The following is a 144,179-nucleotide window of genomic DNA, read 5'->3' as shown; positions in this document are numbered from 1 at the left end:
ATTTATTATTTTTTGCTTTTAAACATGTACTTTCTTCGCCTTTTCAAGGCTTTATCTAATAAAGAATTGTTAAGTTCCTTTATTCCTTGTCTTGTTTACATGAAACAAAACATTACTTTATCCTTGATGATTGTTTAATTGATGTAGGCATAACTTGTAACCTCTTTGATTAAAATACAAATTTTCCCTTAACATTGACAGATGTCCATACAACTTGTAATTTAACCATTACATTCATGCAATTGGCAATGCAATAAATTAACCCTCTAGGCAACTAACACTTAACACTGTGCAAGTTAACTTAAAAATACGCCTTGCGTACCTAAGATATATAGCTCAAAAGATTATGTGTGGTTCAAAACTCCATCAATGATTTCCAGTAGATGTGAAGCATTGATTTATCCAAGGCATTCGGTTCGAGTAGCACGACCCCACGAAATCAGGTTTATTATTCAAGAACATTTCATGAATATACTTGCAAATGCTTTAAGTGATGCTTATGGGCATTTCTTCAATTAAGTTATTACAATAAAAGTCCTGGTTATCCATCCCAGATAGATCAGGTACTAATTTACCTAAGGTATGTGGTCCGAGGAGCCAGGCATGACCGAGATTTTATTTAGTACTTAACTTAGTAGGCAGACATTAATTTACCCAAGGCATGTGGTCCGAGAAACCAAGCATAACCGAAGTTCTATTTAACACTCAGATAACTAGAGAAGTATTGATTTACCCGAGGTATGTGGTCTGAGAAACTAGGCATGACCAAGGTTTTGTTTAATACTTAAAGGAATAAAAAGTATTAATTTACCCAAGGTATGTGGTCCGAGGAACCAGGCATGACCAATGTTCTGTTAACACTTAGATGAATAAAAAAAAACACAATATATAACAATAAAAACAAAAATATGGTAAGAAGTATTAATTTATCCGAGGTATGTGGTTTGAGGATCTAGGCATGACCAAGGTTTTGTTTAATACTTAAAGGAATAAAAAGTATTAAATTACCCAAGGTATGTGGTCCGAGGAACCAGGCATGATCGAGGTTCTGTTTAACACTTAGATGAATAAGAAGTATTAATTTACTCAAGGTATGTGGTTTGAGGAACCAGACATGACCAAGGTTTTTTTTAACACTTAGATGAATAAGAAGTATTAATTTATCCAAGGTATGTGATCCGAGGAACCAGGCATGACCAATGTTCTGTTTAACACTTAGATGAATAAGAAAAAACACAATATATAACAATAGAAACAAAAATATGGTAAGAATGCCTTTCATTAATAATAGTACCTTCGTAGGTTATTTACATTCCACGGGCATGGAATAACATTTTCATCTAAATCTTCCAAAAAGTAAGAACTTATACTAGCCACTGCGGTGATGCAGTATGACCCTTCCCAATTGGGTTCCAGCTTTCCCCAAGAAGGATTCTTCGTACTGCCCACGACCTTTCTCAATACCAAGTCTCTTGGGGCTAAGGATCTTTCCCTTACCTTCGTATCATATCCTTGTCTAAGCTTCTGCTAATAATATGCCAATTGAACCATGGCTGCTTCCCTTCGTTCATTAACCAAATCCAGGCTTCTCCCCAATAACTTATCATTGCTATCAGGGGTGAACATGCTCGTCCTTAATGTTGGGAACCCAGTCTTTAAAGGGAATACTGCCTTGGTCCCATAAGTCATTGAGAATGGTGTCTCCCCTGTTGACAGACGAGGAGTAGTTTGTTATGTCCAAAGAACATGTGGCAGCTCTTCTACCCATCTACCCTTTGCCTCGTCCAACCTCTTCTTAAGTCCATTCACTATAACTTTGTTGATTGCTTTAGTCTGCCCATTTCCTTGTGGATAAGCCGGAGTTGAATACCTGTTTCTAATGCCTAACTCACAGTAGTATCTCCTAAAGGCCTTACTATCAAACTGAAGCCCATTATCTGAGATGAGGCTGTGAGGAATTCCAAATTGAGTTACAATGTTTTTTCGCACAAACCTCTTTGCATCCAGGTCCCTAATATTGGACAATGACTCAACTTCCACCCACTTCGTGAAATAATCAGTTTTGACCAGAAGTCATCTTCAGTTTCCCACAGCCTTAGGAAATGGCCCTACAATGCCCAAGCCCCACTGAGCAAAGGGCCATGCACTAGACAGAGGATTGAGGCCACCCCCTGGCTAATGAATGTTAGGAGAAAATTTTTGGCACTAATCACACTTTTTGACATATTCTTGTGCTTCTTTTTGCATACTTGGCCACCAATACCCCTGAGTAAAGGCTCTATGTGATAGCGACCTGCCCCTGTTTGACTTCCACAAATTTCCTCATGTAACTCTTCCAACAATGGCTCCATTGCCTCAAGATGGACACAGAGCAAGTATGGTCCAGAAAAGGAACACCTGTACAACTTTTAATCCTCGGACAACTAGAAATGAGGAGCTTTCCTCCGTACTTTATCTGCCTCTCCCTTCTCATAAGGCAAAGTACCTTCTTTGAGAAACAGGACCAAAGGATCCATCCAGCTAAGTCCGACCCTGATCTGGTGAACTTGGATGTTCTCTTTCTTCTCCTCGGTGGACTTATGAAGATCTTCAATAAGTATAACCCGAGGCAGGTCTTGTCCAGAAGAGGTTGCCAAAGTGGCCAGAGAATCAGCATGTGTATTTTTGCTTCTTGGGATTTGTTGTATGGTGAAAATTTAAAACTCGATTGCAAACGCCGAGCTTGATTTAAATATCCTTACATTCTTAAATCCCTAGCTTCCAATTCTCCCCTCACCTACCCTACAACCAACCTTAAGGCCGAGAACACTTCTACAACCTTTCCTTCCATCTTTTGGACCATGACAATTCCTATCAATAGAGCCTCATACTCGGCCTCATTGTTCGTGGCTGAGAAGCTTAACCTTATAGATTTCTCAATGGTGATTTTGTCCAGGGATACTACAACTAGCCCCACTCTAGATCCCCTTTGGTTGGTTGCCCCATCAACATACAACTTCCAAGATATAGGCCCTTGCAGAGAAATGGCATTAACTAGCTTCCTTTCTGAGGTATGCTCATCATTTTTTATCCCCACTAGGGATTCAGTAAACTTTGCCATCAAATCTGCAAGAAATTTCCCTTTGATGGAGGTTCGAGGCATATACTTGATGTCAAATGCCCCCAAAATCATCCCTCACTTGGTAATTCTCCCTATATAATAAGCTTTTCGGAGCAACGATTGCAAAGGGAGTTGAGTTAAAACTACCACTGTGTGAGCCTGAAAATAGTAAGGAATTTTCTTTGTAGCATGCACCACGGCCAGAATACCCAAGATAGCCATTTTCAAGCAACCACCAAAGAATGAATTTGCATCAGGTTCTAATCATCTCATCACCTTTAGTATAGGCCGTAGATGTTTTAAATGTCAAGTCTTTGGAAATATTGCTTTTACTTGTCCAAATTGCAAGATAGTTTCTCTTGTGAAGGAAGATGTGGAAGTAGAGGATGGAGATGAGTCAGCACTTGTTGCTCATGAACCTGCTGATTACAATGAGGAGGTAATCTATGCTAACCTAGGAGAGTCACTTGTTGTTGAAAGAAGTCTCAAGGTAGCCTATACAGAAGATGAATGGCTTCAGAACAATATATTCCATACCAGATGCACTTCTCATGGAAAAGTTTGTGACGTTATCATTGACAGAGGAAGTTGTAAGAATGTTGTTGTAGCAACCATGGTGGAAAAGTTGAAATTAGAAACTAAAAATCATCCTCAACCATACAAACTCCAGTGGCTTCGCAAAGGCAGAGAGGTGAAGGTAAATAAGAGGTGCTTAATTCAGTTTTCTATTGGCCAGAATTTTAATGATTCAATAATTTGTGATGTTATGCCCATGGATGCATGTCATTTATTAGTTGGTAGGCCATTGAAAAATGATAGGAAGACTAGTTATTATGGTTTCAAAAATACTTATTCTTTTGAAAAAAATGGGGTTAAAATAACTTTGGCTCCTTTAAGAATGATCCGTGTTCCCAAACCTTAACTTGGGGAGGGAAGCAATTTACTTACCAAATTTGAGGTAGAGAAAGTAGTAGACATCCTTCCTTTGTTGATACCCTTTCTTGAGGGATTTAATGATGCCATTCTTGATGAAATTCCTGTCGACCTTCCACATATAAGAGATATGCAACACTGCATTGATCCTGTGTCTGGTCCTGTTTTGCCTAATAAACCAACTTATAGAATGAATCAAAAAGGGCATGAAGAGTTGTAGTGGCAGGTTGAAGAGTTGATAGAAAGATGGCTTGTAAGAGAGAGTATGAGTCCTTATGTTGTTACAGCCTTCCTTATTCCTAAAAAAGATGGATAATGGCGTATATGTATTGACAGTAGAGCGGTAAACAAGATCACCATTCAATACTGCTTTCCTATTCCTCGGTTAGATGATCTTGAGCTATGGTTTTCTCAAAGATTGATCTATGCAGTGGTTATCATCAAATTCAAATGAGACCAGTGATGACTGGAAAACAACTTTCAAAACTAGAGAATGGATTTATGAATGGATGGCGATGCCCTTTGGAATCTGTAATGCTCCTAGTACTTTTATACGATTAATGAATCGTGTCTTTAAGTCATTCATTGGTCACTTTGTTGTTGTATATTTTGATGACATCTTAGTATACAACAAGTCTCAGCAGGAGCATATGGACCATCTTCATAAGGTGTTTTGAACTCTCCATGAGTAGAAGCTTTATGCAAATTTGAAGAAGTGTCATTTCCTAACTGATATCCTTGTGTTCTTAAGCTATGTTATTTCGGGTGATGGAATCAAGATGGATCCAAGAAAAATTGAGGCTATACTTAGTTGGCTTATGCCGAATTCTCCCCATGATGTTAGAAGTTTTCGTGGGCTTGCTTCCTTTTATCGACATTTTATCAAAAACTTCAGCAATCTTATTGCCCCTATAAATGAATGTTTGAAGGGAGGAAAGTTTCAGTGGAATGAAAAAGCCCACAAGAGCTTTGGGATGCTAAAAAAGGTGACATAAGCTCCAATTTTGGTAATCCCAAATTTCAACAAGTTGTTCAAAGTTGATTGTGATGCTTCAGGTGTGGGAATTGGTGTTGTGCTCAACCAAGAGGGTAAGCCTATTGCTTTCTTTAGTGAGAAACTGAATGAATGTAAGGAAAAATATTCTACTTATAATAAAGAATTCTATGCTGTTATTTGTGCTTTGGATCATTAGAGTCATTATCTCCTTCCAAATGAGTTTCTACTTCATTCTAATTATGAAGCTTTAAAGCATTTGAATAGTCAACATAAATTCTATAGTCGACATGCTAGATGGGTTGAATTTCTTCAATCCTATTCTTTTTCTATCAAAAATAAGTCTAGGAAGTTGAATCAAGTGGTAGATGCCTTGAGTAGAAGACATTCTTTGCTAAACACTATGGAGGTGCAGGTGTTAATTTTTGAAGTTCTCAAGGAGTTGTATGATGATAATCCAGACTTTGGTGTGGAAAGATTTTTCCAAGGGTTCTATTAATCATTTCTTGAAGTAAGGTTTTCTATTCAAAGACAATAGATTACGCATTCCTCAATATTCTTTACGAAGAGCAATTATTCAAGACGTTTATAGAGGAGGTCTTGCTGGAGACTTTGGAAGAGACAAAACTCTGGCTCTTGTGCAAGAAAATTTCTATTGGCCTAACTTGACTCATGGTGTTATGTCTCTAGTGAGAAGTTGTAAATCCTGCAAAAATTGCTAAGAGCCACAATTAGAACACTGAGTTGTACACTTACCAGTGCCCAAGGCTCTAAAGATGTAGATTAGACTTTGTTTTGGGTTTGCCTCGAACTAAAAGCAATAAGGATTCTATTATAGTGGTGGTTGATCGATTTTCAAAGATGGCTCATTTTGTTCATTGTAACAAGACTGCAGATGCATCTTTTATTGTTGATTTGTATTTCAGAGAAATAGTCAAGCTTTATAGTGTTCCAAAAACTATCAATTCTGATCGTGATTCAAAGTTTGTAAGTCATTTTTGGCGTACTCTTTGGAGAATGTTTAGAATTGCACTTCAATTCAACTATTCTTACCATCCACAAACAGATGGATAAATTGAAGTTGTGAGTCGAAATTTGGGAAATCTCTTAAAAAGCTTTGTGGGGAAAGAACACTAGACAATGGGATCTTCTTTTGGCCCAAGCTGAGTTTGCTTATAATCAATCTACTAGTCAAACTACTAGTCATAGTCCTTTTGAAGTTGTTTATGGCCTTGACCCTACTAGACCACTTAAATTGACAACACTTCTGTTACCAAGAATTTCAGTGGTGATGCTAAAGAAAGGGTGAAGCAAATAAATAAATTGCATGAACATGTTCAAAATAAGATTGGAAAGCAAAATGAGAAGTATTGCAAGCAAGCAAATAAGCATAAAAAACCAACAGCTTTCAAGAAAGGTCACTTGGTGTGGATTCATCTTAGGAAGGAAATATTTCCCTCCAAAAGATCTTCTAAGTTAAAACCTCAAACTGATGGACCTTTTAAGGTGTTGCAAAGGATTGGTGAGAAAGCTTACAAGGTGTTGCAACAGATTCATGTTTGACTTTAATCGTGTTAAGTTAATGTTTTAATTGCTATTTTGATTTTCATGTACTTAGAGGGTTGTTCTAAGCTCTATTTAAGCCTTTTAGCTGAATCAAATAAAATCAAAGTGTATTTTCAGATTAAAAAGCTTGTGTTTTTCAGAAGATGGATTTCTTCTAAATTAACTCTTATCCCTTGGGTGGTTTCTTTTTGGGTGGCGAGTCCCAGTTTCTGTATCTCTTGGGTAGTGATATTTGTATCCATTTTAGTTTACTTTGGTGGTAATCTTATCTATCTTTTTAATTCTTGGGTATTTTTTCTTATTCCATACAACCAAAAAACATAAAATATATTCATCCACCTTATCCTCAATTATTTTACCGGATAAGTTTGGGTTGCCCCATATGATTCTGGTATCAACAATGGTACTTGTGGACACAAGGGGGGGGGGGGAGTCGGCACCTAGTTTTTACAATGGTCTAGGAACCATATATATAGCGTCCTTCGAGGAAGGACCATTGATCTTATTACCAGAATATGGGTTCGGAGTTTAGGTACACTCTTGGGAAAGTGTTAGGCACCCAAGATCGCCCAACCCTAAGGTTGGCCTCCCATCGTTGTGTTTTATTTCTTAACACTATTAAAAACTAATTCAACACTTGTATTCTAGACTCACACACACACTAACATAAATCTAACAATCAACATGAGAGAGCCAAAAACAAAAAGAAACCCTAGCATGTGAAACCCTATCATACATCTAAAGTAAGACAGCAACTTAATCATGGCAATCGCAAGATCTTGTAAACTTCCATACTTAAAACCAAACATCATACAAGCACATTCATCACAAAAGATGCATGATCATATCAATGCATGACCTACCTTTACTTACCTTGCAGCAACTCAGCCCATATGACATCAATGCTTGGGCATGTGAATGAATGTCATGGTACTAAGATTAAGAAACAAGAAGATAAACCCTAATCTAGTATACAATAACAAACAAACATGTGAACAAAGGAAAAACAAATTAAAAGCATATAAGAAGGTTAAAACAAAGGCATATTAGGTAAAGCAAACAAATCAAAGGAAACAAGAAAAGCAAATTTTGGGTTTCTAGGCATGAATATGCATACGCATACATAGGCTTGCATACGCAAGCCAGTTGTATGCGTGCGCATACTTCAACCCTACTTGCGCATACAAAAGTATGCGTACGCAAACACACCTGAACCCTAACCCAAAAACAGATAAACTAAAAAATAGAGTAGAAATGAAAACCCTAATTCTAGCAAACAAACATGCTCAGAATATACAAAAAAACATAAACCTACTCTAAACAAACAGGTTATAACACAAACAAAGCAAGAAAAACATATTAAATAGCAAAAGAAAGACTAAAAAGAAAAAAGAAAATTTGAAGCTTGATACCTCAAAAAATAAGTTCCCATGCTTTGATTTTAACCGTTCCCTTTAGTTAAATCTATCACAAGTCATTAAACAAGCGATTAGCAATGTTAAACTAAAAGGATTGTGGCTAAAAAATGTCTCAATCAAATAAAATTTACTTGAGGGTGTTTTGTGAAAAACTCCCTTTTGATTTACTATTTTCTAGTGAATCTTAGGTTTTTTCCTTGGGATTTCTGTGTGTTTTGAAAATGTATCATGTAAGGCTTTATATAGTGGAAAAAATGGGGTTTGGAGAGGTTCCCAGACGATGTGGGATTCATTCCAAACCTCAGCTTTTCTTATGCTTCTGAAACCCTAGTTGTGTATGCAGGAATATGCCTGTACGCAAGCTTTGGCCCACGTACACAGGCTGAGGGTCACTTTGGTCATTTTATTTCCAAAAATAGAACTTTGCTCATTTAAAAGGTTATATTTTCCATTTTAACACTCCTTAAGTCAATTTAATATCTGATTGAGCTCTACGCTGGCCTTGGACCTTAGAGTTTGAGCATCATTGGGGAACGAGGGCTCGAGTCGTAAGGGGTACAAAATGCGGTGTCTATAGTACTCATTAAACTCTTCTTTTTAAAACCATAAATTTGATATTTGTTTTTTTTTTAATTTAATAATGACTTTACCCTCAAATGAATTGGTTTCTTTGTACTAATACTACTATAAATCACGAAATATTACTATGATATTAGCATGTTAAATGCATTTCATGCAAAATATGGTCACATTGCTAATGAAAAATTTTCATATCCATAGATATTTTAAATAGAAATTTAAAAAAAAAAAATTAGAGATTCCAAATGGTGTCATTTCTTTTGAATACTATAATTCAGATTCAAACCTTGCTCATATTCATGGTTCACAAAATTCACATTTTAGGGCCAGATGCAAATGTAAAATTTATTATTACTAAATATTTTATAAGAGATACATGAATTTGAAACAAAATAAATACTTTTATATAATTTAATTCATTAATTAGACTGTTTTCATATATTTATAAAACATATTTTAAAACTTTAATTCTAAAAATATCAAGACAATTAGTATTAGAACTGTAAGAACACAATTCAAACTCCCAATCTAAGGTTGGAAATGGGCTTGAAATGCCCTTTTACAATAAATTTGTAGAGAGTGGGTTTGTAATCTAGTTCTCAAGGATGGTTTTAAATAACATAGAAAAGAACGGGCTCCAAGCCCAATGGCACGAAATAAAGAGTTATTTGTAAGAGTATAACTAAAAGCTCCTCCTCGGACACAATCCGAGGATAGTTTATAATATTGCTTCCTAAGGTTGGTTACAATTGTAGATTATCATATACTATTGTCTTTCTCCTTTACAGAAAGAAGCCCTCTCCTTGATCTGAAGGTCTTTCCCTTTATTTATACTTCCTCTTCTTCTCTTTATCATCTTCCACCTCATGGTTGTAACGCTGGTTTGGGATATTTGTCCCATCAATTCTTCCCCAAAGTCCGCTGGGGTCAGGGACCAAGTTCCAAACCTCATGCTCAGGTCCCATCTTTTCATCTATGCAGTCAGTATATTAATTACAGAGCTTTTAATGTATGGGCGGTGGTAGCAGCTTTACCTTAGATATTCCACCGCTCTTCCTATTGTCCTCTACGTGTTCCATGTCTTCTCATAGTCATTGGATTTCTAATAACAAAGCCCGGGGACACTAAACCTCTCTTCTTATGACCTCAGCTTAAAAACCCGAGGACAAATCTATTCCTCGGACGTAATTGGTCACTCGTTTATCATATCTTTACTTGGCATTTTCTTTATGAGGTACATTCATGTACTCCTAGATCATTTGATGTCCTCGGATTTGGGTTTTTAGCCTAAAAGACTTTGTTGGGCCATCCTTGGTAAATTACTAGGCCCAATGCCCCTCGAGATTCTTTATTTCTTCACCTCAGGAGGAAAAGAGGATCTCGACTTAAATCTCCTTTTTGTCTTGCGAATTTTTGGCAATATTGCTGACGGGGACAATGACTTTTGAATTGCCCGTCGCATGTTCCCGATACTCCGACATGTGAAACGCCCCTGAATTAATTTCTAGCGTCTCTCTGTCCCCCATGTTTCAACAATGTGACACATATCCAAGGTTGAGAGCCGTTCCTGGGTTGAGGCGGGAATTCTCCCGCTTCATAACTCCTTTTGATATATAAACACTAATTTTCTTCAAATCTTTCACACTACAATAACCTCATAACGTACCTGCCACATTTGCTACCTTCATGTGCCTTCTCATTTTACCAAATACTTTGTCCGAGGTGACCGTGCCTTCTTCTTTTTTAAAGTAAGTTCTCCCATACTCTTTCCCCTTCTTATCAGCTCTTTGTTTCTTTTGTTTTCTTTCTCTCCCTTTCTTTTTCTTTTTCTCTGTATCTTTCATCCTCGGCATAGTTCTTTTTTAGTTTCTTCACACCCCCCTTTTTCAAATATGGGTAGATTTGCGTCCCTGGTGGATTCAAACGAAAAAATAGAACAGTTCAAGGCTAAGTACCGAATCCCCTCAAACGTATCTATCAGGTACTGTAACGAGGAGGAATGTTTTGAAAAAAGAAAAACGGGGGAGGTAGTAATCCCGATGATTGCATTCATCGAAGGGGGAATGAGAATCCCCATGGGAACTATGACTAGGGATTACCTTAGGGCTTTTAGATTAACTCCCACCCAGTGTGCCCCAAATGTCTTTAGGATCTTAGGTTCCATAGACGCTTTAAACGAGAGGATGAACCTAGGGCTCACTCATCACGACGTGAACTGGGTTTATAACCTCCATTACCTGACAAAGAAAGACGAATATTACCTAAAATCTAGATACCCAGAAGTTAGGCTAATTCAGTGTCTGCCCGAATCTAATAAGGGTCTAAAAAACGACTTCCTGATCGTATCAGGAAATTGGCACGACGGCTTACCCTGTCCGACAAGGGAGGGGACTCCAGGTGAAGTTTTTGGTTTTTTTTTATCTAGAACCCTAAAAACCGTCATTATATATTTTTTCTTTTTTTGTCTTCTTATTTATTCTTACCCTTTTCCTTTTGGATAATTCTACAGATCCACACGCAGCGGATCGTCATCCTCTCCTTGTCGATTTTGGACGTTTGGACAGGATCCTACAAGCCGAAGTTTTTGTGCATACTGACGGCCAACTCCGAGCGGCTCATCTCATCCTCGGCTACATCCAATTTCCAAAGCCTTTCAGGCACCGAAGTGCGTGATCAAAGCCAAGGAACCCCGCCTTCCTCGGATTAGCGTTGTTGTTGAAGGTTTCCTGCTACCGGAAGGGGCTCCTATTCCCCAAGGTACTCCGATCACTCAACCAATACAACCACCACAACCTGCTCCAGTTGGGATTCCCTTAGTCCCTATTCCCACACAATCTGTACTTGGTGAAGCCACGTCTTCCCATCCTACTGTAAAGGAAGAAGAAAACATCGTCGAGGTATCTGATTCCGAGGACAAGTTCAAGGTTTTTAACCAACCCCACTCTCCCGAAGACTCAATTTCTATCCTCAGCACCTCTTCACAAGTCTTGCCAGCCATTGTTCACCAATCCGATAACATAGGCATTCAGCGCAAGGTCAAGCCCAGTTTAAAAGATGTGCTTGAGGGTCACACAGGCTCTCAAGAGCCTCCTAAGGAACTGCGCCCTAGGGCCCAAGATAAGGGTGTTGACAAAGGCCCTGAGTCTAGGCTCCTTCCTCCTCCTCCTCCTCCCCAAACTCAAAGTCCCAATCCGGCTGACCTTAAAAGGAAAAGGGAACAGCAAAAGGGAAAGGAAGTGATGGAGGTAAGGAAGGGCTCTCTTCCTAAAGAGCCCGAGATTGAAAAGGGTAGTAAGCAGGCCCGCACGGTGCAGACCAGGTCAGACAAAAGGACCGAATCGCAGGTGACCGTGCAGGCTCCTCTATGGCTCCCTAACATGACCATGGACGACCGGGCTATTACCGTGGATGCGTCCATCAGAAACTCTGATGAGGGGACTGCTGCGTGCATGGCAGATGCATTGAAGCAAGCGTTGCTGCTTCCTGAGGACATGGGTGAGCTCAACAAGAAAAGAGACCATAATGTCTTCATGATTCTGAAGAAGGAGCTTGCGATGGTAAGTTTTCCTTCTAAGCCTTATCTATTTTTATTGTATATATATATATATATATTTTTATTTTTATAAAACTTACACACACACACACACACACACACATATATATATATATATATATTTTTTTTTTTTTGTTCACAGGTTGTTCAATCTGCCCATAGGGCAGAAGAGATTGCCATCAGCTTATACAAGTCTCTGAGGGCTGAGGAATCAAGGCGTGAAGCCGCCCAAAGGATCTCGGACATTCAGAAGAAGAAGCTGCAGGAGGTCTCAGCCAAGTTGGTTAAGGCAGAGAGTGAAAGGTCAGGTTTAGAGGCTGATCTCAAAACAACCACTAAACAGGCCGAGGACCAGCGACTGATGCTCCGACAAGCCGACGAGAACCTCGCTGCAACACGAAAGCTTATTGAGGATCTGAAAAAATATCTGAAGGAGTCTGAGAGGGTTAAAGAGGAGGCCATCAAGGGCAAAGAGAAAGCCCTTGAAGAAAAGGAAAGAGCTGAAAAGGCAAAAGAAGAGGTCGAAAATTCAAAGGAGCTAGCTGAACAAGAAGGTTACGAGATAGGTGTGAAGGAGATCACGGAAACCTTCAAGGCTCAGGTTCTCGAGGTATGTAGACATTACTGCCTCCAAGTGTGGAACGAGGCACTTTCCCAAGCTGGGGTTGATGTCTCTTCTACTTTTTGGAAAGCAGAGAGTGTCTACTATCCTCCAGCAATTCGAGCTTTTGACGCTCCTCAAGCTGACAATGAAGCTGCCTAGGTATCATCTGAGGATAAGAGAGGTGAACAGGCTGAACACTCAACTCTTTCTAAAGATCTCCTCAAGCAAGTTGATCCAATACAAGAGAAGGCACTAGAAGACATACAGCCTTCAAGTGACCTTCAGGAATCTTCCAAGGATGAGCTGGGTGACCAAGAAAATCCGATAACTTTGAAGGATGATTCCAAAGGCAAAGGAATTGCCGATGAGGCCTCGGTGTAGCTTCCACCTCCTCAAGACCCTAAAGGTCCTCTGAAGATAAAATTGAAGCAGTGACTGGTTTTCCTTAGTTTTGGTTTTTTCTTTATTTTCTGCTAAGTGTAATTTCGCAAGTTCCTTGTAATTACAAAGTACTTTCTGAATTTAATGTAAGTGCAAGTTCTTTTTTGTTTGATGGCCTTCACTTTTGTTTTGTTTTGCCATATATTTAGAACAGTAATCCTTTCGCCCTTATTAATTTACTAAAGTCAAAGCCAAAAACTGGATCAAACTTAATGCTATAGGCAGGTTTAATATGCCAGGAGATGCATTAAGTGATGCTCATGGATTTCTTATCCGTTTATCACTATCTCAGGGAGACTTTTAAGCAGTAGATTTTTCATTTAGACCTCTAGTTTGATTTATGTCAAATATATGAAATAAGGTATATGGTCTAATGACCTAGGCATACCAAGCTTTGATACTTTAAGAAAAAGAAAAGGAATGTTAATTTTCCCAAAGTAGATGATCTGAGAACCAAACATAACTAAGGTTCTGTTTAACACTTGGTAAAAAATATCAATTTAGACGAGGTATGTGGTCCGAGGATCCTGGCACACCATGCTTCAGTTTGATACTTAGATGAAAACAATTGAAATGTTAATTTTCCTAAAGTAGATGATCTGAGGACCAGACATAACTAAGGTTTTGTTTAACACTTGATAAAAAATATCAATTTAGACGAGGTATGTGGTCCGAGGATCCAGGCACACCAAGCTTCAGTTTGATACTTAGATGAAAACAATTGAAATGTTAATTTTACCAAAGTAGATGATCCGAGGACCAGACATAACTAAGGTTCTGTTTAACACTTGATAAAAAATATCAATTTAGACGAGGTATATGGTCCGAGAATCCAGGCACACCAAACTTCAGTTTGATACTTAGATGAAACAGTTGAAATGTTAATTTTTTCAAAGTAGATGATCCGAGGACCAGACATAACTAAGGTTCTGTTTAACACTTGATAAAAAATATCAATTTAGACGAGGTATGTGGTCCGAGGATCTAGGCACACCAAGCTTCAGTTTGATACTTAGATGAAACAGTTGAAATGTTAATTTTCCCAAAGTAGATGATCCGAGGACCAGACATAACTAAGGTTCTGTTTAACACTTGATAAAAAAAAATATCAATTTAGACGAGGTATGTGGTCCGAGAATCCAGGCGTTATAAAAATGAGGTGGAAGATGAGAAGGGGAGGAAGATGAAGTATAAATAAGAGAAGTGACCTTCGGAAGAAGGGGAGGCTTTTCTTTGAAAAGAAAAAGAATAGTATAAACAATTGTAATCGACCTTAAGAAGCAATATTATAAACTATCCTCGGATTGTGTCCGAGGAGGAGCTTTCATTGATATTATTACAGATAACTCCTTATTTGTGCCATTAGGCCCAAAGCCCTTTCTTTCTTTGTTGTTTAAACCACCTTTGAAATCTAGATTTCGAGCCCACTCTCTACAAATTTATTGTAAAAAAGCTTTTCAAGCACTTTCCCTTTTGATTGTGGATCGGGAGTTCGAATTGTGTCCTTACAATAAGTTTTTCCAAAATATACTTCCAATAAAAATAAATTGAGTAAGATTGTAGCCTTAAGCTACAACCAATTTTATACTTAAATTTTGTCCATTTTAGACGGTCATTATCTTGGCAATGTTGGACTTCATTTATTAAACAATGGATTTTAGTAATGAATTTTTCAAGAAAACCATTAATTCTAATTTTAATTTTGATAAAGAGATAAAGGAAGATTAAAATGACCGCAGCATAGTAAAATGTATTAATAAAATGTTAAACATTAAAAAATAGTATAATATTTTAATAACAATTTTTACTTATTAAATTTTTGAGCCTTAATTAAATTTTTTTACATCATAAAACAGATAGACATGACATTCTGTTCGCTAATAGAAGATATCTTGAAAAATCCAAGTGAGAGGTCTTACTTATTTATTACAATATTACTTTTGAGCAATATTATAAAACAAATAGATATAATATATTGTTTCTCAAAAAAAAAAAAAAGAAGATATAATATATTATATTTTAGTGTGACTTCTTCTATTTGAGTGCCTTAATTATGCGCCCTAATGGTTGAGCCACCCCTGGCTGGGTGACTGTAAGTCGCCAATGAAAGTCTGAATCCAGAAGAACTTACTCAACCAGAAGATTCCAACTAGGATGTTTAATTTGCTCATGGGGAAATGATCGATATTAGCAATAACAACTTCTCTAGCAAGCACGCTCCAATATCTCAGGGGACTCAGTTGTAAGTCTCACGCTAATCCAACAATAAAGTCATAGGAAAAATCTCTTCAACCATATTGGAAATCTGAAAAGTTGGAAAATTTTATTACTAGACATGAATAGATTTCACAGTGAGATAATTACTAATGACATCTTCGATTTATCAATGTTGTCAGTACTTGATTAACATAAGTGCAAACAACCATAATTAGTCGTGAGATTCCAACTTCGATATCTCATTGTACTTCAGTTGTAATTCCACTAGAGCTCTCTCAGTCCTCTGATCTGATGCAGCTTCGATATTATATTGCTACGTTAAGTGTTGAGGATAAGAGTTCTGCTTGATCCACCACGAAGGAAGTTGTTCACATGATCACAAAGCCTTGTGAACGTCTAGATCTATTAAAAGATCAATGATTTTGAGTAGATAATAGTAATCAAATTGTAATAATAATAGTATGATCAAGATTCAGGAGGCAATAGCCGATGGGTGCAACAAAAGTAACGCCATACTGGCAAGTGAAAATGTTGAGTGATGCTATTATTGGTTGAAACCGGACCGGGGGAAAAACCAGATTTGCCTCTGGTTCCGTTCAATACGGTTTTTGACCAGTTTTTTTGGGGGGGGTTTCCAAACTGAACTGTGGCCAATTTCCGGTTTAACCAGTCGGACTGGTCAGTTTGGCCTAACTTTTAAAACCATGGTTGAAACTAATCAAATTTTCTTAATTTAATTTTTTAACATCAGATTTATTTCGTCTTCAAAGCGTCTTTTAGTCACTACTTTTATTGAAACTCATTTTAAGAGCAATGGTTATCATGCACTACTTATTACATACTCATAATTACCATATATAAAGTTTCATATAGATTGAAATTGTATCTTAAAAACACTATTTTAACATAATGTGTGTACGGAATGTACAATAACAAATATTTAAAAGATTTTCCATTTCAATAATTAGCTTTTTCACCGCCTAACCACCAAACAATTCTGACATTTTTTTTAATGTATAGACTAATTAATCCCCCCCCCCCCCAAAAAAAAAGAAAAAAAAAACTCACATTAATTAGTAGCTTCGTAGGTGTACATGACACCTATATATGTAGTTTTTGTAAAAATGAAATGGGTAAGGTATTTAATGCGAAGAACACATGGAGTATCTTAATTGTCAATTATGCCTATATTAGAATCTCTCAAGAGTATCTAACGGCCTCCTCGAATACTAATGTACCTTGGCAAAGACTTTGGAAGATCGATCAAAGCTCCTGAAAATGAAATAATAAAAACGCTGCTTTGGAGGATAAATTCCAACTCCATACCTACTAGAGAAATCCTCCAAAAAGAATTGTCATTGATGGTCCAAGTTGTGCTCTTTGAGCTTCTATAATTGAGTCTTGTGCCCTTTTGTTCTTTAAAAGTCCTGTTGCCAAAGTCATTTTGGTTTGATGGCAAGTGGGACATGAGATCCTAATAATTTCAAATGAAGACATTATTAATTTGGTGCTAGATCCTTTTACACACTTAGATGCTCATCTTCATAGGGAGGAAGCTTCCTTGTGCCCTCTACATATGGCCTTCACTTTCACTGCAGAAAACACTGCCTATAGTGGCGTTTTTTGGAGTTTGAGGAACTAGTGTGTGCATAATAGCGAGTAGCTGAATATTATTGCCATCACTAACAACATGGAAAATAGGATCAACAATATGCCTGGGTTATTGCTAATGAGGAGACAAAGGTATTTAATAGAGTTGAAGAAACTAAGTCATGCAATCCCCACCTATAGGAATGGTGAAACTCAATGTGGATGTAGTTTTCACAAATGACTTAACTACCCTAGCAGTGGTGGCAAGAGACAGTTCTTGTTACTCACATTTTGGGCTAGCATGAGATGTGCTCTCCTTTGTAGGCCAAGGCAACGACATTTCTCTAAGCTCTTACAAGTTGCTACTAGGGAGAGTTGGTTGCGAGTTGTTCTAGAAGGTGAGGATAAAACTTGAGTTGACAATCTTAAAGTTAATGCCTTAATGGTGAACAACTTGACTGGCCTATTAATACTATTATTTGTAATAACCTTGAACTTACTAAATCATTTTTCAGGGTAGGTTCAGTTGATTAAGAAGAAGTTTAAATTCGGCAACCTTCTTTGCTGCAAAAGTTGTTGTTGGGCTCAAAAAGTCACTTTTATTGTTATAAGCATGATGCTCCGAAAGTCCCCTTAGAAGCTTGTAAGGCTTTCTGCATTTTTGTTGACTCTTTTATTCAATTAATGCAGTTCCAAAATACACACACTCATACACGCATATATATTATCTTAACAAAAATCTTTAGGTCATTTGATATGTACAACTCCAATGGGGTGAGTGGACAAAGTTTTCCAATTATCCAATATATATATATAAAAAAAAAAAAATCTATAATTATAAGCAATGTCTATAATTACAAACAAAAGTCTAATAGTTTAATTGATACTTTCCTATACATGAAGTACTTAAGGGTTTAAGGATGGAAGGATTCAAGCTATACAGTTAATAGTATATTAACGTATATGTTTCTAATTATCTCTAAAAAATACATGCAGAAGTTTATTCTAAATTTATATTTTCTCTCTATTCCAAGAGAGAAAATTCATCGAGTCAAAAGTCAGTGAAAAGAGATGAGTATGAATTTTCACTCTGAACATATATATTCTCCATTATAACTTTTCAATGAGAATAAGAATTTGTTCACAGATAACTGATTTGACGTTGTGAAAATGGAATTGATGCTTCAGACTTTGTGGTCAATCTTGAGCGATTCTCAAATTAATATATATATATATATATATTCTCCATTATAACTTTTCAATGAGAATAAGAATTTGTTCACAGATAACTGATTTGACGTTGTGAAAATGGAATTGATGCTTCAGACTTTGTGGTCAATCTTGAGCGATTCTCAAATTAATATATATATATATATTCTCCATTATAACTTTTCAATGAGAATAAGAATTTGTTCACAGATAACTGATTTGACGTTGTGAAAATGGAATTGATGCTTCAGACTTTGTGGTCAATCTTGAGCGATTCTCAAATTAATATATATATATATATATAGAAGAAGATTGCTGTATTAATAGATTATCCTAGTACTTAAGAACAACACTTTATTGCTGCAATCACTTATTAATCACCTTTTTTAGAAGATAGTTAAGGGGCTGTTTGGTTTTTTTTTTTTTTTCATCACTCATCATTTAAAATACTCCAATTTTCTATACCTACCCGTTTGGCATACTTCACTCACCTTCTCATCACTCAATTTTTCTACTTTTTTGTGGGACCCATGTTTGTAAAGTGGTCAGACCCTTCTGTTAACAAAATCAGCTTCAACTACAATAACAAAAGCAGCAATAGCAACAACAACAACAACAATAACAGCAGCAATAACACCCATCTCTCCCAAAACACAAACCCAAACCCATAAAAATTTCAGAAGCTCCCTAGCCTCGTCAGGTGCGTCACTAGTGAACAACACCCATCTCTCCGACGTGTATGGCGACGCGATCTCCTCCGTCGTGACCTAGCGGCGCCGACGACCTTTGAAGAAATGTGACCCATTTCCTCCATTCCTCCATTCGTGACCCATTCATGTTTGTTCAAGGAATGGCTATTTTGAAACCCATTCATGTTTGTATTTTGAAACCCCAAATCTAAATCCAAACCTATCCTTACCCAGTCATGGAGTGCAACAAAGACCAAACATATTCTGTGATGAAGAACACACACAAAAAAAAAAAAAAAGAAGAAAAGAACTGCAGAGAAGACCAAATGGGTTCTGGGATGAAGAACAAAAAAAAAAAAAAGAGAGAGAGAGGGAGAGAGAGAGAAAGAAAGAACTGAATGGAGTGCAGCAAAGACCAGAGAAAGGAGAGATAAAAGAAAGAAAAATGGAGAAGAAAGTAGCGCCTGAGACCATCAAAAGCAGCGCCTCACGTGTGTTGCTCTGACAGTGGGTCCCTCTGTGTGTGTTTAATTACGAAAATGCCATTTTGGAAACTAAAAACACCTAAAATGTGTTTTCAGTTTCCATAACTCATCACTCAAAAATCAGAGAATTGAATGATGGAAACAAAAACAAGAAACACAGCCAAACAAGCTTTCTTAGAGTGGGTCCCACTTATTTTGAGTTATGGATGATGGAAACATAAAAACCAAACAACCCCTAAAGACTTGTCTTGATTCTTAAAAAAGAGTTAAAGCCATCCTAGCAACTTATTAATATATTATCCTAATACTACTTAGGAATAACACTTTATTGCTGCATCCACTTAATCACCTTGTTTTCTAGAAGAGTTAAAGACGTCCTAGCCACATGGATAAAAAATTTAATCCTACTAAGTAAATAGTAAAGTAATTCAATCTTACTTGGTGTACAATAATAAATAATAATAAAAAATTCATCACACTACTTTTATTGTAATCTTAGGTTCGTGTGTAGATAGTTTGAGTTAGGAAAATTTAGACCCTTGGTTTATTTCACAATAAAAGTTATCAGCTTGTTCAATTAACTAGTTATGAATCATGTTTATAAATTCAGTCTACAACTACAAAGATTATGCCATTTTGTAATTGTACTCTGGATATGTATTGTATTATAATCTCGGTTTAAAACATTAAGTACGCTTTTGGATACATATTTTTTCTACGCATTTGCGTTTGGCGTTTCCAAAAGGAGAGACCCAAGGCTACAGTGGAGACGCGTTAAACACCAAGACTTGAAGAAAAACGCTAGCTTTTTTCTTCATCAATTCACACCATTTCAATAAAACAAACCATGCGTGTACTATTCATGACCTAATTCTGTTGAAGAAACGTGTTGCTACTTGAGAAGAGGCTGAACGGTGCATTTTGGTATTACACCCATCATCACCCACGAAACAGTGGCAAAGGATCACAAATGCTCAGAAGTTGGATTCTCGTCTACAACGGCTACTTCCTCAGAATGTCGTTATGATTGAATTAAGAAGATTGATGTGCCAGTGATGGAATCAATGCACGTGAATGCTCTGTCCTCCTCTGAAATGAATTGCACCTACCCACCACACTCCAAAAAACCATCAAAATAGAGGAAACACGGTAACAAATGAACCCACCCTCTGTTTTTCCTTCGCTCGAGCCCACCTTCTCTTCGCTTGGAACGTCGTTGCCGTCGTTGTGGGTCTCTGCAGTTATCTGTAAGTTGTGTCTAACTTATCAGTCTTTGATCTGTTGGTGTGTGGTTTTTGTGTTTTTCATGAAATTAATCTGTGGTTTTTGTGTTCAACGTTTGTGTGTGGTTTTTGTGTTTTCCATGACACTAGTATGTGGATTTCTCTTCCTGCCTATGTTGTATTTGGACTATGTGAGTTTACTTTGCATTTTTCATGTGGGCCTGCGAAATCGATTATGATATGCATTCGAACTGTTTGTTGAAATGCCTCAATGAGTATAGAAGGGAGTTGTAGAAAAAATGGGTAAGGGGAAATTGAAGGACAGTGGTAATGATGTGAGAACTGGGTGGAAAAAACCAGTGGAACTAAAAGCTTTTTGTGATTTGTGTGCTGCTCAAGTCCTAGTCGGCAAGAGGAATGAAGGATTTTTTAGAAGGAAAAGGGTTGATGCAGTGATTAAGCAGTTGGGTGAAATGGGAAAAGTGGTGACTCACACGCAGTTTAAAAACAAATGAGATCATCTGAGAAAACAGTGGAAGGCTTGGAAGGAGTGTTTTGAGCGTGAGATTGTGTTGGGTTATGATCCTGTAACTGGGAAGATTGAGGCCAATGATGAGTGGTGGACCCGAAAGCTTGAGGTTAATTCACTTTACAACATTGTGAAAAACTCAATTGTCTACAACTATATTGTGTTCTAACTACTGGTTCTACACATGAAGGCATGTCCTAAGGCGTCAACCTTTAAAACTAAACTCATGCCGAATGTTAAGTCCATGGAAATCATGTTTGAAGGCATGGTTGCAACAGGGAAAAATGCATTCTGCACAAGTGGTGAAATACCAATGGAATGCACCGAAGGGTCTAGGGACTCTGCTGAAGGCAAAGAATTTGTTGATTCCCAATGTCAACCCTCTACGAATGTTGACCCAATAAAGGTTGAAGGCCCATCATTGTCGAGGGCAGGACCGATAGTGAATAAGGGGAAAGGCTTGGTAAGTGGTGTCCACATTTTCAGTGGAATTTGCAAGAAACCAAGAAAAAAGCGTTTAGTTGTGCAAGAGATGTTCGACTCTTTGAAGAACATCTCAGATGTTATTGTTGAAAGTAGAAGTGTAAGTACTCGTACACCATTTGCTTCCGCAGCAGCTAATGAGATGCAAGCAATTACGGACATGGCATTAAGTCTTCTTGGGGTGCAATCGGGTGATCGCCTTCATATGTTCAGCGCACTTGCTTCTTCATGGGAAACCCAAACGCTATGGACATTTTTGCAGCTAATGTTTAGAAGAAGGAGGTCCAGTTGAAGTGGCTAGAGATGCAGTACCAAATGAACCTCAGTTTCATTTTCTCTGAAGGAAAGGGGATTGTCTCGATAGGGTTGCTTAGGCTTGGTGTTGTAGTAATCAGATTTTCTTTATGTACCTGTTGCACTCTTTTTTTTTTATTGGCACAAACTATATGCTTACCATGGGTGTGTATGTAAGACAATGATTACTAATTAATTGTCATCTAATGTATGCTTACCTGTTCCTTTTTCTTCTGCTAGTGTTTATAATTGTCATCTGTAAGTAAGACAATGGTTACTAATTAAACCATAGTTCTAATTGCATCAATGTCTACCCCATAGTTTGAATATAAAACTACCTAAAATTATTTTTTGAAATATATGCTTGGGCAAGTTTTCTTGTCATCTACCTTGCTGTTTGTCATTATGTTGTTTAGTGAACATTCTTTCTTTTTTCCCTGTGGAGGAGTCAGTTTAATCAGCCGATTGGTAGAGTTGTGCTGTGACCTGATCTGCTTAACTTGCAGTTAAAATTATACAAGTTACACACACAGATGCTTCCCCCTACCTGTGCTGATTGTTATCTGCGCATTAATTTTATCATTCCAGATTATGTGTGGCTAATATCTGAATTCTATAAATTTATAATGGTACATCATTGAGCACTTTTTTTTTGTTCTCAGTTATTGAAAATCTATAGTGTTTACGTTGACAGGATTATTTTTAATGAACTTTCCAAGCTCATGTCAAAGCTAGACTTGGTGGTGAGAATTCATTTCTTTTTTTCAATTGTTTTTGATTTCCATTGTTTAATGATGTTATTTTTGACAATAAGTGTTTCCATCTTGTATTAAATGCTTTCAAATTTATTTACTTTTAAATGTTAGACGTGTCTTCAACATGTAAGCTTATATACTAAACCCCTCAGAACTACCTTTTTCTTTGTTTCCATTTTTTTCCCTCTAATGGGTATCTGAAGCTACCTAGTTTAATTTGTTAAATGCATGGATTCTGTATGTGTATATCTATTCTTGGGTCTCAATTTTGGATGCCCAGACATAAAGTTCTGTCTTTTCTTTTTTATTGTTTAATTTTGCTTTGCTTTATTGTTTTTTTCTGGTCTGGATCATCCAACTGTTTGTTTAGAATTTTACTCTATGATTTTGCTGAAATAAGTTTCAACTATGTTGAATTATATGGTAGAAAATATTGTGTTAGTTTCTTGTTGTTTTTCTAATGTTGAATCAGTGTACATTCCTTAGTTAGCAATGTGTTTGAGTTGGGATCGAGTCAAGTTCACTTGTTGATGCAAAAAGATTGTTTGATGAAGTGTTTCAAAATAGGAATGATACTATTTGATATTTGGGGTAACTTAAGTGATGAAAGGTTGTTTGATATTTGCAAAAAGGTTGTTTGATGAAGTGTTGAATTAGTGTACATTCCTTAGTTAGCAAGAACTATTTGTAACTTAAGTGATGAAAATGGTCAAAAGAACATTAGTAAATTCAGACATTTATTAAATTCAGACCCCACTAACTGCTGTAATCAGAATTGTCCATAAGGTTCCTTACAAGTTGACTAAAATTTCCAGTACTGCATTATGTTCCAACCATAATGATAGTTTAGTTTGTATCTCTCTGGTGTCTGTATATTTGTCCAGCATCTGATTGTAAAGAATGTTTTTTACCATTTCCTTCTTGCTGTTTATTTTTTAGCTTCTAGTACTCTTCACGCAAATCTTGGATTGAAGTTTGGAACTTTTGTATCTATTGAATTGAAGAGCTAATCCTCAACCAGATCCAAGTTTTCCTCCAACAGATCATTAATGTCTAAACGATTTTTTTCTTGAAAAGCTAAAGTAACATTTTGTTTCGTTATATGATTTAGCCTCCTCATCTTAGTTTTGTCTAGTAATAATTTCAAGTTTCCATAGGATTTTTCATTTGTTTCTATGGAATTAGGATATAGTTCACCAAAGAAATCAGCAAGTAAATATTGGTCCAAATGGGTTTTAGAGACCTAGGGGCCCAGAGATGTTTGAGGCATGTCCTGTTGTATGTATTTATTTTTTGGTGTAGTGTAAGGACCTACTGTTCAGAGTACTGTTCACACAGTCCCTAAACAGCCCTGCTAGACTCTCTCTAATTCTTCTTCTTTCCTACCCTAACCCCACCACAACTAAATGTAGACAAATCCCTAATTTGTCCTACATCAGTGTGTAACAAAGCTTTTTGTGGCCACATTTGAATAGCCAACATGAATGCCTATTCAACCAAATTAAGCTTTAATAATCCTCTGCTAAGTAGCTTATGTGAAGTAAGATTTTAAAAAAAAAAAAATTTATTTGCTTATAGGTTTCTGGAACTATTTGAAACTGTTATTTCCAATCTAAGAGTCAGCTACGAAATTTACTTATATAATATCATACTTTCTTTGGCCAACTTTGCTTCTACCAGTTGCTAGCAAGAAGGTAATTTTTCTCTCTTTTCCTTCTTTTTTGTAATTGTTGGTGTGCTCTGTGCTTTTTATTTATAGAGTAGCCTTTTGGTGTATATATCATTCTTACTTATAAATAAAATAAAATAAAAAAGAATTCTCGAAATTGTTGTGGTATTGCTTTATATCCAATTGACTAGTGAATATGTGTGTATTGGTCAGAAAAGGCATTTCTAAATCTTCCAAAAGGTCTCAAATTAGGCCATATTTTCCAGTGTCCTTGGCTTTCCACAGACAGAAAAAGAAAGAAGTCTCAAGATATACATAAGGACGGATTTGCTAAATGACTCATCTGATTCCTAGCACCAGTGAGTTCTATACTTTCCCCTCTAGATGTGAATACACAATTTTTAGTAATCTTGGATGAAATCGTGAAAGCATATACTTAACTCTATATGGTCATATTAAAATTAACCAATCCAAACCAAATTTAAGTGGGGTATCTGTTTTGGGTGTTTGGCAACTAGTTGATTAACATAGCCATCAGTTCATGGAAGCACATGACAATGAATTCAATTCAAACACTCTACTTGCATGAGTTGGTGAGGGTACTTAATAGACATTAGACTGCTGCCTAGGCTTTAGGACTGTTAATTTATTGGTACCACCATAGTTTGAGCCTAGTATTAATAAAGGTTCAATAAAGTTTAACAACTTGTTTTTAGCCTACATATTATAGTATCACTTCATATTTTGTACATGCAATTAAAGTCAGTAACATATGCAGGGATGCAGACTTCGAGATGAATGACGACATTGTACTCACAGCATATATAGCTGGATGTGCAAGTATCGTAGCTTAGGTGGAGACCTATATGACCAAAGTACCAATGCATAAAAATATAAAAACAGGGTATGAATGGGTACAGTACACATTAAATGGAAATGAGCAGAAATGTCGCAATGTCTTTAGAATGTCAAGCCATGTGTTTCGACAATTGTGTAATACATTGCGCACTCAGTATAGATATGACGGTATCAAAAGAGTTTGCTTGAAAGAGTCTGAGGTAATGACATTGGTGGTACTTGGTAATGCCATGGGTAACAGAATGGTGAAAGATAGATTTCAACATTCAGGTGAGACAGTGCATTGACACGTGGCCATAGTAGTTATGTTGTTAGCCATTGTTATGGTAGCAAACATTATCAAGCATGCTGATCCTACATTTCGTAACATGCCATCACATATTCGCAATTCAGAACAATATTGACCACATTTCAAGGTACTTTGTGAATTTGGTATCTTGACTTGATTTTATTCAATTTATCTTTATGGGCGTACCACGTATTTCATTTCACATGGTATTTTTGTGGAAATGGTTAGGGTTACATTGGTGCGATTGATGGTCCCCGTGGTCTTACCAGTTGATGAGCAACACCCATACAAAGGAAGGGAAGGGATCACAACAACGAATTGCATGTGTGCATGTGATTTTGACATGAAATTCACACTCACATGTGTTGGATGGGAAGGGTCGATGCATGACACATGAATCATTTTAAGTTGCCTCAATAATGAAAGTGACAACTTCCCAAAATCTCCAGCTGGTTTGTAAATATGTAGTTTAATTATAGTATTAAAGTATGTATCATGTAGTGAAAATGCTAATGTAATAAATATGTTTTTTTGCAAGAAAGTATTATCTTGTTGATTCAGGGTACCCTATGAAGAGAGGGTTCCTTGCACCATATAAGGGGGAGAGGTACCACATCCCCGATTTTCAGCAAGGTGAAGAGCTACATTGTCCAGAGGAGAAATTTAATTATCTCCATTCATCACTTCGTTCGGTCATAGAACAAACTTTTGGAGTTTGGAAGTATTCCACCCTTTCATATATGCACTCAAAATCATATTATTGTTGCTACAATGGTTCTCCACAATTTTATTAGAGCACATGAAAACAATGACGTTAAACGTGGGTGTTTTGCACGGGGCACATATGGAAGTAGCAAGGGAGGTCATTACGATGGAATGGCACATGTGGTCTCTTACCTAGACGAACCTAAGATGAAAGAAGTTCGGAACAATATCACGACATTAATATGTAGGATGCGTCCATCGTAGGATTGAAGTTGTTACGGAAGTTATATTCCCTTTAATTGATTATGGTGACTATTATTTTCATCACAATAGAAATTAGCATGGTTGAAAATACCATTAACATTATGGTAATTTTTTTTGTGGGGACCGTAAGTAATGGTTCACAAATTACCATTTTGTTTTATGGTTATTTTTTGTTGGTAAGCAGAACTCATGGCTCACAAAACTTGATTCTAATACCTTTGATTTATGAATTTGAAACCCATCAGTATTGCAATAGTAGATTTCAAGCTTACAGAGGACTTCTGAATAGAGTCCAATCTTATCTGAACAAGAAATAAACTCAATGGATTTTAAGATTGCAACAGTAATCTGCTAGGAATTAAAAAAAAATAAAGAAAACAAAATCTACCCTCAATTTGTTTTAAAGACATCAAGAACCCTAACTATCAATTGCTAGCAAAGTGTATATAGATAAATAAATAATATATATATATATATGTATATATAGACACATATATACAACAGCAGAACTTACAATCTCCATCAACTTGGCCATTAACATTATCTCCATCAAACGTCTCCACATTGTTTTAAGAAGTACAACTACATACATATCATAAATTGTTACCTGCAATAGTACAATTAACATTATCTCCATCAAACGTTTCCACATTGTTTTAAGAAGTACAACTACATACATATCATAAATTGTTACTTGCAATAGTACGATTAACATACAAAACAAATGTAATAATACAAGTCTGTATTATTACATACATACACATCCCATTATGGCAAATACATCTGATTGATTTTGACTTCCCCAAACCTAGTAGACAAGATAAGCAATACTAGAAACATAACCCAGGAGACTACTAGAGCTATTGTCAACTTCTTTGCTTTCTCTACAGAAATCATGCATGCAGCCTTGGCTCTTTCAGCCTTTCGTTTTGCAACTTGCTCCCTTTCCAATGTTGCGTCTGTTAGGGCGTGTGCTTGCTTCAGCTCTTCATTGGCAACTTCCACCGTATGCTTCAATCGCTTGAATTTGTCTATAACTATAGGTGTTGTTGCTGTGCCACGCATACAAAAAATGCTAGTGTCTAACCACTTGAAGAACTTGCATGCACGGTCGTCATCCTGCACAATACAATACAACACATAAACAGGAATACAACGAATTGGTTCTTTAACGCACAACACAAATATTTTGCCAATACTTGGATATGGTATTTATTGGTGACCAATAGCGACAACTATAAAATCTCCTACCAAATGTATAAAGTTGCAGGGACGTCCTAATGATGCAGTTGTCAACATCACAAAAATGGCCATCAAAACTAAAGAGATAGTTACTCGTTTCCGACATTAACATATTTTTCTCTTGAAAAATAAAAATAGAGGGTAAGGTGCATATGTAAGTCGTCAATATAACTCAAGAAATAAGAAAGCTAAATAACATCAACCTAATAAGCAATCTCACCAGTAACAAGTTTAACTGCTAGTTTGCTGCTTAACTAGCAGCAATTGCCACAACTACAAAAGGAACAATCAAGCAAACCAGATCAAGCCCAAGAGTAAGTACCAATCCAAAACACAAACTAGTTTAATTTACCAAGATTTTCAGTCATTTCTTAGATTCATTGAAAGTGAAAGTGCTACCTCTAAACTATTAAAGATCAAAACTTTGTAAAAAAGCAAAGTAACTAATTAATAGAGAGGACTAAAATTCTAGCAAATGAAACTCATTAACAAGAACTGAAATTCAAACAAAATAGGATAGAAAATAGTGAACAAAAATTTGAGAGAAGTCACCTTAGGGGAGTGGATTTGGCTTTTTTTTGTTTCTTCTGGTTTTTGAGCTCAGGCTAATTCAGCTGATGCTTTCATATGTGTCCCACTTCCCAACTGCCATTCATTTCAAGTTTCAAGGAGTACTGTCATACGTAACGACAACTAGAGAATATGAACCACTGAGAGTCACCAAGTTTTTATTTTATTTATTTATTTTCGAGAGCAAAACATGACAGGCAGCAATGCAAACATATGCATAATTAATAAGAATCAATCATACAGACTATAAGAATCCAAAAATGACCATCAATTTAAATGGTAAAAAGAAAAATTGAATGGTACATATATGGATGATTGAATGACCAAAAATTGAATGATTGAATGGTACATATATAGCAAGACAACAAACACAATGAATGAATAAATGGATGATTAAACGCCTCATTACCAGAGAAATCTTTAACCAATAGATTAAAGTTGGACGATAATTTATTAAAAGGGAAACCGGAGGTTATAAAGAACCAAACATGTAATACATGCAACTAGTCAATTAGTTTTATGACAAGAAAAACAAAAATTGAGAAAGTTGAAGATCTAATGAATAAGATAGATACCCTCATACCCCATCAACAAAGAAAAACAGAATCAAAATCATGTTCGTTGGTTTATGTTAAAAAACAAAAACACCATTGGCTCCACAGTTCCACAGCAACCAAACTATACTAAGGGGGGGGGGACTTCATGATTCATGAACCTTAAGTTTTTCCATTGAACATAAAAATCAATAAAACAAATTTTTTTTAATTTTTTATCATTCTTCGGCATGTCCAAAACACAATATTATGTCATTCAGCCTTGCAAATCAGACTTCACTACCATCAAATCCAAGAACTTAAATCGAAATCACTAACATTTACTTTCTACTAGGTCCAATCTTCAGCGAAAAATTTAGCATAATAAAATGAAAAAAAAAAACTAAAACCCTAGCCAAAACTCAATCTAATAAAACCCACAAAACCAAACCAAACAAAACCCACTTTGCCATTGTAACCAGTAAACAAAAACAAAACGAAGTGAACCAAGAAAAAAAATATAAAAAACAAAACTTTCAGATCTCATTACCTGCAGAAATGAGTGAGCCACAATGAAAGATATCGAGAGGCTTTCTATAGACTATAAAATGAAAACGCGTTGTGCGTGTTTGTGTGTGAGAGAGAGACACCATTACAAACCAAAGACCTCTGCAGTTGAAACCAACAACCCTGCCATAGAAACACAAACACAAACACACAGTTTAATAACTAAACATATTCAGTTAAATATCAAACACCATCACAATTCACACACTCAAAAACCCAATTACCCAGAAATTAAACAAATGGGTCAGCAAGTGAAATTGGAAGAGGCATGAAATGAATTTATGGGAAAAGAGGTGTTAGGCTGGGCGAGAGTGAAATTGGAAGAGGGTGAAATGGGTTTATGGGAAGAGAGGTGTCATGGGTGGGAAAGGAGTGAAATTGGAGAAGAGGGTGAAATGGGTTTATGGAAGGAAGAGTACACCAGAGGGAACCTAATCTTTGACGGCGTCGGACCGGGTAGTCTTTCTTGTGGATTTCTCTTTTGAGCTCTTCGCTTGCGTCAAACTGATGTAGGTCTTCCTCGTGGATTTCCCTGGTGCGCGTGGAACTCTCTTCTCGAAGACACAGGCGTTAGCTAGGGTGGGTGAGGAGTGAATAGAAGAAGAAAAAAAAAAAGTAAAAACGCGACTTTTAAATACTTTTAGCTGAGCTACAGTACTCGAACCCAAAAATAATCAGCTGGCGTTTTTCACTTATTTGCTACAGTGTTTTTAGTTTTCAGCAAGATCAGCGATATCCAAACGGACCCTAAGTATTATTGTTTACTAAAAAAAACTAGTTATGAATGCAAATTTAATTCTAGGTTAATTCCTATATAAAGTAAATATATCAATAAACACAACAATATAGTGATGAAGTAGAAAACTCAAGGACAACTATCAGAGAGAAAAACTACTATGAAACCTCAAAAAGAAATTCAATAATAGAATTGAAGTTCTTACAATTGAAACATACCCATGTTTCTCAACCCAAAAAAAAAATAAAACATATTTTTAATTGCTACCTCCAATAGTGACTTACTCACGTGACCATGTGCAAGTGCAACTCCAGCTCAGTTAGACTCTTTTATTCTAAAGTCCTTCTCACAAACTTCTTGCTTGCGACTTCAAGAACATTTTTTAAGATTCTTTTCACAATACCTTTATTTTTAGTTGTGGTTGTTTCTAGTATAATATTTTGTTATTTTATTTTGGCATATAATGAATTAACACCTAAACAATTGCGAAAATATTGTAACAATTTGTTCTATTGATATTTTATTGTTATTAAATAAGCAATTTTAAAGGATGATTTTACCACCAAAAAAGAAGAAGGAATAACAGTGGAAATTGAATAAACCAAAAACATTGTAGTTATACTCATGGCTCTTTTTTATACTAGAAAAATTGATTAAAGATACAGTTATATTTTAAAATAAGCACTTTAAAAAAAAGTGAATAAAAAAAAGGGCCAAACAAAAAACGTGGCCTTTGGCAGTAAGATTATTAGATTAATTACAAGGATAAGACAAAATTAGCTTCATGGATAGTAAATGAAGTCCTTTGTTTGTGATACTAAAAAATCTTATTTTTGTTTTTCAAGGTTAAAGCCTTAAAGGTGCAGTGGATATGCGTCTTCTTTTGACCACTTTTTCTTTTGAAAAAGAAATAAGATCCTTTGTTTGCATACTTAAGTAATGCCTTAGGCATTTGCTTAATTTTTTGCTTTTTTTTTGTGCAAATATTTTAGCTGTTAACTTTTTAATAATAAACTAATTTTAGTTTTTTTCACACATTAACATAAAATTTATTAAGAAATATATTTTTCATTAAATATGATGTATATAAGCTGCAGGAAAAAAAAGTAATTTATTTTTCAAAAAAGAACTTTGTGTCAAATTTTACTTTATGGTTAAAGCCTTAAGGTGCCCTATCCATTACATGGTAATGCCCCGACAGGGTAGCCATGCAGGTCCCCCCAACTCATTTTTGGTTAACCCCAAAAAAAAACAAAAAAAAAGCCTTAAGGTGAAGACTTGCGGTGGCTTCCCTTCATGTTTTTGACCACTTTTTCTTTTGGAAAAGAAATGTGCTTTTAAAGTTATTCTTCTTTTTTAATCCATTATTTAAAAGAATCCAAGAAATTAATTTCTGTTAAACCTGCGAGGGAATCATCATTTAAATAGGGCCATATTCCAGCAGGTGAGAGCTACAGAGAAAATGTTGTAAACTCATAATACAGAATACAATACCCATTTTCATTGAACTGCATGGTGATAACCAGCATGTATAGCATTTTAGTCATCCTTTACAAAATGAGAAGCTTTTTCACTTGTAATCGCCTCCACTTTACTTTAATTATCTTTCTTTTCACAGTATGCTTTTCTACTTCGCGCTGTGGTGACCTTGAAGTACTTTTGAAGCTCAAGTCCTCAATGATTGGACCCAAAGGCTCGGGCATGGATGACTGGAAACCCTCGTTGTCTCCAACAGCACATTGTTCCTTCTCCGGAATTTCCTGTGACCAGGATTCACGAGTCATTTCTTTGAACGTGTCTAGCACACCTCTCTTCGGTTTCATTTCGCCTGAGATTGGGCTATTGAACAAGCTGGTCAGTTTAACACTCTCTGCAGACAGTCTCACGGGGATGCTTCCTATGGAGATGGCAAACCTTACGTCACTCAAGGTCCTCAATGTCTCCAATAACGTTTTCTACGGAAACTTTCCCGGAGAAATAACCCTGCGAATGACAGAGCTTGAGATTCTTGACACTTACAACAACAATTTTTCTGGGCCACTTCCTACAGAGCTCGTGAACTTGAAAAATCTCAAGCATCTTAGTCTTGGCGGGAGCTATTTTTCTGGGCCAATTCCAGATAGTTACTCCGAGATTCAGAGCCTCGAATTCTTGGGCTTGAACTGCAATTCACTTACCGGCAAGATCCCAGCGAGGCTGGGTAGGTTAAAGAATCTCAAAAAATTGCTTGTTGGGTACTACAATGCTTTTGAAGGAGGTATTCCAGAGGAGCTTGGATCCTTGAGTTCGCTTCAACGCCTCGACATGGCGAATTGTAACCTTACGGGCGAGATTCCTAAGAGTCTAGGCCTTTTGAAGAACTTGGAAGCATTGTTTCTACAATTCAACGAGCTCACGGGTAATATACCTTCTGAACTCTCTGATTTGATCAATTTGGAAATGCTAGACTTTTCATTTAACAAACTTACTGGAGAGATCCCAGAAAGCTTCTCACAACTAACAAATATCAATCTAATCAATCTGTTCAAAAATAAACTTTCCGGTGGAATTCCTGCGTTTTTTGGTGACCTTCCAAATATTAAGGTGTTTCAGATATGGGAGAACAACTTTACGTCTGAACTCCCAAAGAACCTAGGTCAGAATGGAAAACTTGAAGTTCTTGATGTCACATCTAACCAACTTACTGGTCCGATTCCACGAGATTTATGTGAAGGAGGGAAGTTGAAGACATTGATTTTGATGGACAATTTCTTTTCTGGACCAATTCCCGAGGAGCTTGGTGCTTGTAAGTCGCTAGTGAAACTCCGAATTCAGAAGAACTTATTCAATGGGACGATTGCTGCTGGGATTTTTAACTTACCCCTAGTGCAAATTATTGAGGTTAGCAACAACAATATCTCTGGCGAGCTTCCCTCCAACATTTCAGGGGACTCACTTGGAATTCTTGATCTATCCAACAATAAAATCACAGGAAAAATCCCTCCATCAATTGGAAATCTTAAAAGCTTGCAAGCTTTATTTCTGGGTAGGAATACATTTCAAGGTGAGATTCCTAGCGAAATCTTTGATATAGATACATTGTCAAAGATTAACTTCACTTCAAACAACTTCAGCGGTGAGATTCCAACTTCAATATCTCGTTGTACTTCACTTTCATCCATCGATTTTAGTCAAAACAGTCTCTCCGGGGAAATTCCAGAGGATATTAGTCGTTTGAAGATTCTCAGCACTCTTGATCTTGCTCATAACCGACTTATTGGGCATATACCAAATGAAATTTGCTCCATGACAAGCCTCGTAATCCTCAATCTATCCTACAATAGTTTTGTGGGAAGAATTCCTAGTGGTGGGCAGTGTTTCTTGTTTAAGGACAGCTCATTCACTGGAAACCCAAATCTCTGTACCCCAAGCATAGTCTCTTGCCCAGCTACGATCGATCCACTTCAAGACTCAGGTCAAACTCGAGGGAAGTTTTGTTCTCCAGTGTTCGTTGTTGCTGTTGTAGCTTTGGCAACTGTTTTGTTGTTGGTACCATCTTGGAGCCAAACATGAAGGCAGTGTTGGGATTATTCATCTTGAGAAGACTACATTAGAACTCACAGACGTCAATTGTAGCCTTATTACTGGCAGCCGCGAACTCCAGGAAAATATACATCAAGACTCTCTTAGCTGTCAGATGTAGTTTCTGTCATCAAGACTCTCTTAGCTGTCAGATGTAGGTTTGTTGTAGGATATGAGTTGTGAGTTCTACCAGACTAGACACGTGTTTAGTAAAGTAATTTGAACTATGTTATTTGGGTGCTTTTAATATATATGTAGCTGAAAATGTATGTAAAAATGTGTATAATATTATTTAAAATGTAAGTTATTGTATTAAAACTCGCATGTCAAACAGACCCTAAATCTAAATGAACAACTTTTTATAATAATTTTTTTCACAAATGTTGAGTTGTCACATTTTCAAGAATAGACAATAAAACTGTGTCAGTAATGAGTGCATGTAAATACAATCTCGGCAAGCTGTAAAATTTATTATGTTTTTAACATTATTTTAAAAGCCCTTGACAATATTGAAAAATATTGTGAAGCTTTAGATATATTACAAAACTTGTGATTCTGATTAGGGTTCGAACATATACAAAAAAATCTATATGTGTCTTGTCTAGATGATAGAGATCAATATTTTTGAATAAATAATAAAAACAACATGCAATAATAGGGTCACAAAAGGTGCATGTAATTCCCAAGCTTTTATGGTGAGTGAAGCGCTTGTTGAAAATGTCCAAACTTTCTTTTTGTCAAAGTAGAATGTTGATTTCTAAGTTGTTAGCTTGGTTTGTTGAGCTAATATATGGTACATTGTATATAAGTAAGCTATTACCTCACTAACTAGTTAATTAAGCATGAAGTCTTATACTATGTTTTAGAAACCAGAACGGCTGGTCCAACCGTTTGAACCGAAAACTGGAGGCCTGTTCAGTCTGGAAAAAAATGTCTAAAACTGGGGTAAAATCGATCAAATTCGGTAAAAACCGAGAAGCGGAGGCAAATCCGATTTTGCCTCCAGTCCGTTTTTAAAACCATAGTCTTATATCTATTGGGTAAATTATTCCTTTATGCCCCATCACCTCCCATCCTACTTGCACGTGTAAAGCATATTGCCAACACTTATCCTTAGCTAGGACAAATTAAGGTCGTTTATACCATAAAATTTTGTATCAATGTACAAAAGGCAACTCAAAAATCCATACTTCTATCTCAAAACTAAAGGACAATTAGATATCAATAAAATGGTAATTTCAATAAGATTTTACTATGTCAATTTGGCCTAGACATAGTGAGCTTCTATGAGGATAAGAGACTCTCACCCATAATGAACTTCTGTTTTGCTACACAGTTAATATATCAAGAATGAAAAATGCTATTATAAGCTTGGTAATTATGTATCGTGTAATCTTAGCAAATTATGATATATGATGCTTGTTGGCATCCCATTTTACCCCATATTTAAAATAAATAAATAAAACAATAATAATTTAACATAGTGTGAGTACCCAAAATTACAGTTCTATCTTAAATAGTACCCCCAATATTGGGAATTAAATTAATTGACTTCATTTACGACAAATTCAAGGAAAATGTTTATCTTTGAACCAATTTGATGAAAAATTCTTCAAATTTACTTTTATAATTAATATAACATTTCACGTATATTTTTAGTTTCATACTTTTTTATTGAATCACTTAACTTATTTAAATAATACTACATGTAAATGATTTTATAAGTTGTCACACATGATGAATCGAAGAAGATTTTAAAAAACCAATTTAGAGGAAATTTTTGACATGGTATAATAATAATAATAATTTATTATTATTTTCAAGAATTAGCATTTTCCTGAGCTTTTCTTTTCAGCAAAAAAAAAAAAAAACTATTTTCTTTAGGCTTCGTTTGAGAGGAGAGAATGGAATGGAATAGAATAAAATGAATATTTTGAAAATATTCTTCCCTCCCCTTGTTTGGGAGTTTTAACAGATGGAATGAAAGGTTCATTCCTTTGTTTGAGAGTTTAAGTGGAAGGGAATGAAATGGTTAGAAGGGAACACTCATTTTTCCCCTTTCCCTCAAAACCTCAAATTTTTGTTCCCCAAAATTGGGAGGAATGAAAGGAAATGGATTCAGGTTTAATGAAATTTTTGTTAAAATTCCTAAAATACCCCTTTAATATTAGCCATTTTTTTCTCATTCAGCCATAAAAAATATAGCTATCATTCTTGCATGATATTACCAGTTCTTTGCAAAGTGAAGTTGCTACCGCTAGTCTTTTTTTCTTCTTTTCTTTTGTCTGATGCAATTTTCGGTTATTGCTCAAACCAAGTATGTCTATCTTTTTCTTTTTTTTATGAACTGTTTGCTAGTCATTCATGAAAGTGATATATTGTGTTTTTATGCACCTAAAAACCAAAACAAATCTGCATTCTGTACACCTAAAATCCTTAAATGTGAAAAATGAAAAGAAAAGAAACGAAGAAAGGTACATGTACAGCTAAAAAAATTGTATTTAGAAATTTGAAAGTGAGAAATGCTGGAGAACTGCTGTAAATATATTGAAATATGACTTATCCCAACCAATTAAACAATTTTCAAGACTGGATATGGTTTCCCCCCCCCCCCCCCCCGCGCCGGAAATTCCAAACAAATATATAAACATTCACCAATCACCATTATTTCAACAAATAAAAGGAAAAAAAAAATTCTAGCTAAAAAATAGTTTTAGGACTTACTATAGTCAACTTCACAATGTGAGGATGTGATTTGCCTCTAAAATCTTCATAGGAAGGGTACCTATTTGCACCACCATGTAGTTGCAAACACCACTAGGTTCTTTTGGCATAGGTGATTCTTTGACATTTTATCTCCCTCTGTCTCCTGTGTCTGAACTCAACGGATTTGCTTTTTAATTTACTCTGTTTCCTCTTTGCTTCTTCCATTATTTACGAAGCAAGTGGTGTGTTACACTTGCAATTTTAATTCAACCATCCAATTAATTAATATCTCTAAGGCTTCACCACATGTATGGTTAAGAGGAAATGTCTACAACAGCTAGTGTACAAGTTTAGACAAAAGACAAGTGTGTGGTTAAGAAAAAACAAGATTAAAAAAAAATTAAAATGAGAAGAAAGTAATATATGTGTGATAAGGAAAATTAATAATAAAAAATAATAAAATGTTGGAATTTGGAAATTGAAAATTGAAAATTGGAAATTGAAAATTAAGTTGTCTTGGGCAGTGTGCTTAGCTGAAGAAACCAAGCCACTGCCCAGCCTTATTTTAATTTTTTTTTTTTTTTTGGTGGTATTGATTTTGGCTTTTGGTTGCATTAAGCCATTAAAAAAATTGAAAAGTATTTTAATAAAAATAATAGTAGTTTAGAACAGTAAGCGAGTTGGATTGTATTATTTTTAATATAAATTTTTTTATGCCACTTTGTGATATATACTTTATGCCACTTTGTCTACTACCATTAAAATATTTGACATGTTATTTCTTTTGTGAAAGTTTCGTGTTCATATATTTAATCATATGTTAAAATATATAAAAAAATATTTAATTTACAGATTAAAAAAATGTAAAAGTATATTATGATGTCTCCAAATTTTATAATGAATAGAAAATGTGCCTATAATTTCTTTGACTAGGACTCCGACTAATAAAATAACTTTTTTTTTTTTACTTAGATGGATTTGAATGATGAGGTACTTAAGACCATAATTTTTTCGTAATATATGCGGAAACTAGTCTTGGTTCATGCTTCATGCCATTATTTGTGCTACATTATTCATCAAAGGCAACAATTGAAAAGACGTGTTCCCCACATCCCTACACAATCAATCATAGAAAGACAATTAGTTCGTGATGAAATAATGCATTGACTTAGATCTAGTGAAAAATGTTATGATGTAATACGCATGGGTCCATAAGTTTTTCAAGGTTTGTGTGACATTTTGCGAAGAGACGGTGATCTTCAAGATACACAATGTGCCACGGTTGAAGAGCAAGTTGCTAAGTTTCTTCACACTCTATCACAAAATGTGAAGATCCGTACAATGTCTTTTTTTTGTCATTCCGGTGAGACCATTAGTTGCCATTTTCACATGGAGATTAACAAGGATAAGGTGAAAAATTGATTAAAGACACTAAAAAATAATTTTCATAAATGCTATGACATATTTAAAGATGGATTGAGTGGCTTTGGATGGAATGATTCTTTAAATATATGGACAGCTGAACCAAAAGTTTAGGAGTCACTCATTGTGGTAATTTACCATTTTTTGTGAGTTTAATTTTGTATTACATAATTATATTTGTTGTATAACCATTTTTTTTGGTTTGTAATAGTCTAAACCTGCAACCAAGAAGTGGATGACAACACCTATGCCCAACTACTCTAAGATGACACAACTTTGGGCTAAAGATAGAGCAAAAGGTGATCATGTTAAAACTGCAAAAGAGAAACGTGTTAGGTATGCTGCATCGACCACTATTGATGAGATTGATAACTTGATATCTCAAAATGAAGTTTCTTTGGAGAACTTTAAAGTGGAAGATGATCAGAGGTCGCCATAAATTAATCATCACAAGATGGAATGTCTTCTAAAAGCAAGAAAAGACGATTGGCAAAAGATGATGAATTTGGGAATGTAATTTCCCAGTCATTTGATAATGTATCAATGACAATTGATAGGGCGATTGAGGTTTATGGCAAAGTGCTTTTCAAAGTCATATGGAGCAGAAGTTCATACAGCTTTGGATGTATTAGACTTGGATCCAATATCAAAAACTGAGACCTACATATTTTTTATGGAAAATCCAACATATAAGGAGATGTTCTTTGGTTGCCCAGATCATGAGCACAAATGTGTCCTATTGACATTGATGTCTAGGCCTAAAAATTAAAAACATGTGGGATTTTTTGGCCAACTTTAGTTTTGGAATGGATTATGTTATTTTGTTTTGTTTTGGCAAGACTCATTACAAGAGTTTTTTAAAAAGATATTTATTTGCATTTTTAGACAATATTTATTTTGTTGAGAATAAATATGTTCTAAACACTAAAGCCTTGTTTGGTACACCCACTCAACACACATTTCTCAATTTTTAAACAACATTATACGTATTTCCACACACTTTTTCACCCACACGTATTTCCACACATGTTTTCAATTTTTAAGTGCATGTACTAAATACCCCCTAAACATTTCAAAGCAATTATAAGTTCTCATTGATTATTTTTTATGATTTTTAAAATGAGAGGTGATGATGCAAAGAAAATCAGTAGACTGGATGCTTCGGACTTGAAATGACCACTTGCTTTCTTGATGGCCTAAAAACAAAAAAAAGCGATCAAAGGGGACCGGGGTCGCCAGCCAAGAACCCTCCGATGGCAAAGTTAGTTTTCTCTCTATATTTTTGGAGTTCCAACTTTTTGGGAGAAGTAAAAACATACCTTTTTCTGGTCTGAATAGGTGTTTATATAGTGTTCTAGGAACAGTTATTGAAATTGTAACCTCCCCTAGATAACTCCCACAACCGTTTAGGAGTTATATTTTCTCATACAACAGTCACCGGAAGTTATGCATATGTTGCGGAATGGTGAAATGTACTTAGTAATTCCTAAGTGTAAAAGTCTCGTCCAGGGGTCCTCTTGTGGACGAATCCCTTCAGGACGGGGATGGGCGTTTTCCTAGGACGAGTAGTGCGGGTGTGTTTTCGTCCATGGACAACCATGGGCGTTAGCCTCGTCTTGGTGCTTTCTTCTAGACGACTGCTAGTGTGGATGACCATGGACGGTCTGAAGTAGCTTTTTCTTCATTCCTCATCAGTTGCCCCTTCGTCCAGGGGTCATGCAGTATATCACCAGACTTTAGGACAAGTTTTCCAAGAACATTTATTATTGTTATTTTTTATTTTATTTTTTTTTCAAACAGCGTACCACGTGTCACGCTTTCATAGGTGGTTGGTCACGTCGACTTACCTCTTCGAGGCAGATGCCACGTGTCGCTTTCTCATTGCTCTCGTCGTTGTGAATACCAAGACTTTTCTACCTATAAATAGTGGTTTCCCTCTCGTGCCCCTCTCACTTTTTCAAATTTTCAGTTTTGACATTCTCGTCCGTCGCCTCGTCTAGGAGTATTCTCAGCGTCCTTAGTATCTTTTTTCTAGAGCCAAGTATTCCCCTTACTCTCACTCTTAAGCTTTCCTTTTTAAGCTTTAGGACGTCTACAATGGCTACCTGTTCGTCTAGCAACAGTGTAGACAAGGCCATAGACGAGTACCATGATTCTTTTAGTTATAGCACTTCTAGTAACAATAGTAGTAGTAGTAATGGCCACACAGCAGAGGAATATACCTCTGGTGTTCCTGGAGTACCCGTCGAAACCTTACAGGAAAATATTAGGACGAGGGCAGCCTCTGGGGCTGATACCTCGACGAGCGTCCCGCCGTCCTCCCCTTTGGACGAAGAATAAACTGTATATAGTTGTGCTATAGAAATCCCTTCTAAGACGAACGAGAAGAGGTTAGATGCTCTTAGGAGTTGGTTCCAAATCCCAGACGATCTGAATCCTAGGTTAGCCGTCCGAGGGGAATGGTGTTGCCAACCCCGTTTTAGGATAGGTATTTACGAAGCTTATTTGCTAAGGGGGCTTAGATTTCCTTTGAATGCCTTCGCTAGGGAATTACTCACTAGGCTGGGCTTGGGAGTTTGTCAGTTTAACCCCAACGCGTGGAGACTTATTGTCTCTATGCAAGTCTTGTGGAGGGAGGTATTTGATGGGAACCGTCCTATCACCGTGGACGAGTTTCTGTACTATTATAAACCCTCCAAGATAAGTCAATCTCTAGGCTTTTATCAGTTTACAACTAGGGGCAATGACTGTAGGTTAATTAAGTCTTTGCCTTCGTCTGACAGAAACTGGAAAACAGAATTTTTCTTTGTCTCTGGTTTCTAGGCGAGGCATCCTATCGAGATTGGTAGAGATGTATTTGCCCCTTATACTGGAGAATTAGGGAACCTTCGTCAAGAAGGTATGTTATGTTTTTCCTTCATTCTTTTTTATTTGTTTTGTTATATTTTATCTTTAAACAGTGGTCTAACCTTAATTTTCCTCTTTTTTTTTTTAGTTGTTAAACGTCCTTCTTTGAGTAAGTTCCACTGTGATCGCGTCCATAGGGCTCGTCTACACCCCGAGAGGAATTTTCACTCGTTGGTGACTCTTCGACACTTGCACAGGTGGGGACTTGGCCCTGATCCGTCTGCTGAAGCCCTTGCGCATGAGCAAACTTTCCGTAGACGTGAGTGCTTTTCTTACTTAAATTTTATATATATATATATATATGTGTGTGTGTGTGTGTGTGTGTGTGTGTGTGTGTGTGTGTGTGTACATGTGTTTTTCAGGAATGGCAACCATGAAAGAAAATAAGGGAAAGGAGGTGATTGACGAGACGGCCAAACCTGAAGTTCAACCCCAGCCTCGTCCTGCTGCTGGAGACAAGAGGAAGAGCTTGTCCAAAAATTTGGACCTGGGAAGCTTGCCAGTCGTCGGGGGAAGAAGACCAAGCATGGGTCGTCCAAGCCCGAAACTGCCAAGTCTGAGCTTCCTTCCTCCCAGCCGTCCATCACAGTCGTCGATGTTGACTCGTCTACGCCTGTTAGCATCGCTCCGTCCAAGTCCCATGCTCCTGCTTCGTCCCAGCCTCCTCAAAGGATTTCCACAAACTTATTGGAGAATGAGGATTTGGCTTGGGAATGATTCCAAGAGGCTGTAATAGGCGAGGATGTGGCTGCGTGCTACGACATGTCTTTGAGGGAGTTTGAGCACTCTGGTGTCCACGACCTTTTTAAGGTGAGCATCTTTGTCTCGTCTTGCTTTAGCCATGTTATCCATTGTTATTTTTATCTCTTGAACCTTCTTACCTTCCATGTAGGCAATGTCGAAGTTCATAGCTGCGTCCAGGCAGGCCATGGAGATGGACAAGACGAGGATCCTTCTAGAGAAAAGAATAGAAGAGATTAAAAACGACTGCAGGACTTGGGCCGAGGTGGCGAACAAGGCCAAGGACAAGGTTAAGGGGTTGAGTGCTTTGGTCGGGGAGCTGAAATCCGATACTGCTAAGAAGGACGACCGTCTTGACTTTCTTCAAAAGAAGAATGACGAGCTGAGTCTCCTCCTCAAGAAAGCTAAAGATGACGCAGTGGAGGAGTTCAAGGCGTCCAAGGAGTTTACTGACCTGCTAGACACAAACTATGCAGCAGGGTTTGAAGATTTTAGAATGGATGCTATAGACAACTTTCCTGGAGTTGACTTTAGCACCATTAAACTCAACCTTGGTGCTGCTACAAGTTCTCTCCTCCAAACAAGCTCAAACGATATTAGCATTGAGGACGATGCCACCACCAAGCCATCCCAGGACGACCCCAACATTAATGCCCCCCCTTCTTGAAGAATTTTTAAATTAATGCTATTATTATTCTACTTTTCTTTTGGTCCGTTGTTTTTGGACCCTTCTTCTTCTTTTTTTATAATGTATTTTAGTACAATTACCTTGTCCAGAGTGTTCTGGACGAGTTTATTAACAATTGTCTTTTAAGACTTATTTTATAAGGGTTTTTGGACGGTGGTCGTCTACCCTCTTTAGACTAAAGAATATTTTTCTTTTATCCGTTATCTGTTGTATGGACGAGCTTATCCATTATTTTCACCATTCATGCTATTGGTTTTTAAACTGTTCTAAGTTTTGAATGATCGTCCATGTGATTTTCTGATGGACGACCCACCTAGGCATGGATGTCTTTATTAGCCAGTCAAATCTTTACAAGTGTGACTCGTCTTAGGACGATAATGATGACTTTGCGGTATTTTACCTCGTCCTTTGGGCAATTATCACTCGTCTTCTTGCAAGAGGCTTATAATGCTTTACTCGTCCTAAGACATTGAGGCGTCTCGGCTAGTTGCTCGTCTTTGGAACTTTATGCCTTAACGTATGCCTTTTCTTGCCTATCTTTCTTAGACGAGTATGCCTTAGCTTTTTCTTTTTGCTTTATCCTTATTTCAAGGAAAGCTTATGAACGATACATCCCTGCGTCCAAAGATTTTCATTCGTCTTAGGCTTTTGCCCCCTTTGTGTGTATTATTATGAAAACTAGATTAAGTATATCAGATATCCAAACCATATTATTGCATGAACATTGTCCACAAATATGGCACGCTTTAGAAGCTGGTGCCTTATTGAAACACTTAAGAAAATACATAACCTTGTCTTTTACAAACTAGTCTGTAGACGGTGCAAAAGTTTAAGAACTAGTACACTTTTTATTCTTAGTACGCACTATAGTAGCAATAAGAACACAACAGTAGGTATAAGTAAACACAAATTGTGGCTGTAGTTGCCCATAGTATCAACCTCGCCCCCGGACTATTTCGTCCAAGTTCATCACTGATAGTACCTCCTCAGGTGTTCCACGTTCCAGGGGGGCTCTAACTTTCGTCCATCCAAGGCCTCCAGGTAGTATGACCCCTGTCTCTTGCAGTTGATTGCCTTGTAGGGTCCTTCCCAATTGGGTCCCAATTTTCCATGAGCCGGATTCCTAGTTGCTAAGGAGACTCTTTTGAGAACAAGGTCCCCAACACTGAATTGTCTGGGTTGCACCATGGTATCATGCTGCCTAGCCATAAGATTCTTGTATCTTGCTGTCCTTTGCTCCGCATCCATTCTTACCTCGTCAATAAGATCGAGGTCAAGACGAAGTTGTTCCCCATTCTCTCTCTCCTGATAATTCATCACTCGATGATTTGCCATATGAACTTCTGCCAGTATGACGGCTTCACTTCCATAGGCTAGCTTAAAGGGGGTCTCTCCTGTCAGAGTTCGTACAGTCGTCCTGTAGGCCCAAAGAACGCCTGGTAGCTCGTTTGGCCATATCCCTTTTGCCCCCTCGAGCCGAGTCTTGATGATTTTCAGCAGGGATTGGTTTGCTACTTCTGCTTGTCCATTCGCCTGTGGATGGGAGGGTGAGGAATAGTGATTCTTGATCCCAAAATGATTGCAAAAGTTCCTGAAGGGTGCGTTGTCAAACTGATGTCCATTATCCGATACTAGTACCCTTGGTACTCCGAACCTACATAGAATATTCTTCCATACAAAATTTTTAACATTTTTTTGAGTGATTGTTGTAAGAGGTTCGGCCTCTACCCACTTGGTAAAGTAATCAATCCCTACTACCAAAAACTTCATTTGTCTGGTTCCCATGGGGAAGGGACCTAGAATATCCAGTCCTCACTGTGCAAAGGGTCATGGGGCTATCATTGGGGTCTAGTACTCTGACGGCTGTCTAAGGACATTGCTATAGTGTTGACATTGGTCACAGACCTTGACATAGGCCTTAGCATCTGCCTGCATTGTAGGCCAATAGTAGCCTGCACGGACGACCTTGTGGACTAGTGATCTCGCTCCTGAATGATTTCCACATGCTCCTTCATGAACTTCCCTCAAAACATAGTTTGACTCGTCAGGAGCCAAGCACCACAAGTAAGGTTGGGAAAAACCTCACTTGAACAGCACTTCATTTATGAGGATGTATTTGGCTGCCCTGACCCTCAACTTCCTAGCTTCATCTTTGTCTTCTAGAAGCCTTCCATCCTTAAGATAAATTACTATTTGACTCATCCAATTTTCTCCCCCTCCTATCTGCTGTATGTCTGGAAAGTCTATACTTGGCATATATTGGACGTTGTCGTACTCGTCCGTAACTCCTCTTGCCGAAGCTGCTTTTGCCAAGGCATCTGCTTCAATATTTTCCTCTTTGGGGAGCTGAACAAAACTTACTGTTGAAAACTTTCGTGCGAGTCATTTCACTTTGCCGAGGTATTTCTTCATCCGATCTTCCTTAGTATCACACATTCCATTTACTTGGTTGATGACTAGCTGAGAATCTCCTCTGATTATTATCGACTCAGCCCCTAAGGACTTAGCCAATTCCAATCCTTTGAGTAGAGTTTTGTACTCAGCCTCGTTGTTGGTGGTTTGATACTGTAAACAGGCCGCGTATTCCAGCTTGTCACCCTTTGGGGACTTTAGTATGACTCCAATCCCTCCTGCATATAGTGTGGACGATCCGTCTACATTAATGACCCACCTTTCAACTCCTTCGTCTTTGTCCAACTCATCCTGGCCGGGGGTGAACTCTGCGATGAAATCTGCTAATGTCTGCGCCTTTATCGCACTCCTTGGAAGATATCTGATGTCAAACTTGCTAAGTTCAACAGCCCACTGTATTAATCGTCCAGCAGCTTCCAACTTGTTCATTGCCTTCTTTATGGGGTGATCTGTTAGGACGTTGATAATATGAGCTTGGAAATAATGCCTCAGCTTCCTGGAAGCCGTAATCAAGGCAAAGGCTAGCTTCTCCATCTTCGGGTATCTCTTCTCCAGGTACAGATGGACTCAGCAACGACGTTGTCATGAGATATGTCTTCAAGTCTTGGAAGGTCTTTTGACACTCGTCTGTCCACTCAAATGCCTTCCTGAGGACTTTAAAGAATGGCAAACACTTGTCAGTAGCTTTCGACACAAACCTGTTAAGGGCGGTAACTTGTCCGGTAAGAGACTGGACTTCCTTAATATTTTTCGGTGGTTCCATATTCAGTAATCAGTATCGCCTGGATTTTGTCCAGATTTGCTTCAATTCCTCTGTGCGAAACCATGAACCCCAAAAACTTCCTCGGCGAAACTCCGAAAGCACACTTGTTTGGATTTAATTTCATGTTGTACCGCCGCAGTGTATCAAAAGTCTCTTGAAATCGTCAAGATGATTGTCTTCGTCTTGGTTTTTCACCAGCATGTCATCTACATAAACCTCCATATTTCACCCGATTTAAGGACGAAACATGTGGTTAACCAGTCTTTGGTAGGTCACCCCTGCGTTTTTCAAACCAAAGGGCATCACTTTGTAGCAATACAACCCTTGGCTTGTAATGAATGAGGTCTTCTCTTGATTCGCTTCATCCATCCTTATCTGGTTGTAACCTGAGAAGGCGTCCATGAAACTCAGCACCCTATGACCTGCCGTCGAGTCCACCAGCTGGTCAATGCGTGGCAATGGGTAACTATCCTTGGGGCAAGCTTTGTTTAAGTCGGTAAAGTCCATGCACATTCGCCACTTGCCGTTAGCTTTCTGTACCATGACCACGTTCGCCAACCAACTTCTGGACTTCTTCCTTGATGGCATTGTCTTGCTCAGGAGCGAAAACCCTTTTCTTCTGACGCACTGGTTTTGAATAGGGACACACGTTCAGGCTGTGAGTAATAACACTTGGATTAATGCCAGGCATGTCTTCGTGACTCCATGCAAAGACATCGAGGCTTTTCTTCAAAAATTGGACCAAAGCCTGCTTTGCCCCTTCTTCCATGCTCACCCCAATTCTAGTGAACTTCTCAGGTTGGTTCTCGTCCAAAGGGACGTCCTCTAACACCTCAGTGGGTTCCGCTGTGATCCTTCTCCCGTCTATACTCATTGCCTGTATATGCTCGTCCATCGCCAGCATGGCTAAGTAGCACTCTCTAGCGGCCAACTGATCTCCTTGCATTTGGCCCACTCCGTGCTCGGTCGGAAATTTGATGGACAAGTGGTAGATAGAGGTTACCGCCTTCCAACTATTCAGAGTTGGTCTTCCAATAATTGCATTATATGACGATGCACAATCAACAACAAGGAAATTTACCTCCTTGGTTATTTGCTGTGGATATGTTCCAACGACCACTGGTAATGTGATGGTGCCTACTGGTTGCACCTTCATTCCTCTGAATCCTACCAATGGCAAATTCACTAGTCGAAGCTAATCTCGTCCTAGCCTCATTTGCTGGAAGGCGAGGTAATACAGAATGTCCGCAGAACTGCCATTGTCTATCAACACCCTCTTGGTCATGTAGTCAGCAATGAGTAGGGTGATGACTATCGCGTCATCGTGTGGATGGTAAAGTCGTCCTGCGTCCTCGTCCGTGAACGTAACGGCCTGCTCGTCTACTTCCCTCATCTTAGGAGGTCGTCCAGACAGCTGGATGTTCTGCACCACCTTCAGGTATGTCTTCCTCGACTTGGATGACTGCGCTGTCGAGTTTTCTCCTATAATTACTCTTATCTCTCCTAGTGGGGGTCGTGATGACTCTTCCACCTTAGCTTTCAGTTTTTCATCTCTTTGGTCTCGTACAAGGAAGTTCCTTAGCTTTCCTTGTCTAATGAGATTCTCTATCTGCTGCTTCAAATCAAAGCACTCATCAGTGTCATGCCCGTGGTTTCTATGAAAGCGGCAGTACTTGCTTCTATTGCGCTTGTTAGGATCTCCTTTCATGTTATCCGGCCACTTCAAGGACGGATCATCCTTGATCTGCATAAGAACCTGCTCTAGTGGCATAATCAGGGGTGTGTATTGTTGATTCCTCGCTGAGGAACTTGCTTTCTTACCATCCTTGTCTTTTCTCTCGTCTACCCGAGCCTTCTTTGGACGAGGTCCTTGATCTAAGTAACGCTGATGGCCTGCTTCTGAGCGCTCTGCTCTCTTTCTCTTCCTGGCTATGATAGCGTCCTCAGCATTCATGAAATTTTGGGCCGAATGGACGAGTTCAGCCATAGTCTGTGGTTCCTGCTCGTAGAGCTTATGGATGACCAAATCAGAATTGACCTCATTATGAAAGGCGGCCAACAATAACTTGTCATCCATTTCGTCTACCGTCAAGGCTTCCCTATTAAACCGGGTGATAAAGGACCGCAAACTTTCATTTTCCCCTTGCTCTATAGTCAACAAATTAGAAGAGGAACGCTTGTGGCGTTGTCCTCCAATGAAATTATTGACAAACAACTTACTCAATTCCTTAAACGATCCCACTGAGTTTGGGGTATTTTACTAAACCAGACCCGCGCTGGTCCTTTAAGTGTGGTAGGGAAAGCTCTGCACATAATCTCGTCCGGGACCCCTTGAAGGTGCATGGTCGTCTTGAAAGTAGCAATGTGGTCACACCGGTCACTATTTTCATCATACGAATCCAATGAAGGCATTTTGAATTTCAGAGGTAGGGGATGACTATTGATAGAAGCTGTGAAAGGGGAGTCCGTGCGGTGAACCATATCATCCACTGGGTTTGCCTGCCTCATGTTCTCCCTCATCTCATCCATGGCTTTTCTCATCTGGTCCATCTCTCTTTCCAAGTGTGGCACTCTTCTTGAAGTGGTACCCCTTGTCTGATTTTCGGACTCGACATTTTCCCCTCTACCTTCCTAACTCTGGGCTAGTCCCTCCGTGTGCCCATCTTGGCGCTGCCTTCTAAGGTTGATCTCCCTATTCAACTCCTGATTATGATGGGTCAGTTCTGCCATAGCGACAGCCATGGATTGTATATGTTGAATAGAAGGCGGTTGCATAACAGGCGCTGACCTGCGATCGCGAAGGGGATTACTAGAAGCATCCCTACTCTCCTGGTGGCCTGGGCTGGTAGCCCTTGATCTTGTTCGAACGATTCAGCCTTTTGTCTAGGAAAGACTAATCGTTGACAACAAAAACAGATAGTCGAACAAAAAGAACAGTGAATAGAGTTTTCCCACAGACAGTGCCAACTGATGATGCAAAAAAAATCAGTAGGCTGGATGCTTCGGACTTGAAAGGACCACTTGCTCTCTCGATGGCCTGAAAAACAAAGAAAAGCGATCAAAGGGGACCGGGGTCGCTGGCCAAGAACCCTCCGATGGCAAAGTTAGTTTTCTCTCTATATTTTTGGAGTTCCAACTTTTTGGGAGAAGTAAAAACATACATTTTTTCTGGTTTGAATAGGTGTTTATATAGTGTCATAGGAACAATTATTGGAATTGTAACCTCCCATGGATTTGAGGAGGTTGGAGGGTTCAAGGATAACTCCCACAACCGTTTAGGAGTTATATTTTCTCATACAACGGTCACCGGAAGTTATGCGTATGTTGCGGAGTGGTGAAATGTACTTAGTAATTCCTAAGTATAAAAGTCTCGTCCAAGGGTCCTCTTGTGGACGAATCCCTTCAGGACGGGGATGGGCGTTTTCCTAGGACGAGTAGCGCGGGTGTGTTTTTGTCCATGGACGACCATGGGCGTTAGTCTCGTCTTGGTGCTTTCTTCTAGACGGCTTCTGGTGTGGATGATCATGGACGGTCTGGAGTAGTTTTTTCTTCATTACTCATCAAGAGGTATAATAGTAATGTTATTATAAAATAATTTCATTCAATTTCTTCCAATGTCACTTTTAAACCGTGTTACTTTTATTCCATTTCATTCCAATTCTTTATTTTATAACATCTAAACAAGATTTTAAATTCTATTCTATTCATTTTCCTACTAAATTCATTCCTTTAATAATCATTCTAGTATAAACTCTCAAACGGACCCTTAGTTTTGACATTAGTCAATTTCTTTTCGGACACGGTCCATAAGGACCATAAACAAACAAACTGGTCCGCATGTACAAAGCCCGTTAGCACTCCATCGAATTCAAATTTAAAAAATCCCGTGTTTTTCCATTATTTTTACATTCAAAAACACACAAAGCATTGTTTTTCCGCCAAAATATAAATAGAGGGAAGCGAGTGAAACTGAAGAGTGAAGACCGAGAAGCAAAGAAAGCGAAAATGGAGATGAAAAGTCCTCCACCATGTCCAAGCACAGTGACTGTGCGTAGAAACCCGCACAGAAAAGCCAGAGCTACACCGGCCACAACCGCCACTCAAATTTCCAACGTTCCTCCATCTTCTTCAACAACCACAAGAGACATTCCCTCATTCCCAATTCACGATATTCTTGCAATCGAAATCCCCAAAAACCCTAATCCACCAGAGGACCCTTCACCATCTTCACCTCCAAAAGGCCCAATCTCTGAGGATCTCAAAGTCTACCTCAGAATTCGGCCTCTTTTGCTGCCCAAGCTTTTGGGGCGAAATGCCACCGTTGGCGATCAAAACCCTAGGGCCAGAGCCAAGAACGCGTGGCCACAGAACCCTGCGAAGAAGAACGCTGCGAGGGACAAGAACGCGAAAACGAAGAAGAGCGATGAAGTTTGTATTACAGTCAATGGTTCTCACTCGGTGACGCTATCGCCACCCCTGGCCCTAAAAGAATCGAAGCGAATCAAGTCTGAGGTTTACGAAGGATTTTCCGATGTGTTTTCGACCGACTCTTCTCAGGTTTTTCTCTCTTTTCGCTTCCGTTTGGTTACCTAGAAAATGCAAGAAAAGAACTGTATTTAGTGATAAACAAAAAAAATTTCTCTGTAACTTAGTTTTTTGGAATTTCTGGTTGAAATTGACAATAGGGTGAAGTGTATGAGAGAATGGTGAAGCCTCTAGTAGAGGATTTTCTTAGGGGTAAAAGTGGAATGCTTGCTGCATTGGGGCCAAGTGGTTCCGGCAAGACTCACACGGTTTTCGGAACTCCAAGGGAACCTGGTATGGTGCCACTTGTGCTTCAACAGATTTTTAAACAGTCCGAGGGAAGTGGTTCAAAGTCGAGGTAACTAGCAATCTTGTAAAATGTGCTAATTATTTGATGGATTTCTACATTCGATTTGAGAATTCTATGATTTTTTTTTTTTAGTCTATTGAATTGTATTCATGTGGTTTTGCCAGAGAGACTTAACTGTAAATTAATTTGGGGAATAATAGCATTATTAGTACATTTGTCGTTCAATTTAATGTTGTCTCCATGTGTTTGTCTCCATCTAGAGTCCTCTAATTCATGGAATATATTACCCTTTTTTTTTATTCATAATGATATAATTTCAGGTCATTTCGTATTTCGATTTTTGAAATATATTCTGAACGGGGAAAAGGAGAGAAGGTATACGATTTGTCAGCTGGTGGAACTGAATTGAGCATGCAGCAATCAACTATAAAAGGGCTCCAAGAGGTTTGTAGCTGTTTCTGTATTATGTTGTCTTGTTTCATTGACTGATGTAGAGTCATGAACTCATGATGAATAATTACCTAAAATTTATGTTGATGATGGGTATTAATCTTTAAATATGACTTGTTTGTGTACTTGATTATTGTAAACAGATTGCCATATCTGATGCTGGGCAGGCAGAATCATTAATAGCTTGTTCAATGCTAAAACGAGCCACGGGAATGACAAATGCAAACAGCCAATCAAGGTGCATGGCGCAAGCAAAGATCCCACCCCCCTCTCTTCCCCCTTATTAGTGCTAATTTTTATTGAATTTGTAGTAATAGATAAAAAATTTGGAAACAATTTTTGCGAGTTTTATATTGTTGTTTGGTGGGGTTGTGGGCTCATTCATCTTCTCCCTCTAAGCTCAACCGAAGTATTGCCAATTGCTATATGCAGTAGTAGCGCTTCATGTTGATTAGTTTCTAGGTCTTTCATTAAAAGAACCTCATGACTTGTTCTAGTGTTAGTGAATTGGTTCACTTTTCCAGAAATTGTGTTTAAGGTATCTTAGGAAAGGAAAATGACTTTTAATTCTGTATAGAAAATTGGTTCACTGTTTCTGGAAGCTTGTTGAATGTATCTTGGGGAAGAAACTAGCTTGTCACTGTGTCTTTGATACTTGAAAACCATGTCATGGCAACTGATTTTCTATTTAAAAGAAAGATTTCAGATATCCTAGCTGATAATCATCTTATCTTCAAATTTTGGATTTTTGAGGAATGTAAATAATTGTATAGATGAGAAAGTGATGCAGTGTGTTCTTTTTTAAAGAAAGTGACCTTTGATGTCTGTTCATTTAGGTGGTTGTGTTGGTTGGTCTGATTTTATTATGCTTCATCTTTAGAGTCTGGATGTATAACTTTTAAAGCTTGAACATAATATTCATCCAAAAGGTTTACCAGCTGAAGCCTAAAGTGGTTTCACAAAGTGATTTCCTTATAACTCATTGAATTTGTTAAGAAGCTTCAAATAGGAATTTATTCTTCATGAATTATCATTTTATGACTAACAATAAGTTGAGCAATAATCACTATCTTGTCGACAATTATGTGATTGGTAGGTCAACTTGACCGTCAATATTGGATCATGGTTAAAATCAAGTAATTGAAGATTTAATTGATTTTCTCTTACTATTTTGGTTGATGGGCTTGGAAGATCTACATTACATTGGAAAATTACTAATAGCTGCACAAATTGCTCCTTGACAATTTTACTAGCAGAAAAGAAACGACTGAATTAGTGTAATATGATTTGATATCAGTGGCAACTACGCCCATCTCTTTTTAAAATACATGATAAAAAGTAGGTAGACATAACATGTAACATGAAGTTTTTTTTTTTTTTTTCACCATTAAGTTCTTTGTATGTATATTTAATTATTTGTCCTACCATTGCATTGTAAATATTACTTGGGACTTTATTTAAGAAAAAATAATGTCACTTTATGTTAGTTGTTGATAATCTTAGATTTGTGACCTTATACAAGATATATTTGTATTCTCTTTTTGTTGTTTCCTTTTCATCTTTTGGACTTGTTTTTTGAGGAGTGGATTTGTAACTTACGTGAATGCCCATTTGGCATTTGCTTTTGGATTGCTGTAGGAAGTAAAGCTATAATTGAAAATATCTTTAGTATTTTGAGTGTTTGACAAGTTACAGTGAATAGGGCTTTAAATTTCAGGATTTATAGAGCATAAACAGTGAATTGTAGAGCTTTCTTAAATGCTCCAAATTTCAGCGTTAGCCTTAAAGTTGATTTTAACTTCTTAAAATTGTAGTGGGTTGCCCACCCCCCTCCCCTCCTCTTTCCCCAAAAAGAACTTGGGAGCTCTTAAAGCCCATTTTATGGTTGGTGATTATATTACTAATTTAATTTAATTTTGTTTACTTGATATGGTGACTATATTACTAATTTAATTTATGGAATATGGATATGTGAACTTGATAGATATGATTTTGTCTGACTATTATGTTTTTTTTTTTTTCTTTTTTCTTTTACATGCTTGTAGCCGGTCGCAGTGCATCATTAACATTAGCAGTGTTGTTAACAAGGCTGATGAAGTTGATAACAATGCTGTCTTAACTATTGTTGACCTTGCTGGAGCTGAAAGAGAAAAAAGGACTGGGAATCAGGTTCTTTGCCTTTGAAATAAGCTGCTCTGTCCATAGAAAACTAGTATTATTGGTTTTATGCACCCTAGGGGATGGTGATACTTGCATAGATGACTATCTAGATGACTGCTCTCCTAGAACTTTGATAATTTGTGCATTTTCAAAATAATATGGGATAATACCTAGAGAAATGCTAGAGACAAAAATTTTCAAAACTTTCTAAAGTCGCAAGTTGTAATTGGAGCAACAGTACTTTCACATGGGTCAACTACTTACACCACTTTTATCATGCGCCAATCACATTAGACTGCATTAGCAGTTATGAAAATTTTTGTATCACTAGACTTATTGTTAATATTTATGACTTGAAGCTCAGAACATGTTCTATAATTTTAAGATATTTAAAAATTATAGTTTTTTGGAGCTAGACTGAAGTTTTAATTTGGGATATAGGTCTACATTTCAATCATGTCGGATGCAGAATGTCTTAGGGATGTTCTTAACATAACAAATATTGAAGCATCAGAACTCTAGGGAATTATTGGAATCACATTCTCCCCCTCTTTTCTCAATTCCTGTACATTCATGAGTTTAACTGTATGCAAACTTAAACTTTGAGGTATGATTTTTAGGTCAGGTTGAATCACTTTATCTTAAGTGATGAAGGAAAATGTCACATGTATGATGTTGTAACCTTGGCCATGATTTTTTTTAATAGAATTTTTTATTGATAAGTTACACATATACCAAGGTCTTGAATCCACAACCTCACCCTTCACCTTGGTCATGGATATGCGGATCTTAACTTTAGTCTATCAATTTGCAGGGAGCAAGATTGCTCGAAAGCAATTTCATTAACAACACATCAATGGTCTTTGGCCTGTGCTTAAGAGTATGTATCCTCAATTTGGTTTCATGGATATCTCCTAAACATTCATGCTATGGTGTTGATAATTATCTATTGTTACTGTTTGTATATTTGCTTAACATATACTTGTTAGTTGTTTTGCTTTATTATTTAGGACTTTTTAGTCCTCCTATGCTCTACCACTCTCTCCCTCCCTCCCTGTGCATGTAATATATTTCTTTTCTTTGTTTTTAGTCATTGCTGGAGCATCAAAAGAACCCAAAGAAGCCCCTGCAGAAACACTTCCAAAACTCCTTGGTAATGTTTCTTTGAATGATTTCATATGTTAATATCATTGATGGATATTAGTTTACAACTGCCCTAGACCTCTCCTCAAGGGATGGCTCACTTTTGATTCCTTTTTGGCAAGGAATTAATGCTACACGCTGTTTTTTAGTCGGTCTTTTCTGCTTGACATCTTTAACACAGTTACTCTGTATCAAACAGTTGACCAAATACCTGAGAGATTATTTTGAAGGCAAGAAGCGGATGACATTGGTATGGAGATTTTGATTTCCAAAATTTTAATTTAATAATGCTGCAAATGCAATTTAAAACTATGGACAGTGATGCTCTCTGTTTGATTGGATCTTCTGTGACTAATTAGTAATCTTAAATAAGCTCTCCCTTCCTTTTTCTTTTATCAACTTCTAAAAAAATCTAATGCATTTATTTATTTATTGTGTTTACAGATTCTAACTGTTAAAGAAGGAGCAGAAGACTATCTTGATACATCCTACCTTTTAAAACAAGCTTCACCTTATATGAAAATCAAGTAAAATAAATATATGAATACGTGTATATATATTTTCCAACAAAATATATTTCTAGTTTCTTATTTTAATGAGTTGTTTTTCGTGTTACACTTTTAGGTTCAATAATGTTGAGGAGTCTTCCATGATGAATGGTAACAAGAGGCATTTCCAAGCATTTTCTAGAGTTGGGCAGCCCAAAAGAATGAAACTTAGTGGCCTTGATGCTCATGTGGTATTTTGTTCTTTCCTTTTAGAGTGATAAATATTTCTGTTTAAGATGTTTTATTTTTAAATGATTCTTTGTGTACTACTGTTATCAATCACTATTTTCCCCCACCCTTATATTTGGTACCCTTAGATGAAATTTCTTAAGTCTGTTTCTTTTCGTGGTGTTCGTAAGATGAAAATTAGGTATGGAGCTTGGATGGCTTCCAAGTGTGATGAGTATGGTTTTAAAGTTCGGGCTTCTCTTTTGATTACATTTATGTCGTCATTACCTAGAATATCACGGAATACATTGATCCTTGGATGTTGTAAAGTAGCCATATGTTATATGATTTGAGTAGGTGATCCTGGTTTGTTGTTGACATTTAATGCTATTACATTGTAAAACATAAGGTTAAGTAGTGTTTATCTTATTGTTATTTGTGTACATTTCATTTTTTACTGTTATAATGCTGAGCTGTGACCATTCCTGCCAAGCTGAATTTCTCTCCGACCATGTATTCTTACAATTTGGTAGCAGTTTCTCCCTTGAATTTGCAATTGATTTCATTGTCATTTAAAAATGTTGGATTATGCTTCAAAGGCACATACAGCAAGTTGTGCAATATTGGTACTACTAAAGTATGATATTTAGTATCTATAAAAATAAATAAATAAAAAGAAAAAAAAGGTATGATATGTAGTACTCTTCCCCAAGTGAAAATTGGTGCTGACACTTGACACAACACAGTCAGGACTTGTTGTCTACCAATGTTTGACACTTTTTTTAAACACTAATGAAATAAATAATCTACATTACCCTAAAAATGAGCCGAATGATAATGAATTTATGGATGTTATATGTTTTTCATGTTCTCCTTAAAATATTCATTCTTTTTATGAATTTTCAATTATATATGGTTTCACATGCATATAAACGTTCAAACATGCTTAAACATGGATATTGAACATTGCAAAGAAGTATATATTTCCATGCACAATGTAACCTGTTAGTTTATAGAAATTGGAAAATTCCATGTAACAAACATAACATCAAAGAGGTTTGGAATCTAATGTAATTAAGCTTGGTTGGGTGTTAAAAAGCCTGTGAAGAGTTGCCAAAAAAATCTGAAGAAAAGGAAATTTGTTCAAGTGAAACTCAGACTCGCTCAAGCCTCAAGTGAAACAATTAGAAGTCAGATTTTGCAAGACACTTGCTGGACTCTCACTCAAGCAAGATTCTGCTAGAAGTTTGATTTCTCCAAAGTTAAATTCACCGATATAAGACTCTTAATTCTTAAGTACAATTTTCTCGAGAGAAAGTTTTCGTTCTTGGAGATATACCAAGCCAATCTAGAAAACCTTCCCCTTGAGCCTAAATAGAAAAATCCATCCTTGTGCTTTGACCCTTTACAGTGAACAGTTGAGTGATTATTTCACCGTGAGCCCTGAGCCGTTCTTGAAACCACTGAGCCGTTCTTGAAACCACTGAGGTTGTTTCTTCAACAGTGGGTCGTTATTGCTGAGTTCCGGGTTGCGGAGGAGGTTTGTTTGTGGAGAAGATTCACTTAGGAAGATTCCAGAGGTTTTGAAGCCACTATGGACGGAAGGCAAACGGGGTGTTTGTAGAGGTTACAATAGTGTTTAGCTGTGCAAAGATTTTGTAAGTCGACTATTCGTAACTGATTTACTTATAGTAAATTTCTACATGATTGGATCCCCAAAGTGGTTTTTTCATGGAAGAGGTTCTTTGTTGGTTTTCTAGTACACCACCATAATATCTGTGCCTTTTACTGCTTTAATTATTATTACTTTGATTTGGTGATTGATATTGGAATATATGTGTGAAATAACTTGTTGAAGTGATCCAATTAATCTGCTGCCTAAATATTTTGTGTAAATAAGATTTTTCATAACCCTTAGGAGTTTCTGAGCAGCACCCTGTATATTTTTTGAAACTTGAAACTTGTGTCTTGGTCTACATCATGGCCGAAAATTGATTGCCTTGTTCATTGTATGTGCTATTGGATTTGGTGATAATTTTAATTTCATCAAGCTTTTTATCATATGTTGCGGGTTTTTGTTTTCAATATTCCTTGGATTTTAGGTTTAATTTTATCATTTGTTGTATGTTGGTTTGATTTCAGTTTGAAGAAGGACAGAGCATAGAAGATGAGCACAGACTTTCGGAGGAAGGTTGTTTAAAATGCATTTCTTTTATGGTTCTATATTTTTCTGTTAGTCATTCACAATTGTTGAGCCTTGTCCTGCTTGCTTATTCAGGTTTATATCTAAAGCATCTGACATAAATGCTTATTTATTTACAGAGGGCTCAACAATCAACAGATTGGATGTTAGTGAAAATGCAAGCACAAAATCGGACTCTGCGGACTTGGCAGAGAGAGAGAGAAACCATCAGATTATGGAAAATGTTGCCAAAACTATGTGGAATTTCTTGAAGGATTATAAACAAAAACTCAAGGTATTAATTTATGGATAGTAAGTTATGCTTAAACTTTGCAACTCACCCCTGCATTTCAAGTTTTTGGTTTGTTTGTTTGTTTTTTAAGTAGTGCTTTGATGTCTCTATCAATGCAATTTCAGTAGTAAATAACTAGCGCCATCTATTCAACGACTCTGGTTCTAATCAGGTGGCCGAGAGTGAAATCAATAGTCTTAGAGAAAAACTTAGGACTGAAGAGACTCGAAACCTTGGCCTGAGGAAGGAGCTGGAGGATTTGAAGTCTTGCTGTACTTGTTCAAAGGGAAATCATGGGGACACCTCCATAGTTGAAGTATGTACTAGTTCTGAGCCCAAAATAGGATTACAGGGATATGGATCAAATAAAATTGATGAGGTTTGCATATAGCTTCTCTCTCTCTCTCTCTCTCTCTCTCTGTTCTTGTTAATGTTGTTATTTAATTTTCTTTAGTATTTTTTCCTGGAGTTAGTACACTCTTGTTCTAGTTCACTTTCACGTTTTATTTAAGATATCCATGCACTTATGCTCTAAGAAAGTAATTACTATTCGAAGATTTTGGTAAATGTTCAGAAAGATGTGGACCTTCATTCTTCCAGCCTCAAGACGTCTTACCACAACACCTTGGAAAAGTGGGACTCTTCTACAAGACAGGAAAGAGATGCATTCTCTCAGGTAAAAACAGCTTTGGTGTTGCCGCTGTTGTCCCAGCCCTGATCTTTTGTGATGCCCAACTATATCATGGGGATCATGGTGTTAATTATAGCTACCTTTTGTTTTCTTTTAGTTTTTTGGGTGCTTTGGTCAATATAACGTATTTGAATTGTATTTCAAGGAAAATGGTGAATCTTTTTCTCTAAACATGAGTGGATTTGAACGTGTTGAAAAGGTGCAAGAGTCTAATTCCACCGTAAGGAAGCGTCACCTTATTTTTCAGTAGTGTATTTATATAAGGAAGTGTCTCCATAGAGTGAAAAGTTTCTTTCAAATTGTCAGGTGAGTAATACCGAGATCGAATTTGTAAATGCTTCATGCCTTCATGTTGAAAACTCCAACCAGCAGAATTGTCAGGTATGAGTGTTGGACATAGCTTATATCAGGATAGGAAGATTATTATATTTATTCTTATCCCTGTTGAGATTAGCTGGGGATATAATGTAGTTTTGATAATGTGTAATCAGATAGGTGATATCTTTTCTGGGAATGGGCGCAACACGGAGGATTTAAATGATTCTAAATATTTGGCAATCAAGGATAATTTTTCAGATGCTGATATACCAGGTTTGATTCAAAAAGTTTTTTCTGTTTTGCGAATATGCATTTATGCTATTTTGACGGCTTATTATATGATATGGGAACATTTAGAACCTGGGTTGTTGGATGCCCAGCTTCTTTTGAAATGTGGCTAATTTATAGAACCTGGATACCCGACTTGTCCTGCCAAGAATTTGTATTTTCTTGAAACAATATAATTGGTTGAAAACATATTCTCATGGCATATCAAATCTCTTAAAGTGATTTATTATTTAAAATTACTTAGTTATCTGCATATTGATCGCCTATCTTATTTTTATTAGCTCCAAAATTGGTAGATGCAGATCTTATGGTCAGTAGTTATCTGATTTTTGCATGTGAAATAGTTGATGTGCTTGTTTACTGGGTAGCTCAGTCATATTGAAAGGGACTTGGATCTCAATATCATGATCTGGGATCAATGTCCTGTAAGGAACTTGAATTCCATTTTCTTAGTGAGGCATTGAGGTCATGCTTCCTTACCTACTAGTGTACTTTTTGTCTTGGTTTTTTTCTGTAAGTAACATGTTCAAGGATTTCAGAGTTTGGTATCGGCTATTCACAGTCACATGCCATGGTTAGAAGTGACAGCTGTTCATCAGTGGAGCTGGACCAATATCTCACCGAGGATGAGGTAAACCCTCTTTTATGTCCCTTTGAATTATAATGTGCCTTTTGCCTTGGTAATCTTTTTAAATGTCTTTTTTTTTTTTTGGTTCTGTATTGACACTTAGGTTTGTCACATTTCTTCTAGTAGGTTATCCGGCAAAACACATGAACAACTACTAATTTGGAGTAAATAACAGTACTAATTCTATGTGTGGCCTATATTCAAATGTCAGCTCTGCTCTTCTCATCAGGCTTTTGCTTAAATAAAATTATACATTGTGACTTTGAGGGACCTAATGCATGCTGTAAAAGCAAAGAACAATGATACCACATTGGTTCTCTCATTTTCCTTGCCTTGTGCTCTTCCGTAAAATGGAGAGCTTTGAGCTTGTAGAAACATGCATGCCCCTTGGTCATTCAACTGGTAGAAAATCGCATAAATATTCTCTAGATCTGATCACATGAAGTTGATGTACTTGTATTGGTAGAGAGAGAGAGAGAGAGAGAGAGAGAGAGAGAAATCCAGGTATGAACCAGCGTCTGTCCTCCATCTAATTAAATCGTTAAAGACTTCTGCCCATAGAACTAATGTAGAATTGTAATTAATGGACTATGGGTGAGCATTGTTTTTGTGCTAGTTTTTTATAATTATTATGACTTATGAGAGAGCATTGTTTTTGTGCTAAACTGGCCTAATGTGGAGAGCGGTCCCCCTTCATGATAAGGGGAACTCACGGTGGCTTTCCAAAGCAAAATTGTCAGTCTAGAGTCTAGACAACTCTTTTTCTTTATAAAACAGATCAGCTATTTTGTTCTGGTTCATAATTTTGAGAAAGTCACCACCTGTAATATGTAATTAAGTACATTTTAGTTGCTATTTAAAAAAAAAAGTGAAATTTGAAAGTGGTTTGTTCAGGTTAACTTATATGTGACAATTATAAATACAAAGGATTAGATATAACGTAAAATTCAGCCTTTTCAGCCATGCAACCATTGCCACATGATACTCGAATCATTCCGTCCACTTCTTTAAAATATATCCCTTTGTATTCATCTCCCACCCTATCACCAGGCCTCTTTGTTAGTGTCAATTTTCTTGCACTTATATGCTTCTACCACTTTGAATTAGGACAATTTAATTAATCTAATTTTTATTTGTTCTCAAATTCTGAAAATATTTATTGTCCTCATCTCAATGTCTTTATTAGTGTGATTAGAATGCAGTTGTTCAATATCACAATGCAATTTACACAGCGGTTGATGTGGGTTTTTTGCAGCCTTGGTTATGCTCTAACCATTAACAGCAGTGTTACCTGCTGGATGTTCAATCCTTTTTTAAGGTTATTTATATTTGGGATTCAGTTCATAAATCAATTCATATGTCCGTCATGGATGTCAGCTTTCTGACATGGCTATCTCCTAAGGATTGAAATGCTATAGGACCTAGTGTTTACAGTTTCCCTGTCCATAGTTGTGAATTAAATCTCATTCCTGTTAACTATAGATGCATATAGCCTACAATGTAAATACTGGTTTCATGGTTCTTTCATCTTTCCTTTTGGTCCTTTTTTTTTTTTTTGATGAGTTCCTTTTGGTCCTTTTTTTTTTTTTTGATGAGTTCCTTTTGGTCCTTTTTTAGGAATCTTCAGTTCTGCCAGCATCAACCAAGGAAGATGTTGCATTTACCCAAGGATGCAGCACCCCTGATGTGCCAGAGAGTGAATTAGCGCTTGATACTTCCTGTAGAGAGTTGAATTATGAGAAGTTAAATAGGTCAGTGTGAGTGTTGTTTCATTTCAAAGTGTTTAGCTGCACACTTAAAGGTCTTGTTTGGATGAGCCTATTTTAATTGGCTTTAAAATGAAGTTCTGTAAATTACATCTTTAAAAAACTACACATAAGCTAATGGTGAAAATAAACAGAGTTGAATCTCAATTTCATGACAAAATTTCTCTGGATGCTTTTATTTTATTTTATTTTATGGGGGGGGTTGAGTTCATGTCTAATATGTTATAATAATCAGGAAACCTTTGCCTGCCTCATCAATATCAACAAGTGATTGCAGTGCATTGGATGTTGAGGATCAGATTAATAAACCATCGGTAAGTTGCGTTTCCTCTATTCTTTGCATATACATTACTTCATATTTTCCAAAGTCTTTTGAACTTTGAAAATGATGTGGTTCTCTCTGGAGTCTGGATTGATCATCTATGTTAATGCTGAATTCTATTTTTCCCCCTTTTATTGGGAATTTGGATTGAATGACATGTTAATTATGTAGGGTAATAGAGAGTGATTTTGGATAGGATACTATGGTGGAGAAGAACGCATGTTAACCCTGATTAGGCAGGCTATTGATAATCCATAGCCAATACCAAAAGTTATGATACTGTGACTTTGTTTTTGTTGTTGGGTATTTGGATCTTGTCAAGTTATCAACCATGCTGAATTTTTTTGCCAATTCAGTGGTAACCCAGCCACCAACAATAAGCACAAAAGTTTATTTATCTAGAGTTTATTTAGGGGTTTAAAGTGATGAGAGCTAACTTTTGAAGAATTGAAGGAGATCATGATCTTTCAAAGAATAATTGAGTTCTAATTTCCTTCTCATTTCTTTTTAATGAAACTTTTTTTTTGGAAATGTTTAATGTACAAATTGCTTCTTTTTTCTTGTTCTGTGTCCATTGTAGGAATTTTTGGATTTACCTCAATCAAAAAAGAAGGATGTTACATTTACGAAAGAAAGCGAGGTTGATGCGTCCATTACAAAAGAAATTGACGTTGATGTGCCAGAAATTAAACCAAGAATTGATACTTCCTGTAAACCAGAGAAACCAAAAAGGTCAGTGGGTTGCATTCTTCATTAAACATGTGGTACTAACAAAAAATAGTTGACTGTCATGAATTGCTTATTATTGTCAGTCTTGCTATGGATCTGACAAATCATTAATTATTTTCCCCCAAGATCGATCTGTATTAGCTTTTGTTCCTAATTCTTATTATCTTTTTATTTTTTTGGTCCAAATTAGGAGACTTTTGCCTGCTTCATCCATATTGCTGAGGGACTTCAGTACTTTGGATGTTGAGGACGATGTTGAGAAACCTAAGGTAAGTTTGATATTGTCCCCTATTGTTTGTTTGCTACTCAGATGTGACCAGAAAGCATAGAGAGTCACAATAACGGTAATTATTAGATACTCCAGGAATACCATAAATGCATATTTCTCCCTCTCACATAACTGTGGGTCTCACTAATTAAATTTATGGTGAGACCCACAATTCATGTGAGAGGGGACATACATTTATTGTACTCCCGTAATATTCAATAATTTTTCATAGTTGACAAGTCATGTTTGCTCCACAATTTACTGAGTTGGAATTAGAACCAATGTAGTAGGGGAAATCGCATTCCTTCTAAAAATAAGTCAATTTGGTCCTTCCTTTTAAAACTGTTCTAATAGTATTCTATGATGAGTATTATTATATTTTAAAATAAAAATGTTAAAATATATTTAGACAGAATGACCACACACACACACACACATATATATATATATATATATATATATATATATATATTATTAGGTGGACTGAAGGATCATATTGACTCACACACACACACACACACACACATATATATATATATATATATATATATATATATATATTATTAGGTGGACTGAAGGATCATATTGACTCATGACTAAATTGACAAAAAAATTCATCTTAAAGATCAATTTGACAATTTACTTAAGGTTATGTTAGCAAGTGTCTTTAGGGTAATTATTAATAAACTATTTTAAGGAAGTTTTAATTATGAGGAATATAAAAATCCTTCAAAAAAAATTAATTACTTTTTTCTTTACTTATAAAAAGTTTCTAAAAATATTTTTTAAACTAATACTCTTAGGACAATCGTTCACTTGCTCTTAGTGTTTTTGAAAACGTTCTTAGATTTCTAAAAACTAATTTGCAGGGAAACAGAACTGGAGGTAAGTTGGCTGTGGATGAAAGAAAAAGAACTCAAGAGAGCTCTCTCCTGCGCTTACTTAAGAGCAACCTTCGCCTCTAACATGGCAATCCTTTAATCCTAGAGGGAGAAAAAAAGAAGAAAAAAATGCCTTTTTTGGGCTGGGAAAAGCGGCCTTTTTTTTCTGCAGGGATTGTACATTCTTTTTGCATAGGTGAAGCATTTTTTCTATTCTATTCTGTTTGTGCTTTAAGCTGATCGTAGAAAATTGGGCCTTGTCGTTGTAGTCTAGGTTAAATTATTTGTGCTTGCATCCACCTCTTTTTCAGGCCCAAAAAAAAAAGCAGCAAAAGTTAAGAAATCATTTCAAGGCAAATGATTCATATATGTGATTTCTATTAAATAAAGAAAAATTCGTATATGTGGAAATTATGCCACGTGTGCTGGTCCTATGGTGACTGTGTGGTCCATGGGCCACTTGAATATTTAGCGAGGTCACCATCCTAATGCTTTCTATAAGACTTTATTATTCTAAATTAGCCATAATGGTTAGGACTTAGGACTAAGGAAAGAAATTAAGACTGCTTTCAAGGTCTCAATCCCCACTGACTAGCTCAAACTTTTCGTTCTTATCTCTTTTTTTCCCCTCTTAATGATTAACTTTAGGAGGTCTTGTCACAACTCACAATACTGTGAGATCCATTGATACCCTTTCCTATCCGAATAAAATTTCCTACGGAATTATTCATGGTATTACTGTATGCTATTTTTTTTAATTATTACTTTTATATAGAATGATTTCCATATTTTATTAAATTCAGAGATTAAAAAATGCTATAATAAATAATCAATTATATGAACTTAGAATAGAATTATTGTTAGCTGCCTGAAATGATTGAAAAATAATATTAAAAAAGATGTTCTAGCTCAGCACGTTTTGTTCGATATGGGTAAGAGGAAAAGACAATCTCAGTTTTTATTTTTTTTACTTAAAAATATATAATAGAATGTGATTTGTTTATGCTGTCAAAGAGTTTGACAATAGAATTTCGTGTTGCCAAAGGGTTTTAACTATGCAAAAATGCAGTTACTACTTGATTAAAATAGAATGTGATTTGTTTATGTTGTCAAAGAGCTTGACGATTGAATTTCGTGTTGCCAAAGAGTTGAACTATGCAAAAAATGCGGTTACTACCTGATTGAATTGATTGAGTCACCTAGGAACCTTGCTTATATCTTTTAAAATTTACTAAGGTTCTTTATAAACAAATGTGCCAAAAATACATATTTCTTCTGCAATAATTTGTTGATATCACAAATTAAACATTTGTATGCAAAGATGGTTTATAGGAGTAAATTGATATTTACCTTACTCTTTCGAAAATGACCATGTCAAGTCACAAAATTCGAGTGATAAACCTTTTAAAACCCAGTGCACCTCAACAACTTGGGCCTCATTTCATTGATATGATTTTTGCTAAAATAAATAATGCACAAAAATTAGGGACATAACAAAGGTTCACAAATAATGAAAATTGAATCTAGGAAAAATTTCGGAGAAGAAAGAAAGTGTTTATTTTCGATATAAATTAACCTGGCAAGTTTGCAAGATTTGTGGTTTTGGTTTTCTTTTTAATGCTGACTTTATTAGGAGTTTTTTTTTTTTTTTTTTGGGTGGACTTTAGTTATATATATTTCATAATTAAATAAACCCGTCCCTCTCCCCATCTTGGGGCTACTCAAACGGTCAAACCCCTCAAGCCCTTAAGGCTTGGGGAAGTACCAATACAGCCCAACATGGGCAATGGTAAAGCTGACTTGATTTAGTAAATACTAAATACCATAATAAACAAAATCAATGTGTGAAGTCACACAACTCTTTTAAAATCTATTGAGGTGATACGTCGGAAATCGTAGTTAATATGCAACACAAATAGTGTTAATAGCAAAACTATATAAAAATGATTTTATACTAGTCATAATTTAACACCTTAATAAAAAAAAGTATAATTTTAATAATTTTGTGTCACCGCCTATTAATAGTCGAGATCATGCTTGATTTTCATATTTGTCCAATGTAGTACCATATCAAAACAAATCCTCCACATTTTCTTAAACCCTATATAAATATTTCACGTTCAGGTTTGTTAAGCATATAACTCTGGTTTCTAGGAGCGGTTCTATTATTATTGGAGTTGGAGTGAATTGTCGTAGTGCCAATTTGGACCTGCAATGCAATGAGATTTTATGTCATTCTTGGATTACGAATTTGGGATATGAATCTATGGTTTATTTGGTTTATGGTATTTGTGTATTTGCTAGTGAGAATGCAACTCATTCACACATTTGACATCTGCCATCTATTCGAAAATAGGGTTTAAAAGAAACTATCCTGTGATCCTATCTGCCAAACGCAATGCGTAGGAAAGTTCCCCTCTCGAAAGGTTTGGGTTGAATGGTAGACTAACATCAAGGACGGAACCAGGATTTGAACCTAAAGGCCAAAGCTTAAAATAAATTTTTTTTATGAAAATAAAAACTAACATCTATTTCATACATATAAAATAAGTGTTTTTTAAACATTTGATATTATAAAAATGTCAACAAAGTATATCATATAAAATAAGTATTGCTTAAACATTTCAACATATTTATCAAAATAAAACTCGACGCTATTTCAGAGGAGATCCAAAAATATATATATTTAAGGGCAAATCTTTTTTTTTTTTCAAATTACATATGTATACCATTTTTTTTTAATTGGTGGCTATTAGGACCAAAATTTAAAATTTTATCACATTATATACATTAGTGTGGATCCGTCCCTGACTAACATCAAACTCAATCCAACTCAAATTATAAGCACCCATATGCAAGAGCTACTAAAAGTAACGTAAAAATAGAAATGTAAACTAATTGTTAGTTTACGCATGTTTTTAAACACAGTATATTTTTTTTTCTTAACTGAAATTTGTGTACGTGCTGCCCAAGATAAATTATAAAACTTAAGGTATAATCTAATTAGCCAATAGAAAGTGTACATGTGTAAAAGCAAGATGTAATTTATATATATTGGGGTAGGATTGGGTCACCTGCCCACAAATCCCCCCCACCCAGCCTTTTCTATCCATTTTGATCGACCCATTTGACTAGACCCGTCCGCAACCCTTTTGGCTGAACCAGGTTGATCGGGTTTACGAGTATATGACCAATCCTACAAGGAAATTCTTCTTGTGTTGGTCGCCTTTGTAGAGTCACTGTACGGTACAATTTGTACCATTTGGCATCTATCTAGTATATTTCTTCTTCCTCTGGCAGGTCATTGATCTCAGTCTTAAGCATATCTAAAATACATTTATCTTGTGCAATTTGCAATTAATATATTATTATTTCTCATACCTTAAGCGTGTTATTATAAAATATTATTTCCCAATATTGTTTTTACCTTTGATTCTACGTTAAACATCTTACTTTTTTGCATATTATTGGTTATTATTTTTAGATGTGTTGCTTTGGTTGTTACTGTTAGATGTGCTGCTTAAGGTGTTAAAATAATTATTTAATTTTTTAAGATATTTTTGGGCATGCCAGAAAATGCATATATGGGGTCACTAGTAATAATTTGTGCTTACAGATATAATAGTAATTGCATGATTTGGGTCATCAATGTAAAAACGTTCTCTAGCCAATAATCACACAAATGTAATCCTCATGGTCTTGGGTATTTGCTTAGGACAAAATTTGGCCCTACTATCAATAGAAAGATAACAATAACCTTCGTCATTTACAATATATATGACTCACTTAATTCAATCAATTAAATAAGTCATATGCATTGCAAATGATAGAATACATGTTATCTTTTTATTGGTGGTTAGAGCCTAAGGTTTCAAATATGTTTGAGGCCAAACTTATCCTTCATAATGTATATAAGTTAAACTCAAATATTACATGAATATGGTACATTTTCAAGTAGAAATAGCTAAATAGCTAATCATCAATGATGGTACAAGGAGGGGCAGCTCTTCTGTCATGTCACTTAGCAAATAACCCAAAGTTCATGTAAATTTAACTCTTTAGACTTCTGACTAAACGATGATAGTTTGCACCCAAAAAAAAATTTGTCATTTATCTCAATTTATTTTTCTACAAACATGAAATTTAGTATAACATTAATAGTTCAAATTTACTTTTAGGACTAAAAATTTTAAAAGAAATTTTACCAGAAGAAATGATACCGATTGATGTACTAAAATTGTATTATAAAAAAACGGAATTTATTTTTTCTTAGTTGCTTCTAGAATTTTATTGACAATATATATTACAATTATTTCTATAGAGTATAGAAAACTTTTTTTTTAAATTAAAATTGATAAAATTTTATTTAAAATTATTTATATCACAAAAAAGATGAAATAGATTAGCTATATGTATCCATTGAATATGAGATGTTAGCATAATTTTAATATAAAAATTCATTAGTGATTTTGCATTTCAAAAAATGAGAATAATGGATTTTAAATTGCAGGGATGAAGGGCCCGAATAGGGATGTTGGGCCGTGGGCCGTGCCCGAGAACGTCAGATAGACGAAGGACAGATAAGTACTAGCGAAGACAAATAGGTTATTGAGCCGAATAAGAGGTCGGGTCACAGTGAATAAGTGATGTTGTCCGAGGAGCAACCCCTTATCGGAATGTAGATTAGAGGCCTGAGGTCCAACCACCCATCAAGCCCTAGGCAATGGGCAACCATGCTTGGGAGGATAAGCTTCAGTGAGAGGTGAGTCACCAGAGACATGAGAAATATCTAGGCAGAAAGCTGCTACCACCGCATTGAATACTTTATATCTAACCTCCTAACCGCATTAATGTGGAAATGATACCTAAACAGTAGTTTCTAGTCTTAAAGCTACCCACAAAGACTTCAGAAAGGTACTGATGGGACAAGTATCAGGAAGATTAACAATCTGATCTGCACATGGAGGGCTGAGATGAAAGAAGAGAAGGACATATAAAAAATAAGAACCCCATGACAGAGGGGGGGCATCTAAGATTGAGAAAGAGAAAAAGCACTGTGTAATTAAGAACTTAAATATTTGTGTAAGTCCAGGAGAAAAATATAAGAGCATTCCTTCCTTGAACCTGTTCGAGGAGTATTTTTCTTTGTCCAAACTGTTTATCTTGTTTATACATCCATTAACTATCCTATCATCTAACTCATTGAATGTTCAGTATTAGGCCTACTCTCTAACAAATTCATTATTTTGGGCTCTTTGGGCCATTGTTCATTCCATTTGGGCTGTGGCGCAGAACGTGTCCTTACAATTGGCGCCGTCTATGGGAAGTTTGAACATTCTTGAGCTTGTTCAATCATGGTAGGTTCAGGGCCAAATCATGAGGAATTTGTGAGATCCCAACATCAAGATCAGTTCCTTAATCTTGAACGAAGGAAGGACCGCGAAGTTAGTGCACACCACCCATACTAGTAGGAGCCATTCTAGAAGTGGTAGTCATGTGTCTTATGGAGAAGATACTAGAACATGCAACTGGAGATTGATCACTTAAGAAGGAAGCTGCGCCGTAAGCGAAAGAGAGGGACTCCTTCAAGCTCAGGGTCTTAGTCTGATGATGATGATAATGATAGTTATAGGCCCAGATCAAAGGATGCCCCCTAGTGAGTCTTTCTCTTGTGATGAAGATCGCCATTATAGGCAAAGGAGTAGAAGCCCGACCTATAGGGACTTGGGAAATGATGTTATGAGCAAGGCTTTGCACCAAATTTCAAAATCACCATTTACACAAAGAATTCAGAAGGGAAAACTTCCACAGCAGTTTACCTAGCCAACGTTTACCATGTATAATGGAAGGATGGATCCAGTGGAGCATGTTAGTCATTTTAACCAGCGAATGGCAATCCACTCCCAAGATGAGGCCTTGATGTGCAAGGTATTCCCCTCTAGTTTGGGACTAGTGGCAATGAGGTGGTTTGATAGGTTGGACGAAGCAAAAGGTAGGTAGGTGGAGGAGCTACCACACGTTCTCTGCACATATCGAACTACACCTCGTCAATCAATAGGGGAAACACCCTTCTCAATGACTTATGGGTCCAAAGTTGTAATCCCCTTAGAAACTGGATTTTCAATATTGAGGACAAGCTTATTGACCCCAAACAACAATGATGAGTTATTGGAGAAAACCCAAGATTTAGTTGATGAACGAAGAGAAGCCACCATGGTTTAATTAGCATATTATCAGCAGAAGCTTAAGCAGGGGTATGATACAGGTATGAAGGCAAGGCCATTAGCACCAGGTGACTTGGTATTGAGAAAGGTTGTGGGTACTACAAAGAACCCATCATAGGGAAAACTGGGGCCCAACTAGGAAGGGCCATACCGTATCACCTCGGTGGCTGGTATAGGTGCTTACTTTTTGGAAGACCTAAATGAAAATGTTGTACCACGTCCATGGACTGTAAATAACCTATGAAGGTACTATTAATAATGAAAGACATTCCTACCATTCTTTGTTTCTATTGTTATATATTATGTATTTTGCTCATCTAATTGTTAAACAGAACATTGGTCATGCTTGGTTTCTCGGACCACATACCTTGGGTAAATTAATGCTTCCCTACCTTACTAAGTGTTAAACAAAATCTTGGTCATGCCTGATTCCTTGGACCACATACCTTGGGTAAATTAATGTTTCCCTACTCCTAGGTGTTAAACAGAACATTGGTCATGCCTGGTTCCTCGAACCACATACCTTGGGTAAATTAATGGTATCCTATGCCCCTAAGTGTTAAACAGAACTTTTGTCATGCCTGGTTCTTCAAACCACATACCTTGGGTAAATTAATACTTCCTTACACCTAAGTGTTAAACAAAACCTTATTCATGCCTGATTCCTCGAACCATATACCTTAGGTAAATTAATGCTATCCTATGCTCTTAAGTGTTAAACAAAACCTTGGTTATACCTAGTTCCTCAGACCACATACCTTGGGTAAATTAATGTTATCCTAGGCCCCTAAGTGTTAAACAAAACCTTAGTCATGCCTGATTCCTCGAACCACATACCTTGGGTAAATTAATATTATCCGATGCCCCTAAGTGTTAAATAGGACCTCGGTCATGCCTGGTTCCTTGGATCACATACATTGGGTAAGTTAGCACCCGACCTATCCCTAAAAGATAATGAAGACTCTTGTCGAAACATCCTAACTGAAGAAATGTCCATGAGGATCACTTAAAGCATTTGCAAGTATATTCATTAAATATTCTTGAGTAAACCTCATTTCACTAAGCCGTATTCCTTGGACCATATACCTTGGATAAATTAACGTCTTACATCTATTTGGAGTTAAGAATGGAGCCTCAAATCACACACAATCTTTTGAGCTAAGTATCTCAGGTACATAGTGTATATTTCTAAGTTAAGTTATAAATGGTCAAGTGCTTGGTAGTTAACTTATTAAGTTACCAATTGCATGGGAATTTAAATGTTAGATTATTAGCTGCATAGATATCTGTCAAGGTTAAAGGCAATACTATACTTCAATTGGAAGATGTTATAAATTGAACTTACAATAATTAAACTATGTTCAATCATGAGACAACATTTTCTTTAGCACAAACACACTGGGGATGCAAAGAAACTTGATACTTTTCATTAGATAAGGCCTTAAAAGGGCAAAGAGAATACATGTTAAAAAAAGAATACACCAAATAAGTACATAAAAAAAAAATCCTAGGTAGACTTAGGAGGATTGGCCCTTGCTATAGTCTGAGCAGGAGCCTCAGACGCTGTTGCTTGAACTACACCCTTACTCTTAGGGTCTTCCTTGGTGGTGAAGGGGAGCGTGGGCGTGGCCAGCACCAATACCTAGCTTTGGGATGCTCCCTTCTCTTTGGAAGAGTCCTTAGTTGGTTCTTTGGTTGGCTCCTTATCAGGAACTTTGTCCTTGGCTGTTTCCTTGTCCTTGTCCACAACTTTGGCTTGGTCGGCCTCTTTGGAAGGGACAGTAGGGGCTGGAAAGGCAATAGCAGGGGCAGCCTGACTGGGCACAGGTGCTTTGGGAGCAACTTCAACTCGAGAACTGAAGGGGCCTGTCACACGGAGTGCTAGAGGATGGTAGACATTTTCTGCCCTCCTTAATGTGGAAGAAGCATCCACCCCAGCTTGGTTTAGTGCTTCATTCCACACTTGGAGGCGATAGGCTCTACTTACCCAAGTGACCTGGGCCCTAAGGTTCTCCTCGGTCTCTATCACCAGACCTCGTATCCCTCTGCTCAGCTTTAGCAGCAGCCTCCTCTACTTATCCAGCTTTTTCTTTAGAGCCCCTATCTGCTCTTTGGCAATGGTAAGCTGGTCTTCAGTTTGGCACAACTGTTGGTGCTAGTTCTCTGCTTGCCTCTCGACTCCCTCTAGAGCTGCCTCGACACTCTTCTTGTCTCTGTTGGCCTCAATTAGCTTGGTGTTGAGGTCCTTGATCCTTCGCTCGACTAGAGTGAATGCCTCAATGGCAGCTATACGTCATCCCTCCTCCTCCTTCATCTACTTGTGGGAGTCACTTACCAACTCCTCGGCGATATGCATTGCTTGGATTGCCTTTAAAAATAAATAAATAAAAAGGGAAAAAGAGAAAGTGAGATAAAATGACATGAATACTAAGTCAAAAAAAAAAAAAAAAAAAACTTAAAAGCTTACCATCACCAAGTCCCTTTTAAAGGTTAGAAACACTTCATGTTTCTTCAGCGACCTCAAGTCAGCCATGTCTTGAGGTAGCAATAGTGGCTACTTCAAGGCATTGGCCACATAGCCTGCCTTCCCTTTTTGGATGTCCCTTATGGAGGAGTCTAGGGGAAGAGGAGCTCCATCCAACACCAAGGGGGGATCCCAGATTTGGACCTTAGGGCGATGATTATGTCCTCTCTCTACAATCGTTCCCTCACTTGAGGACCTCGTCTATGCTCCCTTAGCTATTTTGGCCCCATTCTGGGGCTTGAGCTCCTTGGAGGGGATGGCCTCTCCCTCCTCAACCACATCCTTGCCCTTCTTATCCTGCTTTCTTTTCTTGTCCTCAGCTTCAGGCTGGGAAGTGTGGGCGGGGAAAGGAGTGGGAGGTTGGGTTTGGACGGCTACATCAGGGACCGACCCTCCTGCATGGGACTTGAAGAGTGCGACTAGGCTCGTCTTTGGCTTTTTCTGTAGCACCATTATGTTAGGGAAGTTGGAAGTTTCTTGGACACTGCTAACTTGAGCAAGAGGAAGGTGGCTGAAGTTGGCACCTGAGGGTTCCGAGGATTGAGGTTGGTCAAAGGCTTCGAAATCTTCCTCGGAATCCGAGACCTCAACTACCTTGACTGCTTCTTCAAAAATCAGGTGGGAGGAGGCTGCTTTTTCCTTAGCACTGCACTGAGAAGGTAGTTAAACCTGGTAGGTACCTTCAGGTATGTGGCCAATCAGAAATCCTGGAACGACAATGTTAATTTGGTGCAACCAAGGATCTTTTACTTTAATCATGTACTTAGGGGCTTAGAAGCTCATGGAGATGGGTTTGTATCCCAGTATGACATGTGCCGCTTGCAATTGTCCGTCGGAGTGAACAAAGATCTCGAACTGGAGTATCCTCATCAGGTCGGGCTCATTAACAAGATAAAGGTTTGGGGCTGTAAAGTGCTTATCTACGAAATTCCCAAAAATGAAAGCGTCTTTAGAGCAGGAAATCGTTGAACAGAGAAAAATAAACTCATAGATAATAAAAAAAAATGAGTAAGAAACAGTTAGTGAGAAATTGGGCAATATTGGAATAGTGAGCCTAAACCTAGTACCCAACCTGGTTCCCCATCTCATGTTGGGCAATGAAGTCCATCATGCCAGTCTACCAAGACAATCAAGAAGTCTTGGTCCATATCCTTGTTAGTGACGGGAAGACACGATATGAGTCTAACTTCATGAACCTTAGTTTTAAGATAATATCCCTGACCTTTAAGGTTCTGGCAGTTATATATCCAGTTAACATCGTGATGGGTGAAGTTTACACCCATCTTCTCGTTAAGGGCATCTACACTACCTAGTATCCTAAACATGTTTAGGGCACATTAGGTCAGGCAGAGTCGATAGGTAATAAAAAAATCTCTAGTCACTCTACCCATAGGAATCCTTATCCCTCCCTCTATGAAGGCAATCATGGGAATTACTACTTCCCCTGCCAATCTCAAAGCATGTCATTCCCCTTGAAGGTAATGCCAGATCAAAACCCCAGCTGGAATGTTTAACGGGCCTTAAAGTTTTCTATGCCCTCTAGGATATTTATTAAGTTAGCAAACCTACCCATTTAAGACGTGAAGAGGGAGTGTTGAACGACTAAGGCGTAAATTAGTGGGCCGAGGAAGGAAAGGTCCTAGAAATGAGAAGGAAAGCTAAAGGCTACTTACGAAAATCTGAAAAAGGCACCTCGAATTGATTCTTGAGAGTTGAAGCTTCAAAAAGTGGGGCATCCAAACTCTTCAAGTAACTTATATAGGGGTGGGAAAAGTAAGCGGGAGAGTTCTCACTCAAATCCCCACAAAAAACCTCCACCGTATGATCTTCATCATACCGTAGAACATAGGGGATAGAGTGTTGTATGGCGTAAATGCGGAGGCATCCTAGATACCGAAGCATCAGGAGCATGCTCCTTTACAAGTGAAAAGACACCTACACGTGAGGAAATCACGTGAGTGTAGGAGATACAACTGCCAAAGATCGAAATCCTACTTTTCCCCAAGGAGATAAATAGTAGAATTTCAAGGGGATATTATAGGGATGAATGGCTCGGATAGGGATGTTGGGCCATAGGCCGCGCCCGAGGACGTCAGATAGCCCGAGGACAGATAACTACTGGCGAAGACAAATAGATTATTGAGCCGAAGAAAAGGTCGGGTCACAATGAACAAGTGATCTTGTCCGAGGAGCAACCCCTCCTCGGAAGGTAGATTAGAGGCCTAAGGTCTGACCACCCATCAAGCCCTAGGCAGTGGGCAACCATGCTTGGGAGGATAAGCTTTAGTGAGAGGTGAGTCACCAAAGAGATGGGAAATATTTGGTCAGAAAGCTGCTACCACTGCATTAAATGTTCTGCATTAAATGCTCTGCATCTAACCTTTTACCCGCATTAATGTGGAAGTGATATTTGAACAATAGTTTCCAGCCTTACAGCTACCCACAGAGACATCCAGAAAGGTGCTGATGGGACAAGTATCAAGAAGATTAGCAATCTAATCTACACATGAAGGGCTGGGATGAAAGAAGAGAAGGATATACAAAAGGGAAGAACCCCATGACAGAGGGGGGCATCTGAGATTGAGAGAGAGAGAGAGAAAAAAAAAGTAATGTGTAACTAAGAACTTGAATATTTGTATAAGTTCAAGAGGAATATATAAGAGCATTCCTTCCTCGGACCTGTCCAAGAAGTATTTTTCTTTGTCCAAACTGTTTGTTTTGTTTATCCATCCATTAACTATCCTATCACCTAACTCACTGAATGTTCAGTATTAGGCCCACTCTTTAACAAATTCATTATTTTGGACTCTTTGGGTCATTGTCCATTCCATTTGAATTGTGGAGTGGAACATGTCCTTACATAAATAATTATTTTATATAAAAAATAAATTTAAATAAATATTAATTTAATTAATATTAAAATATTAAAACTCACTTAAAGGTATTATCTTAGACCTCAAATTATATAAAACCAATACTTTATTATTTTAAACACATCCGCCCCAATTAGAATTCCACTAACCTTAAGTCAAAATAGAGGATAGAGGGAGAAATATAAAACAAAAACAAAATAAAGTCAATAATTATTCTCAAAGCACGAGTATACAAGTACTCATTGGTCCGTTTGATTCATTTTTGCTCTAACATTAGAAAAAACAAAGTCTATGTGAGGTCCATTTGTTAGTTCATATTCGTGTTGGGATTTAAACTTTTTGCAATTTTTGAATGTGACTATGTATCTCATGCACCCCCTAGACCCTAACAGGCTAACAAACACACCACTCTTATCACTCCATTCGAGTCTGTAAAAAGATTTAAAAGGAACATCAACCCCAAGAAAATGATTAAGATAAAAAGATAAGGTAATAGTTTCGTGCTGCAAATGTTAATTATCTATTGAGTATTAAAAGATCACAATCACTGTCTTTTCAACAAAAAAAAAAAAAGGAAAAGAAAAGAAAAAATATCACAATCACTGATAAAAAATATTAGCTACTAATAACATGTGTGATGCAATTATATATTCAAGTAGACCATTATCATGTATTAACACCCCTTGTTCACATGAAAAATATACATTTTTTAAGGAATATTTGACAAACCATAAAGCCAATTCAATTATAATACAATGTTGAATCCAAAAAATAAAACCAAATTAATTTGAAATAGGTTTTATTTAAAATTGGATATGAACCATTTTTAGTAACATATGTGTGAAACTTTCAAATTTAAAACTAGATTATGGTGGGAATATACATGTAAAAACATTAAAAGAAAATTATTTCAAATTTAAGAGGGAAGGTAAATTTGAATTTGAAAGAAGTAAATTTTTTTTTTTGAGGGAAGAAAGAAGTAAGTTAAAACTCATTTTTGACAATAACATTTTTTATTATTATTATCATAAAGAATCTAAGGGAACATATTTAGTTTCAAATTATAATTTTATTAATGAAATTTTTAATTTTTTTTATAAGAATATCGTAACTTTATTAAGAAGGAGATAAAAGCATCATATCTTGAGTCAAAGCTGACTCAATGTTAGTAAACTAAATATAATTAAAACTGGAAAAATACTAGGACCACAAACTATTTTACAATTTCTTTGTCACAATTGTGATGTCGTGGAGTATGACCGGTGGAGAAGAAAGGTAGATCCATGTATAAGTAAAAAGCAACTACTTACAATCTGTCACGTCAGAATTGTGGCAAAAAATTTGTGAAATAATTTTTGGACTAAAACTTCTCTTAAAACAGTTATGATATTCTTTGTTGATGTGATTTAAGACAGGCCAAACAGCCTCCTAAATACATCTTATTGTGTGCCTGCAATTAGTAACGATTATTTAAGTACAATGTTTATTAAAATGACAAGGATTTCACAATCCATAATATTCTCTGTTCATGCCTCTAGTATATTTATGTATATGGATTCTATTATTTGTATTTTCCCCCTCCCCCGGCCTTTGTGGATTTTTCAGTTCTTCTACGACCTTATGCACCTGTTTTTAATATTTTAAAAGACATTATCTCCATATGTTTTTCCCACCCCTAATTCTATATTAAAGGCACTATTTTTATTTTATATTATTTACATAATATTTTTTTTATTAATATTGGTTGTTAGCATGTTGTTGTTATTAGGATGTACTGCTCTTGAGGTGTTCAAAAAATTTTTTTAAAAAAATGTTAAGGTTTTTATGGGCATGAGAAAATGCATTAATTACCTTCACAATTAATAATGTGTGCTATCAATAATCATAGCAATGGCATGTTTTGGGTCATCTATATAAAAACATTTTCCAGCAAAAAATCACAACAACCTAATCTAATCCTCATGAATATTGCGTGTATAGTATGTTTGTAAATTGACATATAGCTTAGTTTATCAAGTATAAACTCACAAATAAATATTACTGTTTACTAAAAAAAAGTATAAACTCACATTAGACTTTTTTTTTTTTAATGAACGAAAAAATGGGTAGGTGGAGTGACTTGAGTTGGCTAGTGAATTTTATATTAATAACATTTTCCTTTAATAACAATCCACTAACCCCTGTACAAATAAGTTTAGAGTGAACCAAAAAAATAAATAAAGTCAATAATTACTCTAAACAAGTACTCCATTTTGATTGAAGAAGAAACAAAGTCAAGTGTGGTCCAATTGTTAGTTCAAAATTCATATGCCAACCAAACTTTTTACTGTTTAAGCATATGACTGTAGTGTAGTAGTGTAGTAGTGTACCCCTGACACACACACACACACACACACACAAAACACTCATTTGATTGATATACATCAAAGATGAGATATATTTATCATATATGCTATGTTTTCGTTTGTTTGGTGATAGAATATATGCTATGGAGTCCTAAAGCAGATAAATAAAATTCATTCAAACTATGACCCCAAAAGAGTAAGAGAAAAAAAAAAATCATGCTGCACAAATTTTAATGTCATAGCACAATTCTCTCTCACGCGTGTGGCACGTGATTGAGAAAGGGGACCAAAATACAAAATTACATAGCGACAAGAAGAAACCTCTTCCCTTTTCAGCAGCTTATATAAATATATGTAAGACCATGTCCACCCCTCACTTCTTTTCTCCGAAAACTCGTTATATAAAAAAGCCCCACAAAAGAGGCATACCGGAATTGACAGTTTTTTTTGTTGCCTCTTTTAAAGTCCAACTCATAGTCTCTTCTATGAAATAAAATAAATATTTTTAAAATAAAATAAATTAAAGTTCTAATCCATATTTTTATTTATTTATTTGTTTACATTCCCTAGAAACTAACAATATTGACCGGTTCACCGGTCACGCCGGTCCACACCGAGTCGACTCGCTCGAGTCAGCGAATTCTTGTTGTCACGTGTATTTAACCAATAGCGAACTATAACCGACCATAAAATTGAAACATATAAATATAAATATAAATATAAAATAATAAACCTTAAAAAAAGAAAAAATCGAAATTTTGTCGAAGAAGAAAGTTAGAAACGTTGCTCTTTTCTCGCTTGTTCGAAAAAACAGCTTAACAGAGAGAGAGAGGACAAAGCGAGGGTTTTATGAAGAGAGAGAAACTGAGAAGAAATTAGAAATCGAACTTCTAGAGAGAGAAACCACAAAATCACCGATTGAATAGAGAGAGAGAGAGAGAGAGAGAGAGAGAGAGAAAGTCTTTTTAGTCTTAGAGAGAGAAAGAGAGAGAGTTGAGCTTGGTTTCGCAGGCTGAGTCTGAGCTAGGGTTTCGAATACAATTGACGAAAAGGTAAAGAATTTTTCATACCACGCTTGTAATTATTGCGTTTTTTTGAAAAAAAAAATTATTTTTTTCGTTTTCGAATTTGTTGTGATTAATTTGTTACCAATTTTAGGATTAGCGTTATTAATCACCATTCTCAAAGAGCATTAATTAATTGATATTTTTTTATATATATAATAAAAATGTTTAATTATCAAATTTATTTTACATTCGAGCAAAAAGCTATGAAGCCAGGGTTTTCTTCGAGCTCTCGTTTCTGCTATTTTTGAATTCTAGGGTTTGGTACTTTCTGCTTATGGTAATTGCTGCTTTAATTTCTTGGTTTTGTATTATCTATTACTGTAGAGAAAATGAAATTCCTTTTGGTTTAGATTTAGTGAGTCTAAAGTTTTATTAATCTTGCTATTTGAATATAGTTTGTTTTTTGGGGGTTTTGATTTGGCTTCTTTGGCCTTTTCAGGATTGAATTACTGTTTATTTGGCGCTTGAGTTTCGATTTTTTATTTATTTTTTGACATTGTCAACTGGTAATTAGAGTTCTGTTAATGGATTTAGCTTTTGGTATTTTATTACTTCATTGACTGTTTTCCATAATCATCAATGTTATATACATGGGGCATTTCCTATCTTTTTAGTTTTTGGGGTTGGATGGGCGGGCACATCGCAGTTTTATTTACACGAGCCTTGATTTACACTCATAGTTTTTGTCTTCTATTATTGTTTTAGAAGTTTTGTTACATTAGGAAGTTGAATGTAATACTCAAAATCCAAATTGCTCAAACTTATTGAACTTATTTGCTATAAAAAATAAATAAATAAATAAAGAAGAAGAAGAAGAAGAAGAAGAAAACTCATTGGACTTAGTTTTAGCTGAATAAGGTCTATCTTTTTAGTAAGGAAACTTCTACTCACTGTTGATAGTTTACGTAACAAGGAACACATACTTAGTGCCTGCCATGTTCACAACTCTATACTTGGTGACACACAGCTGAAGATTTTTGTCTTCGCCAATAATTGACAGATGAAAGTGAGAAAGTAATTTTCATGTTATGTTCTTCACACTGTTGTTTTTGTTACATATAGAGTGACACAGGACAGCTTTAAGTAATCTGTCTATTTTTGCTTTGTTAGACTTGGGATTTGAAAGATTTGCGGGTTGAGGGCTTAGGATTATGTGAGGTTGTGATTGGAGTTTATGGTTTGGATATGGCTCGAAAATTGGATTTGAATGGCTGAAACAAGGAAATGGACTGCAGGAATTCTGGGCAGGGTAAAATGTGGTATTTTAGGAAAGGTCTTGATTTGGGCCTGCAAAATAGGTGAGAAGAAGCTGAGGTTGAATCTGACCTTAGGCTGTGAACAGTGACAAGAACAGCACCCAAGGAAGAAAAAGGAGAATGGGAAGCACTCTAGGAACACAAGCCTTCCATTAAACAAAACACTCACATTTTCAATTGATCAACTTTGAATTACTTGAGTATAAAGGCACACATGTATAGACCTTTAGTTCTGCCAAGAGCCTTGTAGCTCAGTGGCATTGCCCAGTTCTCCCCTTAAAGAGAACTTGGGGGTTGAATCCCCTCTCCCTCACTTGTAAGGAGGGGGAAGATCTCTAGTTCTTAAGCTCAACTAGTAGGACTATAGCTCCTACTTTATTTGGGAAATATACTTCTAATTGAATTGGACCTAAAGTCCACACATAAAAGCTCATAAACTCTATAAGACTCCGAATGGTACTTCTCTTTCGAAATCTCATCAAAGCTGCATTCCCTCATGCTCAGTGCCAATGAGTTTTGTATTTGAGAGAAAAAAGAAGACTTTGCACCTAATAAACCCAAGGTCTAAACATGCAGGTCTTAATCTCATAAACTCTTTCTTGGTTTAGCCTTAGTCTTAGGCTTCTGATGATATGCAGGTCTAAACATGCTATAGACAAAGTATCGTAGAATGTTAAGCTTCTACACTGAAATAATATCTGTTTTTCACATATATTATCTGCTACTTTCTATTGCCAATTTGTCAATGTAATTCTCCTAGTTTTGGCCCTTTTGACAGATATATTTAGTTGGAAAAAATTTCCGAACACTTCTTTTATTCATTTGTTCCTATCATTGATTCATGGCCCAGTAAATCATTGTCCTTTGAAATTCCTTTTATTTTTTTTCCTCGGGTCATATTTTCTTTTTGTATAAGTATCAAACAAAGAGAAGGTGGAAGCTAAGTACCGGGGAAGACACAATTAGCTGAGCTAACGACCCCCCCCCCCCCCCCCCCATACAAAAAAAGAGAAGATAAAAAGCAAGGAATAAATATACATAGAGCCCAAAGAAGTCTGCTGTATAAACATACATGGCCATCATGCTTGTTAAGATCTAAAGAGCTCCATATTCTTCATTTCTCCTGTATTTAGTTCTCGCAATACTTCCATGAAGACATTGGATAACTGATCTTTACATTGACATCTATTAGTTATAACGCACTAAGCAAGCCCAATTCTCACTCAGACAACTTAGAGAAGATTTTCAATCTGGGATTTGTAATATTGCATTGTCCAAAGCGGCAATGTATTAAGTGAGAACAGTATTGTGATGTTTGGGGGGAAGAAGGGTATTATGGAGACGAGAAACCTTTCATTAGTAAAATTTAACTAGTGTCGACAACCACAAGTTCTTTTATAAGCTATGACTGCTTTAAGGAGGATAGTTAATAATAATATTCACTCTACAGTTCATGTTCTTGGTATAAAAAAATAAACAAGTTTACTTTGTTGCCGTTATTTTCAAACCCTTTTGTGGGTCTAATGGTAGAATGTTTCGCAATTCCTGCTTCTGTCTTTCTGTTTCTTTTTTTCCTCCGTTCACTACTGTGAACTCCTTGTATTTTTCTTGCTTTTCTTTTATTAATAATATTCTCTTCTTACTTATCAAAAAAAATAAAAAACTTCTAAGAAAGGGTTCTGGATTGCCTATTCAAGGTTTTTTTTTTTTTTTGTGGGTTCAATTTTCTCCCATATATAGTGTATAGTCTCTCTCTTTTTTTTATTTTTTAATTTTTTTTTAAGTAATAAAACTTTTATTGAAAAAAAACTACTTCATGCAGAAAGAGCAAAAGTAGCCAAAAGAATTACAAAGATTTTGTACAAAAGGTTAGAGATTCAATAAGCACAGGAATGAAATCTCTATTCGTGAAACCCCAAGCATAGGACCAATCAAACAAAGTGCAAACAAAGAGGCTAGGAGTTGGTTCCCCGTACTCGCCATATCCTCAAACGTACGGCTATTTTGCTCCTGCCAATTAATCCATGTTAAACATAACGGAACCAAATTCCAAACATCTAACATTATTTTTTTCATCTAGTTCCTCCAACCAAACAAAAGATCCTTCATACTGTCTGGTAAAACCCAGGAGATTCCAAAAGATATAAATACAAAAATCCACAACTGATGAGCCCTCCTGCAATGAAGCAAAAAGGTGATCCACTGCCTCCCCACTACACTGGCACATGCAACACCAATCCACTATAGTATAGCCTCTCCTCCTAAAATTCTCTCATATATAGTGTAGTCTTGTAATGTATTCTTTACTAATTAGGTTCTGGCGGCTATTCTGTTCAATGTGCTACTTGCTGGTTCAGCAGATTTATTATGCCACTATTGGTAGTTTTTGTCCTGTACAAGTTTTGCTCAGTTTAGATGGAGAAAATAGTCTAGTTTGTAGTTTATCTGAAAGGCAATATAGTGAATTTTTTTGGCTTAACTAATTGAGAAATCATAAATGCTTATTTGTATTCGCACTCTTCACTTGTCATTTAATCTTCCCTCCTCACCCCCCCACACCCCCCCCCCCTCCCCTTTTATCCCAAAAATTGACTCCGTATTTTCAATTCACGTTCAAAATGGCCTTCGTTCCAGTCCTAAACTATGTTACCTCAGTGCCTTACAGCTTTTTGGATATTTTTGTTCATAAGTTACAATTGTAAATGGGCTTACAAATTTAGGTTGTTGAACTTTCTTTAGAATACTGGTTGTAGTTCTCTTGGTTTGATATTTTTAAACCTCATTTGTAGTTTTGTGAACAAATATTACCCAGTTCTTCTCATCAACTATGTTTTTTCTTTACATATTTAGCATTTCCTTTTTTAATTTAAATGTTGCTTCATATGGCTTGTAGTTGCCAAAGTAATTTGATCATTGATTGTTGGACCATAGATACCTCTTCTCTTTGAATTTGTTGAAAGCTTTTAGTTTAGTTAATTAGCAAGTTTTCTGATTATTAAGCATGAGACGGGAAACTTTCTTGGATTTCCAAATTTGTCAGATGGGGATGAATAAATAGGAAAGCCACAACTGTATCTGATAGATGGATATGGGTTGACAAATAAGTGTGCTTCTTTCACGTGGTCACATGACCTTTTGAACCTTCTAATTTAGTTTGGTGGCTGAGAGCCTTCCCTTTGAATTCTAAACCCTCTCCAGAATATTCGATTTGTGATGTAATCCATTCTGATGCTTCCAGTTAATGCCAGTTATGCACATCAATGGACTTGCAAATTCTCATGCTCCTAGTTGTGCATAGTTATTTTCTTGTGCATGTTTTATTCTCTCATGATATGTACAATTGTTATTTCTTTATATTCTGTGTCTGGTTTATGGCTATAATACTTCATCTTGATTTATGGTCTTTATTGCTTTTGGCCTTTTGCCAGTCGAATTATGTTTTGGTTTTGACATTACTAAAAATGTACATAATTTTGTGGAGAATGAGACTTTATTTGAACTTACAGTACTAGTTCTTCGCTTATGTTCTTGCAAATTCTCTTGCTCTCACCATCTGGAGGACAAAAGAATTAAGGAATTAGAGTTGAATTCTCTCCTTGGTAGCATATGAAATGATTCTATTTTTCAAAATCTGCAAATCATTTTGGGTGAGTCGATTTTTATCATCTGGTTGGTTTGTCCTCATTTTTGGGCTAGATTGACTCGGTACTTGTAATTTAGTGCATTCTATTCTTGGTTTCCAATTAATGTACACATGGTGGTCTTGCAGTTCAGTCAAAGTTGGACAACGAAATTGAAAACTTTGCGGACTTTTGTTGTTGTTGTTGTTGTTGTTGTTGACGACATGAAATTGGAAACATAATTGTGTACTAACAAGTTTGCTTGGCCCAACTTCGTACAAATTCCATTTTATATTTCTCGTCCTCCATCAACCCCCTGCTAGCCAAAAATACTCATTTTTTGATGTCATGTTCTGCAGGTTTTTGTAAACATTATCCTGAAATTCTATAGCATTTTCCAATGGGAGGAAAAGTACCAGCATGTCACATGAACTTCTTTGATGCCTGGAAACTTTGTATTTGAAGAAGTATGACGCTTGAGGATTTTTTTACCTTGACCGAGATGAAAGATGGGCTCACAGCCCCATCTCGAGTTGAGGAGCTGCTCAATGTAATGCAGAAGGACAAAGATTGTGTTATGAAAAATGTTGGTGATGCAACCAGGCAGTGGGCTGCAGTTGCAAGTACTATTGCTGCCACCGAGAATAAAGATTGTCTTGATCTTTTTATACAATTAGATGGACTTTGGTTTATTGATAGATGGTTGAAGGATGCTGAAAATTTTGGTAATGACACAAGTGAGAGTTTTGCAGAAGAGTCAATCACAGCTCTGCTACGAGCACTTGAAAAGTTGCAAATAGACAATGAGAGATCAATATCTTCAGGGATTTGGATTACTGTCAAGAATCTTCTTGGCCACAATAGCTCTAAGGTTCAGGAAGGAGCAAGAATGTTGTTTGATAGGTGGAAACAGGGTAAGGATTGTGATGCAATTCAAAAGGATGTTCAGGATGGGAATAGAAGGCTTGCTGGAGAGGAAGGTGGGCAATCTGCTTCTGAAAATCCTAATTCAGAAAGTGCTAAGGAAGAAAATGATGTGTTAGAACCTGCCAGAGATGAAATCTTGCCCTTGAGAAGATCAGATGATCTTCAGCCAGAAAGGACTGAAGATGTACAGATCCCAAATCATAATGATCAGCCTGGCTCCCACATAACAGCTGACCATGAGGACACCAAAGACGGACCTTCAAACCCTTTGGCCTCCTCTTCTTTTTCAAACTCTTTGCGAGATAACTCTTCTATCAAAGAAGAATCCCCCATTTGTGCTGCCGATGGAGCAACTTCTACTGAGACTGGTAGTGTTGCAGTTACAAAGCAAGGCAGTGATGAAGTAATTGCAGATGTTCTCAAGTTGAATGAGTCAATTAAAATTGAGAAGCAAGTGCATGAAGCTGACAATTCTTCGGGCAAGTTGGATATGGCCGAGATTTCTTCTGCATCTGATGCATTGGAATCTGGAGCTGCTTGTTCTGGTGATGATGCTGCAAATGCGCAGAAGATTGTGAGGGAGCCTGCTTTACAGAATAGCGTTGATGCTAATGAGAGGGATGTCTGCAGGAAAACCACCACTCTTGATGATGTGAGGGTACCTGCATCTGATTTTAAGACCAGGTTAGATGATATGAGACCTCTAAATCGTTGCAGTGGAAATGAGTTCAAGACTACTGGTCTAGATGGTGATTGTTGTTCTAATGCTTTGCTAGACTTGTCCACCAATGGGAGTATATTGGGAAAGCCCGAGAAATTAGACTCTACTTTGTCCAGGATGGAAGACATTGGAGAAGCTGATGAAGATAAGGGGCATAGTAGTGATGAGGGTGATGATTTGACAAATGCTTCTGATTTTTCTAAGCCAGCAAGGGATACCAAAAGCCCTGTTGTGATTGACAAGAGAAGGTCTGATAGTGAACTTGAGTATGGCATAGTTGATGCAATAGAAGTCGCTCGGCAAGTTGCTCAAGAAGTAGAAAGAGAAGTGGTGGATTATAGGGAACCATTCTGCAGCTCCTCTTCGGAGAAAATCTTGAAAGGTGGAATCAGGCAGCCAGGCAGCCCAGATTCTATAAATGGAAAGCAGGACCTACCTGCCAAGATGCCACAAGAGGGGGCAACTGGAAAAAGTCACTCTACTGAGACAAATCCCGATAGGGAGGGAGGCTCAATTAATTCAGATAATCTGGACAATGAACCAGAAAATTCCACACATGATATGGAGTCCTCTCTGGTGACTGAGGCAGCTCAAGAACTAGAGGTTAACACAGAGAAAGGCCCTTGTGATTTTGATCTGAATCAAGAAGTCTGCTCTGATGAAATGGATTCTCCAATGAACCCCTCTGCACCCTCTGCTTCAAGGCCATCAGCAGCTCAAGAATTGCCAATGGTACCTTTGCAGTTTGGAGGGACTCTTGGATGGAAAGGATGTGCTGCTACTAGTGCTTTCCGCCCAGCATCTCCTCGTAGAATTCCTGATGGTGATAAGACTCCTGTTACAGGAACCCGTGATAGTTCAAAGCAGAGGCTGGATTTCCATGACTTTGATTTGAATGTAGCCGAGGATGGAGATGAGTTGGGAAAACAAATTCCCCCATCATCTGGCCTTCCTTCTGGGGAATCCTCAGTTGAAGTCAGCCCAATGAGATCAGGGAGGCTGAAGTTGGATTTGAACTGTCTTGGTGATGATGGTGATGCTCCAACACTGGATTCAAAGATGGGAGAACAGCTCTTTAACAACCAGAATAGCCATCGTAGCCCATCTCCTGCCTCGTCATCATCATCAATGCAGCCTTCTTTGAGGAACATTGATTTGAATGACAGACCTTATATCCAAAATGATGCTTCAGATCACGGGACTATTAAGCCTTCCCAATTTGTAAATGCATATGGAGGACCTAAACCAGATGCTCCTGTTATTTCTATCATGGGCACCAGAGTGGAAGTCAATAGAAAAGATTTTCTTTCTCAATCATTGTCCTTGCCAAATGGCAAGACTATGGAGCCTACAGTGGATGCTAGCATGGCAAGAGCAGGGGGGGTTTTGGGGCTGGCTCCAACAATGTCCTATACTCATTCTTCTGTTTTTGGTTACAATGGGCTGACAGCAGGGACTGCCATGTCTTTCTCTTCAGCCATGTACCCTTCTGGCTCAATGCAATATATGGTAGATTCTAGAGGGACCCCTGTTGTTTTGGGGTCTGCACCAGCTGTTCCACCTTCCTACTCACAGCCACCGTTCATGGTGAGCATTGGTGGTGTACAGTCAGGTCTAAATAATCCCGGGCCATCCCGTCCAAATTTTGATCTAAATTCAGGATACATGGTGGAGGGAGGGCATAGAGACTCAGGGAATTTGAGGCAGCTTTTCATTCCTGGTCAAGGCAGGTCTGTGGAGGAGCATACGAGGATGAACTTACAACCCTCTTCAAGCTCTGGGGTTGGAGGGAAAAGGAAGGAACCTGATAGTGGATGGGAATCCTATCCGTTTAACTACAAACATCAGCAACCACCATGGAAATAGTCGGTGTTTTATTTATCTACGGTTCCTCCTCTCTTTGGATCGGTTCATAAGTCCAACCAAGTGAATTGATGCTTACGTTACCTAAAATTATCCAGAATGGTAGGTCAGCCCATTGGCTTTAGTGGGAGGGGAATTATTAACTGAATAAAGCTGAGGGCATTGTGGATGTAATGTGATTCTTGTGATTAATTGCTGAAGGGAAAAAAAATTAGGTTTATTGTTTTAATTTTGATTTACTTTGAATCTCCTTTTCTGGGTTTCATAGATGGCCATTGCAATCATAGAAAGCTTGGTACATGTAGCTGTAATTTCTCTTCCTTATATATCACAGAAATTTATAGGAACTGGTCTCGTTTTACATTGTTTTATGGTGCTTATATTAAAGGTCACAGTGAGTTCGTGTGACATTTCATGATAAACACACACAAAAGTAGTTGCTCAAACTTAGCCTCATTTTATATTTATAATATATATATATATATATATATATATATATATCATTTTAGGCCCTGTCATGAACTCTGACCTTGATGAGCTCGAGGCTCAGTTTAGTATGTCTGAACTGTGGGCGGGCGAGAACCGGTGTAGTAGTCTTTAATCTCTTGATGGAGCTTTTTAGAAGCGAAAAGAATCAAACTATTTTGTGGATACCTTTGTGGTCTTGAATCACTTAAGAGAGTGTTTGTGTGTAATATAACTTGTCAGTTGTCATTCTCTCTCTTGAAAGTTACCTTGTATGCCAACCTTTTTATTGGTGACGTTAGTTCCATCCTGCATGTGTATAGCATTGTAACCAAGTTGCATTGAGCAAGTATTAAAAATTTGGTACTGTTCATTAAATTTATTTTTTAAAATGAACCAACTTTGAGCTCATTGCTAAATTATATTACATATTAAAAAAAAAATTTGGGTCGAAAAAACTTGAACTTATTGGCAAATTACTTGATTAACTCATTTTTTTCCCATATATAGTAAACATAATGATAAAAGTTTTTTTTACCCCTTCATAAATCTATTAACTTATATTCGAATTGAAATTATATTATTAAAGTTAATTAGATGGAATGATTTTTGTCTATTAGCTTACAAAAATTAGATCCACCACTTTTGTATGGTTAGAAACTATCTGTACTCTTACTATAAAATAGACTATTAATTACAATCAATTTATAATTTGATATCTCAATAACTTACATTTTAAACTTATACAATTCAATTTCAAGTGTATATATATATATATAAACATTTATACATATAAATATGTAATATTATAAATTAATTAATTAGGTCTCATACTCATGAATTATGAGCTTCTCATAGATACATTATTATGTTTGATCTTAATTGACTTTTTAATAGTCATCCTAAACTTAACATTGAGCCTTTTTTTTTAGATATATCAATAGCTAGGATTGTGGGAATTAGAACCCTAGATTGTCTCTGTTGGAAACGAATTTGAGTAATAAAGCTCTTGGGAAACTTTAGCTTTAACTTATTTGTTAAATAAACCAAATACAAACCAAACTCACGCTGCTGTGAACAACTCAATTCATTTAAAACCCAACATGTGGACGATAAGATTAAAACAAAGCCCTTTTTTCTTTTCTTTTTTTCATTTTAGCATGAACAGAGATGCCCAACCAGATTTTTAACTGGGCAAGTATAAACAGAGCCCTTTTTCTTCTTATTTTTTTCATTTTAGCGTGAGCAGAGATGCCCAATTAGTTCTATAACTGGACAAGTATAAACGGTAATTAACGCTCGTGCAGATCAAACTCGAAGATCGAAAATAAAACACAAGTTTCTTATATGACTGAAATTAATAGACTCTTGGAAGTTTGGAAACCAGCCTTCTTTCTTTAATGCTTAACTAATGGAACAACAACGCTACATCGAAATAATTTATCACAAAAATGAAGGGGAGCCAACTGGATCAGCTAGTTGCTACAGTAACAATATCTTCCTAAAGCAGCAGGACCCCTTTCCTATCCTCAACCCAAAAAATGCAAATGATATTTGACACAAGCTACTTCTGAATCTGCTACCTCTTCTATAAAATGCATTACAAAGACGAATATATCACTGTCCACCAAATGCACAATTCCCGTTGACAGCTCGTTCTCTCACATAAAGTTAGATGTCGAAGGAAAACTTAGCTGCCAGCTTCAATTCATCGTTTTACTTGCGCTTATACCTGGAAAAAAAACAGTTGGAACAAAAGTAGGTATTTTCTTCCAAGAATGATCGCACATTGAGTATTTGCAGTGCAAAGTCAAAATGAGAGAAAACTTGCAACCGTTTATCATGCTTTGATACCAGATTTGATACAGGACAAAACAATACAACAGGAAAATTAAATTAACAGAAAAATAAAATATAGAGAATCTAGATGTCAACACTTAGGCCTGCTTGGGGTTAGCATCAAGCATAATAAAATCACTAGGAATCAGCACCTAGGGTTGACTGGAGCCAACACCAGACCACAGATAATTTCAATAGAAAATTCATTCATCATAATAATCTTTGATAGGTGCACAATACTCTTCTTATATAAGAGTACTAAACCATAATTCTAACTGCTGTAGAAAACCCTAATTACCTTGTACAAAAATAACCTTGCTCTAGAAATCAAATACTAATAAGTAATAACGTAATAAACTACTGGACCTAAAATAAAAATATAACTAACCAATAAAAGTACAAATTGACTTGAAAAATAAAATAAAACTAAATTAAAATAATTTTCTCTTTGAGCCTCCCATATCATTGTTCTTAGCATAAAATACTTGCAAATCATACATACATACATGAAATACATAGGCCACAAACACACACATATGCATACATACATAAGATCAAAATTTAACCGTGGAAGTACTGGGCAACAGGATTGTAATCTAACTCATACCTTGACTTGCTCTTGAATGAATGTTTGGACTTTTTCTTGCCTGGAACAGAATTTCTTTTCTGCTTTTTCTCACTCATGTCACTTTGAAATAGCTCCTGCATCTCTCTTGTCCTTGATTGTTGTCTTTGGTTAGGATGTTCAGATTTCTTGGTTTTCTTCTTCACAATCTTGCCAGTATCTAGTGCCTTCTTCACAGCCTTCACCGCTTTTGCCCGTCGGTAACCCAGTTCAACAAGTGACAATCCAGTCTTTTCATTCTTGTTTTTATCATTACCCTGCAGTTCTTACTTATTAAACAGTGTGTGCCACCTTATAACAAACTTGACAAAAAACTCAACTTAAAAAAATTTAAAAATTTAAAATAAATAATTAAAAAAAAAGGAAAAAAGTTGCAGGATACAATTCCATCAATTGAAAGAGCAATGAAGGCAATAGTGTGCACACAGAGATGGGAATTTCCTTAGACCATCCTAAGCTCAGATGTTGACTTCATAAAGATCAACAAGCAGAAGATATGTGGAAGAACAAAGACAGCAAAGTCTGCCAAAGTAGCATATTGATGATATTCATATATGACATTTAAGAATCATACAATCATATCTTCAATTTAATGTCATGCCTAATAAACTCTACAGGTAGCAAGGATGAAACCAAAATTTGAACAACAATAGCAATCAAAATCAATCTAGCACAATCTTCTTTGTTGTTCAGGTTACTATAACCAATTGCCTTGACAAAACATTCTTAGATTATTAAGATTACAAATAGATTGAGCCATCCAATTGTCCCAGAAAGCTTCAGATTCTGATTAGTTAATACAGATACACCATGTCACTAAAAGCTGCTATAAGCTAATAAGATTATGAGAACAGTTCAATATAGATGGAAAAAAATTAACACAAAAAGTAGAAGAGAACATACTTCTAATTTTTTCATTTGATTTTCATCCTCCAACATTTCTCTAGCTGCTTCCAATTTTCGACGCTTCTTCCGTGGCAAATTTTTCTACTCAACATATACCAGTTAAGAACATTAGTCATATTGTACATCAAGTAAAAATTTTCATCTAAAATTATTAAATTAACAAATAATCTCAAATTCAAGATAATCAGTACCTCATGCTCTCGCTTCCTTTTTTCTTTCATTTTGAGGTCTTCAGCTTCTTGGGCACTGATTACCGCTTTTCCAGAATTCGTTTCTTTTTCCACAGATGCCTGTCAATAAGATTGCAGTGTCATGTTTTGATCAGTTAAAACTCCAATCCAAGATAAAGTGTTCAGATTAAGAAAAGAACAAAGTCATTTAGAAGAGAGGATTCCACTGGAGATCAGAGGTACAATGGATAAGGAAAAGATAAATAGAGAGGGGAGGAGGGGGGCAGGTATTTGAGAGAGACTAGAAAAAATGGATACTTAGAGATAAAGAAACTAGCTCAGCTTTTGCTTACTCTTTGACATGGAAAGAAGGAAAAGTTCTCTCACATTGGAGAAGGTCCTTTAAAATTAAGGATTATATTTAAAATTAAGTAATATAAATTCATGAAAGAAATACAAGGGCATAGTCCTAGCAGGCTAGTGCTCTGCAAAAGATAAAGAAAAGAGTTAATACTCTGTCTAACAAGCAAAGACTGAATGGCACTATGAATATCCAGTGGGTAAAACAACAAAATGCTCTTTGTATAAGCAGGTTGGAAAAATAACTTCATCATTTGTATTTGCGAGAAGCTTTTCTGGGGTCCCAAATTTTTTTTAATCAAATAGCAATAATCAAGTTTTTTTTAGAAGAAAAATTTTATTAAAAAAAAAAAAAGACTACATCATGTCAAAGGACACAAAGAAGCCTAAAGAATTACAATAAAAAGGAAGAGACTATGAATGAAACAATGGAATTAATATGCGTAAAATCCCATGCACTAGAAATCAGGTGTGCAATTGAGAAAGACCTAGATGGCTCCAAATTGGCAATGTGAAGGCCATTGTCAATAATCCAAAAAGATGTCCACCCATTTATGCACCAACTTATGTATAAGTATAGATAAACAATTTCCTTATGGGGAAAATTGAGAAGCTAAGAATAATAGAAAATATATATGTATGTATGTATGTATGCAAATTTGGTATAACCTTCGATGCCTTCGCAACAAGCCTTTTCTCCTTTTCGGTAACAAACCAGGTTTTCTTGGGCCGTGAATATATTTCCTCCCTATGTGCAATCAAATTTTCTGCCTGCATGCACCATAGAAGTGCACCAATTAATTAAAAGCTTGAACAGAAATCATCTTAAGAATAATTATTGATTAGTCAAGCTCATAAAATATATATGATGGCTGCTTTGGAAATGACCAAACAGACTTTCCAAACAATGACTTCATCAAAATAATAGAAAATGTCATTAGAAGTAGTAAAACTAAACTGTATACTCATGATATCAAACAAAAGCCTCACATATGTAAAATCACATACCCTTGATACTTCCATTTCAGCTTTTCTTAGGGTTCTCTCTTCCCTGTAGCGTAATTGAAGTCAATTATTGCAATGCAATGAACAATAAGATGAAAATTTTCATAATGAAAATACTAAAACCTCTCTTCTTCAAAAATCTCAGCCACTTGATCTTCCATTTGCTCAATTATCTCAGACCACTTGGTTATTGATTGCTCTGCAACAGTTCGACTTCTCAGCTTGGAACCAGCTTTCTTAGCCTATCAAATTGAAATCATCACTGAGGTAAATCTTATTGAGGATTTGACAGAAGCATCAATTTCTTGTTGCCTTCTTTTTTCCTCAATTGTTGTTGTATGGGAGAAGCATCAATGTAATTCTCAAAAAGGGACATCTGTTATAAAATTATTATGTAATTGATATAAAAGAAACTATAAAGCGCAAAACTTCTAATGTGGATTTTCAGATTGGATGAAGTTTTATATACAAAGTTTGTAGATTATCAAATAGTTGAGCCAAAATAAGGTTAAAAGTGAGGTCCATTTATAAAATTAAGAAATTTGAAGCTGGAGTATTATCAAGGAGCAAGATTTATCATAAAGAAAATTATTTATAAAAACAAAACAAAAAAAAAAAAAGGGCAAAGTTTGTGGTAAAATTTCATATGAAGTAGAAATAGAGATTAATATGAATTGAAGATAATATCAAAATAATGATGAAGAGAAAAAGAATAATAAAAAGTGAAAAGAGAGTTTTCTAATAAATTTACTGGGTGCTAATAAGGAGTCCACCTCCTTATTAGTATTGTAAATACTAAATTATTGTCCAACTTAAATCTAAAGAACAAATGAAACAAATTTCAAAAGATCATAAGAACCCCGATTCATATGAAAAAGAAAATGATGCTCACAATGTCTTTCAAAAGAGATCGGTCATTATCTGTAACAAATGTAACAGCATATCCTTCCCTACCAGCTCTTGCTGTACGACCAACACGATGAATATAGCTGCACAAAGGACCCCAAAAAAAAAAAAAAAAGATTTCATCAGGATGCAAAAAGTGAGCCTCATGCCATCATATGCATATCACCATATGGCAACATCGAGAAAGTTTAATCTACCTTTTATATTCCCGAGGACATTCATAATTAATAACTGTTTGAACACCTATGATATCAAGTCCCTACAAAAGACGATCAGAACATATAGTCAACTAACAAAACAGTTTAATATTATCCAGATTTTTTGTACCACTGGAATCTTCTATTTATGCCTAAAAAAAGCATGAGAAAAGAAAAAGAAAAGAAGAAATGCAAAGGACTTAGAAATTCATCCATTAACTTAAGAACAAAGTTTGGCTATAACCCAGTTTAAAGTAAAGGTGGCAGCATTATAAAGTGGCACCAGTTTAACAGTCAAATTGACAAACACATGGTTAATGTTAAAGGTCCCCATCTGTTAACTCAAATTTCTCTCTATGTCAGTTCCTCCCCCAAAACCTGTCATTGTCACATCAAACACATCAATTTTTACCTTAGTCACCGGGTAGTTTATACCTGGTGAGAGCCAATTTAGGTTGGCAAGGCATGTTGAAGAGATCAATTGCATTCTTTACAAGCTTAAATTATTTGATAGTTAGCACACGTATCCAATCAAGTCGCCCCACAAGCACTAGTTGTTACCCGTATGATCTCAGAGAGTAAGGCATGAGAAACTCAATGAAAGCTTTCAATGGCATTGAGATCATTGCTTTCCCACTGCAATTTTAAGGGGATGCAAGAGTGTAGAGGTTGAGATGGGCTTGTCAATGCACCTGCTGAGGTAAGAAACCCCATTTTTATCACATTTTCCATAACGTTCTTTTCTTGAATTAAAGGGGCACTTCTTTTCTTCACATAAGTTTATCATATTTTGTAGATTAAAATTGAACAGGAATTGAGAAGCTGGTTTCCTGAAGATTTCTCATTTTCTCTAGAAAATTATCCCCACTTACGCCACCAGATCAAAACTCAGCTTCATCATTTTCATCACTATCCATGGATAGCCCCAGGCCCCCAGTACTCATCCCTTCTATTCAACATTCCAAGCAGGGGTGAGACTGGCTGAGAAAGGGGAGATTGGATGACCGGCAAAGAGAGCATAAGGTGGAGGTTATGGAGGAGAGAGAGAGAGAGAGAGATTTGAGTTAATGGGTGGGAACTTTTAATGTTAAATTTGACTGTTAAACTAGTCATATGCATCTCACATGACGAGGACATGTTTCACTTTATAATGCTGCCACTTAGCGGTTGGTGAAATCTCCCCACCAACCGAGTTGTAGCTCAACTTTTCCCTTAACTCAACCCCCCCCCCCCAAAAAAAATAAAAAAAACCCCCAAAAAAAGGCTGAGCAGATGAGTGAGGGAGGGGAGATAGGTTACAGCAATAGAATATAGAGGCATGGTTTAAGTAAAAAAAATCATGGAAGCTTGAGAGCGCTTAGAGAGAAGAAGATAAAAAAGTTTGAGAATTTGTTCTCACTCGAGCAGCTACATCAGTTGCAATCAAAAAGTCGACTTGCTGCTTTCTGAAAAGTTCCAAAGCCTACATAAACAACAATAAGTAAAATTCACAAAACTGAAAAGATCATAAGCTCATAAAAGCAAGCAAGGAAAAGCATTCTCCAACGGACTTCAATATTTTAGTACCAAAAGAAAATAGGTTGGTTATATTCACTGAAGAGTAATCTAATTAATTTAGATAAAACAAAATGGCAATTTATAGAAGCTACCCACATCAAGGCGCTGGACTTGAGTAAGATTTCCATGAAGCTCAGCAGCTTTAAGGCCAGCTAATCCAAATAGAATCTTCAACCTATGTGCAGCCTGTTTTGTTCCGCTGCAAATACCAGTAGAAAATCATTAACAACTCAAGAAAAATCTAGTGATCCAAAACACCTAACTCACGTTGACGTAATTGATAAGCCTCTGGTACTTTTTTCTTTCTTTTTTTGAAGCTTAGGAGCACAGGTATGATAGATTGTAAGTACTCAAGACAAGACTTTCAATTGACTTTAATTAGGAAACAGGATTCATGACATCCCACCCACTAGACTGTCACATGGAAAAAGGTTTTACTAGAAATGTGAAATCCCTAGAATATCCAAATAACGTTAAGTTTTGGTAGGCCACAAATTTAAAACAGGATTCTTCTTTTTCTTTTTCTATTTTTCACCCTCCTATATTTTAAAAAGGGTCACATTGCTCAATAATATCAACATCTCCCCCACAATAAATATTTTTGTAGACCACAAATTTAAAACAGGATTCTTATTTTTCTTTTTCTATTTTTCACCCTCCTATATTTTAAAACAGGGTTACATTGCTGCATAATATCAACATCTCCCCCACAATTCACAGCAATATTTTAGTAAATATTAGGATGCTGCTTTATATGCATTTATGCCAGCATCAAGATTGCCTACAAAGATATATTATAAACAACAACCAAAGTCACCATTCATACAAGATAATGACTGTCAACTGCACATAGCAGTAGTAAGAACCTGAAGATGATAACTTTGGAGGTAAAAGTCTTTGAGCACAATGCAAGAAGAACTGCTTCCTGATTTACTTCACGCATCCGGCGTATCCTAACCACCCTACATGACAAAGTCATAGTCCTTGATGAGTTAGAAGGAAATGTAGTATAAGGCTTCCATAAAAACTATAGATGATGATTAATACAATATCTTCTGTTCAACATAGGCCTCTGCTTGAGATTCATCTTAACTAAAAAAGTATATAGGCATAAAGAAACATATAATTAGATTCATCTTAAGTGGAGAATTTATTAAAGAATTACTCCTGAGTCAAACTTCGTGGTAGTGTTTTGGATGGGTCCGCTGAGAGGCGAGAGGGTTTGGTCAGAGAAAGCTTGATAAGCTCATCAACTTCCTCAGTCATTGTAGCTGAAAAAAGCATGGTCTGCCTTCTTTTCGGACATAGACGGACCTGTTAATGAATTATAAATGAGAACTTATGTTAAACAAATCAGAACATACAAAAAAATAAGTCAGCTTATTCTATATTTGAACCTCTTGCATTAAAAAGGATAAAAAGATACCAGCTCACGAATTTCAGCACTAAATCCAAGCTCCAGAAGGCGATCAGCCTCATCAAGGATTAGTACTGCAAGATCTTCCAAATCCACAGACATAGAATTGCGTAAATGATCTATCATGCGTCCTGGAGTGGCCACAACAATATCAGGCATTGATCTCAAGGCTGCCTCTTGCACCTAATATAGAAAGGCATCACTTCAATATTCCTAGTGGAAACAGATAAGCTATAAAGGCACCTAATGCAGAAAGAAATCACTTCAATATTCCTGGTGGAAAAAGATAGGCTATAAAGTAAAATATATCCCCCCATTTTATTATCAATTAATAAATTGTTCTAAATGGTAGCACACATTGGGATTTTAACCACATCCTTGTATTTATGTTTAAGATTGAGACTTGCCTTTTAGGTAAAGATGCAAACTAGCTAAGTTGACTAATTTAAACTTTTTATGTATAACTGGAACAGTAAACAGAGATAGTCTTTTTAGCCCTTGAAGTTATTTGTAGCATAACACTATATCATGAAGTTATAAAAAAAATAAAATAAAATAAAAACCCACATTCCTTTTTCTTTATTAATTTCAAAAAGGCCTGAATAGATATAAATAAACTTAGAATAATTTGTCATTTGTTGAAAAGATTAAATTTCCAATGAGTTAAACAAAATAACAAAAGACAAAAAGATAAAAGGGATTTACTGAAGCACTGTGGGTGCAGAGACACCTCATACCAGGTGTTCATAAATCAAACCATTAATGAGATTCATGATCAAACCTTTGTTGAAAGCCCACCAACAACCAGGCAACATCTGATGTCAGTAAATTGAGCAAGTTTCTCTATCATACTGTGAACCCTGCACAATGACATCAAAATTTGATTCATTATTAATTAAAGATCAGAATCAAACCAGGTAAGCAAAAAGGTCAATTTTCTTCTCCTTTTTTTTACTCTCTTTGACAAACCAGGTAAGATCATATTTTCCAGAGAAAATGTTCCCTTAGGCTTGTATGAGACAGACCCATGGGCCTTGCAATGGAAAATGTTATCTAACTTGGACTTGAGATATAAAGTGGTGACTGAGAATTCATAACTCAAATGTTGTTTCATAATCATACAAACAATTTGAGGCAAAAAAAGATGAACCACAAACATTGACCATTACTTTTCAAACAAAAGAAATGACCCGGAATAATTTAATGCACTGCATATGTAGATATATCTCTTCACAAAAATGCGAGTACAAGTTGATTTTAAGCAAGGATTTAGTGCATCCAAAACTTTAAAAAAAAAAAAAATTTGTATGACATGCATACTGCTGGCATGTTTGCTTCAAAGGTAAAAAATACAACAAGAACATGCATACAAAAACATAAAAAAATGCTACCATTGGGTATCTCTAAAAGTCCATTTCTGTTACTCCTCATGCCTACTATTACAATTTTTTTTTTTTAAGTTGCACAAACATTTGCTAGGTCTTGAACTCAGAACCTCATCATCCGCCTTACTCTTACAAGGGAAGAAAGGACCATTTGAACTAGAGCTTGCTGGCGTCTACTATTACAATTATTAAAATTGAACTTGACATAACATAATCCATCCCAATTCTAAGCCCACTAACCCTTTAGCTTCCAAAGCACCAGTTCACAGTCTAATGTAAACCACAGTTTCAGGTTTATTAATTAAAATTGCATCATTAGCATACAAGAATTTAAGATTAAAAATTGCTTCTCACTTTAGAAAAAGTAAATTTTTGGTCCCAATGGTAAAACATAGAGTAACCAAAAGGATGATTTGGAGACACAATCTGAAGCTGCCACAGCCAAACTGAACTTCATACACCAGGAACGAGGAAAAAATATATATAATGAAATAAAATTATACCAAGATTTCCTAGCATGACACACCGTACTCGGCAAACTTTACTTTCAAAACCATATGCTTAAAAAAAAGCAGAAAACTGGAACATCTGTGTAACGGATTATTCATACTTAAAAGCATGACCAAAATGGAAGCAACATGACTACAATTTCTCTTGTAAAATAGCTTGCTATATGAAAATCGAATAATAAGTAGGACAAAATAACACTTACTGAACTGCCAACTCTCTGGTTGGGGTAAGAATAAGAACCCTTATCGCTGGCACACGTTTTGGACGGAACAGTAATCTCTCCAAAGTAGGCAGCGCAAAGGCAGCCGTCTGCATAATGGAACAATTGCAAAACCATAACTTCAATTGAACTATATACTAACATCAAATTTCACTCGAAGAGTTTGTATTTGTATTGAAATTCCATCCTATGCAAATCATGGCATTGAAAAAACAATTTACCTTCCCGGAACCAGTAACTGCACTCCCGCATATATCACTCCCATTCATTGCTAGTGGTATAACCGCCGACTACAATCATCAAAACAATAAAATTCAGCAAACCTAAATGGCATATATACAAGCGCATATGAATAAATAAGAAATGGAATAGCTGATTAAAGAGAAACCTGAATTGGTGTGGGCTTACTGTACCCCAAAGCCTCGCAAGCACGAAGCAAAGGCCGAGATAAATTCAGCTCAATGAATGAATTGGCACTGAATGAAGCTCCATCAGAAGGCACATAGAACGATTTAACGTCGACAGCATCGCCGGTCTCTTCATCTTCATCTTCAATCCTATCCTCTTCCTAAATGCACAAACACAGAGAGAGAGAGAGAGAGAGAGAGAGAGAGAGAGAGAGAGAGTCAAGTTGATATAACAGATTTATCGAATTTAGGGATTAGAAGAGAGAGAAGATTGGTACTAACTTCTTGTTTATCGGAATCGGATTCAGAGTCATCGTCGTTGGCGGAGTTGGGGATGATAGGAACGGTGCGATTTTGGAGTGCTTTGGTGATTTTGAAATCGATGGAGGTTGTGCTTTTACGGGCGTGTTCTTCAGCTACTGATTCGTAGTAGGGAGCAAAGTCCCATGGAGATTCTGTTTTCTTATTCAAGGGCAGTTCGTCATCGTCTTCGTCTTCATCTTCGTCTTCTGCTTCTTCTTCTTCTTCTTCTTCTTGCTCTTCTTGTTCTTCGTTTTCGGGTTCAAAATCATCGTGTTCTTCGTCGCTAGAGGTTTCGAAAACGAAAGCTGGAGCCATGGGAGATGGCTGGAGAGTGCAGAAACGAGGCAACGACGTTCTTTTGATTGATGAGGTTGAGGGTTTAGAGTTTGAGGTTAAAGGCCGATAGGGTTTATAGTTATTACCCGTTAGCCCGCATGAAATGAACGGGTTAGGGTTGTAATTCGCCCGGAATTTTTTTTTTTTTTTTCTACCCTTTTTTCTTTTTCCTAGAATTAGTTTATAAAATTTCAACTATGAAATCTGCACGTGGCCAAGATACTGTACGCACCCAAATACGACTATTGGGCCTAAGAGGTATTTGGGCTCACAATCTATTTGTACGTTGGGCTTTCGAATTTCCTACAATGGATAATACTATGTTCGGCAATCCCAGTTCACAAGTTTCCCCTATTCTTTCTAGCACTTTCCTTCTTTTTCCAGGGTGGTCACTTTTTCTCTCTAGTCTCTTCTCTCCGGAATTGCCAACCCCCTTACCTGAATTTCCCTTGCCTATTTATAGACCAAGTTAGAGGGTCTACCATGATCATTTTCCTGGTTAGTGGAAGGAGAGGTCCAATGTTGTCTCTTCTAAGTAGGTGCTTTAAATGCGAGTGAGAGAAAATTACAATGGCATTGGAACTAGCTCCACCGTTAGGTTTGTTGCCCGGCAGTGGTGTTCCCTAGGTAATGGAAGTGAGGTCCAATACCATTACTCCTGAGTGGGTGTTTGGTGGTGGGTAGAAGGTAATAGTGGCATTGGAACTAGCTCCACCGTTAGGTTTGTTGCTCGGCAGAGGTGTTCCCTAGGTAATGGAAAGGAGGCCCAATACCGTTACTTCTGAGTGGGTGTTTAGTGGTGGGTAGAAGGTAATTGTGGCATTGGAACCAGCTCCACTATTAGGTCTGTTGATCGGCAAAGGTGTTCCCTTAAATGATGCTGGGCATTCCGAGTTCTGGCTGCCCGGGGAACATATTCATTTGGAAAGGGTGAAGTCATGAACGATTCCATCTCCAGGCTCCGAGCTTCACAAGAGCACCAAAGCTTGCATTGAATGAGCCCACGCGTCCGACCAGTGAAAGGTTTCACACGTGGCGTCGAAGCAATGGGCTTTTATGGACGAATGGTTTCAACGGAGGGTAACGCCCGTACAATAGCCCCCCCCCCCTCTAATTCATGTTCAGCTCTTGGTAATGAATCGAGGATCCTGACAAGCTCATGATGATTTCCTGAAGATATCGAGCGCCCTTCACGTGTGATCGGCGTAATTATCGAGGTTTTCTTTAAGTGCAGTGCCGTGTCAGGTTGTCACGTCTGCAATTAAGGCTTGTTGGTTGGCGAAACGTCTGACGGTTCCTAAACTGCACCCACGCATGTAGGGATTTCACCCAAAAAGGGGTTAAGAGGGTTTTTTCCCACCCCTCGCCTCATTAAATGCTTTGATTCCTATATATAGCTCCTGTTGGGTCCTCATTTTACTTTCTGCGTCTTTTTCACTTTCAATTTCTTCTCTGCCAAGCATCCCTCCTCTGCGCATAAACACTCCTCCAGCTGCTCACTCCCTAGAGCCCAAAGTAAGTTTTCTCTGCCTCTCTCTTTTTTCAATTCTTCTTCGTTTCATACTTTAGGAATGGGGTATTCTCATCTTCTCACCCCTGGGGCTGCCTTTGCTAGTTTTAAAGAGACCTTTGGTGTCCCAAAGGATGTCGACATTGCGTACTGCAATGTGGGCGATATTGAACTTAAGAGGGCCGCTGATTCGAACGCGGCGTTCTTTCCGCTAATGTCTATACTTGAGGGTGGGGTTAAATTTCCTGTAGACCCGCTCATAATAGGCACCCTAGGGTTCTACAGTCTGTGCCCCGACCAGTTTCCCCCAAACTTTTATAGAGTTATTAATTGTGTCAGCCGACTAAATTAGCTATTCAGGTTGCAACTAAATCATCATAACATCAATTTTATGTATAAACTGTGCAGCAATTTTTCGAGTGACTATTACTTGAAAACTAGAGATATGCGAGTCCAGCTTATCTCTTGCCTGCCTAACTCTAATAAAAACTCAGCCAACGAGTTTGTTCGGGTGCGTGGCAACTGCTCACCGGTGAGCTACTCTGCCCGCTTTCACCGCGTAATGTTGGTCGATACCGAGAACCTTTGATTATTATGACCATGCATCTTTTCATTATTTGAGCAATTAACTGATCGGTCTACTTTCGGATTTGCTGCAGAATCAAAAAGGTTTCTACCGGACTCCCGAGTCATACACGCATGGGATCTTAACTTTGTTTTGAGGTCAGAAATTTTTGTGCATGACGACGGGCAACTTCAGGTGTCTCATCTGATCCTCGACGTTAACCCGGTGTACAATACTTGGCAAAACTACGCCATGCGCTCTTGGTGGACATTCTGCTCCTGTCATACATAGACGTCCGGCACAAAAAATTCCTTCCACCCGCGCTTACCATTGGCAAAGCTCGAGAACTTAGTCCCCGATATACAACCGCAACTGATATCACGCCTGTAAGGGACGGGTCTATCGAGCATGTGTCTCAAAATCGAAGGAGACACGAAGCAATCGCATAGCCAAAAAACGCTGCCCCAATAGCCGAGGAAGGAGCGACCGAACCAGCAGGTACTTCGGGCACTAAATCCGACCACGTGGGAGATATGGTGAAGCATAGGGAGATGACCCTTGCTTGGTTCATACCTGGCGCCAGACCTGTGGCTCAACCTCAACTTCCTCAAGGAACTGGTCAAGCTCTTCCTGTGGGTGAAACCAGGAAGAGGAAAAGAGTCGCCAAGAAGAATACTCCTGCCCCAGGTGACGCCCTACCGAAGACCCCGCCCCGCGCAAAGGGTGGGTCTAGGATCCAAGAGACGTCGATTGTCACTCTACTAGCGGCTCAGGTCGGGACAAACGTGGCGTCTTCTTCTCAACCCGAGGTTAGTTGGTAGCCCGTTTTTCTGTTGGGTGGTAAGCCTTTACCGGCATCTTCATGAATAAATGTCGTCATATTAAATACGTAATAATGCAGAATTACATCAAGTTTACATCTTTGGAGGATAACCGGTCAATGATAAAAACTTTTTTAAGTTGTAAACATTCCATGGCCAACGAAGCGGTTTTTCCTCCAAATCCTTTAAGTAGTACACCCCTGCCCCTGCAATAGCAGTCACTCGGTAGGGCCCTTCCCAGGACAGGGCTAGCTTTCCTGCATTAGTGTCTCGCGTATTCCCCACGACCTTACGAAGTACCAAATCTCCCACAACAAACTCCCTCTTTCTCACAACTCTATTGTACCTGCAAGCGAGCTTTTGTTGATACTTTGCCAGCCGAATGGTGACCACTTCTCGGTGTTCCTCAAGCAAGTTCAGCTGCTTTGCCATTAGCTTCTCGTTTTCGTCCAGAGCGAATCCCACGACTTGGGCGCTGCACAGGTTCACTTCAGCGGCGATGACAGCCTCTGCCCCCTAAGTTAGAGAGAATGGTGTTTCTCCTGTGGATCTCCTGGGAGTTGTTCGGTATGCCCATAGGACGCTTGGCAACTCCTTGGCCCATTTGCCCTTGGCGCCCTCCAACCTTTTCTTCAATCCACTCACGATGGCCTTATTGGTTGCTTCTGCCTTGCCGTTACTCTGCGGATATGCTGGTGTGGAATACCGGTTCCGAATACCGAGGTTTTTGCAGAACTCTCGGAAAGCCTTGCTGTCGAACTGTAGACCATTGTCCGACACAAGAGACTCCGGCACGCCAAATCTTGTTATAATGTTCCTCCATACGAATCTCTTGACATCAACATCTTGGATGTTTTCTAGCGCTTCCGCTTCTGCCCACTTCGTGAAGTAGTCTACTTCCACTAGCACAAACCTCCGGTTGCCCGGTGCTCGGGGAAATGGCCCGACTATGTCTAGCCCCTAGCGGGCGAATGGCCACGAGCTGCTTACTGGGTTCAAGTTCCTAACAGGCTGGTAGATCATCAGTGCGTGTATCTGACACTGCTCACACCTCCGAGCATGCTTGGTTGCATCTTTCCTCATCAGCGGCCACCAAAACCCTTGAGTCATTGCTCGGTGAGCCAATGAGCGCCCCCCACGTGGCTACCGCACACACCCTCATTCAGCTCAGTCAATAGCTCTTCAGCCTGATTAGGACGAAGACACTGCGAGTACGATCCTTCAAATGATCTTTGATATAACTTCCTATCGACAGACAACCAGTACCGAGCAGCGGTCTGTCGTACTCTGGCAGCCTCTTTTTCATTTTCCGGGGCTCGGTCTTCTATAAGGAAATCAATAATAGGGTCCATCCAGCAACTCTCAGCTTTGGTGATCTGTGCAACCGGTGTCCTGGCGGTAATACTTGGTTCCGGCACTAACTCCACCCTGATCAACCGAGGTACCATGTCAGCTATTGATGATGCCAGCGTCACTAAGGAATCGGCGTGCTGGTTCTGTCCCCGGGATACCCGTCCAATCTTGACCTTTGAAAAATTACCCATGGTCTGCTTTACCAGCCACAGATATTCAATCATCCGAGTATCTTTGGCCTTGAAGTTCCCTTGCACCTGATTCACTACTAGGAGAGAATCCGAGTAAACTTCCACCTCTTTGGCTCCTAGATCCATGACAACTCTAAGTCCAACTAGTAGGGCCTCATACTTGGCCTCATTATTAGAAGCCCTGAAGCCTAACCTGAACGAGTGCTCTAGCTTTAGCCCTTCCGGGGTGATGACCACAATTCCAGCCCCCACTCCTGCCGCATTAGATGTGCCATCCAAAAATACTCTCCATGGCCTGACCTCCACGAGGCAAACTATATCCGTACTTTTTGGCGAGAACTCGGCAATAAAGTCCACAAGTACTTATCCCTTCACCAAGTTTCTCGGCCTGTATCTGATGTCAAAAGAGCCTAGCCGAGTCCCCCCACTTAGCTATCCTCCCCGTAAACTCAGATCTTCTCAACAATGACTGAAGTGGGTACTTAGTCAGGACATGGACGGTGTGGGCCTGAAAGTAATAGGGCAATTTTCGGGTGGAATACACGAGTGCCAGCACTAGTTTCTCCAATGGTAAATACCTAGTCTCGGCGTCAACTAACGTCTTGCTGATGTAATAAACCGAGAGCTGTACACCACTATCCCTCAATAGCACGGCGCTGGCTGCATGCTCGAATACCGAGAGGTACATATACAGGTCTTCTCCTGGTTCCAGGGCTGCCAACGTCGGTGCCCGCCCAAGGTAGTCCTTAAGATCTTGGAAGGCTTTATCACATTCCTCGTCCCATTGAAACCCCTTCCACTTCTTCAAAAGTTGATAAAATGGTTGGCACCGATCAGCGAACTTGGAAATAAATCGGTTGAGAGCAGCCAGCATACCAGTCAATTTTTTAACCTTTTTCAGATTGCTCAATGGCTTGAGACGTATCACAGCTTCAATCTGATCGGGGTTAACTTCGATCTCCCGTTTGGTAATCAAATAACCCAAGAACTTGCTGGACCCTACTCTGAAAGCGCACTTATTGGCGTTGAGGCGCAGCTGGTGTCACTAGAGTATCTCGAACACCTCTTTAAGGTTGTCAATGTGCTACCCTTCTTGCTTGCTTTTTATCACCATGTCATCAATGTATACCTCAACCGTCCGCCCAATCTTATCCCTAAAAATCCTCGTCATCATTCGTTAATAAGTGGCTCCCGGGTTCTTCAATCTAAATGTCATCACAGTATAGTGATAGTTAGCATCGGGTGTAATGAATGTCGTTTTCTCCTGATCCTCGGCGGCCAAGGCAATCTGGTGATAACCCTGGAAAGCGTCAAGAAAGCTCATTCTCGGGTGCCCGCACGTAGCGTCCACCAATTAATCAATTTTCGGCATCAAAAACAGATCCTTCGGGCATGCTCGGTTCAGGTCAATGAAATCAACACAAACCCTCCACTTACCGTTCTTCTTCTTCACGACCACCGTGTTTGTAAGCCATTCCGGAAAAAACGTTTCCTTTATGGCCCCCGCCTTTCTCAGCTTCCCAACCTCCTGTCTGACGGCTTCCACATGCTCCTTAGCGGACCTTCTCGGTCTCTGCTTCTTAGGAGGGCATAAAGGATTTACATTCAGCTTGTGAACTATAAATTCGGGATTGACCCAGGGTACCTCATATGGACTCCAAGCGAACACATCCACATTTTGTATAAGAAACAGCAGTAACTCCACCCTTTCCCCATCATTTAAACTGGCCCTTATCAAGAAACTCCTTTCACATCCTGGCAGGATTTTTACTCTTACCAAATCCTCGGCAACGTTGGTTACCTCTACTTGGGGCTTCTGTAATTGCTATAGGGGAGCCTTCTCAATTGATTCCTTTTGCTCGGTTTGTTTGTTGGTCACGGCTACTAAGCACTGTTTGGCCGCTTGCTGATCACCCCTTATCACTGTAATCCCCTCTTCAATTCAGAACTTGACTTTTACGTGCAAGGTGGACGGTACAGCCCCCATGTCATGGATCCACGACCTTTCGAGTATTGCCGTGTATGACGAGAAAGAAGCGACCACTATGAACGTCACCATTACCTCCTTACCTCCTTACCTCCCATGTTGACTGGGAATGAAATCTGCCCTTCTGGAGTCACCATATGCCCATCGAATCCCATCAACGGCGTATCATACTTTGACAAATCCTCCTTTTTCAGGCCGAGCCCCCTGTATAGGTCCAGGTACATTACGTCTACGCCACTCCCTTGATCTATCATTATTCTCTTTACTATGAAACCCCTTACACGAGCCATGACTACTAAAGCATCGTGGTGCGGCTGAGTGGTGCCTTCCAGGTCATCGTTGTCAAACGCTATGGGTTTTCTAGTGTACCTCGGCTTCTTCCCCAGGGATTGTTTGCCCGCGCAACCTTCTGCTGATACCATGGTCAATACCCCCCTCGTTGTGGGTGCTCTAATGCCCCTCGGTACTACATGAATGACCTCTATTACTCCCAAAAGGGGCGGGAGAGGGTTTCGATGCGGCCGATCTGCTTGCCCGATCTCTTGATTCCCTGTCTCCACCAGAAATTCTTTCAAATGTCCTGCCTTCACCAACTGTTCTAGGTAATCTTTCAATACTCTGCACTGCTTGGTGGTGTGCCCTTTATCTCTGTGGTAGATGCAATACAAATTCTAGTTTCTCCTTAATGGGTCACCTGCCATCTTGTTCGGCCGCTTAAAATACGGCTCATTTTTTATCCTGTCAATAATCCTGTGCACGGGCTCCTTGAACGCTGCATTGACTCCCCCAATCGCCGGGCCGGGTTCTTGAATTCTCAAATCCCTCCTGTGTCTGGGGTTGAAGCCAGTATTCTGAGGATAATTGATGATCGGGGCCTTTCCCTTGGTCTGCAGCCGATCGTCTTCTAAGCGCTTGTACTCCTCGATATGCCTCATCAACTGCCTCATATCCTTGGGAGGCCTCAGGGTCAATGATTCTCTTAGCCCAGACTCTTTAGGTAACCCCATCCGAAAGGTGCTCGTCGCGATCTTTTCATTGCCCCCGCCGATTTCGTTATACAGCTCTTAGTACCAATTGGCATAGTTGCAAAGGGTTTCCCCAGCCCCCATTTTCATTGATAGTAACGTGTCTACAGGTTGTGGAACCCGGTTGCAAGTCATGAACTCACTCCAAACTTCTGGATCAATTCCGAAAAACTATGGACCGAACATTTCTTCAATCCGTTGAACCACCTCAAAGCAGTGGGGCCGAGGCTCGAGGGGAAAACCTTACACATCAATGCATCGTTATGGGCGTGTAAAGACATCATTTGAATATAGTGATTTACATGTTCCACCAGATCTGTCTTTCCAGTGTAGGAATGAACCTGCTCGGTATAAGCGCAATGGAGACCGGGCAGCTTGGCGTAATGCCTGGCTCATGGCATCCATGGCCACATTTTGAGGTCGCCCCTCATCCGGGGAAGTCGATTCACGGTCCGCATACTTGCCGACCTGTCGCACGGTGATTCTACCGGACTGATGGGATCCTGCCGGATTGATGGGATCCTGCCGCATGGTGATTCCCCATACTTGCCGACCTGTCCCTTCGTTCCTCATGGTCTCCTACGTCTGCCCTGTGCTTGCAACTCCAAATCTCTCATCGCCCTATGCAGGCCATCGAGTTCTTGATCCCTCCGCTCAAGCTCCTGGTCTCTTCTGTTGAGGTGGCTGTGGCCCAAGGCGTCAGACATTGTCTGGAGGGTTTGGTACGATCCTTCTCCGAGCCCAGATTCCTCTGCTTCCTCATGTCTTCTGTCCTCCTGCCTCTTTTGCCTCCTTTCTCACCATGTAGACCCCCGCGACGACCTTCCAAAGCCGTTCTCTGCATGACTTCCCTATCTACTTCCAGACATTCTCCCGTGCGTGCCTAGATAGTACCACAACTACGTAGGAGATTCCCACAGACGGCGCCAATTATGCGCACCCAGATACGACTATTGGGCCTAAGAGGTATTTGGGCTCACAATCTATTTGTACGGTGGGCTTTCGGATTTCCTACAATGGGTGATGCTATGTTCGGCAACCCTAGTTCCCAAGTTTCCCCTATTGTTTCTAGCACTTTCCTTCTTTTTCCAGGGTGGTCACTTTTTCTCTCTAGTCTCTTCTCTCCGGAATTGCCAACCCCCTTACCTAAATTTCCCTTGCCTATTTATAGACCAAGTTAGGGGGTTTGCCACGATCATTTTCCTGGTCAGTGGAAGGAGAGGTTCAATGTTGTCTCTTCTAAGTGGGTGCTTTAAATGCGAGTGGGAGAAAATGACAATGGCATTAGAACTAGCTCCACCGTTAGGTCTGTTGCCCAGCAATGGTGTTCCCTAGGTAATGGAAGGGAGGTCCAATACTGTTACTCCTGAGTGGGTGTTTGGTGGTGGGTAGAAGGTAATAGTGGCATTGGAACCAGCTCCACCATTAGGTCTATTGATCGACAGAGGTGTTCCCTTAAGTGATGCCGGGCATTCCGAGTTCTGGCTACCCAAGGAACATATTCATTTGGAAAGGGTGAAGTCATGAACGATTCCATCTCTAGGCTCCGGGCTTCACACGAGCACCAAAGCTTGCATGGAATGAGCCCACGCGTTCGACCAGTGAAAGGTTTCACACGTGGCGTCCAAGCAATGGGCTTTTGTGGACGAATGGTTTCAACAGAGGGTAACGCCCGTACAGATACTATAATCAATTTCGAATAAAATTTAAGTACAGGATTTTATGTGCTATTCTTTAAATTCTTCCAATTAATATCATTCTACGATATCAATTTATTCACATCAACAAGATTATAACCACCTCTTACAACCTCACACTCTCATGCCCAATGTTCAACTTTTGCATGAAATCTAAACCCTCCCATCTCTTGGTAATTTTTTCGTTTTACCTTTTAGGGAATTTTTGTTGGTATTGTGTTTGGAAATTTCGATTTTAAGCTTTGATATGTTTAAGGGATTTGCCTTCTTTATTTATTTATTTTAATTAAAATTTAGTAGTGGTCAAAATTTAGGTATTGCTACAAACTTAAGAGAAAGTATGATGTATGCGAGATTTGAACTTTAAATTTCTTATTCAACGACAAGAAAATCTACAAGTTAAACTAACTAGAACTCATGGTTTTTTTTTCCCTAACTTAAGCAAAATTTATATACAATTTCTTAGATAAGTTTCTTTTTTATTTAATTATTTATTTTAGAAGATGTTAGGTTTCCTATCAAATTCAAAAACATTAATCAATAAAATATAAAATTTATATTGACAATTAAGTTCAATATAATATATATGTTATAAGATTTAGCTTAACACACACCCCTCTATACACACACACACACACACACACACACACATATTTGGTGTAACTTTAAACAATATTACACCACCCAATAATTTGTTAATAAATTTATATTTTGAAAATTCCACTGTTGAATTACATGCTCTATATGTTCTAAACATGCATGTCAATATTCATATCAATTGGATGTTATTCACCATTCGATCTATAAACTCATTTTTTATGCATTATTTTAAACTACACATAAAGAATGTACAAAGATAATATAATCCAATAGTCGATTTGTCAAAATTCACATCCAATTAAAAAATATTGTTTGGTGTAACATTGCTTAAAATTATATCAGGTGTAACTTGACCCCAACTCATTCATATATATATATATATTTTTTAATTTCAACCCTAATTCATGCCATTAAACTCAAATTGCTAAAGCATCTCACTAATATTGTTTATTCTAGAAAGGATGTAATATCAATACTATTTATAAGAAGATTCCCTTCTTTAGACTGAATTTTTATGTAAATTAGAAATACCCCCAAACCTTACGTTTAGAGTGTGTTTGTTTGGAAGTGAAACAAAATAAATGAAAAACTTTGAAAAGAAAATAGGAAGAAAAACTTTTTTGGAGTGTGTTTAGTTAGATGGGGGGAAAATGAAAATAAATGGTGAGACCCAATTATTTTCTCCTTGAGCCCACAAAAATATTTTCTCTCAAAAATCGAGAGAAAAATGAGTAGGGATGCATTTTTTCTTGATTGACAAAAATGGCCACGTGCATGTGCACATGGGCTTCATCTAATTGTTTTTTTTTTTTTTCTGTCTTCTAGGCAATGACGTTTCCTCTTTTTTTTCTTGGGTAGTAACATTGCTCCTTCTTTTTTTTTGTTTTCTTTTGATTTTATAGGGCTTGGCCGTGCCTTTTTTTTTTTTTTTGTTCTTTTTTTTTTCCCTGGGCAGTAACATTGCCTCTTCTTTCTTTTTCTTTTTTTGATTTTCTAGGGCTTGGCATGATAGTTTTTTTTTATTTTATTTTAAACTAGACCTGATATTTATTTATTTTTTAATAAATTTGGGTGATTGCTCTCTTTTTTCACTTTTTGTTTTGATTAGGCGTCATTCTTTAACAAAGGTGTATAAGTAAATTTATTCAAATTCATTTTTTCATCCTCCACTTTTCCACTCCTAACCAAACAAAAATGTGAGAAATTAAAATTTTTTCTATCCTCCCACTATTCCATCCTCTTACCATTTTCTATCCTCCCACTTTTTCACCTCTCCAAACAAATGGACCCTTAATGGAAAAAAACTTGAGGAAAACCCAGTTAAAATATATCTCAAACTCCACTTAAAATGCCTATAAAATAGTATACTCTCCTACTAATCTACGTCTTCAAAACAAACTTATCCAATTATTTTTAAAGGAAAATGATGACAGTAGACCAAAAAAAAGCTTCATTGAACCTATGCTAGTAAGAATATGATATTTGAGAAAAATTATAAAATATTATAAAAGTACAGTAAATATAAAAGTATTAAAATAAAATAAAATAAAAAATAGACCCCACCCTTTTGGAAGTTTTGTTGATGCAACACTTAACTTTTTTAACTTTCAACCCTAATTTATGCCATTAGAAACTCAAATTGGTAAAGCATGTCACCAATATTGTTTTATTCTAGAGAGGATCCTAAAAATATTTCCAATTGTTGAGAAGCTTGAAAAGCTCTCACTTGATTGTGTTTGCATACAATATGGTAAGAAAAACGTATCTTTCTAAGAGAGTTCTCTCACGACATATTTGGGTTCTACACGTGTAGATCTCACATACTGTAAGAGGGTAATGTCATGAAACCGCCTCAAGAGATACCCTCTAAATAGTAAGAAAGAGTGGCTTTTAAGTCTAATTAAACCTCCCAACAATTATTTGAGAAGGGAAAAAATAAACAGAAAAAGAAAGAGGGGCGTTTTTACCCACTAGGACAAGACCTCAACCAATCCAATTTGAATGGGAACGAAGCTTATTCCGTTCAAATTACGTGTGATCCTCCTGACCGATATGACCGACAGAAATAAATCATAGTGAATTTTAGCGACCATTTATAATCATGTTTATAAGATTTTTTTTTTTTTTTCATTAGCTGGGATGAACACGTAAATTTAGCTGCCCCCAAGTCTGCCATCAACAAGAATATATGACGAGTAACTTTCATTGCCATGGCTTGAATAAGGTTTTTCTTCATTTAAAAATATAAAATTACAGAATAAGGTTATTCTTAGAGTTACAGTTTTTTTTTTTTCCCACAAATTATAAATAATAACAATAATGTTAGTAGTAGATCTATAAAAAAAAAAAAAAAAAAAAAACACTAATCACTAATCAGAGAAAACAGTTTGTGAAACTTTTTTTATTTTAAATTTATTACGAGAATCAACAGTTGGTGACTTGTGAAACTTGGGTAAAATTCTGTATCATCACTCATATTACTCTTTTTGTCCTTCATAAAGATTGAACAGAATAGAAGTCTCGGTTTTGTATATCCCACGACCACTCCCACCCCCACCCCCACCCCCACCCCCACCCCCACCGTGCTCAGTGCTCACCGTATTGCCTCGTTACGGCGTGGGACCCAACATTTCCCCACACTGTATGAACCATGAAGAATGAAGATTAGAGCCACGGTAATTAATTTAAACTATTAAAGGCCTAGGTATCTCCCCAAATACAATAATACAAGCATCAATATTGTACGTGCAGAATTAATTCGCTTGTAAACATCAAACAAACAAATCAATTCATCAACTATGTTAGTTTTTCTTTCTTTCCCTTTTTGGCAAATACCGGATTCAAAGAACACCTTAGTAATCCCGCACTTAAAAGATTTGGATCTGATACCTCCGCCTGTGAAAGAATATAAAGTCCACTAATTACACCCATTCAAGTCTCTTCTAACAGCATTTGTCAACTCTAAAAGCTGTTAACAAGAAAAAGCGTGGGGCGTACTGCGTACATGTATCTGTCAAATTTGGTAGACCGGCCCTTTTTGGAGCCAAGTCCCTAGCATAATTCTGGTATACATTGTCTTCAATGACTGGTATGATATACACGTCTAATGTAATAATCAACCTTTTATATTTGAACATAATTATGTGGGAAAAGCACAAATACCTAATCTAGACATATTCCTTTAGTTGATCTAAACACACTCTTAAAATGGAAAAGTCACAGCATCAATACTAGTCCTTAAAGTTGCAAAATGCCAAATCACAGCTTATGATCAAGTTTCTGTCATTTACCTTCATCAATAATCTACAATCAGAATTGGCAAACTCAGTTGACCATCATGCACAAGAATCACAAGCTTTGTACTGCCAATTGATAACTAACACACTGGATTAAGAAAAGATTGCCAAAAAATGATGATGTAGAAGAGAATTCATGGTCCATCAATATCAGTGACATGGAATCCAGAGGTACCCAAATTACAATGTGTGTGCACAGAAAATTCTGCTTCTGAAAGATTATCAAATAGAATAAAAGGTAAACTCCTGCTTTTAACAGATTATTTGTGTTATTAAGTTAAAATCTTCATTACGATGGAAGTAAACAAATCAATTTGAAGTCAGGAGTAAAAAGGTTAAATTTAATAAACTGTAACCTCCCAATTATTCATAACAGGAACAACTTGTTCAGAGAAATGCAGAAACCATTTTCCAAGTGAAGGGTGCATATAGCTGCACAATAACTTCTTAAGGAATATTATTATTCTTGTTCTCAGTTGACTTTTGTCCACAACATAAACACATAATAGTATATTGTACTTCCCGTGTTTGCAAGCAATCAAATCTCATTAGGTCATGCGCCCATCAAAATCACTTCATCTATTAGCTTAAATAGAAACCCCACCTTCTTTTGTCATACAATGATTTTTTTTTTCCGGATAAATCAAATTATACAACAATTATTGTACCATCATCATTTTTTAATTGTAGTTTCAATGAACTAGTCTGCTTTTGTCACCCGTGAATTCCAGTTCTATATATAGTGACAGGTATCAAATAATGATCATATTGTATAATACAGCTATTATCACACATTAAATATTATTATATTTTAAGATCCTCAAATTTCAGATGAAAATTTTGCTTTGTAAACAAATGAAAAAAAAAAAAAAAAGGGGAACTTTTGCGATTGACAAATAATGTGACACACTTCTAGCAAAAGATTGGCACAAAATAATGCTAATGTTGTATTTTTTTTTAAGGTAAATTACGTATTTGATCTCTATCCTTTACACTATACTTCAATTTGGTCCCTAACTTTTCAATTGTGTCAATTTAGTGCCTAACCTTTTAGTGCCGTGTCAATTTAGTCCATGCCATTATCTCTTGGACAGATATTGCTGATGTGACTAACAGCCAAAATAAAAAACTAGTTTCCATTTATATGCCAATAAACTAATTTTTTATTTTGGCCATTTACTACATCAACAATTTCCATTAAAATATAACGGCAGTGACTAAATTGACAAGGCACTGAAAGGTTAGGAATCAAATTGACACAATTAAAATTAAAAGGTAAGAGACAAAATTGAAACATGTTGTAAAAAATAAGGACCAAATAGGTAGCGTACCATTTTTTCTAATAATCAAAACACAAAGGTACAATAATACTAATTTAGTATCGGCTGATTCTGGAAGGGCTTTCCAATCTATCAGAGACAGCAACAGATTGTGGGGAGCCAATCACAACAGGTGAACAAGACGGTCATGGGATGGGAAAGGGGGCTGTATAAAGCTATTGTAGAAGCTTTAACTATCACCTTAATTCATAAAGGTGAAGGCTGAAGGTTCAGGTCACAATTTACCAGGATACTAATAGGCCACCTATGAAGCACGGGTGCGTTTCGGGATTCGGGTGCGGGTGCGGGAGCGGGTGCGGGACTCGGCAATTTTTGAAAAAGTAGGGTGCGGGTGCGGCGGGGTGCGGCGATTAAAAAATTATTAAAAATATTTTTATTTATATTTTTAATATATTGCTAAACATACTTTTTTTACATTATATAAATATATACCAAATTTAAGAGCAATGGTAAATAATAACTAGAATACAGAGAATAGGAGAGAGCCTAGCTGAAGAGTGAAGGTAGAGAGTGGGAGAGAGGCTCAAGAAAAATGAAGAGGGAGAGGGTTGGGTCTTGGTTTTTTTCGAAACGGTGCGTTTGCACCTTTTTTTTTTTTTTTTTTCCAGCCATACGCACCTGTTGTTGTTGTTGTTATTTTTTTTTTTTTGAATTTCGGCCGGTATCGGCCGATTTCGGCCGGTATCGGCAGATTTCGGCCGGTATCGGCAGATTTCGGCCGGTATCGGCATATTTCGGCCGATATCTGCCGATTTCGCCTGTATCGGCCGGTATCGGCCGATTTCGGCCGGCCCGATTTCACCGATACCGACCGATTCGGGCCGAATCGGCGCGATTTCGCGCGCGTCGGCCCGAATCGGCGCCGTATCGGCGCGAATCGGCGCGAATCGCGCCGAATCGCGCCGAAAAAAATGTTTTTTTATTGCCGGACGCGGCACGGACGCGCAGGCAGCGGCGTCGCCTGCGCGTCGCCGCGTCCGGCCGCGTCCGACGCGGGTGCGGCGGCCCAAACGCCGCACCCGTGCTTCACAGTAGGCCACACAAAATAGGTAAAAATAATAGTAAAATAGGTCATGTTAATGGATGCATTTAGGGCAATTGTTAATAAACCATAATAGGAAAGTTTTGACATCATTTTCATGGAAAATATAAAAAGCTGTCAACGATATTTATTGTTTTATTATTCTCCCAATAAAATGTTCCTAAAAATAGCTCCTAAACCAATGCCCTTAGGGGCATTGGTCAACATTTCTGATTTCCCTAGCAAAATATAGTAATAAGGTTAAAATGCTTGCTACATACATCCTCACTCTTTATATGTATACATATAGTTCCTTTTTTTTCTTTTTTTTAACAAAAAAAAGAAGAAAACTAATGTATGTTTTACTATCTGATTTCGAACAATTTCAAGATCGACATAAACACCGTTAAACAGACATCCCTTATCAGTAATCACATCTTAGGAAGCAAGGGCCTTGCCGTACAAATGTACGATGTTACAAATGCACCCACCTGCCTACCATAAATTGGATAAGACATGTTCATGAAAGACTATAAAACAAAATATTCCAGCAACTATTTCCGATTATTGAACACAGTGCAGACAATTGGCCAACAATGCAATAGCCAATTTGGTCCAGATTTATTTGTAGGCTTTTGCAAGAACACTGCTTGTACATATAATCTAGTTTGCGCCTGTGTTTGCTACTACTGACTGTTAAAACAACTTTTGTCTGTAAGGCTTAACCCAAGAGCAGCCAGGCAAGTTTATAATATATACACTTATATTTCTTTTTTCCCTTTTCGGATTAACACTATCTTTTCTTTCCTGGGTTTGAGAGAGTGGTTACAGAAACTTGCATATGGCTCAAGGGTTTTAGGGTCCCAAATATAATTATGCAAAGGCTGGAATCTAATCAAAGGCCATTTCAAAATATGAAAACGCAAGAAAATCTGCTCTGGCCTAAACACGAAAAAGTTAAGAAAAAGAATAGGAAAAAGCCAAAATGATATCGTATACCAAACATGACTGGTAGTTGGGGCAGGCAAAAATCTCAAAAGGGAATTGCCATCATCCAAAACTAAGTAACTAACGACAAATCCAAGAAACCATGCTAACAGACAATAATATACACTAGTATTTGTTTAAACGTTTCTCTCCACTCACCCAACTCTTTTGCCTTCTACAGATGGTACCCATGTGTGAATGAAACAAAAAACAGTTCAAAAATTCATTGGTTTACATTGAGACCGAGCGAATGCCAAAGTTTAAAGACCATTTCCACTAGTATTCAACTAATAAACTAAGCAAAGTGCTAACATTCTCAGAGGGTATGACATTGAAAAATAAGCAAGACCAAACTGAGTAAATATTATTTACATTCAGAAGAAAATGGAAACATATTTCAAATCTAATCCCACTACCAAACAAACATGCAAAAGTCCATAAGCAACTTTAAAATGCACATTAAAAAAAAAAAAGCATACCGATTCGATTTTTTATAATCAATCCGAAACGGAATTGTTTCGGCCAGAACCGGAAGCTCCACCGGCACTTGCCTTCGCCGACTTCTTCCTCTCCTCTTCGTATTCAGGATCATCCGTCGGAAGCTCGAACCTACAAACCGGGCAAGAATTCCGGGAACCAAGCCAAGGCACGATGCAATCGCCGTGGTAATCATGACCACACGGCAATTTAGTGGCGGTTTCGCCAACATTGACCATGTCCTTACATATAGCGCAGACTGAAGCCTCTATCTCCGATGCAATCACCACCGTCGGTAAAGCCGAGACGGCCGATTTTGAAGCAGGCGGCGCGCCTCTTCTTGCTCCGATATCGTTCTCCGCCAGGGCTTGCAGTAACGCCTCGTAGCCCTCGGCGTCGACGTAATCTTCAGGATTGCCAACGTACCGGTCCGATTCAGGGACTTCGAGGCGGAATTCGATGGAGGTGTCGTCCAAGCCCATGAGAATCTCGGCCCAATCCAAGATCCGGTTACGGCCGCTCCGTGCCCGAGGCATAACGTCCTGGATCCGAAGCCGGAGCAGATCACGCCGCCTTTGCCGTTGTATTTCATCATCTTCGTCTCTCTCTTGCCGATCTCGATTCTCTTGGTCCTCGTTATCAGATGAGCGATCTTCGTCCTCCTCCTCCTCATCTTCATTTCCTTCCTCTTCCTCTTCCTCCTGGTTCTGAAACTCGGTGTTGTTCGGATCTTCATCCTCTTCATCGTTATACCATCCGTCAAGCTCAATCCTGAGAAAATCGTCCTCAGGCGAATGGTCGCGAGGGGGAGGTGGAGGCGCGTCCTCGTCACGCGCTGCCTGCGCCATCAAGCGGAGAACCTGAAGGAATTGAGAGCCGAAGGTTGGATCATCGACCTGATCGGACGATCCAGAAGGCGGAGTCGATGGCGAGGGCAACGTGGCGGGAAGCGATTCGACGAAACCGTTCTTGCAGTCGTTGCAAATTGGGATATTATCTAGGGTTTCGACGGTGACGCGTTTTTCGCAGCGGTAGCACCAGTATTGTGAGGATTCAGTGTTGGTCACAGACTCAGTCGAAGTCTGGGACTCAGGCTGTGTTTCGGCCATGGTGTTTCGGTTTTTTTTTTGGGTAGTCCGATACAGCCGAGATTGACCCGGTACGATTGTGGAGAAGAAGAAGCAGGAGCGAAAAAAGTGAGGGAGATTAGATTTATGAGGACTAGTTCGCTTTTAGAGCGTCAATTATGTGAGAGAAAAGTGTAGATGTGATTAAGGTGATTGTTTGCATTGGATTTGGAGCCGTTTGATGTGAATAATAAATGGATGATGTGGACTTGCAAAGCAATCAAGCGGTACACGTTTAAATTGGTTATCGTCGGTTTTGAGTATTGACATTTACTTGTTTTTTCATCCTTTTATTGGTTTTATACTTTTATATTATATTTTTATTTTTATTTTTTAAGAATTTCGTGGTACTAAATAAAAACATACAAGTACTAAAAAAAAAAAAAATTTGGGACCAGGCCGCATGGGAGATGCGTACCAAAGCCCAATCTACGGGTCTGTTTAGCTAGGTTTAACAGAGAAGATGAAAAATGGAGTAAAAAGTATTATTTTTCACTGCTTGGTTGGTAAAATAAAATAAGAAAGACAAAAAATAGGAGAGAAAACTTTCCCTCCGCGCCCACTTTTTTTATCCTCCCAAATTAGAAGGAAAATGAAAAGGAAAAAGTGATGAGAAATGCATTTTACACAAATACCTCTACTTTATTACACTCACCTACCCCTCTCACTTTTCCACTATTATATAATAAAAAACATAATAGTCAATTTATATAAATTACATTTTTTATCCTCCTATTTTTCTCTCCAACCAAACAAAAAAGTTTTCTACCCTCCTACTTTTCCACCCCTCCAACCAAACACACATGAGGGAAAACCAAATTTTTTCTATCCTCTCACTTTTCCACTCCTCTAACCAAACAAACCATAAACTAGGTTTTCTTTTATGAAATAAATAATAATTCAAGGTAAAAACAGGAGAAGGTATCTCTTAACCCTAAGTAATGCATCTCTCTCACTTGTGGGTAAAACATCTAAGAACCCATGTGTTAGTGAGAGTCCGCTATAGCACATTGGCAATCATCTTTCATAAATCATCTTTCATATGTTAGTGAGAGAGAGTTAGACATATATGAAAATTTCACATCAAAATTACACTTATGGAGAGTATGTGAACACAAATTTTGTGCCACAATTCTTATGCCATCGATTATGAATAATGGAGAAAAAATTATGACCTTCATATGAAAATTGTAGGCTATCACTCACTATCAACCACATCAAAATCAAAATTTTTTTTAATATAATTTGTAGATGTAGAAGAACTGAAACTCATATAGTTTAGTAGTTACGTTGGAACTTGAAATACAATGGTCCCATCTCAGCTCTATGGAAATGGAATTGGTTGAAAAGGGATTGAGATCAGGTGCAATACTTAGGATATTGCACTTGATGCAATTGCTTTTAATAACTAAGATTGATAGTTGTAAAAAGTAACTTTCAATCTCAAACATTAATTAAAAAAAGTTAAAAAAAAAAACTTTATGAGAAGTAAAAAGTAAAAGTTGAAAAAATAAAAAGTAAAAAAAAATTGCGAGAAAAATGAGGTGAATTGCACCCTGTGCAATACCTACCGGGGTATTGCACCAGATCTTAATCTGTTGAAAGATATGGCAAAATTATACCCTACTATCTTGTCGCAGTTAATGCATAGCTAAAATTGAATTTTCATATTTACAGAGGAGTTAATGCCTAGCTAAAATTTAATTTTCATATTTTGTGTTTATTTGAAAATAGTTTATAAGGCATTTTGTTGAAAGTACTATAGATAAAATGTGAAAATTAAATAAAATAAGTAAGTGACTTATGGTATTGAAAAATAGTAAGAAAAAAAATAAAAGTTAAATAAAATAAATAGGTGACTCACGTGGAGCCCACAAATAGTAACAAAATAAGTAAATAAGTTGACTTATAAATGCAACCCAAACAGACAGGTATAAGAGTTGGAAGTTGCATTTTAAATCAATTGTGTAATGACTAATAACACGCACAAGGCTAGCTAAAGCAATTTGATAGGAGCTCTCAAGTTTCAAATTACGAAACACTTCATTTACCCAGTACATACAACAAAGTAGGTGGAAACCTCTAGACTTAAATGGATTCAAGGTGAACTATGACAGAGCAATTTTTTCGAAGCAGGATAGAACTAGAATTGGAGTAGTGATATGCAACTCAAAGGGATCTGCATTCTGCCATGGCCTCTCAATCGCAGCAAATCACCCTCCCAACTACGGTTGCCCAAGTTGAAGCTTTGACAATTAGAATAGTTATAGAATTTGCTTTCGAGATCAGCATCACTCAAGCTATTTTTTAAGGGGACTTGGACATTATCTTCAAGGGCCTTAGAGCATCCACAGCAGTGGAGCTAAAATTTTAGCAATTTAGCTATACAAAAAGTTACTTTATCTATTTTACCTATATACTTTACAAAACATGCTGCAGCAGTGCATCTATTTTAGCTTTCAACACAATAAAATAATATAAACATTACAATAAAATAATATTTCTATTACAATAAAATAATACAAACACAAAACAAAAAAACTCCACAAACCGATCCACCACCACTGCCAACCAACCAAGATCACAGAAAAAAACCATCAGCACAAATCACACAACTCACAAATCACACCAACAAACCCACACAAATCACAAATCCAGCCATAGCCACGCCACGAAATCCGCGGCGTTCTTGAATCCGATGAAGGTGGTGCCGATGGAGATCGATGGTGAGATGGAGGACTGGGCGAGATGGGTCGGTGGCATGAGACAGTGACGTGGGCGATGAGAATGAGGATCGGCGGTGAAATGGAGGACTGGGAGAGATGGGTCGGCGATGAAGATCGACGATCCAGAAGTTATCGGCGGCGAAGCTCGACGATCCAGAAGTTATCGGCGGCGAGGCTCGACGATCCAGACCTTATCGGCGGCGAAGCTCGACGGTCCAGACCTTATCGACGGCGTCGGCGTGGGTCTCAGCTGATCGGCGTGGGTCTCAGAGAGGGAAGAGAGAAGACGGCGTCGGCGGTGAGCTCAGAGAGGGACTGTGAAGTGAAAGAGAAGGAGAGATTGAAATGGAGATGCTTTCCGGAGGAGTGTATGAAGAGAAAGAGGTCTGCGTGCAATGAAAAAGGGAAATGAGTGAAGTATTGTTTTTTTAATCACTGCCGAATAAAATATTACTTTTTTTTTATAACTTTCAGCTACAGTGCTCATGTATTGATACATGAGCACTGTAGCGCAAAGCTAAAATTTTTTAGCTTTGCCTCCACTGCTGCATGTGGGTTTTTAGCAATATAGCTATTTAGCTCCACTGCTGTGAATGCTCTTACAAGTCATGAACCTTCTTTAGCTTTACATGAGCATTTAATTCAAGATGTAAAACTTCTAGTTTCTCCCTTCTCTTGCTTTAGTTTTGTCTATGTTCGCCCTCAAGGAAATGATGTAGCCCATGCATTGGTTAGACGACCAATTAATTCGCCCAATTTAACTATTTGGATGGAAGATGTACCACTACACATTCTACATGTTGTTTAAGCAAATTTAGCCTCTTTGATTAATTAAATTCCAAGTCTTCATTCTCAAACAAAAAAAGAAAAGAAAATGGAAACCTACCATTTCTTCCATTTGCCTAAACACTTTAATTTATAACTGCAAAGGTAGTTTATTGTGTGCCCAAAGGCTTTAAATTATAAATGCAAATTTGGTTTATTGTGTGTGTGTGTGTGGACAAAACTCAGGTACAGTACTTTAGGTGTTGTTCGTTAGGTTCCTCTCTTAGGATTCAGTCATATGGCTACTTAACTAAATTTACACTTTCATCCCATAAGAAAATATCCACATTATATATATACACACACACACACACACGTAAAGACTCGGAAAATAAAGGCTCAAACCTATCTAGAACAGTCAGTGACGACTCCATAAATTTTTCTCAGGATGTTCCTTAAATTAAATTATTATTTGCACTAGCACACATCCCATTGGTTAATTAAATTATTGTTTATTATTTATTGGTTAATTAAATTATTATTTATTATTTATTAGTTGCTTTCCTTAATTAATTATTGGTTAATTAAATTATTGTTTATTAGTTGCACTAGCACATATCTGATGTGCATTTACTTCCCTCAATTCAAATACCTCACTCGGCCCCATGTGCCATGTGCCAATCCACCCCCACCCCACTCAACAAACAATGAGACAAGCTTCCCAATCACAAGAGCAAGCGGCCAATAAAAAAATTTCACAATCACAGATCACAATAAGACAATTAATTATATCTCACCAAGTTTCACCAACACCAACACACACCAACACCCATGGATAAAGCCAAAAAGAAAAAGTCAAGAACATGGTCAAAATATTAATAAAGTTAAAGTTAAAGTTAAGCTGAGCCAATCACAGTTGTCAAAAAAAAATCAGATAAAGTATTAAGGTTAAACTGTTAAAGTCTTAAAGAACAAAGAGAGAGAGAGAGAGAGAGAGAGAGAGAGAGAGAGTCATTATTTCATTTCAGATTTCACTTTCATTTTCATTTTTCAGATAAAGAGAGAGAGAGTTAGAGAGAAAAGGAGAGAGAAGTTATGAAATACCTTGAGGTTGAGGTTGAGGGAGCACCGGAGCAAGCCAAGCGACGGAGCAAGGGACGTGACCAAGCCGAGCGACAAGCAACGGAGCAAGGGATGTGATTGAGCTGAGCGACGAGTGACAGAGTGAGCGATGCAACCGATCGGCAATCTCTAATCCGATCCAGTGAGCAATCTCCGATGCCCGAATCCCGATGTGATGTGCTCTGGACTGAAGCTCGAGTTATGTTGGCTGATCGATCTCCGATGCGGCAATGCCCGATCCGTCTATTGGCTTGTGTTGTAGCGTTGCTCTGTTGAAGTTTTTGTCTTTAGGTTTGCTTTAGTGATTTGAGTTTTTTTTATTTGTGATTTGCAGCGTATATTGGGTTTTTTTTTTCTTTTTTTTTGGAGAATCCATGGGTTTGCTTTACCTGTTTAACATGGGTTTTGGTTACATTTAGGATTGATGTTGGGCTTTTTTGTGGGCTTACTCTGTTACAAATTTTTTTTTTTTAAGATTTTAGTTCAAAAATTTTTTTGGGGTTTTTGTTTTTTTTTTTTTTTTTGTTTTGTTTTTTTTTTTTTGTTTTGTTTTTTTTTGTTTTTTTTCTAGCTTGAAAGTAGAACAAATAATTTTCTTTTAAAAAAATTGAGGGTGTTCCTCATTTTGCTTGAGGGTTTTCCTTTTTTTTTTAAAGGCTAAACAAATAAAAAAATTTAATTATTATACATAATATTTTTTTTCAAGTCAGGGTATTCCTGGGAACACCCTGAGTTCAACGTGGCGTCGCCATTGAGAACAGTGATACCTTGTCCCCCAAATCAAGCCCAAACAATAGAATTTTTAAGAGAATAGGCCACTAACTCAAGTGCAATACAAGCATAAATCCAAGTCTAAAGCCGAAGAATCCATAGTAACAGATAAGTGCAATTGGAACAATAATTGAGGATAATATCCTCCTCGGGAAAATCCGAGGATCAGTTTCTTGTATATAAATTTAGTCCTGGTTCTTTACAAGATAATCTTGAATTCTCCTCACTAATTTCTTTTTACTTAAAGATTGTCCATCTCCTTTTTCTAGAGAGTTCCCTTCCTTTTATGGTCATTTCCCTGGAATCTCAGCCCTCTATTTGTACGCCTTATGTGATTTCTTAGGATACTTGTCCTATCAGGACCCTTCTGGAGGTGGTAAAGAGAGCTACCACCTGTGATATTGCTGTTCAGGGGTCATTTCTTCATTAATGCAGCTGATAAGGTTGGTGTAGAGCATTCAATGCAAATGTGGGAGATATCTCATTCAGGAAACTTCCTCCCACCAACCTTGCATTAGTCATTGTTTCTCCTCCTATCCTTGGGTCTTTAAGGGATATTAGTTGCCCTAATTCTCTTGTTCTCCTCGGGTAGGTGCAATCCTTGGAGTTTGCTTACCCATCTTAGCTTGAATTGGGCGAATTAATCTTTGATTAGGACTCTTCAGTCCTCAAACCCCCCACAATACACACACACACACACACATATATGTATATTGTAAGGATGTGGTTCGGTCCACAACCCAAATGGTTTAGGCAATGGCCCAATGAGCCCAAAACAATAAATTTGTTAGAGTGAGCTTGATATTGAATGTTCAATGAGTTAGAGAATAGGCTAGTTAGTATTAGGATAAACAAGACAAACAGTTTGAAAAAGAAAAATGTTCCTCGGTTAGGTCCGAGGAAGGTGTGTTCTTATATACTTTTTTTAGACTCATACCAATGTTGAAGTTCTTGGTTACACAACGGTTTTTCTTCTCACTCCTTTTTTATGATCCCTCCCTTGTAATGGAGTTCTCCCATTTTATATTTATTTCCCTTCTTTCATCTCAGTCTTCCATGTGTAAGTCAGATTGCTAATCTCTATGATAGTTGTCCCATCAACACCTTCTTAAAATATTTGTGGGTAGCTGTAAGGCTGACAGTTACTGTTCATATATCACTTCCATACTAATGCGGCCAGGGGGTTAGATGCAGAGCATTCAATGTGGTGGTAGCAACTTTCTTCCTAGATATTTCTCAATTATCTGTTAACTTATCTCTTTTCAATGCTTATCCTTCCAAGCACGGTTGCCTGCTGCCCAGCACTTGATGGGTGGTCGGACTTTAAGCCTCCACTTTATTGGCCAAGGAGATATCACTCATCAGACAACGTCACTTGTTCATTGTGACTTGACCTCTTCCTTGGCCCAATAATCTATCTATTTTCGCTAGTACTTATCTATCCTCGGGCTATTTGACGTCCTCGAACACGGCCCACGACCCAATATTATTATATAAACCCTTCATCCCTACATACATACATACATACATATATATATATATATATATATATTATTTTTTAATAATAAACTTTACAAGTCACACTAACTGGAATCCAGATAGCTTATTTTTTTATTTGAAAATAATAAATTTTACAAGTTGAGCCAACTAAAATTCAATTGACTTATGAAGCAAAAAAAAAAATCAGTTGACTTATTGTAATTAATGCACAATATACTTGGCATAAATAATGAATTTATATAAAAATGATGTAATTTTGGTCATAACTTATAACCTTAGTAAGTTGTGAAAAAAAAAAAAAAAGTATTAAACATAATTCCTTTTACTCTCAAAAACAGAAAATTCCTTTTAAAATTATGGCACATATAGGTATAGTACATGTTATGATTTGTGAGAAGAAAACAAATGCAAGCTCAACCAATCTCAGTCCGTATTGAGAGCTGATCATTTTCATATTTTGAATGGCCTGGCCCGAATTTTGGATGTTACATTCACGCCCAGCCTTCTAAAAACTGACAAATTTTAACCCAAATCCCAAAAGTTGCCAACTCATGCCCACTACGAATGGAGTGAATCGATTGATGATTGGGATCGATACAAGAATTGTACGGATACCGATATGTATCAAAAAGAATTGTTCCAAAAGAGGTTGCGCACTTATGTCCAGACATGGTTTAAAGACCCGACCAGTCTCTTCCTGCCGACTGCGTAAAAGTCATTACCCACGCACCATTGCTTTTCCAACCCCACCACTCCTCTGTCACGTCATGCCATTCTCAACCTCGAATACAGTGAAGAAGATAAGTCGGATTGCATTTTGCATCCCAAGTATTTCGTGAAAAGTGAAGACATTAACGTAGCAAATCAAAAGGGCCTTTATTTTATGTACAAACCTGAATTTTTTTTTTCATTCGATATTACACGGTATTTTGATATTTTTTTTCTCTCAGTCAAAAACACAAACACCTCGTGCGTCTCTCAGCTACAAATCCCACCAACCAAAAAGAAAGCGTGTGTATCTTACAATGTTTTTTTTTCTTTTTTTTTTGGGACTTGATTTTTTACAAAGCGCCATAAGGAATTTGCTGTGGAAGCCTAAACCGGACCTGAGAAGCCGGAGACTTGACCGCAACGCCGTGCCAGCAAATACCGCCTTTGCACATCTCGTGGGCGTGTTCTTTGGAAACCGCATACGTGGCCTTGCGAGACAAGTCCCACGTCAACGTGCCGATCAAGATGAGGCCCACCACAGCGGTGGACACAATCAGCACAAACCCAGCGCTAAAGCTTCGCCCGCCGACCAATCCACAAGCCTTGATCCCTGCAATCACCGCCACGTAGATCGTCGCCAAGTTCCCCACCACAGCGTCACATAACGCCATCTCTAGCTGACTTTAACCCCCCTGGCCCTGGGCTATACTATTTTGGCTGGTTGGTTAGTTCTGAGGGCCTATTTGGGAGGGTATATAAGGAAGAGAAGAAAATTTGGGGTTTTTGGTTGTTTGGGTTGGAGGACTTGACTTTGACTTGTGACTTGGAATTGAAGCAAAGTTTGGGTGAGTGGGTGCGTGTATGAGTATGAAACGATGCGATTTGCAATACAAAGCAGCGGACCTGGTGGGATTGGAAATTTTAAGGGGATGTAATTAATGCGTCGTGTTGAGAATGTTTTGAGGGGTATTGATTACTATTGGGTTGAAAATTGAAATTTACTAAAACAGGGTATGCTAATCGAGGAACTCTGAGCTTATCTCCATTTTTTATTTTTTTTCTTTTTTCTGAATTTGTGTTTTTCATAGAAGGGGAAAGTGGAAGGTAGCCATCCACGTTTGTGTTTATTGTTTTGGACAGTGCTGAGTACACCCGCCGATTTTTTATGGTCCAAAGAGACACCGCCACGTTTTTTTCTTTTTTTTTACCGGAGATATAGTGAGCTGCATACGTGGCGATTCTGCAATTCGTTGTGGTGGTCTGTTTCTTTTTATTTTTCTCTTTAGCATTTTTTTAATTTAATACTGTTATTGTTATAATACTTCGTCCTGTAGGGTAAAACTGTATACGTGTAAGAGGCCAAGAGCACGACATTGGTGGATAATAGAAAAATGTGTGTCTAAAATGAGTCCCAATAATGAATGCATAATTGTGTAAATTTAAAAGTTTTTTTTTTTACAATAATCATATAAATTTATTCTTAACCATATTCATTTTGTATTTAGTTTTTTTTTTTACTTATCTCGAAAATAAAAGAAGATAATGGATGATAATCGTTGTAAAAACAATGATAAAAATCAATAAAATTTGTTACTTTAATAAAATTGAATGTAAAATATATAATTTGATGTAGGTGTTTTGAAAAGTGAGTATATTGACAAAATAAGTTCTTATTACTAAAACTTGTCTCATTACATGTGTTTTGCATGTGCGATGAAGTTTTTTTTTGTTGGTCTAGTGTCAATATTTTTCTTTTGAAAATAAAATAGACAAGTTTGTTTTGAAGATATGGATCAATAGGAAAGTGTTCTATTTTGTAAGTATTTTAAGTGAAGTCGGAGATATATTATTACCGAATTGTCTTCAAGTTTTTTTCTTATTAAAGGTAAGGTCTAAAAGTATTTCTAAATCGCATAAAAGTCCAATCCAAAAAAATGAATCATTTTATAAGTAATAGTAGTATAGATAAATATATATTTTTTACGAGATAATGTGAATGTTCTATGGTGATATTGCTTGCCTAACAATGCTAGGACCACATGTCCACAGCATTTTATATAATTTTGTCAGAATTTAGTAAATTCACCACACAGCGAAGCGAATTATGAATGGCAGAAAATAATTCAGTAAATTGTGACATATTCATCCCTCACAATATAAATTGCGACAAAAATTAAATAAAAGGGTGTAGTTCTAGCATTTTTTGTTGCCAGCATGCTAGGGAAACTTCACGATTCACGCGCTCAAGTGGGCAATTTGGTGGTCCTGCTAAATGCATCCTTATCATTGTCCTGTAAACAATAAATTCTCTACCCAAAAAAAAAAAAAGAGTAATAACCCCTCTCTCTCGAAAAAATATCTGATCGTAGAATTTTTTTTTTTTTAAATTTAATATAATAAAAAGAATTATTAAGTGGTACAAATCATTGTTATTAATACCATTTTGGACCCCGTTTCAGTTTGCCTAGTGGAATGGAATATTTCGGTACCGGCCGATTTCGGCGTACCGTTTTAAGATGTTTCGGGTTCCTAAAAATTAAATTATATATATTCTTGTAAAACATAAAATTGTCAATTCTAATAAATAAATAACTAAATTTCAAATAATACAAATCATTACTCATTACATAAGCCCATAATAATTAATAACTAATAAGCCAACAAAATTTATAACATAATATTAGCCATCAAATAATAAATTTTTTTTTTTTTTTCCATAGGCCAAATCAAGTACCGGCCGGAATTCACATCTCGGCCGGAATTGGCCGAAATTGGCCGGAATGGACCGGAATTTGGCCCGAGGTGGAACGTTAAGTATCTCGGTACCGGTTTGCATACCGGAACGAAAAATTCCGGCCGTTCCGGCCGGAACGGAACGGAATTAATAACAATGGTACAAATGTATGTAACAATAACAAAGAATTATAATATGTATAACTTGATTTATCTTGATATAATAATTATATATAAAAGTTTTAATATGCATTAATAGTTGATGAGCATTGAGCCAGGACCAAGCCATGTTGATAGGCATAGCTGCTCGTAATTGGTAAGTATAGGATTTGCTGTTGCTTAAAGCTTCTTTTACTGCATTTAATTATGGAGTTGGATTACTGATAATGAAATGAAGGGGAACCAATAACCATAATGCGCCATCTTTTGTTGTGTACATATAGGTGAACGTCACTATTTACCGTATACTAATTGGATGACAAAGAAAGAGAGGATAAAATAGAATTTGCGTGGTTCAAGCTAATAAAAAATGTCTGAACGAAATCTAATTTAATTATGAGTTCTAGTTAACTTAACTAGTAAATTTCTTATATTTGAATAAGAGATTTTGAGTTTAATTATCACATACTAAAAACTAATTAGTATCTTGATTTAACGATAAAAAACACAACCTTTAAAAAGAGATGTCATAAGTTCAAACTCAATAAATTTTTTTTAAAAAAAACTAATTTAATTCAGGTGGTAATCATGGAGGAGTATGGTGGTAACTTTAAGGTTCGGTTTTGATCATAGTTTTCAAAAAGTTTGGAATAAAAATAATAGGGAAATTTTGAACCAAGCAGTGTGGGATTACTCGTTGATGCCCACAGAGAAATATTGTAATTCTTTGGTGTGTGAACTCCAAGGCTCTAAAGTTAAGCTAACGATTTTTATGCTCCGATGCAAGGAACCAAGCTTCCCAATAAAATGTATCATCATGGTTCAGAGGGAAACTATGATTAATTAAGAAACATCTACAATCGAGTGGAACCGTTCATACATGGTTCTCAATTAATTAAGAAACAACTACAACAGAGTAGAACCGTTTATACATGGTTCCCACAGCATCAAGACCAACTAAGAGAGCAACATCAGCTGGGGGGAAGGGAAAATTACAAAATCTTGAAAAAGTAAGGCACCTCTTCTAGCAAGAGCATCAACATACTTATTTGCTTCCCTATAACAATGTTGAATTCGGACTCTCGGAATTTTCTTTAATCCCTCTTTGCAATCAGCAATAAGAACGTCATTTCCATGTGCTTTCCCTTCACCTTTCAGTAACAGGTCCACCACAATATTCGCATCCAATTCAATTAGCACATTAGTCAAGTTCAAATCAATGCATAAATTGATCCCATCCCTTAGCGCTCATAGTTTTGCCACCACATTGGTGGTATGACCAATAGCTCGAGCATAACCACGCACCCAGTTCTCAATGGAATTTCTAATAATACCACCACCATTAGCTTTGTTCGGATTGCCCAAGGAAGACCCGTCAGAGTTTAACTTAAACCAATTTTCTGGAGGAGGGAGCTAACGCACCTGAATGGAGCATGTGGTATGCTTATGCCTTTCATTTAGACCAAGGTAAGCAAACTCCGAAACTTTGGCTAATGTTTCTACCATGATTGGTTTAAGAGTGGCATGGTCCCTAAAAATCACCCTGTTTCACCAAAGCCATAAACTCCCAATTCCAAAAGGGAAAATAATTCCCCAACTAATGCTAATACCAACAGCCTTATAGGAGGTGCAGTTGATTTTGAGCCAGTCCAAAAGGTTTGCAACATTAAATAAATTGGTGTGGATGGGAGGAGGGAAGGAATCGCAAAAGGCCCGAACCTAAGGACAATTTCTGAGCAAGTCTAAGATTGATTCCGTTGCAGAGTTGCAAATTGGGCAACAAAAGGGAATGTTGAGGCCTCTAGCAGCAAGGACTTCTCTAACTGGTATGCTTTTATGGAGACACTACCATAAAAAGCATTTGATTTTAGGTAGAGGGATCAACTTCCAAACCCTTACCTTATAAAAGATCTGTATGGATAGTTGTCATTGTCCATACAAGCCAGTTTGTAGGCTTCTTTGAGCTCAAAATCTCCATTTGGTGAGAAAACCCATGAAATGGGATTCATATTATTTGCAACCAAGGGGAAGGGGGTGGCTTTGATTTTTTTACAGATGGTAGGGGGGAGTGCAAAGGATAGTCGACCAAGACTCTAATCTCTGTGATGAATAACATACTTCAACAAAAGATCTTCCTCCCCCCTTTGAAAAGGACCTACAATCAGATTCTCAACGGCCCATCATTCAGTCATTTATCATGTCAAAAGGACAATCTACTATTCATACCTACTATCCATTTAGTGTCTTTCATGAAGATTGGTTCCCCTTTCTTAAGAGCTGTCCATGTAGTTGAACAAGATCTTGGTTTCAAGAGGTTCTGCCTTCTTCTATATATGTATTTGTGAGAAAGCACATAGGTCCAAAGAGAATCCTTCAATTGATGGAATCGCCAATTGAGTTTGGTTAGTAAAGCTATATTCCTCTCCTTTGCTGACTAAAGTCCCAAACCTCCATCTTTTTTGGCCTTGGTGATTTTCTTCCAGCTGAGTAAGTGTAATTTCTTTTTGTCATCCTCGAAAGGTAGAAAAGGCAACCAAGATTTGATGATTCAGAGCATCTCAGCCCAACTAAAACTAATATTCTAAACTCGTGGCCATATGCATGAACGGATCTGGTTCACAAGACTTAAGGGTGAAGGCCTAAACAAATTTGGAGATTTTTTTTTTATTTTTTTGATAATCTAAACTTTTATTAAAGGAAAAAAACTAAGGAACATGTAAAAACAGTCCGCCATGCAAATATTAACAATAATAGCAGCAAGGTTAGGCTTATTACAAGAAAAATGCCTTCCACTATTATTTGATCCAATTTTTTCTCAAGAGTAATTTAAAGAGCCCATAGAATAGTTGTAGCCTCAACTTGTAAGGGAGGGCACAACTCATGAAGTTTAGGCCATACCTAAATGACTTATCCATTATCATCTCTAGTTACTACATCAAAAGTGGAAAACTCATGGAAGATTGCAGCATCTACATACAACTAAATCCAACCTACTATAGTGGGGCTCAGTGCTTCACATCACCTTCCACTTTGAATGGCTTTTCACTTATTGTTGCAAAAGCAAATTCTTGGAACCTATTTTCAATGTTTCTGGCAATAGCAATTGATGATGCAAAGAAGATCAGTAGGCTGGATGCTTCGGACTTGAAAGGACTACTGGTTCTCTCTGCGGCCTGAAAAAAGAAAGAAAAGCGAATCAAAGGCGACCGGGGCTGCCAGCCAAAAACCCTCCGATGGCAAAGTTAGTTTTTCTCTCTATGTTATCTGAGTTCCAACTTTTTTGGAGTAAAAAATGAACATACCTTGGCCTTGTCTGAAACAGCCTTTATATAGTGTTCTTATAGGCGGTTATCAAAATTGAAACTTCTCCTGGATTCAAGGAGAGGCAGAAATCAAACGTAACTTGCATAACCGTTTAGAAGTTATGCTTCTGTTCCACAACGGATACCAGGCGGTTATGCGTGGGATAAGGGATTATCACGTCATATTCGGAGATTTTTCTAAGTATGATACCCTCGTCCTGGAGTCCCTTAGTTGAGTGTGCTTTGGTACACGCGCTGGGGTTGTCTCGTCTAACAGGCAAATTCCTTCAAGATGAGGTTGTCGGCACTCTAGACGAGTGCATCACTGGTGGTGCTTACCTCGTCCAGAGCTCTTCTTGCTTGGATGGGGTAGTTGCAGGTGGGTTCCAAAGGGTGCTTACAGTTCCAGACGGGTTACGGACGACCTTTATGGACGACTTGGAGATCAGCAAAATCAATACCCCATCAATTGCCCCCTGTTTAAGGGTCGTCCAAAGCTCTTCGGTTTTTGGACACGCTTCAACATATCATCCCACGTGCCTCAAGGTAGAGGGTGGGCTCCAACGGCCACCAAATTGTGCCACGTGTCATCATTTACTTGGTTAACCGTCATGTCGATTTGAGTTTTCGAGGAAGTTGCCACGTGGTTCTCCCTGATTGGATATTTCGTTTCAAGTCTCACTTTTCAACGCCTATAAATAGTGGATTTCCTCCCATACCCTCTCCATTTTTCAAATTTCCTTGTTTGACATCTCTCATCCGTCGCCTCGTCTAGGAGTATTCCAGCGTCCCTAGTTTCCATCGTCTAGAGCCAGGTATTTTCTCTACGCTCGTCTTTAGGCTTCCCTTACATTTCCACAATGTCCGAGGTTTTTTCTTCGTCTAGCAATAGTGTTAATAGGGAGATAGACGAATATCGCAACACAACTAGCTATAGTGGTTCTAGTAGTGATAGCAGTAGTAGCGGTGGCAATACTACGGACGAGTATGTTTCTGGGGTTTCTGGGGTTCCCTTAGAAGTTTTCCAGGAGGAGTTTAGGACGAGAGTGATGTCAGGGTCTAAGGCTGGCCCCTCTAGTGCGCCCTCGTCCACTCAGAAGGATGAGGTTGAGACTGTTTACAGCTGTGCCATAGGGGTTCCGGCCAGGACAGACGAGAGAAAATTAGCGTCTCTTCGAAGCTGGTACCAAATTCCAGACGAGCTAAATCCTAGATTGGCCGTCCGTGATGAGTGGTGTTGCCAACCTCATTTTGGCATTGGGGTTTTTGAAGCCTATCTCCTAGGGGGTCTTAGGCTTCCTCTCAACGCTTTCACTAGGGAGTTGCTTACTAGGTTAGGTATAGGTTTGTGTCAGCTAAATCCTAATGCATAGAGACTAGTTGTTTCTATGCAAGTTTTGTGGAGAGAGGTTTTTGAAGGGGATTGTCCTCTTACCGTGGACGAATTCCTTTTTTGCTATAAACCCTCTGAAATTAGTCAATCTCGTGGCTTCTATTAGTTTACGGCTAGGAGAAACGATTGTAGGATTATAAAATCTTTGGTTACTTCAGATAGAAGTTGGAAGACGGAGTTCTTCTTCGTCTCCAGTTTTTGGGCAGGACGCCCTATTAAGTTGAGCAGGGATTCGTTTCCCCCTATACAGGAGACATAGGGAACCTTCGTCCGGAAGGTATGCTTACCACTACCGTAACATCGCTTTTATTACATATCCTTCTATGTTAAACTTCTCGTCGTTATTGCAGGTGTTAGAAGGCCGTCGTTGAACAAGTTTTATTTGGGACGCGTTCAGAAGGCTCGTCTTCACCCAGAGAGGGACTTCCATTCCTTGGTCACCCTCCAGCGTCTTGCGATTTGGGGACTTGGCCCAGAGCCCTCTCCAAAAGCCTTAGCCCACGAGATTACAGTTCATCGTCATGAGTTCTCGTCTTGCATTTTCCCCTTTTTTTTTTTTTTTTTTTCGTCTTAGACGCATTTGTTGACTTATTCACCTACATTCATTATTATTGTTGTTTATTTTAGGGATGGCTACCATGAAGGAAAACAAAGGCAAGGGGGTCGCGAACGAGCGTGGTAAGCAAGAGACCGAGACTAGGACTTGTCCTGCTGTTGGCGATAAGAGGAGCCTGTCAAAGGCCATCAATCTTGAAAACCTCCCCAGCCGGAGGGCCAAGCACAAGAAGTCGTCCAAGTCTGGGGTCGTCTCTCCTGCTGCCCCCGTTCCTCCTCCTTAACCACCATCGGTCCAGATCTTCGACGTGGAGTCGTCTGAGCCTGTTCCCACTCCACCATCCAAGACCGGCATTCCTGCCTCGTCCTAGCCTCCCGTTGACGTTGTGCCTAACCTTCTTGAGAGTGAGGGCTTGGCCTGGGAGAGGTTCCAACAAGCAGTGTCTGACGAGGACGTGGCTGCATGCTATAACATGTCCCTGAAAGATTTTGAGCACTCGGGTGTCCACGATCTTTTCAAGGTAACTAATATGAATATGTTCTCGTCACTAGTTTTTTTATGCTTGTTTACTTTGCTTAATACGAAAATTCTTATTTGCTTGTGCAGGCCATGTCCAAGTTTATAGGTTGCATCCGGGCGAGCTGCGTTGGACGGGACGAGCTGTTGGAGAGAAGGATCAAGGAGGTCAAAGATGATTGCAAGGGGGCGGGGGCAGTGCCGAGGAGCTAAGGATGAGGCCAAGGAGTTCTTCGAACCTCGTCGAGAGCTAAAGGCTGATATAGTGGAAAAAGACTCTCGTCTTGACCACTTTCGAAGAAGATCGACGAGCTAAGCAACTCTCTTATGAGGAGCTAAGGACGAAGGCTGTGGAGGAATTTAGGGCTTCGAGCAATTCTTGACCTTACGGGACGCCAACTATGCGGCGGATTAGAAGACTTTCGCAAGGAGGCGAAACAAAAGTTTCCAGAAGTTGATTTCAGTCCTATCGTCCTTCAACTTGGAGGTGCTGCTAGTTCTTTTCTTCAGACCAGCTCTGAAGATGTCAACGTTGAAGACGATGCCTCGACCAAGCCTGTTCAAGACGACCCTGATGCCTGATGCCTTTGTTATTTGAAGATTCTCTTTGTTCAAGTGTTTTCTTCTCACTTTTTTTTTTTTAATGTATAAGGGTACACTTATCTCGTTTGGAGTACTTTTGATGAGTTTATAAACAATTGCCTTTCAAGGCTTATTTCTTAAGGGTTTTTGGACGATGTTCGTCCACCCTTTAATGTCTAATGAATGTTTATTTTCTATCATCATTATTGTTGTTCCATGGACAAGTTTACGCATTTTTATGTTTTATTCCATTGCCTTTTAAGCAATATTCCCAAGTGTTGGGTGATCGTTTACACGATTCCCTTATGGATGACTCACTTAGGACGATGATGATCATTTTGCCTGCCCTTTAGGCGATTATTACTCATATTTTCGCCAGTTCATAATCGTCTCGACCATATGCTCGTCGTTGGGATGTCATGCGTTAATGCCTACTTTCCTTCTTAGACGAGTGGGCCCTGGCTAAGGAAAGCTTGGATGAGCATGCCTTAGCATTTTTCTCTTTGCTTTATCCATTTTTTTTTTAAGGAAAGCATGGACGAGAATGCCTTAGCATTTTTCCCTTTGCTTTGTCCTCAATTTTTTTTTAAAGGAAAGCTTGGACGCTTTATCCCTTTTTTTTTTTTAAGGAAAACTTGGACGAGAATGCCTTAGCATTTTTTCTTTGCTTGTCTAAGGCTTTTGCCTCGTCCGTGGGTATTATCAAGGAAACTGGAATTCAAATACATAAGAAATCCAAACCATATTATTACATGAACATTGTTCACAAACTTGGCACATGCTTATAAGCTAGTGCCTTATTAAGAACATAGGCTTATAAGCTAGTGCCTTATTCAAATACATAAGTACATAGCATCGTCTTTCATAAGCTAGTCTGTAAGTAGTGCAAAAGTTTAAGAACTAGTGCACTTTTATTCATAACACACCATAACAGTAGTAAAAGCAAAAGTAAATATAAGCAAACACGCAAATCACGCGTAATTTTGCCACGACTTCCCTCGTCCTTTGCTCATTATTGATAGTACCTTCGCGAGATGTTCCACGTTCCAAGGATGCTCTAACTTCCGCCCGTCTAGGGCTTCCGGGTAGTAGGACCCCTGCCTTTTGCGGTTGATTACCACAGCCAGGGTCCTTCCCTAGTGGGTCTCGATTTTCCATGTTGGCGGGTTCTGGTCGCCAAGGAGACCCTTTTAAGGACAAGGTCCCCCACACCGAACCGTCTGGGTTTTACCATGGCATCATGCTGTCTGGCCATAAGATTTTTGTACCTTGCCGTCATTTGCTCCGCATCCATTCTTACCTCATCAATAAGATCGAGGTCAAGGCGAAGTTGTTCCCCGTTGTCTTTCTCCTGGTACTCCATCACTCGGTGACTTGCCATAAGGACCTCCGCTGGTATGACAGCTTCACTCCCATAGGCTAGTTTAAAAGGGGTCTCTCCTGTTGGAGTCCGTGCAGTCGTCCTATAGGCCCAAAGAACACCTGGTAGCTCGTTTGGCCATATCCCTTTTGCCCCTTCAAGTCGAGTCTTGATGATTTTCAGCAGGGATCGGTTTGCTACTTCTGCTTGCTCATTTGCCTGTGGATGGGAGGGTGAAGAATAGTGATTCTTGATCCCAAAATGATTGCAAAAGTCCCTGAAGGGTGCGTTGTCAAATTGACGTCCATTGTTAGATACTAATACCCTAGGTACTCCGAACCTGCATAGGATATTCTTCCATACAAAATTTTTCACGTTCTGCTGAGTGATTACTACAAGAGGCTCGGCTTCTACCCACTTGGTAAAGTAATCTATTCCTACCACCAAAAACTTCATCTGCCGGATTCCTACGGGGAAAGGACCCAGGATATCCAGTCCCCACTGTGCGAAGGGCCATGGGGCCGTTATTGGGGTATGGTATTCTGATGGCTGTCTAGGCACATTGCTATAACGCTGGCATTGGTCACATACCTTGACATAGGCTTTAGCGTCTGCCTGCATTGTTGGCCAATAGTAGCTGGCACGGACGATCTTATGGACAAGGGACCTTGCCCCTGAATGATTTCCACATGATCCTTCATGAACTTCCCTTAGAACATAGTTTGACTCGTCAAGAGCCAAGCATCTTAAGTAGGGTTGGGAAAAGCCTCGCTTGTACAACACCTCATTTATGAGGACATACTTGGTCGACCTGACCCTTAACTTTCTCGCTTCATCCTTGTCTTCTGGAACCCTCCCATCTTTGAGGTAAATTATTATCGGACTCATCCAATTCTCTCCTCCTCCTATCTGCTGTATGTCAGGGATGTCTATGCTCGGCATGTACTGGATGTCGCTGAACTCATCTATGACCCCTGCCGAGGCGGCTTTTGCCAAGGCGTCTGCTTCCGCATTCTCCTCCCTAGGAAGTTGAATAAAACTTATGGCTGAAAATTTTCGGGCAAGGCGTTTCACTTTGTTGAGGTACTTCTTCATTCGATCTTCCTTGACATCACACATCCCATTTACTTGGTTAATGACCAGTTGAGAGTCTCCTCTGATTGTTAACGACTCCGCCCCTAAGGACTTGGCCAATTTCAACCCCTTGAGTAGAGCCTCGTACTCAGCCTCGTTGTTGGTAGTTGGATACTGCAGATGGGTTGCATACTCCAGCTTGTCACTCTCAGGGGACTTCAGTACAATTCCAATCCCTCCTGCATACAGTGTGGACGATCCGTTTACATTAACCACCCACATTTCATTTCCTTCATCCTTGTTCAGGTCGTCCTGACTGGGGGTGAATACTGCAATGAAATCTACCAACGCTTGCGCTTTTATCGTGCTCCTTGGGAGGTACCTGACATCAAACTCGCTAAGCTCAACGGCCCACTGTACTAGCCGTCCAGCAGCTTCCAACTTGCTCATCGCATTTTTTATGGGATGGTCTGATAGGACGTTGATGACGTGTGCCTGAAAATAATGTCTCAGCTTCTTGGAAGCCGTGATTAATGCGAAGGCTACTTTCTCCATCCTCGGGTATCGTCCTTCTGCCCTTCTCATCGCGTGACTTGTGTAATAGACCGGCTTCTGGACTTTCCTCTCTTCTCTGACTAACGCTGAGCTTACTGCGTGTGGGGACACTGCCAAGTACAAGTACAACTCTTCCCCAGGTACAGACGGACTCAACAGTGGTGCCGTCATTAGATACGTCTTCAAGTCTTGGAAGGCCTTTTGACACTCGTCCGTCCATTCAAAACCCTTCCTAAAGACTTTAAAGAATGGTAAACATTTGTCAGTAGCTTTCGATACAAACCTGTTTAGGGCGGCGACTCGTCCAGTAAGAGACTGGACATCCTTGATATTTTTCGGTGGCTCCATGTTCAGTATCGCCTGGATTTTATCCGGATTCGTCTCAATTCCCCTGTGCGACACCATAAACCCCAAGAATTTACCTGATGAAACCCCGAAAGCACACTTGCTCGGATTTAATTTCATGTGGTACCGTTGCAACGTATCAAAAGTCTCTTGAAGGTCGTCCAGATGTTTGTCCTCGTCCTAGCTCTTCACTAGCATGTCGTCCACATAAACCTCCATATTTCGCCCGATTTGAGGACAGAACATATGGTTAACCAGCCTTTGGTAGGTCGCCCCCGCGTTCTTCAAACCGAAAGGCATTACCTTGCAGCAATACAACCCTTGGCTCGTGACGAATGAGGTCTTCTCCTGATCCGCTTCATTCATCTGAATCTGGTTATACCCTGAGAAAGCGTCCATGAAGCTAAGTATCCTGTGACCTGCCGTCGAGTCCACTAACTGGTCAATGCGCGGCAATGGGTAGCTATCCTTGGGGCAAGCTTTGTTTAGATCAGTGAAGTCCACGCACATCCGCCACTTGCCATTGGCTTTCTTGACCATGACTACGTTCGCCAACCAGTCTGGGTAATGAACTTCTCGGATGAACTTCGCAGCGACCAACTTCTGCACCTCTTCCTTAATGGCATTGTCTCGCTCGAGAGCAAAAACTCTTCTCTTCTGGCGCACCAGTTTCGAATAGGGACACACGTTCAGGCTATGGGTAATGATGCTCGGATCAATGCCAGGCATGTCCTCATGACTCCATGCAAAGACATCGAGGTTTTTCTTCAGAAACCGAATCAAAGCGTGCTTTGCCCCCTCTTCCATGCTCGCCCCAACTCTAGTAGACTTCTCGGGCTGGTTATCGTCCAAAGGGACGTCCTCTAATGCTTCAGTGGGCTCAGCCACGACCCTTCTTCCGTCTATGCTCATCGTCTGCATGTGCTCGTCCATGGCCAGCATAGCTAAGTAGCATTCTCTGGCGGCCAGCTGGTCTCCTTGTACCTGGCCTACACCATGCTCGGTTGGGAATTTGATGGACAGATGGTAGGTGGAGGTTACTGCTTTCCAGCTATTCAAAGTTGGCCTTCCAATAATTGCATTATATGACGATGCATAATCAACAACAAGGAAATTTACCTCCTTGGTTATCTACTGCAGATACGTTTCGACGACCACTGGCAACGTGATGGTGCCCACAGGTTGCACCTTCATTCCTCCGAATCCTACCAACGGCGAGTTCACTGGTTGAAGCTGATCTCGTCCTAGCCTCATTTGTTGGAATGCGGGGTAGTAGAGAATGTCTGTAGAGCTGCCATTGTCTATCAATACCCTCCTGGTCGTGTAGTCAGAGATGAGTAGGGTGATGACTATCGCGTCATCGTGTGGGTGGTGAATTCGTCCTGCCTCTTCGTCCGTGAACGTAACAGCCTGTTGGTCTACCTCCCTCGTCCTAGTAGGTCGTCCAGACAGTTGGATGTTCTGCACCACCTTCAGGTATGTCTTCCTTGACTTGGACGACTGCGCCGTCGAGTTTCCTCCTACAATTACCCTTATTTCTCCTAGTGGGGGGCGTGATGATTCTTCCACCTTGGCCTTCATTTTCTCATCTCTGCGGGTCTCGTCCAAGGAAGTTCCTCAATTTTCCCCCTGTCTAATGAGATTTTCTATCTGCAACTTCAAGTCGAAGCACTCGTTCGTATCATGCCCGTGGTCCCTGTGAAAACGGCGGTACTTGCTCTAATTACGCTTGTTGGGGTCTCCCCTTCATTTTGTCAGAGCCACTTCAAGGACGGATCATCCTTGATCTGCATAAGAACACCTTTCTAGTGGCATAGTCGGGGCGTGTATTGCTGATTCCTCGCGGAGGAGCGGCATGCTTACCATCCTTATCTTTCCTCTCGTCTACCGAGCTTTCTTTGGACGAGGTCCTTGATCCGAATAACGATGGTGACCGCTTCGAACGTTACGCCCTTTTCTCTTCTTGGCTATGATAGCGTCCTCAGCGTTCATAAAATTCTGGGCCGAATGGATGAGATCGGCCATGGTCTGCAGTTCCTGCTCGTAGAGCTTATGAATGAACAAGTCAGAATTGACCCCATTGTGGAAAGCAGCCAGTAATAGCTTGTCATCTATCTCGTCCACCGTTAAGGCCTCCCTATTAAAACGGGTGATGAAGGATCGCAAACTCTCATTTTCCCCTTGCTATATGGTCAGTAAGCTGGAGGAGGAACGCTTGTGACGCTGTCCTCCAATGAAATTGTTGACAAACAACTTACTCAACTCTTCAAAAGATCCCACCGAGTTTGGGGGTATCTTACCGAACCACATTCGTGCCGGTCCCTTAAGTGTGGTGGGAAAAGCTCTGCACATAATCTCGTCCGAGACTCCTTGTAGGTGCATAGTCGTCTTGAAAGTTGCAATATGATCGCAAGGGTCGCGATTTCCATCATACGAGTCCAGAGAAGGCATTTTGAACTTTGGAGGCAAGGGGTGACTGCTGATGGAAGCCGTGAAGGGGGAGTCCGTTCGGTGAACCATATCATCCACTGGGTTCGCTCGCCTCATGTTTTCCCTCATTTCATCCATGGCTTTTCTCATCTGGTCCATCTCTTTTTCCAAGTGCGGCACCCTTCTTGAAGCGGTACCCCTTGTTTGATCTTCGGACTCTACATTTTCCCCTCCTCCTTCCTGACTTGGGGCCCTTCCCTCCATGTGCCCTTCTTGACGCACCTCACCGAGGTTGATCTCCCTATTCAACTCACAGTTCGACGTGTCGGTCCGCCATGCGCCGGCGGCCATGAATTGTATGTCTTGAATAGAAGGCGGTTGCATTACGAGTCTTGATTTGCGATCACGAAGGGGATTCTTGGATGCATCCCTACTCTCACAGGTGGCTGAAGTGGTAGCCCTTGATCTTGTTCGAACCATTCAGCCTTTTGTCTGGGATGGAATAACTTCTTACAACAAAACACGATTGAAGCAAAAAGGACTGAGTAGTGTTTGTATGCTCTGCCCTTGCGTTTTCTTTTTCTTCCCACAGACGGCGCCAACTGATGATGCAAAGAAGATCGGTGGTGGATGCTGAACTTGAAAGGACTGCTTGGTTCTCTGCGGCTGAAAAAAAAGAAAGAAAAGCGAATCAAAGGCGGCCAAGGCTGTAGGCCAAAAACCCTAGATGGCAAAGTTAGTTTTTCTCTCTATGTTATGCGAGTTCCAAATTTTTTGGAGTAAAAAATGAACATACCTTGGCCTTGTACGAAAGCTTGAAACAGCCTTTATATAGTGTTCTTATAGGCGGTTATCAAAATTGGAACTTCTCCTGGATTCAAGGAGAGGTAGAAATCAAACGTAACTTGCATAACCATTTAGAAGTTATGCTTCTGTTCCACAACGGATACCAGACGGTTATGCGTGGGATAAGGGATTATCACGTCATATTCAGAGATTTTCCTAAGTATGATACCCTCGTCCTGGAGTCCCTTAGTTGAGTGTGCTTTGGTACACGCGCTGGGGTTGTCTCGTCTAACAGGCAAATTCCTTCAAGACGAGGTTGTCGGCACTCTGGACGAATGCATCACTGGTGGTGCTTACCTCGTCCAGAGCTCTTCTTGCTTGGACGAGGTAGTTGCAGGTGGGTTCTGAAGGGTGCTTACAGTTCCAGACGGGTTACGGACGACCTTTATGGACGACTTGGAGATCAGCAAAATCAATACCCCATCAGCAATAATGTTAGCTTGGCCACAATTGTGTAGAATTTGATTTCTCAAGTTCCAAATAGCATCCAAAGTAAAGGCCATATATAAGGCCAGCTTGAGAATTTCTTTTTCGTTATGTTGTTGTCCATATATGCCATGTTCTAAAGGTTTTGTCACCAGTTACCAATTTGATGATATCTTCACATAAATTTACTGGGAGCATTATTTGATTTTGAACAGTACCTGGTAGCAAACCATATTCCTCTAGTAACAGAGCATTTAAAGAATATGTGAGTATATGTCTCCACGGCACTTTCACACAAAGGTAAGAGATTATCATTAGACCCTAATCTTAATATCAAAATTTCTTTGGTTGGTAGTGAATTTGAACCAATTTTCCGCAATAACACCTTTACTCTCTCTAGTGCTTTTATGCTCCAGAATTTAGAGAAATGTTTATTGTTACACAAGCTAATTAATCATTCTACTGCCACCAAGATACTATATGAGATCAAATTTTACTTATGCGAGAAAATTAGAAAATATAGATTAAAATGAATTTTAATTAGGTTATTGTAACTATAAGGACTAGAATTAGATCTCAGCCCACTAGCAATGGATGTCAGTCCAACAAGCCCAAAACAATGTATTTGTCAGAAAATGAGTTTTTCAGGGAAACGGCTCAGCTAATTAAGTGTGGGCCATAGTTGTCTGGATTCGTGCCAAGAAGACAAAAAACACAATTTAATAGAGACAGCACTCCTTGGTCAAGTCCGAGGGTGAGATGTTCTTATATTCAATCAAGTTTATCTAAGTACAAGGTGTTATTTCTCTTTCTTTTTCTCCTTCTCAGATTACATGCCCCATTTTTTATAGAGGCATTTTCCTTATATAGTCCTTCCATCCTACATCCTAGCCTTCCATTTGTTGATCTTATAGGTGATCTCTTGGATGCTTGTCCCATCACAAACCTCCTGGAAGCTTTGTGATTAGCTGTAAACTGAAATGTCACTGTTCAGGTGTCATTTCCACATAAATGCGGTCAGTTGATTAGGTGCAGAGTTTTTAATGTGGTGGTAGCAGCCTTCTCTCGAAATATTTCTTCCTTTATTGTTGGCTTCCTTCCTTAAAGCTTCTCCTCAAAAGAATGGTTACCTCTTGTACAACATTCCTAAGGGACTGGGTTTCAACCTCCCACAATGCTTTCCCAAGGAAGCTCGGCTCCTCGGGAGCTACCACCAATTTGTTATTATCTTTCCCCGTCCTCGGCTTATTGACCCCAAAACTTATCAAACATTTCAACCATCCTCGAGCTCTTATATGTCCTCAGGCATAGCCCATGGCCCAACACTCCTACTCGACTCTTTTATCCCTACAATAGCCCCTCAAAACACCACATTTTTTCTCCACTGAGGAAAGTGGGGTTTTGATTTTTACTTCCAAAACTTCACACACTCAATGAACATTCCCACGTGATAACGTCTTTTTACCTACTCTGAACACACTCCTAATACTTCGACATCCGCGATGCCTCATTAATTGCTTCACACAGCACTCTGTCCTCCACGTTCTACAGTGCAATGAAATCCTACGGTGGAGATTTTCCATGGGAATTCGAGCAGGAATTTTCCCGCTTACTTTGGCTTCCTATATAAAGGAAGCGGAGGGCACATTTCTTCCATTTCTTGAATCTTCAATCTTTCAAAGAAGTGGTTTGAGGTACTCCTCTCATACTTCTCTGTAAGTTTCGTTTAGTTCATATATTAACTTTAGGTTCCTATTCTTCCTCGGCCTACAATTCTTTCCTCATTCTTTAGCAACTTCACCCTCCTCGGATACTTCTTTTCCCTTCCTCTCCATTTTTCTCTTCTTTTCTAGTTATTCAGAAGGGGAGGTGTGGGTAGGAAAGGGAGTTAGGGGGCCGAGGTTGGGCGGCTACCTCAGGTGTGAACCTTCCTGCGTGTGACTCCAGTAATTTGAGGAGTCTGGTGTTCTTCTTACGTTGGAGCACCATGGCTTCTAGTATGTCAGCTGGCTCCTGGTTGCTGCCGATTTAAGAAAAAGGTAGAGGCCTAAGAGTGGTGCCTAGAGATTTTGTAGGTCGGTCAAAGACTTCGAAGCCTTCTTCTGAGTCTACTACCTCAATTACTCTGATCGTTTCTTCCTCTTGTACCGAAGTCGTCTCTTCCTCGGCTAGGCATGGGAGGGGTGCAGTTCAGCTTGATAGGTACCTTCAAGGGGAGGATCGATAAGAAACCTAGGTACCGGAACGTTGATTTGGCATAGTCGAGGATCTTTGTTTTGATGATGTTCTTGGGGGATTGAAGGTCGGATGAGATTGGCTTGTACCAGAGGATAATGTGGGCAGCCCGTAGTTAGCCATCTGTGTGAAAGAAGATCTCGAACTGAAGAATTCTGGTGAGGTTTGCTTTATTAACGAGACTGAAGTTGGGAACTGTAAGATTCTTATCCGTAGAAACCCAAAAACAAAAGTATGATTAGAGAAGGGATAGGTAAAAGCACTTATGAACTAAAGAGAGAAAGGGGCTATGAAATTAAAGTTGACACTATTGGAAGGGGAATGAGCAGGGTACTTAAGTCTAGAACATCCCACCTGGCATCCCATCCCACATCAGACAGTGTAAACTATCGTGCCATTCACCCGAGAGGATCAATAAATCTTGGTTTAAACCCTTGTTGGATTCGGGGAGGCATGAAATAAGTCTGACTGAGGGAACCCTAGTTTTGAGGTAAAACCTAGTGCCCTTAAGGTATTGGCAATTGTATACCCAATTAACATCATGGTGAGTAAGGGTCCCCCCCCCCCCCCCCCCCATTTTTTGGTTACGGGCATCAACACTACCTATTATCTTGAATAAATTTGGGGAACATTGAGTCGAGCAAAGTCTATAAGCAATTAAAAAATCCCTAGTTACCCTCCCCATAGGGATTTGCATTCCTCCCTCTATAAAAGCTATCATAGGGATTACTACAACCCCTTCTAGCCTAAGAGCATGCCAATCCCCTAAAAGGTAGTGTTTTATGTTAACTACATGTGGTATATTGTATCGGGTTTTAAAGACTTCTATGCCCTCGGGAGTATCTACCAAACTAGCGAACCTACCAATTGTAAGGACTAAAATTAGGCCTCAGCCCATTATCAAGTTTATATAAGTATAAGGTGTTCTTTCTCTTTCTTTTTCTCCTTCTCAGTTTCCATGCCCCATTTTTTATGGAGGCATTTTCCTTATATAGTCCTTCCATCCTCCATCACAGCCTTCCACTTGTTGATCTTATAGGTGATCTCTTGGATGTTTGTCCTATCACAAACCTCCTGGAAGCTT

General features: G+C 38.1%; 6 protein-coding genes across 8 annotated transcripts; 3 read left to right on the top strand and 3 right to left on the bottom strand.

The window, feature by feature from the left end:
* The first annotated feature begins 31,551 nt into the window (after positions 1-31,551).
* LOC142609423 (uncharacterized) lies at positions 31,552-33,974 on the top strand. Its single transcript, XM_075781009.1, has one exon. It carries the CDS (start codon positions 31,608-31,610, stop codon positions 33,645-33,647), a length of 2,040 nt encoding a protein of 679 aa, XP_075637124.1. The 5' UTR covers positions 31,552-31,607; the 3' UTR covers positions 33,648-33,974.
* Positions 33,975-49,225: 15,251 nt separating this feature from the next.
* On the top strand, positions 49,226-63,377 carry LOC142639890 (kinesin-like protein KIN-6). Its single transcript, XM_075814023.1, has 23 exons — positions 49,226-49,852; positions 49,981-50,177; positions 50,450-50,573; positions 50,723-50,817; positions 52,625-52,748; positions 53,554-53,619; positions 53,830-53,892; positions 54,082-54,132; positions 54,327-54,409; positions 54,507-54,621; positions 56,741-56,789; positions 56,921-57,075; positions 57,245-57,451; positions 57,647-57,748; positions 57,909-57,983; positions 58,070-58,144; positions 58,255-58,354; positions 58,909-59,000; positions 60,615-60,748; positions 60,999-61,077; positions 61,666-61,817; positions 62,005-62,083; positions 62,952-63,377. The coding sequence occupies exons 1-23, from the start codon at positions 49,301-49,303 to the stop codon at positions 63,045-63,047; spliced, it is 2,865 nt and encodes a 954-aa protein (XP_075670138.1). The 5' UTR covers positions 49,226-49,300; the 3' UTR covers positions 63,048-63,377.
* Positions 63,378-77,705: 14,328 nt separating this feature from the next.
* LOC142614268 (uncharacterized) lies at positions 77,706-86,730 on the top strand. The gene is made up of 2 exons (XM_075786854.1): positions 77,706-77,981; positions 83,232-86,730. Exon 2 carries the CDS (start codon positions 83,342-83,344, stop codon positions 86,384-86,386), a length of 3,045 nt encoding a protein of 1,014 aa, XP_075642969.1. The 5' UTR covers positions 77,706-77,981; positions 83,232-83,341; the 3' UTR covers positions 86,387-86,730.
* Positions 86,731-88,171: 1,441 nt separating this feature from the next.
* Positions 88,172-99,043, bottom strand: LOC142616521 (DEAD-box ATP-dependent RNA helicase 28). Its single transcript, XM_075789359.1, has 19 exons — positions 98,635-99,043; positions 98,334-98,513; positions 98,167-98,235; positions 97,928-98,034; positions 96,612-96,690; positions 95,840-96,013; positions 95,579-95,727; positions 95,280-95,375; positions 94,510-94,612; positions 94,256-94,318; positions 92,857-92,918; positions 92,646-92,742; positions 91,877-91,995; positions 91,757-91,799; positions 91,418-91,519; positions 90,410-90,508; positions 90,216-90,299; positions 89,295-89,569; positions 88,172-88,580 (listed from the first exon to the last, which is right to left on the bottom strand). The coding sequence occupies exons 1-19, from the start codon at positions 98,968-98,970 to the stop codon at positions 88,565-88,567; spliced, it is 2,253 nt and encodes a 750-aa protein (XP_075645474.1). The 5' UTR covers positions 98,971-99,043; the 3' UTR covers positions 88,172-88,564.
* A 12,259-nt stretch (positions 99,044-111,302) lies between these two features.
* Positions 111,303-117,080, bottom strand: LOC142612130 (E3 ubiquitin-protein ligase CIP8). Of its 3 annotated transcripts, none has more exons than XM_075784252.1 (2): positions 115,864-117,080; positions 111,303-111,379 (listed from the first exon to the last, which is right to left on the bottom strand). In XM_075784252.1, exon 1 carries the CDS (start codon positions 116,968-116,970, stop codon positions 115,882-115,884), a length of 1,089 nt encoding a protein of 362 aa, XP_075640367.1. In that variant the 5' UTR covers positions 116,971-117,080; the 3' UTR covers positions 111,303-111,379; positions 115,864-115,881. The 3 variants fall into 3 exon arrangements, with proteins under 3 accessions (XP_075640367.1, XP_075640378.1, XP_075640372.1); XM_075784263.1 differs by lacking the exon at positions 111,303-111,379 and adding an exon at positions 111,475-111,635; XM_075784257.1 differs by lacking the exon at positions 111,303-111,379 and adding an exon at positions 111,741-112,043.
* Positions 117,081-124,729: 7,649 nt separating this feature from the next.
* LOC142642986 (uncharacterized) lies at positions 124,730-125,982 on the bottom strand. The gene has a single exon (XM_075817459.1). It carries the CDS (start codon positions 125,252-125,254, stop codon positions 124,934-124,936), a length of 321 nt encoding a protein of 106 aa, XP_075673574.1. The 5' UTR covers positions 125,255-125,982; the 3' UTR covers positions 124,730-124,933.
* Between the last annotated feature and the right edge of the window lie 18,197 nt (positions 125,983-144,179).

This window comes from Castanea sativa, chromosome 1 (assembly GCF_040712315.1).
Source record: "Castanea sativa cultivar Marrone di Chiusa Pesio chromosome 1, ASM4071231v1".
NCBI classification, from domain to species: Eukaryota; Viridiplantae; Streptophyta; class Magnoliopsida; order Fagales; family Fagaceae; genus Castanea; species Castanea sativa.
The sequence above is the reverse complement of the archived record's forward strand: the minus strand, read 5'-3'. Positions and strand labels throughout refer to the sequence as shown.

What these genes read in the sequence shown, in the direction of transcription:
- LOC142609423 (XM_075781009.1), top strand. Translation starts at nt 31,608, where the DNA reads ATGGTGATAACCAGCATGTATAGCATTTTAGTCATCCTTTACAAAATG.
- LOC142639890 (XM_075814023.1), top strand. Translation starts at nt 49,301, where the DNA reads ATGGAGATGAAAAGTCCTCCACCATGTCCAAGCACAGTGACTGTGCGT. An exon ending in AAAAAAGGACTGGGAATCAG is followed by an intron (nt 52,749 to 53,553) that starts GTTCTTTGCCTT and finishes ATCAATTTGCAG; the next exon opens with GGAGCAAGATTGCTCGAAAG. An exon ending in TGCAAGAGTCTAATTCCACC is followed by an intron (nt 57,984 to 58,069) that starts GTAAGGAAGCGT and finishes TCAAATTGTCAG; the next exon opens with GTGAGTAATACCGAGATCGA.
- LOC142614268 (XM_075786854.1), top strand. Translation starts at nt 83,342, where the DNA reads ATGACGCTTGAGGATTTTTTTACCTTGACCGAGATGAAAGATGGGCTC.
- LOC142616521 (XM_075789359.1), bottom strand. Translation starts at nt 98,970, where the DNA reads ATGGCTCCAGCTTTCGTTTTCGAAACCTCTAGCGACGAAGAACACGAT. An exon ending in ACCAGAGAGTTGGCAGTTCA is followed by an intron (nt 96,691 to 97,927) that starts GTAAGTGTTATT and finishes GTCATTGTGCAG; the next exon opens with GGTTCACAGTATGATAGAGA. An exon ending in CAACTGATGTAGCTGCTCGA is followed by an intron (nt 92,919 to 94,255) that starts GTGAGAACAAAT and finishes CGTCTTTTGTAG; the next exon opens with GGACTTGATATCATAGGTGT.
- LOC142612130 (XM_075784252.1), bottom strand. Translation starts at nt 116,970, where the DNA reads ATGGCCGAAACACAGCCTGAGTCCCAGACTTCGACTGAGTCTGTGACC.
- LOC142642986 (XM_075817459.1), bottom strand. Translation starts at nt 125,254, where the DNA reads ATGGCGTTATGTGACGCTGTGGTGGGGAACTTGGCGACGATCTACGTG.